Source organism: Haliotis cracherodii, unplaced genomic scaffold (assembly GCF_022045235.1).
Source record: "Haliotis cracherodii isolate W230 unplaced genomic scaffold, xgHalCrac1.p SCAF_5, whole genome shotgun sequence".
NCBI classification, from domain to species: Eukaryota; Metazoa; Mollusca; class Gastropoda; order Lepetellida; family Haliotidae; genus Haliotis; species Haliotis cracherodii.
This window is the reverse complement of record NW_027266308.1, coordinates 60,004,351-60,148,529: the sequence shown is the minus strand read 5'-3', so window position 1 is coordinate 60,148,529 and position 144,179 is coordinate 60,004,351. Positions and strand designations below refer to the sequence as shown.

The 144,179-nt window shown below is 41.4% G+C and overlaps 4 protein-coding genes across 4 annotated transcripts; 2 read left to right on the top strand and 2 right to left on the bottom strand.

Moving 5' to 3' along the window:
* Positions 1-47,205: 47,205 nt before the first annotated feature.
* On the bottom strand, positions 47,206-48,066 carry LOC139443801 (uncharacterized). Its single transcript, XM_071224716.1, has one exon. The coding sequence runs from the start codon at positions 48,064-48,066 to the stop codon at positions 47,206-47,208; it is 861 nt and encodes a 286-aa protein (XP_071080817.1).
* Positions 48,067-54,011: 5,945 nt separating this feature from the next.
* LOC139444125 (poly [ADP-ribose] polymerase tankyrase-like) lies at positions 54,012-120,264 on the top strand. Its single transcript, XM_071225027.1, has 51 exons — positions 54,012-54,134; positions 55,496-55,576; positions 56,920-57,094; positions 59,481-59,819; positions 61,404-61,499; positions 61,881-61,913; positions 62,589-62,727; positions 62,855-62,972; positions 64,545-64,714; positions 66,009-66,096; positions 66,791-66,916; positions 68,979-69,101; positions 69,722-69,802; positions 70,191-70,354; positions 71,350-71,462; positions 72,543-72,652; positions 74,316-74,472; positions 76,938-77,149; positions 77,767-77,866; positions 78,294-78,418; positions 79,707-79,754; positions 80,402-80,530; positions 81,289-81,441; positions 81,849-82,172; positions 83,778-83,946; positions 84,527-84,723; positions 85,464-85,543; positions 86,279-86,409; positions 86,919-87,153; positions 88,869-89,028; positions 90,592-90,668; positions 91,518-91,701; positions 93,926-94,003; positions 95,207-95,365; positions 96,817-96,937; positions 97,329-97,422; positions 97,993-98,257; positions 99,725-100,163; positions 101,354-101,610; positions 103,657-103,829; positions 104,628-104,733; positions 105,934-106,103; positions 107,257-107,395; positions 109,884-110,005; positions 110,750-110,831; positions 111,892-112,069; positions 112,405-112,512; positions 113,029-113,222; positions 114,124-114,216; positions 115,614-115,743; positions 116,335-120,264. The coding sequence occupies exons 2-51, from the start codon at positions 55,505-55,507 to the stop codon at positions 116,463-116,465; spliced, it is 7,467 nt and encodes a 2,488-aa protein (XP_071081128.1). The 5' UTR covers positions 54,012-54,134; positions 55,496-55,504; the 3' UTR covers positions 116,466-120,264.
* A 1,338-nt stretch (positions 120,265-121,602) lies between these two features.
* LOC139442244 (signal recognition particle subunit SRP54) lies at positions 121,603-127,480 on the bottom strand. Its single transcript, XM_071223028.1, has one exon. The coding sequence runs from the start codon at positions 127,283-127,285 to the stop codon at positions 125,768-125,770; it is 1,518 nt and encodes a 505-aa protein (XP_071079129.1). The 5' UTR covers positions 127,286-127,480; the 3' UTR covers positions 121,603-125,767.
* A 245-nt stretch (positions 127,481-127,725) lies between these two features.
* Positions 127,726-138,223, top strand: LOC139442634 (sarcoplasmic reticulum histidine-rich calcium-binding protein-like). Its single transcript, XM_071223493.1, has 5 exons — positions 127,726-127,908; positions 128,264-128,335; positions 129,179-129,233; positions 130,125-130,161; positions 135,062-138,223. Exons 1-5 carry the CDS (start codon positions 127,753-127,755, stop codon positions 135,144-135,146), a joined length of 405 nt encoding a protein of 134 aa, XP_071079594.1. The 5' UTR covers positions 127,726-127,752; the 3' UTR covers positions 135,147-138,223.
* Positions 138,224-144,179: the final 5,956 nt, after the last annotated feature.

The window sequence follows — 144,179 nt, the reverse complement described above, 5'->3', positions numbered from 1 at the left end:
ACAGCAGCTCCACTACCCCAAGACAACACCAACAGCTCCACAACAGCACCATAACACCAACTCCTCCACAACGTCACGACAACACCAACATCTCCACAACACCACGACAACACCACCAACAACAACAACGCCAACAACAGCTCCATGTGTTCTGGCCATCATCAATATCAAAGTATAAACTTGGGACAGTTACAATCACAGTTTTGTCTTTTCTTTCTTTAGTCCATAAATAACACAAATTTTATACACATGACTCAGCAAATCGTAATAAAAAATATGGCATGGCGTCCATATTTTTTTAAAGATGCATTTATTCATTGAAACTCGTCTCTTCTCTCTATTAATATGGAACGTATGATGTTTATATTCGTATTTTGGTTGCAACGGGAGTCTAAAGTGCTTGAAATTCATAGAAAACGAAGGTCATTTAGAAATCAAAGATGGCCACTTAACGACAAACAAAAACGATGGATTTTTGTAATCTTATGGTCCAGAGAGTAAACAGACACTAAAAATCGTACTTGAGGAAACATGACAACAAAAGTAGAATTGCCCTTTATATTGACCAACAATGATTGTGAATATCTACGCCAGACAATGCACCATTATACTTGTGATGCGATTAGTTTGAAGATTGTGACTTGTGGCAGCCAGACAGTATATCAATTACTATGTGGTGGTTTTAATGCCATGACGTTCAGAAAGAGATACTAATATTAAACACCACAGAGCCAGACGAGGATGTAGCGTCCTTTCCTAATTGCACTTTTGTTTAATTGTCTGGTTTTAAGATGTGAGGTGAAATGTGGTTTATCGTCGCGTCCAAGATCATTGCACTTATATAGCGACGTACATGCACGTGTGTGTGTTTGCGTATGTGTCCGGACTGATGCCAATTTATAGTGCTAGCACACTGAGATACCATGTTGCAGTTTAACATGAATACCCAACTCAGACACAGTATACTGACTCCGAGCCGACCAGTTCCTGTTTTAGACCAATAGCAACAAGTACCATCTTTTGACGTCTTTTAGTATGACGCGCCCGGGGATCGAACTCCGGACCTTCCGTTCTCCGGGCGAATGCTCTACCACTTGATCACGGGGGCGGTCTGGTTTGAAGACAACTAGTTAACACTTCTATAGAGAAGTTGTCAAGCTCTGCCATACTCATGTTAGGTGTGTTAAAATGCACACCTTTATTCCCATTTTAGAAATTAGAATTAAACAACGCTGTTTAATTTGGTACACAAAATGCAACTGTTCATTGAAGACATTTTTTGCACGCGGCCATGTCGCTGAATTACTGTTAGAGTTACCTGCCCTTGCCGTGAACTATAATCCGGACAATCTGACGCGCGCAGTGGAAGGGACGGGGGTGAGCCATCAGAAAGGTCACGATCATTCTGGGAGAGAAGAGCAGACTTCATGGGAGACAGTGATTGACTATATCTCGCATTTCCTTGCATTACTGTACGTCCGCAACTTTGAGCCAATCTACCCTCTAGCGTGAACACCCTTTCCGACATTTGCTAATGACTAAAGCCACTGACAACACCTTTCTGGCGAACTTAATTAACATGCTGAACTCTCACAACAACATGGGCTTTAACCAACATTAACACACTCATGTTAATCTTCAACATGTTAATGTGTCAATGGGATTAACAAGTAATGCGCTTAATACTGGGGACACTCACACATCAACCCGTTCACGTAACCGGGGTTGAGTGGGTGGGTATTGGTATTAACGTTGCGGGAAGTACTATCCCAGTTTTATCCCGGCGCTGTGTATATAGAGGAGTCTTAAGTAAACCAGTCACAGATAACGTGCACAACGGGCTTTTCCCCCACATTAAGCTGGCCCGCTGGGTTAAACCCAACTCACTCACTCTTCATCTGATTAACTGTTTAGTAAACACTTAGCGCCTATCTTCTAATGATCAACTCACTGCCAGAGTTCTGACATCTAACAATAAGGTGAGGTGAGGTGAAATGGGTTGAGTCAAAGATTGGGCATGCTCTTGTGTGCGTGTGGCTGCTTGTACTAGTCCGTGTTGAATTATAGTGCTGACCCACTGAGATACCATGCCGCCCTTTAACATGAATACCCCACTCAGACACTGCATACTGGCTCCGAGCCGACGGTCTTTGTTTAGCCCTTTAATGCCGAACGCCAGACAGGGTAACAACAAGTACCATCTCTTAACGTACTTTTGGGATGACGCGGACGGGAATCGAAACCCGGACCTTCCGCTCTCCGGGCGGACGCTCTTTTACGAGCCCACGGGGCGGTCTCATCTGACAATTAACCCTATTACGAAATGAGCCTGTTCACGTGGAAACACTGTACTCCTGTGCCATGTCTAAGTTGTGTTCGCCTCAATCATTGTAATCACGTCCATCACAACGAGAAAAGACGAGTCAACACGGGACGAGCTCCGACCATTGAGCAACACATTGTCGCAGTCGTGACGTCATTTACACCGACTTAACGAAGATGTGGTAACGGTACCTTTGGCCGTGTGCTGTGTTGGATAGGACTTGCATGTTGTTTGGCCTGGTTTGCGGATAAGCCGAACTAAAAAATGGAGAAGGACGAAGTAGGTTAATGCCCTTTGCGGTCCACAGGATCTGCTTAATTTAAGAAAGTTATTAGTAGTTTTCATATGGATGAGATCAAGCCTTTTTTCATTTCAACACTTGATTAGGACTAAATGTGCTATATTGGGATTCAGGAAGCGTTTTTCTATTATAATAACCAGAGCAAGTCTTTGACCCACGCTGATTTTCATAATAATAATAATAATTTATGCATTTGTATAGCGCAGCATTCACTGTGCATAAGTGCTCTGTGTGCTTTTTCATAGACGAAGAAGACACAGCACAAACATGTTGTAAACAAAAAACACAATCTCAGGTCACAGACTTACACATGCTTATTTTTTCATTTGAAGTTTGACAAAATCTTCATTTTTCACTCACTTTAGCCATAGTTAGGTATATATCATGCCAGAAGCCCACAGGCAAGACAGGAAAAAGCTTAAATGTCATCCATTTGAACGTGTGTTATAATTGTCATACCAATATTTCAAAGTTTTCTGAAACTTTAAAATTTGACATCTAAAACATTAGAATTAGTGTGTGAGGGTTTTTCACGCCATCGAAAGTAGAAACCGTCTTGATAATTAACGTATTTGTCATCTGCAGAAGTGTTGACATGAAACACTGCCATAAGTGTATTCTTAAAAACTTGAAAACAAAACAGAAATTTATAACTCTAGTGTCAACGTCAAGTAATTATTTAAAGGCCCAGAACCAGTGAGACCAGTTTATATAAATTTATATCCTCAAAATGTCCCAATTAAATCTGAAAACCCTAACATTTCTGTTAAAAAAGCAGTTTATTCTCTATTTATTTTATACATGCCCACTGAATGTTTTAGTCATAAAATCGGTATTATTTTATTCTTTGTAACACATACTAACAACCGTCGTAACACTGGACCACCCACTGACGTCTATGAGTGAATAGGTGAGTAGTGAGTGAGTGAATCCTACCCGAAATCAGCAACGTCAACGCTACTTCACCAAACCAGAGGTTGATAGCGTGAGCAACGACTACCACTTCGGGTCTCCATGACATACATCAGCAGGCCCGAGTATTAAAAAACGTTCAAGTCAACCTGAAAAAAATGAGTACGTCCCCTTTGAGAATTGTGATTGTGTATTAAATGTATGCTGTGACCTGTAAGACTAGCTATATTGCGTATTGTATTGTATTGTGTGTCGTTTATTTTGTGATCGTCTACGGTAATAAGGGAACATGTGGTAAGCGTGCATTACACGGTATCTATCCTACCCAGGAAACAGTGGATTATGAGAATAATATCAAGCTTACTCTATTAACTCTTGCATTACAAATATTTGGATAATTTGTAACTAAATGGACGTGTTGTGTTTTGCTATGATAGATTACAGGTTACCGAATCTGTTCATTCTTTGAAGGAGGCACATTTCGATATGTTTAAACATTCATTCAGCGCTTATAAATCTAAATTCCGGATATTAAACGAATTCCTTAATGCGTTAAACATCGAATTATTAAGGATGTTACCTTTAGAATTATCTGGTAATCGTGTCTATCCATTTGAAAATAATGTTTACAAGATCTGGAAGCTCAATTCATCGTCTATCGATAAGAACCGGAAGATGCAATAATATCACGGGAGAAAATCGATTTTGTACATTACGCCATATCCCTGTTGGAGATTAAATCAATAATTCCTGCATCGTGATTATCTTTGTATGTGATGTGAGACATTTGACCAAGCGCTGTATCCCTTACAACGTTTTAAGCCGTGCAAACAACCGTTAGTTTTCACCGTTATGAGGAATTACAGCTGAACTCCACTTTAGCATCCCCCGCTGTGATATAGCACCAATAACGCTTGAAGCGAACAAAACCGACTCGTCCACTTTAATGTGACGTTTATTTACCACCGATTCAAACGAATTTAAATGACTGTTTGAAAATATTATTTCGAACCCAACCGAGCGCGACAACGAAAAACGATCGAAATGAGTGCGCATGGTGTAACGCCTGTTTCAGCAGTGTTCAATATCGCGATGGGAACCACCCAAGGACCTTACGCATCGAACCTTTTGGGAAACCGCCTGGGTATGATTTTACGCACCTCAGCGGGAAAATAATCTATTATATTACTTTTTTAAAGCTCTGACCAATTTCAATTTATGGGAACTGTTATGTTAACTATAATGATATTGGGGCGGTAGGGTAGCCTGGTGGTTAAAGCGATCGCTCGTCACGCCGAAGACCCGGGTTCGAATCCCGACATGGGTACATGGTGACGCCCATTTCTGGTGTCCCCCGCCGTGATATTGCTGGAATATTGCTAAAAGCGGCGTAAAACCATACTCACTCACTCACACACCATAATAAGATTAGAAAATATAATACTGAGGGTAAAAAGAAAGTATACACCCGTGTTTGATGGTGGCTAAATATGAAACACATATGAAATAGTTATTTGATGTATATGTCTTTGGTTTGGTTTGTTGTTTAATAGTCCAGCTATATGACGGCGGTCTGTAAATAATCGAGTCTGGACCAGACAATCCAAAGATTAACATCATGAACATCGATCTACGCAATTGGAATTGATGGCATGCGAGTCAGCGAGCCTGACCACCCGATCCCGTTAGTCGCCTCTTACGACAAGCATAGTCGCCTTTTACGGCAAGCATGGGTTGCTGAAGGCCTATTCTACCCCGGATCTTCACGGGCAGATGATGTCTTTAATATGGGTATCAAAGTGATGTTTTGGACCTTAAGTTCGCAGTGTCTCGACGACTGTCTTCATCCTAATAACGTCTTGAAAACGTTTAGTCAAATCGAATTTTCACTTCTTTCGCAGTGTATACAGCCAGCAGGACATTTCAATTAAATTGAATAAGTGAGTTTGGTTTAGCGCCGTTTGTCACAGTAATCCAGTTGTATCACGCAAGTGTCAGCTGGCGTGGGAGGAAAGTACATGTACGAAGTGAAGCTGGTTTGGGAACTTTACCTCTTCTGTGACATTTCAATGACGACTGCGGCGCAAAACAGAATTCAGTTTAACTAAAAAAAGTGTTAACATTGTCTCTCACAAAAAAACACTTTTTACGATTTTCTCGCTTTCGATAAAAAAAAACATCCGACGAAAATATAATATCTTGTTTAGGCAGTTACTCATTGCTTGAGGATATTAACTGAATGCTACCACACACATCTAAAATTGACGTTTTTATTAAGATAATATTGTAATATTGCCAATTAACCGTTACGTTTATATGTATTGAAACACTTTTTTTTCATTGTAAAATACAACTTTTACACACGAAATACTTATTTAAAAGGGGCATAGCCTTGTGGTTAAAGCGTTATTTCGTCAGGCCGAAGACCCGGTTCAACTCCCGACATGGGTACAATGTGTAAAGCCCATTTCTGGTGTGCCCCGCCGTGATAATGCTGGAATATTGCTAAAAGCGGCGTAAAACCAAACTCACTTATTAAAAAAAGTCGTTTACGTTCAGAATTAACTTATTTTGAGTTCGAGTTGCATTCCACTTGACAAAAGCAATCCAAATATACACAAATATAACAAATGCCTTTACATCGCTCGTCAACATACGTACATAATTGTCAAGAGTGGAATCACATATAAAAACATTATCTTTCATGTGAAGACCGCGTCACGATTCCTACGGCTCCGAAATGTCAAATATACAATAGTGGGGATTATCCCTAAAATATACACCGTAAAAAGGATTCTTGTGTAGACACTGCATAAAGAATACTGCACATCCCCTGTCCTGCCGTGGTAGTCCCCGCTCGCCAGCCCCAGGTGAACGTGTCATCGTCTCGGTATAGGCCCTTGACTCTTGCACGACCTGTAATTAACCCACTCGCATCTATAGTGCATCTAACCACGTCTCAGTAAGGAATAGTTTTGCTTTTAGCTTACTTACGTGAGCAAAGCGCAGGTTAAGGGCGTGAGCAGGTGACATATTGTCTGCTGTCTTCCATTTGTCAACAGGGGCCGCAGTTTGACCTCACCCCTCTGCCCCACCCCAGGGAAGGACACGGCAGTCTGTCGATGCTATGTTGCGTGCTTAGTGATCAAGTTTATGTGCATATGCCTACTATATATTCAGGCCCGTAGGTGCTTTTGTGAGAGACAAGTCAAAAGACAAAAATCTGTTAATGATATTGATTCGGTTTCGCAGCCATACCCTGTGCGTCTGTGCGTGCGTGTGTGCGTGCGTGCGTGCGTGCGTGCGTGCGTGCGTATATAGATGTTGGATGAGTGGCGTACGCCCTTAGAGCGGACGGTCTGGGGTTCGATTCCCGGCCGCGTCATGCTAAAAGACGTTGAAAATGGTACTTGTTGTTACCCTGCCTGGCGCTCGGCATAAGGGGCTAAAACAAGGACTGGTCGGCTCGGAGTCAGTATACTGTGTCTAAGTGGAGTATCCATGTTAAACTGCGGCATGGTATCTCAGTGGGCTAGTATTATTAAATCGGCATAAGTCCGGACTAATACAAGCAACAACCCACACAACGTGCACGCACGTCGCTATATAAGTGCAACAATCTTGGACGCCACGTAAAACCCCATTTCCCCTCTCCTCACCCTTGTAGCATTTTATTGATAAAAAAATAATTCGGTCTGAAAAAATGCCCCCACCCACCCCTAAATACCTCTTCTCACGAGGTACGGCCTCATTTTTTTATGAATGAATCTTTTATTCAAAGTAGGACACCAGAGAAACATAGAAGATGACACATTGCGTCATATTTTAAGTCTCATGTTTATTCAGTACCTATAGATAATTCACATGGCATATGAATATACTGAATGCAATATAAATGTCGCATTATCTCTCATACGTGTCAAGGTAGTTTGATTTTTGTGGCTCTTAAAACAATCTGCTATTCTTTGAAATTGCTCTTTGTCTTTGCTTCTTCTTTTAAACCTTTAATCCCCTGCCATGCGTACCATGACGTTTACGTCGCTCGACGGGCCCAGTCGGCCATGAGTGTCGTGATACTGACACAGTCGCCATGATGCTACTCGTCATTTGACGTTTTCACGGACCATGTCCTCATCACTGAGATGCTAGCGCTGTCTCCGGCACACTAGTGCTCTTATTAGGATCCTGGCGCTGTTTCCCTGACTCGGTGACTAGGTTGAAGTCTGTCTGGAAGGTCGGTGGTTCGATCCTCTGGCCACGTCACATCAAAAGACTTGTAGGGACTTGTTGTTACCCTGCCTGGCGCTCGGCTTTACAGGGCTAAAACAAACGTTGTCGATTCTGTACGTATCTGAGTGTTGTGTCCGACTGCAGCGGGGCGTTTCAGTTGGCTAACATTATCAAACCAGCATTAGTCCGGACTAGTACAGGCAGCCCCACACACGTGCATGTACGTCGCTATTTAAGTACAATAATCTTGGACGCCTATCTCCAATCCTTAACCGCTGCCATTTGTCAAAGAGAATACGTTTGTTCTATGACTGTATGACTTGTATTGTATATCTGTCTGACCATCATTCTGTCTGTATGACCTTAATTCTATGACTGAATGACTTTTATTCTATGTCTGTATGCCTTCTGTTCGGAAATGTCATTTATTCTATGTCTGTGTGAATTCTATTCTATGTCTCTATGTCTTCTATTCTATGTATCTATGACTTTTATTCTGTGTCTATGACTTTTATTCTATGTGTCTATGCCTTTATTTCTGTCTGTATAGCTTTTATCTATGTCTGTATGACTTTTATTCTATGATTGCATGACTTCGAACCTATGACTGTTCGACATTTATACTATGACTGTATGACTTTTATTCGATGCCTGTATGGTTTTTATTCTATGTCTGTATGACTTCTATTCTATGTCTGTATGACTTTTATTCGATGCCTGTATGGTTTTTATTCTATGTCTGTATGACTTCTATTCTATGCATGTATCACTTCTATTCTATGTCTGTATGACTTCTATTCTATGTCTGTGTGACTTCTATTCTATGTCTGTATGACTTCTATTCTATGTCTGTATGACTTCTATTCTATGTCTGTATGACTTCTATTCTATGCATGTATCACTTCTATTCTATGTCTGTATGACTTCTATTCTATGCATGTATGACTTCTATTCTATGTCTGTATGACTTCTATTCTATGCATGTATCACTTCTATTCTATGTCTGTATGACTTCTATTCTATGTCTGTATGACTTCTATTCTATGTCTGTATGACTTCTATTCTATGCATGTATCACTTCTATTCTATGTCTGTATGACTTCTATTCTATGCATGTATGACTTCTATTCTATGTCTGTATGACTTCTATTCTATGCATGTATCACTTCTATTCTATGTCTGTATGACTTCTATTCTATGTCTGTATGAATTCTATTCTATGTCTGTATGACTTCTATTCTATGCATGTATCACTTCTATTCTATGTCTGTATGACTTCTATTCTATGCATGTATCACTTCTATTCTATGTCTGTATGACTTCTATTCTATGTCTGTATGACTTCTATTCTATGCATGTATCACTTCTTTTCTATGTCTGTATGACTTCTATTCTTTGTCTGTATCACTTCTATTCTATGTCTGTATGACTTCTATTCTATGTCTGTATCACTTCTATTCTATGTCTGTATCACTTCTATTCTATGTCTGTATCACTTCTATTCTATGTCTGTATGACTTCTATTCTATGCATGTATCACTTCTATTCTATGCATGTATCACTTCTATTCTTTGTCTGTATGACTTCTATTCTATGCCTGAACAACTTCTATTCTTTGTCTGTATCACTTCTATTCTATGTCTGTATGACTTCTATTTTATGTCTGTATGACTTCTATTCGATGCCTGTGTGACTTTTATTCTATGTCTGTATGACTTCTATTCTTTGTCTGTATGACTATTCCATGTCTGTATGACTTGTACTCGTCACTGTATGACTTGTACTCATCACTGTACGACTTGTATTCCATGTCTTATGTTTCTAGGTTTGTCAGCGCCATACCCGTGCTCGTGGGTTTCACGGAAGTGGTAAACGTCTGAGACCTTCATCACTTTGGACTTTCCTCCCACATTAAGCTGACACGCCGCGATATAACTGGAATACTGTTAAAAGCGGCGTAAAACCCAACTTACTCACTCACTCACTCACTCACTCACTCACTCACTCAATGTATTCCATGTCATCATAACTATGATCCCATAACCGCATGACCTCTATTCCAAACCTGTATAAGGATGATAACACGACATGACGTGTGTGTATGACGTTGCAGGCTCCACTGACAGGTTTGCTTCAACGGTTCAACACTTCCCTGTTACTGGTGCGGCATCCTGGGGCTGAATGCAGCGCTATATCCTATCAGTGCATCGCTGCATTCTGTGTTTACAGTCGGTAGCTAACCTTTGCCAATCACGAATACCACACATACCTGCCTGTCCATGGACACACGAGGAAACACACATACAGATACGCATCGCTTTAATCCAAGCTGCAATAGTTGGGCGTCTGTTCACTAATTAACGCACAAGTTACTGTGCAACTTGCAGGTTGCAAGCTATCTGTAAGACAAGATGTTTATAATGATAGCTAATATGGATGATGAGCTTGGAACTTTGTAGTACGTGCTTTTAGAAGAGGGAATAGACATTCCATTCCGTTAATTCATTGGTTCGCAGGTTGTGGAACGGAAGGTGTTCGAGCCGTGTTAATATTCTTATATGAGTTATGGGTTATCGTTGACTCAGCAGATACCGCTGATGTAACGCTAAACACGTGTGTACGCGTGTGCTTATATGAATGTATGTGCTTTTTCGTGAGTTATGGTATTTCTAATATTTGGGAATAGCTTCTATCATTAGAGTATGAATATTCGTTGTACCTGTGTATCTGCGCGTGCGTATGAGTGTGCGTGAGAGAAATTGTTTGATTGTTGTAATTTTTGTTGTTGTTTGTCTGTTTGCTTGTTTATTTTTTTCTTTTATGTGTGTCTGTGTTTGTTTGTGTTTGTGTTTGTGTTTGTGTTTGTGCCTGTATGAATAATACACATCAGAAAACAAAATTATTCAAAACCCATTACGACAACGCCAGCTATCAGGAAAACTCAAAGTTATGTGTTGGTTTGTTGTTGTTTTTTGTGTTTGGTTTGGTTTGCGTGTCTGTCTGTCTGTCTGTCTGTGCGTGTTTGTGCCTGTATGTATGACGCACATCAGAAAATAAATGATTCAAAGCACATTACAACCACGCCAGCTACAAAAAAATGAACTAAAATGTGTGTAGTCATTTGATACCTGTGATTACGAAAACAGTAGCATGCAAATTACAACTTTGACATTTCTGAACAAAATAATTACATATCTGCCCTTCCTTTGTTCGGTGTAGACAAACATGTATGACAGGCCGAGGTGTGAACTGCACTCGCTGACTCGCTGAATCCAGGATATAACTTTTATATGTGAAACATGCATATTGTCGGGAATCTGTCACCATGGCAACACGGTGTGCATATATGTCTCATTTATAGAGCATAAGTTTTACATGACTTGTAGAGATTTTGCCAACATTCCTTAAATTTGACAACCCCTAGTTTACGCCTTACAGCGAAGCCCATCGGCAGACACGGGACCATACAAAGCCGGTTAAAAGCACTTCTACTTCCGTCAATACTGGACGAGCTGTTCACGGGGCCGACATTCAGGAGAGCTCGGCATACCTCGGATGCTTCCAACTTCACAACAGGAGGAAATTATAGGACTTATTTAACAAACATGGGTTGGCATTTGTAAGTTGTGTGTCGACTGATTTCATTATTCAGATTGTCAGGTTATATCAAAGTAAGATTTTTTTTGCCAGTGTATTTAACACACGCATTTAGATCGAAAGAAAGAAATTAAAGTGGTTCGTTGTATTTAGGTGTTAGAGTTGTAAAAAAAGAAACGTCTTTCAATGAGCATTGAAGCGGGTTTTTTTAACTTTATTTTTTACAATGTGGTCGGGTTACATTGTTACATGAGTGGGATTGTTTTGTTGTAAGTTACCCTTTGTATAAATATCATATATAAATTTCACCTTTATCTAGCAGAATAAGTGTTGTGTGTTCTGAGATTGTTCTGTATATTATCGCAATGTGTGCTCCAGTGAATTATACGTCACGAATTTGCCACGAGCATGTAGTACCGTTTATAGGACAAGGAAGGCCCTTCAAATCACTATGTAGAGTTGCGTCCCTTGATCATACCAGGATCCGCATATCCCAGATTCTACCTTACAACGCCCCCTTTCCTGTCATCGACATATCCATGTTCGTATGCTTCACCAAATAGCAACATGCATCACTTGATATTTCCTGCCCCGTTTCAGCGACACGACGTAAAACAATATTACTTGAGAATTGACGTCAGTATTATTTGTGTTTATGGAGGTATACACGTAACACCCGGTGTTGTCTACTGTCTACACCCGCATATATAGTGAGAATATTAGTGAATGCGGCGTTAAACACCCAAACAATTATAAATAATGTCGTTGTCGTTATACTTCTGATGTTTTTATGTTAATAAATAGGTTCCTCCTAACAATGCCAATGTGGAATCGAACACTAATATCCAGCGTTTACCAACGGTTTAACCACTAGGCAACCCTACCCCCAAATATTGATGGACCAGGTTTCTGTTTACAGTGCTTCCAATAAGCTATTCCCAACACATTAGACCCCTGTTATAGCTGTATACTAAAACTTAACCATAAATATACAGTTTCGATCTCATTTCAACCAGACAAGAACATTACTGTTAATGTATTTACCTGAACAAAATGTTAATGTGGTAAAAAACACTCAGTGGTTGGTCGTTAACACTGATGATGAGTACGCATGTGTTAAGTACAGCTGATATCTATATCGCCCATACGATGCTGCCCGAGAGATGTTCAACAGGTGTCTACTCAAGCCAGCGTCTGGTAAGGTTAAGATAGACTACGCTTAGTCTCTGAGGATATATAATTTTAATAGAAACTAACAACCCCATTTAAACTGAAAAGGAGCCCCAGTGTGATTCTGAACATGTGTGAAATCTAGAATTGATTTTATTAGGGCTCTCGCATTACAATAAGGTCTGTGTGGAAGTAGGATAATTTGTACAGGGACTGTGAGACAGGCTAAAATGAAGGCTGTGATCTGCTTTTGGTTTAAGGGAGAATCGAAAATAACGCGTGTGATTGCAGTGAGCCAGCCCTCTGTAAAACCCTGTCAATCTGGGCCCTGTTCCACAAAGCGATCTTAGTGCTACGTTGATCGTAAGCCTATGGTAAAGTATGGGAGTTACGACCAACTTAGCACTAAGGTCGCTTTGTGGAACAGGGTCCTGGATCTGTTTGTCAGACAACTGCGCTTTGTAGGCGATTCTGTTATGGGTGTCTGTATAAAATTGATGTTATAAAAAAAACTGATATTAATGATTATCATATTTTTGCCATGGTTCGTTAATGGACAAAAATGTATGATAAAAGACGATTTTACAGGAATTAGAGAACAGAAAAATACTTTCGTCCACTTGGCGGTGACGATTTTGGTCAGGAGGAGAACATTCGTATATGCTGATAAAGTACGGTAACGAGAAAGGTTGACACAATGTATGGATAACAACCTTTTTAATAGTGTACCAGTTCATAGAGGCGTGAAACTCGTGCTTCGTGGAACTTGTACATTTCAACACGACAGGCTTAAACAACAAACACGTGACTGCTCGACCCGCACAGTTTATACGAAATCGTACAATCGGATTCGATTGTGAACAGTGGAGTCTTTTGCGATCTGCAGTGTGAAGTTCGTGGAATTCGAGTATTTGCCTGTGCTCTAAGATTCATAGAGAACTTGTTCCAGTGTTTATCAAGATACTTATAGCCCAATAAACGCTGCCACTCGTCCTTTATTGCATAGGACAGTTCGGGTTAACCTGATTTCACTAATAACTTAATCGTGAAGATCCCGGGATAGAATAGGTCTTCAGCTACCCATGCTTGCCGCAAAAGGTAACTATGCTTTTCGTAAGAGGCGACTAACGGGATCGGGTGGTCAGACTCACTGACTTGGTTGATGCATGTCATCTTATCCCAATTGCGTGGATCGATGCTCATGATGCCAATCACTGGATTGTCTGGTCCAGACACGATTATTTACAGACCGCCGTCATATAGCTTGAATATTGCTGAGTGCGGCGTTAAACAACAAACACATCAATGTAATTTTGAAAATGCGGAGATCAGATTATTGGTAACAGAGAAGGCGCCAAATCTCACGTAGATGTATTAGATTCGAACCCCGGCCCGCCCGACAACCAAAACATATATGAAGTTTATATATAGTTTGTTCCTATTATCACAAACGTGCATCATTCATTAATATATGTTTTGGATGTTGTCCTTGTTTTGACAGTGTTAGTTCAAAGTTGTTTATATAATTGTTATGATTGTTATCATTGTTCTTATATGATTTATAACACTGCGATTTCGGATAAGACTTAAGCGATGCCAAGCAGCCGACGGAATGGCTTTAGTTCCCGTAAAATTCGAAACTAAATCATTGTTATTGTGACTTGACTGTCACACGTTGACGTATTGAAGCTGGGATTGGCGCGTTCAGGTAGTGCAGTATACATATACCATGGGCAGTATACCACCATCCTTACGAAACGTTGCCAACGTCGTCACACGCGGCTGCACTGCTACATACATATGACAGATGCTATCTGTGGATGAGGGCTGGAAATGTTGCGAGTGAAAGAAGTAGAAACGCTTAAAGGTGACGCTCGTTAAGGAGCAAAGAGAAGTGCATGTTAAAGTATGCTGCTTATGTTCGGCGTTGGAAAATTGAAGTGATTAGCTGATTACATGCTGGTAATTAAGTTTCAACAACTAATTAGCTAAGTTATATCAACGACATGCTCAACGAGTCGTTGAGATCTATTTGTGTTAATGGTGTAGGTAGCCCAGTAGGTGTTGCTTTCGGTAGTCCAGTCGAAGGTCTGGTCTCGAATCCCGTGTGGTGTTTGAAGCCGTTTTGACGTGTCCGGACAGGATTTTGCTAAAATGGCGTAACATCCTACTCACACACAGTGTCAATATCGTTTACGCCACAGTCGGTAATATTACATTTGCATGGTCTTTATTTGAAAGACACGAAGCTATAAATAGCCATCCATTCAAATTACAGGCATGTGCGAGAGACATTCTTCGGGAAGTTATTGCAATATAGTTATGTTTGTGAGTAGTTGTTAGAGAAAGAGGGAGAGAGAGTAGGATAGACAGAGGTGGAGAGAGAGGAGATCTAGAGAGAGCGGGGGAGAGAGGAGAGAGCATGAGAGAGGTGGGGAGAGAGGAGAGGAGAGAAAGGGCATGGGAGAGTGGAGAGAGAGCATGAGAGAGAGAGGTGGGGGGAGAAGGAGAGAGAAAGAGAGAGAGAGCATGGGAGAGAGAAAGAGCATGGGAGAGAGGAGAGAGAGCATGAGTTAGAGGTGGTCATATCTATGTATAATAAATAAGTAATGGCATGAATATATCACATGTTGGACAAGCGAGAATGGTATATGATAAGTATGGAACAGACACACAATCAGACAGATAAGGCACTTTGGTCGGCGATTATACACCTGCTTGACTGGGCGAGTAGTATCAGGATACCCTGTACTGTACGGCATCACAAGGTATAAGACAGTAGGTGAAGTGAAATGGGGTTTAACGTCGCATCCAAGATTATTGCACTTATATAGCGACGTGTATGTACGTGTGTGTGTGTGTGTGTTTGTGTGGCTGCTTGTACTAGTTCGGACTGATGCCGATTTATAGTGCTAGCTCACTGAGATACAATGCTGCAGTTTAACATGAATACCCAACTCAGACACAGTATACTGACTCCGAGCCGACCAGTCCTTGTTTTAGCCCATTAATGCCGAGCGCCAGACAGGGTAACAACAAGTACCATCTTTTAACGTCTTTTGGTATCGAACCCCGGACCTTCCGCTCTCCGGGCGGACGCTCTACCACTAGACCACAGAGGCGGTCTATAAGAGGTAGGCATGTCTTCCCAGGGGTGAAAGGCATTATATAATGTCTGCTCTACTTCACCTCTGGACTCATTATCAACTCCCAACGTAATAAGGTCAGATATAGGCTGAATATATATATACCTTTTCATAACTACCGACTCTTGTTTTGGCAGTATTTTTCAATACCTCGTGGTGTCTCCAGTCAGAATAGGCACCCAAGAACCTGTACTTGTCGTCAGAGCGACTTAACGGATCGGGTGGTCAGGCTTGATAGATTGCGTGTCGTCACGTGGCACGAACGTTGCTCATAATTTCAATCACTGGTTTGTCTCGTCCAGATTCGAATTATTTACAGCCGCCGTGGTACAGCTGGAATATTGCAGAGTGCGGCGTAAAACAATAAACAAAAAAAGAAATGTTTCAACAAATGAACAGATGACAACTTTTGCTAAAATTGTAATAACCATCATTGCCTAAATGCTTGCAATTAATGTGGGGTTTATTATTATAATATTATATCTTCAATAAAATATGGATGTTATGATGATTGTCCCGAAGTGGGCATTTTCCATGAGACGCTCTTAAAACAGTGACTGTCGCTGATGTGTCATTTATGACAGTGGTTGAGTGAGTTACACATATATATATATTGTAGTTGCAGTAGTTATGACACAACCCGTGAATATCCGGGTTAGAATTGGTCTTCAGCAACCCATACTTGTCGTAAGAGACGACTAACAGGATCGGGTGGTCAGACTCGCTGATGCATGTCATTGTATCCCAGTTATCGATGCTCATGATGTCAATCACCGGATTGACTGGTCCAGACTCGATTATTTACAGACCGCTGTCACATAGCTGGAATATTGCTGAGTGCGGCGTTAAACAACAAACAAACAACGAACAGTTATGTCACAGTGGTCCAGTCATTGTGGGAGAAAAGCCCGAAGTGATGCAGGTCAAATCCTCCAGCATGGGAATTGCGCAAACAACCCAAGGATCATAATCAGGGCGAATCTAAAATTCGAACCACGATCAGCGGATCCTGACACTAGTAAGAGACGCAACTCAGCAAGGCGATTTGCAGCGCATTAGACGTTTTATTCCGATACGGCCGTCTCTGTATGCAATTTGGGCCCTGCAGATGTCTTCGTTTATCAATACATCGCGTAGGTGTTTTTCCTCTGTATCCAGAATACATCCATCAGGAGAGGTCGCAGCATCCATTCATCCCCAAAATGCATCGCACCAGCCTCCTCTCCTGGTCGGCATCAATGGCTTCAACGTCGAAAACCTGCTTCCGCAGCTCGATTGATACAGATCACCCATGAATATCAAGCTTCAACAAAGTGAAAACATTCCCCAGTGGTTGTTTTAGTCTGATTTATTATGTATCGGCAGCCAACGACACACGCGAGACCAGGATTACTCACCTTGCCTAAAACATAGGTCAGCGTTGTAAGTCCGAATTACAAGAGATGCCGCCAAGCGTGTGCTGATTGTCTGCGCAGTACTGTTTGAGTCACGGGCTGAGTCACGTCCGACAAGATCGTCACTGAAGGGCTGTTTGGGAATATATATACCCCCCCCCCCCCCCGTAACCCCCCACCCAACCTACCTCGCCCCCTTTGTTATGTTATCAATCCGCCCGGCACCAGTAGAATGTGGAATGTTCCCAGCCGATTGTTGTGTGTGCGGTTTCTATTTGGTTCTACTAGGAAGATGAGATAATTATTTCACTATTGTGCTCACTGTACATGCATGCTGGTATAGTAATAAAATATCATCGTGTTTCGTTTTATTTACTTGGCTGTAAGAAATTTCACACTTCCGGAACGTTCAAATTTTGGACAGTATTTATTTAACAAATAGCTGTAGTGAACAGTCCCTGTCATTCTTATCTTTCAAAGGGGCGCTGCCCTGCACATAGGACACATTCACTCTACCAAATGTGGTTTGTATCAATGTTGTACACAGACAACACCCTTTCCCCCTCCCCAGCTTTCTACTCACACGTAAGCCTGTGCCTCTGACGCCGCCCCCCCCCCCCCCCCCCCACCCCCCCCCGCCCAAAGCCTCCCTCCCCCCAAACCTACCTTCACCCCGCAGATTGTAGAGCTATATATACAAGTAGATGTCTATCTGCTTGGTGTTCACGGATGCTGTATCCCGGGTCAGTATCCCTCCCTGTTACGTCATCGAAAAATTAAATATAAATCATATAAATTCTGCCTTACATCGTCCCACGCCCTCATACCTTCTACGCGTAAGGTCCGAGAGCATTCAACGAGTTGTATGTGTTACTTCACTCGGAGGAAAACTTATAGAAGTGTAACCAAGGGAGGTATAATACATTATTGTCAGTTCCGCCAGCCTTTAGGGGTTAAAGAAACAAATCAAAATAGGGTTGCTACATTACAGTATAAATGATAGTGAACAATAATAATAATGATAATAATAATGATGATGATGATGATGATGACCATGATGATGATGATGACGACGATGACAACAACTATTAATATTATTATTATTATTATTATTATTATTATTATTATTATTATGAGGATGAGGATGATGATGTACATATTTTGCGCTAGACGCAATTTTGTGGTGCATGCTGAAAACGCTAACATAAGTACCCCGGTCAATGGATCAGAGTGCACCCGTTTATCATTCTCAACTCCCTGGGGAGTATGCAAGTTAAGAGTCAACGTCATTGCAAGATATTCGTGTGTGAGTGAATGGGGTCTACCGCCGCATTTAGCATGCAGTAATTCTGTTATATCATGGCGAGTCACGTGTTATAGACTGTTACCACTTTGCTGTCGGTATGTCCGCACAACAAGTAATTTTGCAACAACCTGACTGAGTGAAGGATGCCACTTTAATAAAGCCCGCGGGTATGGTGCTGACAGAAAGATCACTATCAGAGCGAGTCTGGGGTTCTAATCCATAATCAGTGGATCCTGGCAAGACCAAGGGGCGGAATTACATGTCCCAACTTCTATAGCAATCGAGATGAACGGGGTTAACTGTTCCAAATTTCAAACATCCTCCATGTTTATCCCACTAACATTATGATACCATCTAATACACCCCGTCACCTCATGATGTCGATCTCTAGACTGACTGGTCCAGATTATTTACAGACCGGCGTTATATAGCTGAAATATTGCTGAGTGCGGCGTTAAACAACAAACAAAATACATACATATCCCCCCACCACCCCCACCCCCACAAATCAAACTAAACCCCCACCCCACCGACACATCAAAACATAAGTGTTACCCTAATAAACACACAGTTAAACGCACCACCTGTGGTTGTCGTAGTTATGGTCTGGCCCGTCTCTCGTGTCACCGTGTTCCTGTGAACTCACTTACCATCCACGAGCCCTGTGTTGCAGTCGTCGACGTTGTTACGACACTGTAATGGACGTAGTTGTTCCCGACGATGCCGGGGTGAAAAGGCCAATGGTAGTCCGTCACAACTAACACTCACTGTCATCAATTGATGGGAGCCGACCAAGCCCTGAGTCGCGTTCTACACAATTGAATTAATTCATTCCATGTCATTTGCGGCCCAGTCAGTCGTTGACTTAATATTGTCGTCTGCCAGCCATATTCTGGCGCCAATTCCTGGTCCTCGCCGCCTTCTCATCCTCTCAGACGAAAACAATGACATGTTGTTTTAGACGTGTATAAAACATAAAATATACAATGACGTAAACTATCGGAATTACCGACAGGAGGGTTCTTCGTCATAGCAAATATTAATATTACATAATTTTTGGTTATTACGCTTTGCATATTTCTGTTTTTATTGCACATTTTTGTTATTGCAATATTTTGTGCACCAAAGGTACCCCCACCAGGGAGTAACGAAGGTAATGGGCAGCATACATTCCAATCTTGTTTAGACTGGTTCCAAATGTCTTTGCGCAGCGAAAGCTAATTGGTCAGAGACGAGTTGTTGACACGAATCCGTTTAAGACGTAGTCCCACTGAGATTTCTACGATTTGTAATACACGTTCTGTGTTTTCGACCAGAGAATGGCAATGCACATATTTTGGAGATAGATTACTGGTCAAAATACACCTCAAAACCTGATGTTGTAGCGTCCATTTCAATATATTCGGCGAAGTCCTGACTTCTTTAATGAAGAAACATCTTCATAATTCATAATAATTTCCACAAAACGTATAACATTTGTTGCCACGCCGGAGCTAATATTTGTCCCGAAAATGACCTTGGGGGCGATGATACTCTATTCTCGTTAGCATTTGAATTTCCCCTTATATCAATAGATCCTCCCAACATCCCATCACCAAAGCGGTAAAAGTGCATCACTCCGGGCTTATATCCCATATATATATATATATATATATATAACACCGACATGCTGTGATATACTGGAATACTGTCCAAAGCGGTGTTAAAGTTCACTCACTCACTCTTTCCCTCGCCAAGCTGAGTGAGTGAGTTGGGTTTAACGCCGCTTTGAACAGTATTCCATATCAGGGCGTGTCAGCTTCATGTGGGAGGAAATCTCAGATGTTTACCACTTTGGTGAAACCCACGAGCACGGGTATGGTGCTGACAAACCTAGAAACATAATCACAGCGAACCTGGATTCGAACCCATCAACATAGGTTTCTGGCGTACCCAACGGACGCAACCCTGCACAGCGATTTGCGGCGTCTTAGACGACTGGGCCATCCGTGCCCCTTACATCGCAAAGCTGACATGCTTTGTTTGTTTGTTGTTTAACGCCGCACTCAGCAATATGCCAGCTATATGACGGCTGTCTGTAAATAATCGAGTCTGGACCACACAGTCCAGTGACTGACATCATGAGCATCGATCGACGTAATTGGGATACGATGACATGCATCAACCAAGCCAGCGAGTCTGACCAGCCCTGTTAGTCGCCTCTTGCGACAAGCATAGTCGACTTTTACTGCAATTATGAGTTGCTGAAGACCTACTCTACCCCGGAACTTCACAGGTATAAACCTGCAATAATGTTGGTTGGTTGGTTGTTTAACGCCGCACTCAGCAATATTCCAGCTATATGACGGCGGTCTGTAAATAATCGAGTCTGGACCAGGCAATCCAGTGTTGATATCATGAGCGCCGATCCACACCATTGGGATCGATGACATGCATCAACCAAGTCAGCGAGCCTGACCACCCGATCCCGTTAGTCGCCTCTTACGACAAGCATAGTCGTCTTTTATGAAAGCATGGGTTGCTGAAGACCTATCTAGCCCGGATCTTCAAGGTTGTTAAAAACGGCGTAAACCCGTACTCACTCACTCACTCTTGAAATGGGCTTTACACAATGTACCCATGTCGGGAATCGAATAAGGGTCCTCCGCGTGGCGATTAAACGCTTTAACCACTGGACAGCCCCTTTACCGTCCAGAACCAAGTTGGGTTTAAGATGCATGCTGAAATGAGAAGTAATTATCAATAATATGAACAGGTGTGACAGAATACCCAAGCCCCGACCTGAAAATTAAGATTGTGAATCTAATGCGTATATTCAGGATTTCGCATTTTCTGTTTGCAAAGATCATCGCCCGTTTAATTACTTTACACAGCAGATACAAGACGATCGCTCTGTGTACCCGCTCCGTGGACGTAAACAAAGCTACATTGAACTGACAAGCCTGTTGACTGTCTCAGGCCAGGTCACCTCAAACCTTTCCACGGCCTTGTTGGGGGTCAGATGTCATGACCTCACGCCTCGGTCTCGCGCTACGTGATTCGCGACAGGGTTTCCACAACTGGTGACCCTGGGGAGAGTTAAATGACAACCCGTGAGCATTAAAGAGGGCTGTCGGAGGAGCTTGTACTGCCAACAGGTGTTTGTGATATGATAGTAAGAAGTGACTGCACACTTGTGTTAATCTGTACTTGCAACAGCGTGCATTGACTCGGCGCAGTGCATGCATATAAGCGGCATGATTGACATGATGTGAGGAGCTTACAAACCCATGTTAGCTCTCGCCATCCAGTCAGGTCGCCGTGTTTGCCGAGCTCACCTTTGTGCGGACAACTGTTTAAACAAAGGAAATCATAATTTGAGAAACAGTTTGTTGAGGGGAACGTGCGTGAGAGTCTCAGTGGCTCTGGGTTAGGACTGCTGAAACAGAAACATTGTTGTGACAACGTGTTAATTAAGTGAGTGAGTGAGTATGGTTTTACGCCGCTTTTAACATATTCCAGCAATATCACGAGGGGGAGGGGGGGGGGGGGGGAGACACCGGAAATGGAAATTGTACTCGTGTTGGGAATTCGAACCCGGGTCTTCGGCGTGACGAGCGAACGCTTTAACCACTAGACTACACAACCGCCCAGATAACCTGTAAATTATGGAATTGGTATAAATTATCCGGTCCACATCACTATCTTGCTTGAAGATGATGACGTTATCCTCTTGGTTACGTAGATAACGACTGCCTTGCACATCACAGAAAATCAGCATAAATAAACTTCTGTTGTGATAAATATACATAAACATAAATACACTTCTTTCATAACTCGAAATTCGAGATCAAAATCAACTTTCATGTATGGAAAAACTATACACAAGGTACTGGTTGGTTAAGCCAACAAGGGAGGCTGAAATGATGAGCGATATGTTGGTGGATGAGAATGCGCAGTAACCCACAGAAGTGAGATGATGTCACTCTGTGTCTTGATGAAGACAAGAAGTTTATACCCCAACATAGAGGGGAAACCATACCTTGGACATAAGTGGGAATAGGACGACATTTATTCCAAGGAATAATACCTGTAATGTTCAACATATAAAATTATGTTTGTTGTTTAACGCAGCACTCAGCAATATTCCAGCTATATGACGGCGGTCTGTAAAATAATCGAGTCTGGCCCGGATAATCCTGTGATTGACATCATGATCATCGATCCACGCAATTGAGATACGATGAAATGCATCAACCAAGTCAGCGAGCCTGACCCCTCGATCCCATTAGTCGCCTCCCAAATTATTATTATTATTAATATAATTATTATTATTATCATTATTATTATTACTATTATTATTATTGTATCAAATAAACCTGTGTGAATTTTTTTGCCTTGTTGACCTAATTAGACATCCTGAACATTTGTGAACATGAAAGTCCTGACAGGGGCAGTGTGCCTGCCATTTGGTCCCTGGTCTTCAGCAACCCATGCTTGCCGTAAGAAGCGACTAACGGGATCGCTGACTTGGTTGATGCATGTCATCGTATCCCAATTGCGTGGGACGGCGTTAAACAACAAATAAACAAACAACACTGTCTCTTAGTAACTGATTCAGTAATATAGTTTTAACATTATAGAAAGTACACTTTATGGGGAAATTATAATGGACAATATGGTACGTAGGGGAATGTATACTGTTTGGACAAGAGACTTCAGACAACAATTTAATTGCATCTGCATAGGACGGTGTTGAAGGAATCGGGAATTCTGACACCATTTTTGTCAAAGTAAATCAGGGGGCACGGGTGGCCCAGTCGTCTAAGGCGCCGCGATTCGCTGTGCAGAGTTGCGTCCCTTGGGCACACCAGAAACCTATGATTGTGGGTTCGAATCCCGGTTCGCCCCGATTATGTTTCTAGGTTTGTCAGCACCATACCCGTGCTCGTGGGTTTCACAGAAGTGGTAAACGTCTGAGACCTGCATTACTTCGGGCTTTCCTCCCACATTAAGCTGACACGCCGCGATATAACTGGAATACTGTTAAAAGCGGCGTTAAACCAAGCTCACTCACTCACTCACTCAAAGTTAATCAAGCAAAGAAATAGTTGTAAAAAGTAACGTCGAGTAGTACTATCACTTCGTGTGAATGAACAAAGAAAGTGTGCCACTTTTTAAATAAGTACATCACACGCCACACATATAATCGTCTTCACCGAATTCCGTGTTTCTTGTATATGCATGCCATGTTTCCCTGCTTGTGCAGTGGCCCGTGTTAATTGGCTCTTAGTTAGAAAAAAACCCAGCCGTATTCTATTCACGAATAAATTAGAATGGTTTATAACGACACGAGAAAACAATCGTGTAGTCCTAAACTACATTTAGCCAAATAAGAAAGCATGTTCCGTACATGTCGTCGACGGAAATAGAAGGTGGTGGGACCGTGAGAGCCATGGTGTGACACCTCGCGCGACCTTCTTGTCACGTACGCCGAGCAAATACACCACCTGTATCACAGTAGTAGATGTCACACTGCATGCGGCTACTCAGGTCGTTGTCACTGTCGCTCCGTGACGGATTGTGTAGGCCGAGTGCAATTCACTGTCATTTGTCACACGAGAGCGTGACGTGCGATATATACTGTCACGTTGTACATGTAGAGGTATGCCATGATGGCACCTGAGCGTCATCTGGAGTAAATAATTTATTTCTTCTCTTTTACCGTTGAGTATAATGTGTGTGTGTTTTGTTTATCAAAATATACGTTGGTATCAGTGTTTCCTAAGAATTTTTAGTTGGGCTTGAAATGGAAATTTGGGATTCGTTTCCACACGTGTTAAATTACTGTTTGTTATATTGATTAATATTCCGGACATTGTCTGTGATGTCCTGCCACTTCATTCAAATCTACATCATGTCCTTGGGTTACATGTAACATCGCGCCCAAGGACTAACCACCGTTAGCCACAGCGCCCCAAGGACTTACAGTCATTAGACAGAACTTTCAAAGACTGACCCCATTAGCCACAGCACGTCTAAGGACTGACCCCGTTAGCCACAACACGTCTATGGACTGACACCATTAGCCACAGCACGTTTTAGAACTGACCACCATTATCCACAGCACGTCTTAGGACTGACCCCATTAGCCACAGCACGTCTAACGACTAACCCCGTTAGCCACAGCTAGTCTTAGGAGTGACCCCATCAGCCACATCACGTCTTAGGACTGACCACCATTAGCCACATCACGTCTTAGGACTGACCCCATTAGCCACAGCACGTCTAACGACTAACCCCGTTAGCCACAGCACGTCTTAGGACTGGCCACCATTAGCCACAGCACGTCTAAGAACTGACCACCATTAGCCACAGCACGTCTTAGGACTGACCCCATAAGCCACAGCACGTCTAACGACTAACCCCGTTAGCCACAGCACGTCTTAGGACTGACCCCATTAGCCACGGCACGTCTAAGGATTGACCCAATCAGCCACAGCACGTCTTAGGACTGACCCAATCAGCCACAGCACGTCTAAGGACTGACCCCATTAGTCACAGCACGTCTATGGACTAACTCCATTAGCCACAGCACGTCTTAGGACTGACCACAGTTAGTCACAGCACGTCTAAGGACTGACCACCATTAGCCACATCACGTCTTAGGACTGACCACCGTTAGCCACAGCATGTCTGAGGACTGACCCCATTAGTCACAGCACGTCTAAGGACTAACTCCATTAGCCACAGCACGTCTTAGGACTGACCACCGTTAACCACAGCACGTCTTAGGACTGACCACCGTTAGCCACTGCACGTCTTAGGACTGACCACCGTTAACCACAGAACGTTTAAGGACTGACCCTATCAGCCACGGCACGTCTAAGGACTGACCCCATCAGCCACGGCACGTCTAAGGACAGACCCCATCAGCCACATCACGTCTTAGGACTGACCACCGTTAGCCACAGCACGTCTTAGGACTGACCCCGTCAGCCACATCACGTCTTAGGGCTGACCACCGTTAGCCACAGCACGTCTTAGGACTGACCCCATCAGCCACATCACGTCTTAGGACTGACCCCATCAGCCACAGCACGTCTAAGGACTAACCCCGCTAGCCACATCACATCTTAGGACTGACCACCGTTAGCCACATCACGTCTAAGGACTGACCCCGTTAGCCACATCACGTCTTAGAACTGACCACCGTTAGCCACAGTACGTCTAAGGACTGACCCCATTAGCCACATCACGTCCTAGGACTGACCACCATTAGCCACAGCACGTCTTAGGACTGACCCCATTAGCCACGGCACGTCTAAGGATTGACCCAATCAGCCACAGCACGTCTTAGGACTGACTCCATCAGCCACAGCACGTCTAAGGACTGACCCCATTAGTCACAGCACGTCTATGGACTAACTCCATTAGCCACAGCACGTCTTAGGACTGACCACCGTTAGCCACAGCACGTCTAAGGACTGACCCCATTAGCCACGGCACGTCTAAGGTCTGACCACCGTTAGCCACTGCACGTCTTAGGACTGACCACCGTTAACCACAGCACGTCTAAGGACTGACCCCGTTAGCCACAACACGTCTAAGGACTGACCCCATCAGCCACGGCACGTCTAAGGACTGACCCCATCAGCCACAGCACGTCTGAGGACTGACCCCATCAGCCACATCACGTCTTAGGACTGACCACCGTTAGCCACAGCACGTCTTAGGACTGACCCCATCAGCCACAGCACGTCTAAGGACTAACCCCGCTAGCCACATCACGTCTTAGGACTGACCCCCGTTAGCCACATCACGTCTTAGGACTGACCACCGTTAGCCACATCACGTGTTAGGACTGACCACCATTAGCCACATCACGTCTTAGAACTGACCACCATTAGCCACAGCACGTCTTAGGACTGAGCCCCGTTAGCCACAGCACGTCTTAGGACTGATCACCGTTAGCCACAGCACCTCTTTGGACTGACCCCATCAGCCACAGCACGTCTAGGACTGACCCCATCAGCCACATCACGTCTTAGGACTGACCCAATCAGCCACAGCACGTCTAAGGACTGACCCCATTAGTCACAGCACGTCTATGGACTAACTCCATTAGCCACAGCACGTCTTAGGACTGACCACAGTTAGTCACAGCACGTCTAAGGACTGACCACCATTAGCCACATCACGTCTTAGGACTGACCACCGTTAGCCACAGCATGTCTGAGGACTGACCCCATTAGTCACAGCACGTCTAAGGACTAACTCCATTAGCCACAGCACGTCTTAGGACTGACCACCGTTAACCACAGCACGTCTTAGGACTGACCACCGTTAGCCACTGCACGTCTTAGGACTGACCACCGTTAACCACAGAACGTTTAAGGACTGACCCTATCAGCCACGGCACGTCTAAGGACTGACCCCATCAGCCACGGCACGTCTAAGGACAGACCCCATCAGCCACATCACGTCTTAGGACTGACCACCGTTAGCCACAGCACGTCTTAGGACTGACCCCGTCAGCCACATCACGTCTTAGGACTGACCACCGTTAGCCACAGCACGTCTTAGGACTGACCCCATCAGCCACATCACGTCTTAGGACTGACCCCATCAGCCACAGCACGTCTAAGGACTAACCCCGCTAGCCACATCACATCTTAGGACTGACCACCGTTAGCCACAGCACGTCTAAGGACTGACCCCGTTAGCCACATCACGTCTTAGAACTGACCACCGTTAGCCACAGTACGTCTAAGGACTGACCCCATTAGCCACATCACGTCCTAGGACTGACCACCATTAGCCACAGCACGTCTTAGGACTGACCCCATTAGCCACGGCACGTCTAAGGATTGACCCAATCAGCCACAGCACGTCTTAGGACTGACTCCATCAGCCACAGCACGTCTAAGGACTGACCCCATTAGTCACAGCACGTCTATGGACTAACTCCATTAGCCACAGCACGTCTTAGGACTGACCACCGTTAGCCACAGCACGTCTAAGGACTGACCCCATTAGCCACGGCACGTCTAAGGTCTGACCACCGTTAGCCACTGCACGTCTTAGGACTGACCACCGTTAACCACAGCACGTCTAAGGACTGACCCCGTTAGCCACAACACGTCTAAGGACTGACCCCATCAGCCACGGCACGTCTAAGGACTGACCCCATCAGCCACAGCACGTCTGAGGACTGACCCCATCAGCCACATCACGTCTTAGGACTGACCACCGTTAGCCACAGCACGTCTTAGGACTGACCCCATCAGCCACAGCACGTCTAAGGACTAACCCCGCTAGCCACATCACGTCTTAGGACTGACCCCCGTTAGCCACATCACGTCTTAGGACTGACCACCGTTAGCCACATCACGTGTTAGGACTGACCACCATTAGCCACATCACGTCTTAGAACTGACCACCATTAGCCACAGCACGTCTTAGGACTGAGCCCCGTTAGCCACAGCACGTCTTAGGACTGATCACCGTTAGCCACAGCACCTCTTTGGACTGACCCCATCAGCCACAGCACGTCTAGGACTGACCCAGTCAGCCACATCACGTCTTAGGACTGACCACAGTTAGCCACATCACGTCTTAGGACTGACCACCGTTAGCCACATCACGTCTTAGGACTGACCACCATTAGCCACAGCACGTCTTAGGACTGACCCCATCAGCCACAGCATTTCTTAGGACTAACCCCGCTAGCCACATCACGTCTTAGGACTGACCCCCGTTAGCCACATCACGTCTTAGGACTGACCACCGTTAGCCACAGCACGTCTAAGGACTGACCCCATTAGCCACATCACGTCCTAGGACTGACCCCCGTTAGCCACAGCACGTCTTAGGACTGACCACCGTTAGCCACATCACGTCTTAGGACTAACCACCATTAGCCACAGCACGTCTTAGGACTGACCACCGTTAGCCACAGCACGTCTAAGGACTGACCCCATTAGCCACAGCACGTCCTAGGACTGACCCCCGTTAGCCACAGCACGTCTTAGGACTGACCCCCGTTACCCACATCACGTCTTAGGACTGACCACCGTTAGCCACATCACGTCTTAGGACTGACCACCACTAGCCACATCACGGTATTATCGTCGATGTGAAGAAATACTAACGATTATCGATATGAAAATTGTGTCATCGATAATATCTTACATAAAGTATTGTGATGAAATAAAAACATTTTGCGTATATGCTCAAAGTTACTTCTCCGATATATATCTATAAACTCGCAGCTTGAAAGACGAGACCCCTGGGAGATCGGATCTCGTGGCATATCTTGTTTAACTATACATATATAACCTATAGTAATGTTTCAAGTTTCAATGAACTGGCGTTTACTGTCGCTATTAACAGTCTTTCTGACCTGTGTTGCCGTGTCAATTAAATGTGGGAGTAACTCTTAAAATGACGTGGGACGTGTTGGGGTCGGGCCATCGGGGGTGACAAACCAAAGATTATTATCAGCTACAGACCCACACAAACAGCCACACCCACTTACTCATGATGAAGATGGGGGTGGTCGTGGATTCTTTAAAAGATAGTGGGCGGAGTGGTTATTGGGAGTTGTGTGGTGTGGAGGTTCTTCCCTACAAATTACAAATCCACCTCTACTCGGTCCGCAAGGGGGGGAGGGGGTTTTGCGGAGAGGGGTACAGAGGAAAGTAGAAAATCCAGTATCCCATCACGGACAAAATATAAGTAGATGGTTACAATCTTGACATGGCTTTGTCGTCGTATTCCATCGTAGTTGATTATTCGCAATATCATTTTCATTGGATTGTCTGGTCCATACACGATTGTTTACATGACGCCGAGATATAATATATTTTGAGTGAACGTAAACCAGTAGTGGCTGGTTTGACTCATATAGTTATCAACATCGTGTGTGACCTCGCTGTATTCGGGTCTTAAAATCCATCAGGATTCCCCTTTATACAAACCGTTGTTGTGTGCCATGTCGGCGTTTCCACAAAAATGTCGAGGCGCGCTGAATGCGTTTCGGTGAATTTTGCAAAATATAAGACATATATGCACTCCAATTTTTTACGAAGTCTGTTATACAGAAACTGAACAGACTCACTTATCGGAAGGTTAATATGCGTTACGCCCACCATTGAAGACGGGCTGAACGCGTTAATGTTTTTTGGAAATGTCGCGTAAGGTATCAATTTGAAAATGAATGCCTTACAGAACAGTGTGGGTATAAATGCGGCTAGATTACTGATGGTGTCTGAGTGCATAAATAATCGGATTTCTAAATAGAACGTTCGTGTGGTAGTGTGTGTATTTATCACATAAAAAGTATCCTTTGATAATTACATCATTTAAACATTATGCTTACGGAAAAGGTAACATTTATCAAATTAGTGTCAAGGGGAACATACTTGTGTGTTTTAACAATCTCGGGAATTATTTGATCCGCTTGCGCGGTTTAACCACATACATTTAGTATGACGCATTAACGTGATATACTGGCATTTATTTAGTGATGCCGTTAAATGTTAATACGTAGGCAGTATATACATATTTTACCGCTATTCCAAAAGTCCCTTCTTAATGACGTCACTGCGTTCTCTCATCACGTGATGACTTCTCAGGCGTATGCGTGAATGACGTTTGTTCGATTAGATAACTTAGTCTAGGTTAACCGCAGTGGAGCCTGGTAAATATCAGAATCGCCTAGCGTCAATTAACGTGTCTGCCTAGTCCATCTCCGTTGTTCCTTTCTGCTGTTATCGCGACATCAATTAAATAACCGTAGAACCATACTGTCGGTTTCATATGCAGGGTTTTATAAAAGAGAGCTCAAATGGTACTGCCTGGCGTAATTTGTGTGGTCCAATTCTTACAGTGCCGTCGGGGTTTTTCACGTTACGTTATGTAAACGTTTTTTCGCAAGGTTTATAAGTAAACAAAACATCAGACTCCTGTTTTGCTCAATTCTTGATAAAAACAATATTGGCGCCAGATATCTTGAAAAATGGCATGTATTAAATTGCGCTTGAATTGCTAGAAATAGTGCAAAGCGTACAGGCTCTTGGCGAACTAGGCACGTGGGAAGCTGAATTCTTTTCCACGTCTTGTCAACGTCAGACCGGACCGGAGACGTGGTTGGTGCTCTGCATCTAGACAGTATGTAGACAGTAGGCGGTGTCTCTGCGTCTAGTCTGGTAAACGTAGACCTGATATAGATATACGTGTTGTCGTTATGACGGCGCCTAGAGCCTATCAAATGTTTTTTGAAAATACTGTCACCAGTAAACAACACGACTTTCTGTTTCCCACAATTTCCATGTAGATGTCATGAAATATTTTGTTTCAGTTTCAGCAAAATATTGTTATGAAAATAGTTTGAAATGTTTACCATTTCGACAGGCACGTGTTGACTGTATGTCGTTTGGAGCGATATTGTTATTTTGTTATTGTCTGGTTATTTGGCCTGGAATCATATGGTCCTATTGGCAATTATCAAATAAATGTCAAGAATAAATTAATGTCTATTTCTTTTAAACCGTTGTTTTTGGCTTGACGTTCCATTTCCATGTTCTTTCGGTTGACCAGTGGTCTAAGAAGATGCATTTCGCTGTGCAGAGTTGCGCCCCTTAGCCATGTGAGGATCAGCTTAACGTATGATCGAATCCCAGACGCGCTCAGACTACGGTCCGTGGTTTGGAGCACCATACCCGTGACGTTCACCGATTGTTGTGCCGGAGGTCGGTGTAAACGTGTATTCCTTCTCGCATTAAGCGGACAGACCTTGAAATAGTGTTCGATGTGAAGTTGAAGTAACTCACTCACGCCATTGTGAACATGTCCAGGATGAAGTACGTCAGTGGGTGAGGTTGGTTTAACTCCACTTTAAAAGTATTATGGTCATGTCAGCTTAATGTAGGGAAGAGCTCAAAGGGGTGCAAGTTTTAAGTGTTCACCTGTTAAGTAGTAGTGGTAGTGGTAGTAGCAGCCGTGGCTGTTGAAGTAGCAGTAGTAGAAGTGATAGTAGTGGTGGTAGTAGTAGCAGTAGCTGTAGTGGTAGTTTAAGTATTAGTGGTGGTGGTAGTAGTAGTAGTAGTACATGTAGTAGTAGTAGTAGCAGTGTCGGTGGTGGTGGTAGTAGTAGTAGTGGTGGTGGTGGTGATGGCAGTGATAAAAATAATAATAATAAAAGCAGTAGTAGTAGTAGTAGTAGTAGCAGCAATAGTGGCAGTAGATATAGTAGCAGTTGTAGTAGCAGCAATAGAAGTAGTAGTAGTAGTAGCGGTGGTGGTGGTGGTGGTGGCGGCAGTGGTGGTAATAGAAGTATTTGTAGTACCAGTAGCAGCAGTAGTAGTTGTAGTAGTAGCAGCAATAGTAGCAGAAGTAGTAGTAGTAGCAGTAGTAGTAGCAGTAGTAGTAGTAGCAGCAATAGTAGCAGTAGATATAGTAGTAGTAGTAGTAGCAGCAATAGTAGCAGAAGTAGTAGTAGTAGCAGCAATAGTAGCAGTAGTAGTAGCAGTAGTAGTAGTAGTAGTAGCAGCAATAGTAGCAGTAGATATAGTAGTAGTAGTAGTAGTAGCAGCAATAGTAGCAGTAATAGTAGCAGTAGTAGGAGTAGTAGTAGTAGTGGTAGCAGTAGTTATAGTAGTAGTAACTGTAGTAGTAGTAGTTGCAGCAATAGTAAACACTAGCAGCAGGAGTAGCAGCAGGAGTAGTAGTAGTAGTAGTAGTAGTAGTAGTAGTAGTAGTAGTAGTAGTAGTAGTAGTGGTGGTGGTGTTGGTGGTGGTAATTGAAGTATTTGTAGTACCAGTAGTAGTAGTAGTAGGAGTAGTAGTAGTAGTAGTAGTAGTAGTAGTAGTAGTAGTAGTAGTTGTAGTGGTACAATAGTCGTATAGCGCTGGAGTTTCCAACTTTCTCCCATTGTGTTTCATTCGTGGCCATGTTTAGAAGCCTGGTTCACATACAACTTTTGCCAGTTGCCAGGGAGCTAAGGCATACAGTACACGGATGACGAAAACTTTGCGACATGCCTACATCAAAAATATCGTTTTCGGCATAAAATTCATTGAGCATTACGTTTTAACGCCTATCTATAACGCTATAGTAGTAGCAGCAATGACACCATAGTACATAATTTTAAAAGAATATACAGGACAATGGACATATTTAGCTGATAATGTTTCAACGGAATCGACTAAAGACATAACAATATGACCGAGGGCCACATACCTCTATGTTTATGACAACCTGTCAATCATTTTTTTTCTCTGCGCAACTGGCATAGTTTACCGGGCTGATATGTTCAGGCATTGCCCATAGAGAACGCAATACACGTGTCAAGGAAAACTGTGTAATCCACAGATGCTTATTACATGTATATAGCTGTCACTCTCATGGCGGAAGTGGGCGACTTATCTGGACGACAGATACGTATCAAGTAGCTTAGGTTGAGGAGGGCTCGCTTAGTGCACTATTTACCTTTGGCACTACGGGGTTGAATGCAAGTAGGGGTTTAGCATATATTTCGAAAACAAACATGTTTATTAATTACACATTTGCTCTCATCACAAGTATTTGAATTCACTGAGTTAGACTTTTACACAATTTAGTTAGTGAGTTGGGATTTACGTCGCTTTAAGCTTTATTAATTTGTTTGTTTGTTTGTTTGTTTGTTTAACGTCGCACACGGCAATATTCCAGCTGTATAACGACGGTCTGGAAATAACCAAGTCTGGACCAAAAATCCAGTGATTGATATTGTGAGCAGCGATCCACGCCGTCGGGGTACGATGACACGCAATCGACCAAGTATCCGATCCCGTTTGTCGCCTCTTACGAAAAGCATAGTCGCCTTTTACAGCATGGGTTGCAGAGGACCTATTCTACCCGGATCTTCACGGGTCGACGCGTTTAAGTTGAAAATGCGTCTGGTGACACTATTTAAGTTAAGACATTCGTCTCAAGGTCCACTTGCCACAACGACATTAGCGTAGAGACTGTTTAAAGTTAAAATATTAATATATTGGAATTAGGATAATCTGAAGGGTTAGATACTGTCTCTTTAAATTCAGATCGTTTATGCCGATACTTAAGTTAAGATTTGAAGACACCTTCATAGATGGATGGGATAAGATAGCTTTGTGCAGCTGTGCCCAGGGCTACATTTTAAACACATGAATCATAATATTACGATTTGTGGTAAAAATTCAAAAGAAACAATATTTTTTGTTTCCGCATTCCTCTCGGTGGCAAGGAATCTGGTATCCAGGTGTTGCCATTACGTGGTAACACAGCCATAAATTAGGCGAAGATGGATGGGAATTTGTTTGTTGTTTAATGCCGCACTCAGCAATATTCCAGCCATATGAAAGCGGTCTGTAAATAATTGACCAAGGAACAAACAATCCAATGATGAGTGAGTGAGTGAGTTGGGTTTGACGCCGCTTTTAACAGTATTCCTGTTATATCGCGGCGTGTCAGTTTTATGTGGGAGGAAAGCCCGGAGTGATGCAGGTCTCAGTCGTTTATCCCTTCTGTGAAACCCATGAGCACGGGTATGGTGCTGACAAACCTAGAAACATAATCGGGACGAACCCACAGTCATAGGTTTCTGGCGTGCCCAAGGGACGCAACTCTGCACAGTGAATCCCCGCGCCTCAGACGACGGGGCCACCCGTGACCCCCGTACGTCATGTAGATGGATCTACGCAGCCGGGAGACGACTCACTCACGTTTTATTACATAGATGTCATAATGTCGTAAATGTCATTCTATAATGCACCATGTACGTTTACTGTGTGTTGTTTGATGTCGAGGCGGTAATAAAATCAAGTCGGATGTCTCGAACATCGGATAAGTCGAACTATATTTGGTCCGATGGAGTTCGAGACGACGTGAGTGTATGTTACTATCACTACAGTTAATGTGGACCCTTGTCTCAGATAGTATATGACACACGCATGACACATGACCGCCACACACACACACCCCACTACCCCCCCCCCCCCCCCCCCCCCGGATCCAATCCTCATACAAGATAAACATACTGATTTAGTCGATTTAGACATTACCCGAGCACCGATATAGGTTCAACTTAACGGCCAAAGGCTAACAATGGCCGACGATAACTATAAAACGTTTAACGGCTTTGCTCTTCGCGTCACTACAATGGCGCTGAACAATCTTCTAACAATAGAATCTTCGGGTCACCGTAATCTCGCCTTGTTTTGATAAAATCACAAACGGTGTCGAAAAGTCACTCAGTGCGCTGTTGGTTCCACTAGCTACTAGTACAGTTTACGAAACATTATACCAGTCACTCCAACCGGATGAACCCATCAAGTGCATATACTCCCCGTTATAACGCCATGACAACTCTTCACATGAGGGTTACCAGTGCACACACGTGTTCATGTCTGCTTCACACACAACATCCAAAGTGGTTTCGATTGCAACTATTACCCTCCGAGATAGCCCAGATCGGACCGTGAAAGTATTTAAAACTAAATTCCCACTGACACATGCCAGTTTTCAACAGTGCTGTCAAATTGCGCGATGAAAACATACCCAACGATATCTGATTGGCTGCTGGGGGTGAAGGGTGTGTTCGATTAGACCACAAAGATGACCCTATGACCCTAAACTTGTGTGAACGGGTACATATCTATATTCCAATTACTAAAACCTATCAGTCATCATGGGGACGTACTCTGTCAAAATGAGTAAAACTAAACTTCAAAAGAAAACTGAACACATGTTTAAGCACTCGAATTATCTAACTGTTTCATATGTAAACATGGTAACATATCTCCAGGAAGCATGCGCTTTATTATCAAATAAAATGCAGGGGTTGACGACAGCCCGCGATGGATGCTATTCATAAGTATCACACTTCACACAGTATGACTCTTGTTCATCAAAATCGAAAGAAGATGAAGACAGATTACTATATATGCCCCGATAACTGGAGCCGCTTCCGTGCGGTGTGGTCTGCATGTCACATAGATATAGAGATGTGTTTTATTAAGGCGTTGTGGAATCAGTTTTTGCGGAATGGCAAATATAACAAGCATTTAGTTTGAAACATGTGTGGCGATACAAATATATACCTGTGAATATCTCAAGTTTATGTTGTAGTATGCCACCTGTATAATGATGGTTTAATCAACTGCAGACATAGTATTATCATTTATGAGTGTCATGCCATCAAGAACTTAAGGGCCACCCGATTCTTTCCTATTACTACAGTTAATCTGTCGTGCCATCAAGACGTTAAGGACCACCCGATTCTTTCCTATTGCTACAGTTAATCTGTCATGCCATCAAGACGTTAAGGACCACCCGATTCTTTCCTATTGCTACAGTTAATCTGTCATGTCATCAAGAAGTGAAGGACCACCCGATTCTTTCCTATTACTACAGTTAATCTGTCATGCCATCAAGACGTTAAGGACCACCTGATTCTTTCCTATTGCTACAGTTAATCTGTCATGCCATCAAGACGTTAAGGACCACCCGATTCTTTCCTATTGCTACAGTTAATCTGTCATGCCATCAAGACGTTAAGGGCCACCAGATTCTTTCCTGTTACTACAGTTAATCTGTCATGTCATCAAGACGTTAAGGACCACCCGATTCTTTCCTATTGCTACAGTTAATCTGTCATGCCATCAAGACGTTAAGGACCACCCGATTCTTTCCTATTGCTACAGTTAATCTGTCATGCCATCAAGACGTTAAGGGCCACCAGATTCTTTCCTGTTACTACAGTTAATCTGTCATGTCATCAAGACGTTAAGGACCACCCGATTCTTTCCTATTGCTACAGTTAATCTGTCATGCCATCAAGACGTTAAGGGCCACCCGATTCTTTCCTATTGCTACAGTTAATCTGTCATGCCATCAAGAAGTTAAGGGCCACCCGATTCTTTCCTATTGCTACAGTTAATCTGTCATGCCATCAAGACGTTAAGGGCCACCCGATTCTTTCCTGTTACTACAGTTAATCTGTCATGTCATCAAGACGTTAAAGACCACCCGATTCTTTCTTATTGCTACAGTTAATCTGTCATGCCATCAAGACGTTAAGGGCCACCCGATTCTTTCCTGTTACTACAGTTAATCTGTCGTGCAATCAAGACGTTAAGGACCATCCGATTCTTTCCTATTACTACAGTTAATCTGTCATGTCATCAAGAAGTTAAGGGCCACCCGATTCTTTCCTATTGCTACAGTTAATCTGTCATGTCATCAAGAAGTTAAGGACCACCCGATTCTTTCCTATTACTACAGTTAATCTGTCGTGCAATCAAGACGTTAAGGACCACCCGATTCTTTCCTATTACTACAGTTAATCTGTCGTGCAATCAAGACGTTAAGGACCACCCGATTCTTTCCTATTACTACAGTTAATCTGTCGTGCAATCAAGACGTTAAGGACCACCCGATTCTTTCCTATTGCTACAGTTAATCTGTCGTGCAATCAAGACGTTAAGGACCACCCGATTCTTTCCTATTACTACAGTTAATCTGTCATGCCATCAAGACGTTAAGGGCCACCCGATTCTTTCCTATTGCTACAGTTAATCTGTCATGCCATCAAGAAGTTAAGGGCCACCCGTTTCTTTCCTATTGCTACAGTTAATCTGTCATGTCATCAAGAAGTTAGGGACCACCGGATTCTTTCCTATTGCTACAGTTAATCTGTCATGTCATCAAGAAGTTAGGGACCACCCGATTCTTTCCTATTGCTACAGTTAATCTGTCATACCATCAAGACGTTAAGGACCATCCGATTCTTTCCTATTGCTACAGTTAATCTGTCATGCCATCAAGACGTTAAGGACCACCCGATTCTTTCCTATTACTACAGTTAATCTGTCATGCCATCAAGACGTTAAGGGCCACCCGATTCTTTCCTATTGCTACAGTTAATCTGTCATGCGAAAGAATCGGGTGGTCTTTAACTTATTCGCGGTAGGGGGGCACGGGTGGCCCAACCGTCTACGACGCCGCAGAGTTGCGTCCCTTGGGTATGCCAGAAACCTATGATGGTGGGTTCGAATCCCGGTTCGCCTGATTATGTTTCTAGGTTTGTCAGCATCATACCCATGCTCGTGGGTTTCACCGAAGTGGTAAACGCATGAGACCTGCATCACTTCGGGCTTTCCTCCAACATTAAGTAAGGATAAGAATTTATGGATGAACAACTTATTACAATTAAGAGCGACGTTTCGGTGTAGGTTCTAACACCGTTTTCAAGCAAGTGATATACAAGTAGGAGGCAATGTTTTTACAGTATATCGTCAAGTCGAAGACCCAGGTTCGATCCCCGACATGGGTACAATGTTTGAAGCCAATTTCTGGTGTCCTCCACCGTGATATTGCTGGAATATTGCTAAAAGCGGCGCAAAACCATATTCAATAAATCACTCACTTATACAGTAGATATTGTTATACTGGAGTAGAGAAGCCTGTTATGTACACACAAGGGTAGTGATGACAATCATCGGTGAAGTCAGTGACATAAACAAAGGATGAAGCCAATAATAGAAACAGTGGGATTATTGCTGATTGGGGTCTTTGATGAGTTGATGGTACACCGGGGGGATGTAATAGCCTTGGTCACGGTTGATTGACGGCCAAGTCACTCACCATGACCACCCGATTCTCTAAAGTCACATATGAGTACTCGAGACCAATTCTACCCTGGAATCCCAAGGGGGTTATCAAAGCAGTAGACGTTCTACTCCAGTAGACTGATTGAATTAGTAGAAGCAGCAGCAGAATCAATAGCTTCCCCAACATTTGTTGACTTTTAATCACCTCAAAACCAAACAAAAACTTAATTCAAACATTTCGTCCTTGCAGTTTGTAAACGTCAACAATCAATATAATCCACGGTTATGTAATCGATTAATTTCATACGTCATAAATACATATTTAAGTACCAAAAATAGAAGCACGTTGATACCCTTTGTACCATGTCTAGTTTATTCCACGCACACATCAACACCCATTGTGTTCTCCAGCTGATTGACAACCAGTGCTCGATGTATATTTCCTTGTATGTTTCTTATGAACACACTTCATCTACAGAACCCTTTGAAGTGATCGGTGTGGCAATGTGAGGTCAAGCCGACATTTTCTCACTTTTAAGGCGAATCACACTTCCTAGAAACAAACAGCGCGAGTTTTCAGGGCCGTGAGTGTTTTTGTCCTATTCGCTACCTGAAACAACAAGGGGGGTGGCTAGGACAGGCCTCGGCAAATTACCATCATATGTGAAGGAAGTGTGTGTTTACTTGCTTCCCGCAGAATGAGGTCTAACGAAACACCGCAATGTCAAGAAAAAAACCATACCAAACACAAAAGCATAAAACATCTAACACTATTTACAATACAGGTCCTTGATACAAAACATGCTTGTGTTTCCTAGCAACCTTTTTGAGCCGAAGATCCCAATATCATGATTATAATAAACAGTCCACAGTGAGCGTGGTTATAATCATATCGAAGGCGGGTGTGGGGTATTTTACTGGCGCTTTAATTGATCCTGGAATTTTGTATGTTATCTCCAGCCAATGAAAACATATTGTTTTCTGGTATCCTGCTTGTCATTGAGTGCTATCGAGAGACTGAAGAGGCAATTTAACTGTTTTCATCTTTCTGAATCTTATCAGTAGTCTGACCACGATGTCTGAGGTCAATATGACCGTTATCGTAACACATCCTTGTGTGTTTTTGTTAATAACATTTCCGTCCTTATCAACTCTTGATTTATTGATGAATTTTTATTTCTATTATTTTTTGTCCTTGCTTTTAGTCTTGAAATCCTTATTTATTGACCTCATTTTTCTATACTATACTACTCAAACAAATGAAGATCCACCTGGTTATTTCAATAATACTATTATGTCGCCATGACATATTAACTATATTAATATGAAAGAATTGGGTGATCCTTCATATTATTTTAGTAGTGTATTTAATGTTAGAGATGTTTGTTGACAAACTGGAAAAAAAGTGTTTACCTTCATAACCAATGTTATTTCAGAAAATCAAAATACAACAAACTACGGTTATAACGAACACGCTTATAACGAACTGACGGATATAACGAAATATGTTTTTGGTCCCGGCCATTTGCTGGATATATGCTGTATGTATGCTTATAACGAACTACGGTTAGAACGAACTGAAATTAGCCGCCGCTTTGAGTTCGTTTTAACCGTAGTTTACTGTAGTAGAGAATATTCTGGAAACGTTATTGTCCGACTTGTAAAAACGAACATATACCAATTAAAATGTCTAAAACCCTGCTCACCCTAAAGGCTGTCCCTACTTCTTGTTTGTTTCCCATGTCCCGCTCGCCTGAATGTTTTATTCCGACGTGAAATAATGAATAATTTTCTTATTTCAATTTTTCCCGTCGCTTAGAAGATTTATGCCCCGATGTGATAAACAAAATGCCCCTACAAATGCACACTAACAAAAACAGGTCAGTTCATCTTTCTTCAGCTATATTTATTAAACATTCGCATCCAAAGCAAGCTACTCGATCTACGTCTAAATTAATTTAAGGACAGTTACAAAGTGTTCTAAACTGAAGTTACACTATTGGTGAAAAACATTTGTTAATTTTTTAAGTTTTATTTAAATTGCGACTGCCCGCTCTCTTGCTGATTGAGACTGGAAATGAGACACACATAAAAAATATGGATGGCCTAAGATTAACATGAACCAGATAGACAGCGCCACAGTGTTAACCAATGTGCGAGGAAAGTACACGCCGGTTTAGAAAACTTCCTTGTTGCTTTATATAACGGAATGTTTTCCCAGCAACAAGAATACCCAAACTTCGCGTTATCATGACGTATCTTCACTCTTTCATATGAAAGTATGAGTAAAGAGGAAGTCCTAAGTTGGATAACTTGTTCCCAATCCATTTCAATCTGAATAAAATATGTTTAAACTAAGTAAGCACGAAACTCCATAGAAGATTGACGCGGTTGGTTATACAGTGTAAGGGAAGTAACTCTAGCTGGTTGATACCATGTTTCGCATGGCATTCTCCGCTGGTGCTTCCAAAGATGTCAGGACAGACTATGTTGTGCGTTTTCAAATACCAGGAATTATACAGGCTGACAAGGTCATATTATAACCTACTGACTTATGACAACAGTCGGGACAATCAACTTCGAAAAGAAAAGTTAACTTCTAGCGTGCAAAATCCCGGGGTAGCAGCACACGAGGGCCTGTCTCCTGCTTATCAGCAATTGGTGAATTCTCTTTACACAACGTTGCTAGGTAGAATACCTTTATCGATTTATGCAGCTAAACGGGTAGATGGTTTGGGGCATAAGCTTTGTAAATCCGGACGTGCACCATTATTTTCGCAACTTTGTAAGTTTGCTTATTTTCATCTTTTATCTAATAATAAACAAAATGCTGGATAAGAAAGGTGAGGTCAATACTTAATAAGTGTGGTCTGTCCTATGATTTTGTTCTTTCGTTTAATGGAAGTTGTAAAACGTCTAAGGCCCGCTGCACTGGGGACAGTCTTGACAAGAAGTGATGAAAGTAAACTCAACCTCACTCACTCAGCTTAGGTTCATGGGATTAAAGCCATGCACCCCCTCCTTGGTCTAGTGCTAGAGCGTCTGCCTGGAGAGCGGAAGGTCCGGGGTTCGGTCCCAGGCCGCGTCATACCAAAAGACGTTTAAGAGATGGTACTTGTTGTTACCCTGTCTTGCGCTCGGCATTAAGGGGCTAAAACAATGACTTGTCGGCTCGGAGTCAGTATACTGTGTCTGAGTGGGGCATTGATGTTAAACTGAGGCATGGTATCTCAGTGGGCTAGCACTTTAAATCGGCATCAGTCCGGACTAGTACAAGCAGCCACACAAACACACACACGTACATGCACATCGCTATATAAGTGCAATAATCTTGGACGCGAAGTTAATCCCATTTCACCTCACCTCATTAAACCCATTCGCTTTAAGTCCATGGCAGCTAACCCAAGTCGTTAACTCACCTACAGTCCCTGACATAAAATCCAACTCACTCACCTTAAGGCCATGGCGTTGAACCCGTGTCTCACTCAACCATAGTCTTGACATCAAATCAAGCTCACTCATTTAGCGCCCTTTACATTAAACCCAACTCACCCACCTGAAGTCCTGAAGTGGGGGAAGCTTCTCCTTTCAAAAAATTTAAAAAAATATGTTTTGAAGCAGTGATTGAAACATGTCTGCCTCTTGGCAAAAAGGTGCTGGTCAGAGTTGCCCCCCTTGGACAATGCTCGTGTTATAGCCCCGAGTATTTCTCCCATGGGAGAAAAATATTGCTTCTGAAATATGCTTCTTTGCTTGTGAGAGATTACAAAATGCTACCTTCTAGTCAGATGTTCAAGACAACTCTATGGCAAGAATATTAGCGATTGTAGTTTACCCAGCATTTTTTGTTAATGAACCTTCCCATTTCCTCAGGAAAACTGTCTGTCCCAGAAATGACCACAATCAATTAGTCCGGAGGAAGTGTCATTCAACTGTTATGTCCAGATGCTAAGTTTCCGTTTAATGAATCTTCCTTATCTTGACAAAAAACAATTATCATCACCTCTTGGCATTTCCTGTTTAATTATGCCTTAATTGACACTTTCCCAGGACCATAGAAATTATAGGTCAAATGACAAAACTGTAGTCTGTATTTTGCTTCATATAAGACAAGACAAGACAAGACAATAAACATCAGTGAATCGCAATACTAGTCATGGATCCTGGAAAGAAATCTGTATATAACAGCGACCATCGAAAGGATGGCAGGCAAGAGAGATTCCACCTGGACCTTCAGTGTGGTGGGGATGTAAAGGACCGGAAGGTGTACAGAGTAAAAGAAATTATTACAGGCAATATGCAGAGTCTTAGAGTGAACAACGCAGAAGTCGTGGAAAGGATACTGGACTTTTACATAAAGGCGCACACGAAGGATGCAGATGAAGCTATGGAAGATGCACCTGGATGTCAACCAAACTACAGCACCACCGACAGGGGGGATGTCAACAGCACCACCGACAGGGGTATGTCAACCAACTACAGCATTACCGACAGGGGGATGTCAAACAAAATACAGCACCACCGACAGGGGGATGTCAACAAACTACAGCACCACCGACAGGGGGATGTCAACCAAACTACAGCACCACCGACAGGGGGATGTCAACCAAACTACAGTACCACCGACAGAGGGATGTCAACAAACTACAGCACCACCAACAGGGGAGATGTCAACAAACTACAGCACCACCGACAGGGGAGATGTCAACAAACTACAGCACCATCGACAGGGGGGATGTCAACAAACTACAGCACCACCGACAGGGGGATGTCAACAAACTACAGCACCACCGACAGGGGGATGTCACCCAAACTATAGCATCACCGACAGGGGGATGTCAACCAACTACAGCACCACCGACAGGGGGATGTCAACCAAACTACAGCACCATCGACAGGGGGATGTCAACCAACTACAGTACCACTGACAGGGCGATATCAACCAACTACAGCATCACCGACAGGGGGGTGTCAACCAAACTACAGCACCACTGACAGGGGGGTGTCAACCAACTACAGCACCACCGACAGGGTGGTGTCAACAGCACCACCGACAGGGGGTGTCAACCAAACTACAGCACCACCGACAGGGGGATGTCAACATCACCACCGACAGGGGGGTGTCAACAAACTACAGCACCATCGACAGGGGGGTGTCAACCAACTACAGTACCACCGACAGGGCGATATCAACCAACTACAGCACCACCGACAGGGGGGTGTCAACCAACTACAGCACCACCGACAGGGTGGTGTCAACAGCACCACCGACAGGGGGGTGTCAACCAACTACAGCACCACCGACAGGGGGATGTCAACAGCACCATCGACAGGGGGATGTCAACAAACTACAGCACCATCGACAGGGGGATGTCAACCAACTACAGTACCACTGACAGGGCGATATCAACCAACTACAGCACCACCGACAGGGGGGTGTCAACTAAACTACAGCACCACCGACAGGGGGATGTCAACAGCACCACCGACAGGGGGTTGTCAACCAACTACAGCACCACCGACAGGGTGGTGTCAACAGCACCACCGACAGGGGGGTGTCAACCAACTACAGCACCACCGACAGGGGGATGTCAACAGCACCACTGACAGGGGGTTGTCAACCAACTACAGCACCACCGACAGGGTGGTGTCAACAGCACCACCGACAGGGGGGTGTCAACCAACTACAGCACCACCGACAGGGGGATGTCAACAGCACCACCAACAGGGGGATGTCAACAAACTACAGCACCATCGACAGGGGGGTGTCAACCAACTACAGTACCACTGACAGGGCGATATCAACCAACTACAGCACCACCGACAGAGGGGTGTCAACCAAACTACAGCACCACCGACAGGGGGGTGTCAACAGCACCACCGACAGGGGTGTGTCAACCAACTACAGCACCACCGACAGGGGGATGTCAACAAACTACAGCACCATCGACAGGGGGATGTCAACCAACTACAGTACCACTGACAGGGCGATATCAACCAACTACAGCACCACCGACAGGGGGGTGTCAACCAAACTACAGCACCACCGACAGGGGGGTGTCAACAGCACAACCGACAGGGGTGTGTCAACCAACTACAGCACCACCGACAGGGGGATGTCAACAGCACCACCGACTCCCCCCTGTCAACAAACTACAGAACCATCGACAGGGGGGTGTCAACCAACTGCAGTACCACTGACAGGGCGAAATCAACAAACTACAGGACCACCGACGGGGGGGGGGGGGTCGGTGTCAGCCAGTGCATATTTATGTCAGCAGTACAGTCCGTGGATACACTTGCAAATATGACTGCTGACCATGTACGAACCTGCAGAAATGCAAACTTAAAAAGTAGTACCGTGGACATGCAGCGGTTTTAGATGTATACATCCTATGAGACCTACAACACATCTCTCGACCCATGGGCTCGGCACATACCTCCCAAATCAAAAGTTTCTCGTCAAATATAGAATGGCACACGGATACTTCTGTAGTGGAATGCTCCATGTGCATGTCCGAAGCTGCCAAAGCTGGACAAATATCTCTTGGGTATATGCGAGAAAATATACAAGGTGATGAAACTGTCTATAACAACTGTGTGGCAGCGGAATATCAAGACAGCTGTGGCAATGCTTTGAGAGAAGAGATCGGTTTTACATTCATGTCAGATCAGGATGTTGAGGCAGGAATTGACATCATGACTGACTCTTGACATGGATGGCGTAAGAAACCTCAGCACACTGGTGTTGTGTGTATGGGAATTAACAGCCACTAAGATGTGACCAACGTATTTGAGACCAAGGAAGAGAATTCAGAGTCACAGCGCCATGAACGACTGGGTACAGAGAGGATCTATACTATCTGGAGACGCACCCGATGGACCTGTATCTGTGAGAGTGTATGCCCATGACAGAACCATGTCTATTACCAAGAACGTTCGGACACACCAGCATCTCACTCTCAACCAGAATGACACCTCGCATGCCTTGAAGGCTGTGGAAAGAGAGCTGAAGGAACTTTCCATTGGATCTCAGCACAGACCTGGTGTCACGTGGCATGAGTGACAAAATTTCTTCAATTAGAACAAACATTAATTATGCTTTGGGGATCTCAGAGGGGGGTGAAATCAAATTTAAATCTTCCGTAGTTAATATTGTGAATCATTACAAAAATCAGCATGCCAGGTGCAGTCCTACTTCCCGACGTAGAAGAGTTATGAACCATCAAAGATTATCATAACTGATCCGAAAGCAGAAAAAATTTGGTAGCTATTGCACTTCAAAACTGTCTTATTTATAAACACCCAAAAGATTTTCTTTCAGTCATGGACACTGCCAGTGTAGAATCTTTCAACAATGTAATGAATGTATTTCACCATAAACGTGTATCATTTGGCAAACCAGAATATCTGAGGAGAAGTCATTTGGCCGTTTTACACTGGAATGAGAATGTAGATAGAGATTCCAGCATTCCACCAGTGAATGGGTGCCACCTGTTCGAAGACTGTTCCCTGAATTGTGTGGTCACAGGAACGCACGGGAAAGAAAAGATTGGTCAAACCCATAATTATCAAAATGCTATTTGGAGTCAGTTTATGAGCAAGCTTTATCCATCATGGTAGTTATTCACCCAAAGAACTCTTTTATTGGTTTCAGTCAATAGGTATGCAAAATAATTACTAATTAGTTTGTACATTTTGTTTCACTGCTATAATTCAAACAGTTTTGTCACATAATGGTCAATAGTAGGGATGGACACATACTGTGACGTCATGATATTTTGTGTAAACAATTCAGTTCCATGCATGGCTACAATTGTCTTTCATTTACATAATATGGTGTAGTTTGTTGACACTCTAAGTTCTGATAACATGGACTGATTACGAATCAGTTAACAAATATGTCCCACTGCTGTGTGTACTACGTGAGTATTTACAATATACATTGAGAAGATACCATTGTGTGAGTGAGTGAGTGAGTGAGTTGGGTTTAACGCCGCTTTTAACAGAATTCCAGTTATATCGCGGCGTGTCAGCTTAATGTGGGAGGAAAGCCCGAAGTGATGCAGGGCTCAGACGTTTACCACTTCGGTGAAACCCACGAGCACGGGTATGGTGCTGACAAACCTTGAAACATAATCGGGGCGAACCGGGATTCGAACCCACAACCATAGGTTGACCAATCAGAATCGAGTAAATTCCAAATTCATGGTAGTATGAACATTAACATTTGAATATGATATCTGCTCGTGGTTGCAAAAGTTTCTAAATTCTGATCTTAAATTTGCCAGATAAAACTTAGAGCTAATCGAGGTGGATTTCGTCAAATTAAAAAAGAGATTAGCAACGGGTGATGAAACATAGGTCTACCAGTATGATCCCGAGTCAAAACGTCAATCCATGGAATGGCACCATTCCACTTTTCCGGCTACATAGAAATTCAAGTCTTCAAGATCAGTGAAGAAAGTTATGGCCACTGTATTCTGGGATGCAAAGGGTGTGATCCTTATTGATTACATAGAAAGTCAAAAGGACGATTACCAGTGCCTACTATGCTGATTTGCTTCATTGCCTGTGAGATTATATCAAAGAAAACCGGCGAGGAATGCTGACTGCTGGAGTTCTACTACTTCATGATATATAACGCCTCTTCTCAAACCACCTTGATTTCCACCTGTACCCGAAACTGAGCGAACACCTTCATGTAAAGCGCTGTGAATGACCTCAAAGCTGCCGAGAATGTGTTTTTCAGGGTGGCTTGAGAAAACTTCTTCCTGACTGGAATTGAAAAGCTTCACTATCGATATGAGAAGTGAATTGAAAAGCAGGGAGATTAAGTCGAAAAATAAAAACACTTTCACAATTGTTGTTAGGCTTAGAACTTTTTGACCAGCCCTGTAAACCATACTCACTCACTCACTCGCCTACCGTCCTTGAAAGTCAACCAATCTCACTGGATGGACTCAACGGGTGTAAATGTACAGACCGTCAATGCATATCAATACACAGAAGTTGACACAGTCAATTGCCGTTCACCATGGGCGATGGGCGGGTTTTCGGCGTGACGAGCGAATTCAAAAGGAAAGAAACCAAAATATCAACTCTCAGTCAATTTTACTGCCCACAACACTACACTTGGCACACACACACACACACACACACACACACACCATACGCGCGCGCACACGCGGTGCGCCTACTCATTCACTCACTCACTTGTGCTGCCTGGTGTGGAGGGGAGCGGAGTGGAATGGAGTGGAGCGGATTGGAGTGGAGCGGGGCGGGGCGGGGCGGGGCGGAGCGGAGCGGATTGGAGTGGAGTGGAGTGGGGCGGAGTGGAGCGGATTGGAGTGGAGTGGGGCGGAGTGGAGTGGAGTAGAGTGGGGCGGAGAGGAGCGGAGTGGAGTAGAGCGGGGCGGAGTGGAGCGGTGCGGAGTGGAGTGGAGAGGGGCGGAGTGGAGAGGAGCGGAGGGAAGCGGATTGGAGTGGGGCGGAGTGGAGTGGATCTGGGCGGAGTGGAGTGGAGCAGAGTGGAGTTGAGTGGAGTGGAGCGGAGCGGATTGGAGTGGAGTGGGGCGGAGTGGAGCGGAGTGGGGCGGAGCGGATTGGAGTGGAGTGGAGTGGGGCGGAGTGGAGCGGATTGGAGTGGAGTGGAGTGGGGCGGAGTGGAGCGGAGTAGAGTGGGGCGGAGAGGAGCGGAGCGGAGTGGAGAGGGGCGGAGTGGAGTGGGGCGGAGTGGAGTGGAGTGGGGTGGAGTTGATTGGGGCAGAGTCGAGTTGAGCGGAGTGGAGCGGAGAGGGGCGGAGTGGAGTGGAGAGGGGCGGAGTGGAGTGGAGCGGGGCGGAGTGGATTGGGGCAGAGTGGAGTTGAGCGGAGTGGATTGGAGAGGGGCGGAGTGGAGTGGAGAGGGGCGGAGTTGAGTGGAGTGGGGCGGAGCGGAGTGGGGTGGAGTGGAGCGGATCGGAGTGGAGTGGAGCAGAGCGGAGTTGAGCGGAGTGGAGTGGAGTGTGATGTGAAATGAAATGATGCTGTGTGGCAGGTTCAAGGACTCGGAACGCTTCAGCTGTCACCATTCCCCACCTACGACGTTCAGGGCAGGTTCCTTCAATCTAGACTCCGTCGTGCACACATTGTACCAGCGGCCCTTCTCCGAGCCAATGGCAACGCAGGTGACGTAAGACCAAGGTTGTCCCACCTCACTCTGACACCGGCAGGATACGATCACATCATAGCTGGCATTGCCTCGGAGTTTTACCCGCCAAGTGTCTGCGGGGGGGCTTTCCGCCGACATGTGTGAGCTCATCATCTCCCATCGCGTCTCTCCAGCAGCTGACGTGCGTCCCCCTGGCCGAGCGGCAATCAATACCACAACCTGTACCAACCCTGCATGACACATTGTTATATGAAAACTACAACTGTTATATCAAGGGTGTGGCATACCTGACGGGAAATGTGACTTCATATCCTCATCCGGACTAACATCTAGTTTCTGACTTGAACATACTTTGCAGATAAAAATAGTTGTTAAATTAGAGTTATGAAACATATTACAAAGGAGCCCAGATACTGCAGTAATCTAGACTTGCCAAATAGTATAGACTTGTATGGGCTGTATTGGATATATTTGTTTCAGGATCTGTATGACAGACTATTCCTCATCCTTAACGTCATCGATAATTTCCAGATCCTCCCTTTATTCAGAGACCATATAATAGATGGTCTCTGCTTTATTCCGTAAACGTAAAATATCAAATTAACATAATTAGTAAGAGGATCGTGTAAATGTGTGCTCTCACAGTCGGAATATTGCTGAGTGCGGCGTTAAACAACATTTAAACAAACATACATATTCAGCAACCCATGCTTGCCGTACGAAGCGACTATGCTTGTCGTAAGAGGCGACTAACGGGATCGGGTGGTCAGGCTCGCTGACTTGGATGATGCATGTCATCGTATCCCAATTGCATGGATCGATGCTCATGAATCACTGAAATGTCTGGTCCAGTCTCGGGTTTTTTTTACAGATAACCGTCATATAGCTGGAACATTGCTGAATGCGGCGTTAAATAACAAATAAACAAACAAACAAACATTCTAACATTGATACCTTAATAAAAGTACATTATACCCAAATGGTACACGGAGATAAACAAATATGAGCGACATTTGGAATATGGCTACCTTGCATATTGTTACAACACATACAAACATTTAAAACATAATTAATATGCAAAAGTGACATTCACAATATTATGTTTATCATAAACGATCAGTACGATCAAAAACCTCTCTTTGTTTTCATCAGACACCATAAAATACATCAATTTATTTTATGGACAGTGTTTTCTTTATGTCCTGTTTTGTAAAACTGGCCAATCAGCATTATGAGGTTGACATTTTGTGTCACTTCCTCCGTACTGCTTCCTCCTGTTATCGTAATTCCTGTCGTTAAAATACATCAGTTTCTATGGCAACCAAACTGAACCAATTTCGTGCATTGTGAAAATAAACAGTGCTATATATACACTCCGTGGGGATACACCGTAAGAATAGACCCGTGAAGATCCGGGGTAGAATAGATCTTCAGTTACCCATGGTTGTCATAAAAGGCGACTGTGCTTGTCGTAAAAGGCGACTAACGGGATCGGGTGGTCAGGCTCGCTGACTTGGTTGATGCAAGTCATCATGCCCCAATTGCGAAGATCGATGCTCATGATGTCAATCACTGGATTGTCTGGTCCAGACTCGATTATTTACAGACAGCTGTCGTATAGTTGAGTGCGGCGTTAAACAACAAATAAAGAAAGTACAAACGAATAGTTTTTAACGTCTTCACTAGACAACAATCAAACCAACAAGCAAACAAACAAACGAAAACATAAGTCTACTAAAGTCTGAGACGACAGTAATATTCAGAAAGGCGTGAGATATTTTCATGTGGACTACCATTTTCACCATTAAATATAAACGGCAACTCTTTAGCAGATCACTTTTGCTGGACTGGTGTGAACATACAACATAACATTCAAATAACCTTGTCCAGTATTTCCTCTATTTAGGGGCGGTCGTGTAGCCTAGTGGTTAAAGCGTTCGCTCGTCACGCCGTAGACCCAGGTTCGATTCCCGACATGGGTACAATGTGTGAAGCCCATTTCTGGTGTCCTCCGTCGTGATATTGCTGGAATATTGCTAAAAGCGGCGTAAAACCATACTCACTCACTCACTCACTCTATTTAAGTCGTGGGCGGGTGGGGTAGCCAATTGTTTATTCACAGACCGCCGTCATATTCTGAAATATTGCTTAGTGCGGCGTTATACAACAATCAATGTTTGAAATGGCAATATTTTCATAGTTTCTCTTGGCAAGTTTTAGATGAGCAATTTCTGTCTTGAATCAAACCTGCCACGATTGCAATTAGTCCGCCCCTAGTCTCCCTTTATATCATTGGTCACCAGTTGAGTTGTTGGTTCGTAGTCGACAGACACGAGAGAAATGTACAACAGGTACCTTTGTACACAAATGTGCCCCGGGTGCCCCTCTGTAGTTACAAATGTGCCCCAGGGTGACAAAACTAGTGGCGCTAGTCAGGAGTACATATACTCTAAGTTAAACACCACACTTGTGGCGTATTATGCGACAGGGATTACATGGCAACCAAACTGAACTGGTTTCGTACGTTGTGAAAATTAACAGTTCTATAGTACGGCATGGAAGGATTATTATTTGTACATTAAATTGTGTTTATTCTTCTGTTGATTGTTATTGTTTATATAGAGCATATAACATTCGTATGTAAAGTTTACTAGGAATAGTGAAATGTAGAATCTTGTTCCTCGTTTAACCTTATCAAAGAAGAAACATGTTGGAAAACAAATAATGGGAGTTTCCGAAATGCTAATACTAGTAACTAGTCCGTGTGTGCCTTACCATTATATTTATACTTTCGGGAATTAGTCTGTGTTGAGCTTAAGTAAAGCATCGTCTTCCCGAGGCAAGGGAGTTAACTGACTACAAAAGTCCAGTTTCCACGTTTGTTTTTCTCTATTTGTTGTATTTCTCACTCAGCAATATTCCAGCTATATGACGGCGGTCTGTAAATATTCGAGTCTGGACCAGACAAGTCAGTGATTGACATCGTGAACATCGATCCACGCAATTGTGATCGATTACATGCATCAACCAAGTCAGCGAGCCTGACCACCCGATCCCGTTAGTCGTCTCTACAGTCGCCTTTCAGTTTCCACGTGGAATCTGGACCTTAATTTATAGTCAGTTAACTCCCTTGCCTCAGGAAGATGGTAAAGCATTTAAAATCGCCTTATAGAGCAACTGTGTCAACTTGTTTGTTTTTTAAACGGGTGTCAGAATTCTTGTATTTCCAGAGCGAGAGCGAGGGTAACGTGAATACTTACACGAGTTTCATAAAGTCAATATGACATACATAGGAGTTGGAACATTTCCTTATTATCCCATATTTCTTAATTCCTTTCAGCTCCCCTTTAGATAAATGCACTGATAACGACCGCTGTCTTGAAAACCACAATTACCGAATGACGTCAACAATCAGCGGCTATGACGTCATTTCTAGTGTGACGTCATGCCGACCTTACGTCACAATAAGATTCGAATAAGAACAAGGCCGTCCTGATGACGTATAAACAATACGCAAGTGCACGTGAAGTGATATTTGCAATAGCACACATACGAGTTTTATGAAGTCGGTTATTTCTACCACTGTGAGTAATAAATGTTTTAGAATACTTTCTTGTACCACAATAGTTCCATGCTGCAGTCTCTAAAACAGAAGCTATGTATAGCTGCAGCAATGCACGCCTGGCAACGAATTAGTAAACATCTCTTTGTGTTATCCGTTGTAGCATCAATGAAATACAGGGAGATTTATGGGTCTTCTATTCACTATTTCGCTACACATGCTAATATCTTCATCAAACATTACACTAGTACCTTAATTAATCAAAACCGCGACCTGTGAAGATCCGGGTTAGGTCTTCAGCAACCCATGCTTGCCGTAAAAGGCGACTAATAAGATCGGGTGGTTAAGCTCGCTGACTTGGTTGATGCATGTCATCGTATCCCAATTGCGCAGATCGATGCTCTTGATGTCAATCACTGGATTGTCTGGTCCAAACTCGATAATTTACAGACAGATGGAATATCGCTGAGTGTGGCGTTAAACAACAAACATAGAAATCATGAAACCGCCTCCGTGATCTAGTGGTAGAGCGCACGCCCGGAGAACGGGGGTCGAACTCCGGCCGTGTCATACCAAAAGACGTTAAAAAATGGTACTTGTTGCCATTTCAACTGCTTGGCACCCGGCAATCATGGGCTAAAAAAGGACTGGTCGGCCCGGAGTCAACATATTGTGTCTGATTAGGGCATTCATGTTCAGATTCCCGACATGGGTACAATGTGTGAAGCCCATTTCTGGTGTCCCCCGCTGTGATATTGCTGGAATTATGCTAAAAGCGGCGTAAAACCATACTCACTCACTCACTCACTCACTCACTCACTCACTCACTCACTCACTCATTCATGTTCAACTGCGTCATGGTATCACAGTGAGCTCTATAAAATCGGCATCAGTCCGGAGCAGCCACACACACACACACATGTGTCTGCACGTCGCTATATAAGTGCAATAATCTTAAACGCAACGTTAAACCCCATTTCACCTCACCTTAATTCATCAAACAATTGCAAGTGATACTTGTATCAGACATATATCAGACAATTTAAGTGATACAGTCATGTGATACGAAAGAGGACTGAGGTACTAGGATCTGTACCGAAACGCCACATTGAAAGAATTAATAGAATCACACCCACGTCGTCCCTGTGCCAAATGCAATCTACATGCAGAGGTACAAAACACCACCCATGGTACTACCCTCTACGGGATACCCCGTATCCTGCCAGTCTTCTTCTGCGACTATGCTTGTCGTAAGAGGCGACTAACGGGATCGGGTGGTCAGGCTCGCTGACTTGGTTGATGCATGTGATCGTATCCCAATTGTGCGGATCGATGCTCATGATATCAATCACTGCGATTGTCAGGTCCACACTGGATTATTTACAGACCGCCGTCATATAGCTGGAATATTGCTGAGTGCGGCGTTAAACAACAAACAACAGTCTTCTTCTGGATGTATCAAAATTTAAGGTTCGGAAACCTATGTGATTGTATAGGTATTAGGGGCGGTTGAGATCGTTTGACGTTTCTATAAGAAGATATTGCACAATGAGCTCCCAGTTAATTATAAGTCATTAATCATATGTTCACTCCATGGCAAGTAACAGCTTTGATGACGTGTTTCTATTGGGATTCCTCTTAAAAGTCAAACGGAAAATTCACCTTGTTTTATTGCAACAAAAGCGTCATGCCATATGCATAACTTATCCCGTCAACTTAAATTTATAATCAAACTAGATATGTAATTGCTTAACAAGGTTGCTGATGGGGTACAAATAAAAACATGATCTATTTTGATAATCATCCTTGACATGTCCGGGAAATGAATGAAGGAATACAAAGATTTTTATTTAAAATTTATATCTGTGTAAATTTCTTGTAATTAGATATGCCGAGAGAATGCTTGTTCTTGAAATATGTTTTCGAGACATTGAGGTCACAATAGAAGGGTCCTCTTTACGACGCGTGGGCTAGCGAAGCCTACTTTACTTCTAGTCTTCTTATTGCACAGCGACCAACAACGCAATGCTGAGAGTTACAGCTTGCGAGCACTTGATCATGTGACCACGTGTTTTTCGCTGTTATGTCTAGCGGATTACCCGTACGAAGAACTTCAGTGTAACTATCTAAAACAGGTAAAGGAAAGTGTTGATTATATCCTATATTAGTATTCATTTTTGTATTATACCTTCGTGTAAGGTTTAGGAATGACTTTGCATGACAGATCGAAATATATCACCAAACGGTTTTTGTGTTGCAAAAGAAAAGGGGAGGAAGTAAACTGAATAGAAGAGCCAGAAAGATGGCGACCATGTGTTCGTAATGCCGGCTTACACTTGAAAATATATATCGCTTATTCTGCTAAAACGCATCGAATTTAAATCATTCAGCGTTGTTTTAAGCTGTTGATGTGAACGGTGTATACGGTGCGTATGATATATGTAATGTTAGATTGTGATTTTGTTGCAATTTTTAGCCATGTGATACAGTGATTGGCGCGTTTTGCGCTCTGGTTGTAGTCCAATGGGTTGCCTGAATGGACCCCAATTTCCTGTGAATTGGTATCGTTGTGGTGTCTCGGCATTCGGCGAGTGTTGTCATCATAGATAGGCATACCTAGCGCGCTTTATCTTGAGGTGCGATTGTATTTATTTTATTGTTTACAAACAACGTATCTGCGTAATACGTTGAAATTAAACGGGATGCAATTTTTCGACTTGAAGGCAAAAGTCGGAACCTTATTCTTACGAATAATATGCGTCCACATTACCTTCTCCGATCTGACTTCATTGATTTTTCAGATTTCTTTGTTTTGTTTTGCTGAGATATTACGCATACGGTAATGAGTTAGTATTTGATAACACCGACATGGGCGGAGAGGGCACAGAGGCATGCAAAGATCCTTCATGCAGATTTCATGATTTTGAAAAAAAAATCTGTTCTGCCAAGTGAAAGTGCATTTTATGTATTACGTAATAGATTTAATTTCTGAAATCATATTCAGACAGTTCGAATCTTTAAAGAAAGATGTGTGGATAGGTTTTTGATTTGATTTTTACGAATAATACCAAGATGATTATTGCAGGATACCTCTTGAATATGGTGCCAATGAATGGCTGCAGTATATATTTTGGTGTTGGTTCATTTTATACAGCTTTTTTTAAGGTATTACATATGAAGGTATTATGCCGGTTTTAAATTATATTATACAAGCTTGCTGGAAGTGCAGCATCATGGTTTTCCCAATGGTCATATTGCTTGCACTCAGAATTTAATGAGTTCCTTGAATTTTTAATCCAAGAGTCGGTCATGGTTTGCACGTGGGGAATGTAATGATTTATCAATAAATCAGTTAGTCATCCGATCACATTCAAAGACGTCAGTCTGGGTTCAGCTGACGATTTATCCAGATTTGAACATTAGCTCATTTTTCTCATAATTAATAAGCTGGATATTTTGGATTCTTTTAAACGCAGGAATATATTGGAGTAAAAATTGCTTTTACACAGTGGTACATTTATATCCCCAATATATTGCATACCTGCTTCACAATTAGATCAGGTCTGTAAATAATCCAGTCTGGACTACTCAATACAGTGATTGATATCATGAGCATCGATCTGCGCAATTGGGACAGGATGACATGCATCAACCAAGTCAGCGAGTCTGACCACCCGATCCCGTTAGTTGCTTCTTACGACAAGCATAGGTTTCTGAAGACCTATTCTAACCTGGATCTTCACTGGAATCTAAAATTTTAAATCATGTCCGATGCTTCTTGTTGTAGGCAAACACAATGGAGAAAGGCGACAAGAGTAAAACGAAGGAGGAAGCTTCCAGCAGCGGAGGAAGCGGGCATGGAGTTAAGGTAAGTTCATCCTCAGAGTTCAGGGTTTTGTTGGAAATACTTATAAAAGAAGAAGCTGTGATACATGGAAAAAAAGTGAGGGATCATGAATATTTTTGAAGATATTTTTGGGAATCGAAGACTGAGCACACAATTTCATGAAACATATGCACATATTCCCAAATATTCATGATGCCTGACCTTTTTATTCAAAATACACACACACACACACACACACACACGCGTGATATAGCTTGTAATTGTTTATGATTAGATTTTTGTCTCCCTAGGGTATTCCGACCAGAATACTTTAGTGTTGTATATATAATATCTTTTTAAAACCAATCAGCCACCTGGCCCATCTAACCTGATCTAAGCCATTCCACATAAATGGTCACAGCTGAAATAACTAACAGACTTGTAAAGAAGCGGGTCAAGGTCATGAGATAGTAACTAATCACTAATCTATTTTACGGTTACTATCTCAAGAATAAATGCATTGATCAATAAATATGGTTGATAAGCCTCCTCTAAGATGGTGCCCTTTTTTGGAAAGGTTTTGGTCAGGGTACGTCAGAGGTGAAGGTCAGCATCCAGATTTCGCATAACATGGTTATCAATGGGTATATCCTTGTTAGTTTTGAGGCATGCTAAACTCAACATGTTTGTTAAATCGTATCACATCAAATATCATCTGCATTTGTCAATGGTCAAGGATACCTTCGATGTAATTGTGAGAAGTTGTATCCTACTTATAGGGATGAACATTAACCAAGAAGGTTGACTAGCCCGAATAGTGATAACATGAAGCAATACCCCTCAAAATGTTTGAAATTCTGCTAATCCTTAATAGGATACATTTGATTAACAAAACTGGTCCAAGCAAGTGAGCTTATTACCGTCCTTGTTACTATCTCTTGAATACAGTGAACTTTTCACATTGTTTGTTTGTTGTTTAACGCCGCATTTAGCAATATTCCAGCTACATGATGGCGGTCTGTATGTTATCGAGTATGGACCAGACAATCCAGTGATTGACAACATGAGCACTGATCCAAGCAATTGTGATTGATGACATTCATCAACCAAGTCAGCGTGCCTGACCAACCGATCCCATTAGTCGCCTCACACGACAAGCATAGTCTCCTTTTTTACGGCAAGCATGGGTTGCTGTAGACATATTCTACCCCGGATCTCCACAGGCCCTTTTGACATTGAACAGATGCATGTTTAAAAAAAACAAGTCCCTAACTTCACCCCACCCCACTCGATGAGCCTATGGCGTATGAACTATGCATTGCTATACAGGTAAACACCATTTTAGTTTGTATTTTACGATTGAAATATTTTTTGTTGTTTTTCAGAGAAAGAAGATATACAATGTGGAGCCCCGTACCCCGTTGAAGCGCCAGCGTATCCCTGTTGCTAGGTTCCAGTCCCCAGTCTTGGAGGAGGGAGCAGTAAAACCAAAACCTCCAAAGGAAGAAATCGTCATCCTGTACAAGAAAGGCATCTTCTTGGCTGTACGCGGTGCAGAGAGTAAGTTCCTATGGGTTATTTTGTATACCGATAAACTGCAGGTTTTAATAATTTTAGCAATGCGGATGTTTTGCTCCCCGAAGCCTCCAATGTCTTGTGGATGGGGCATCTGCCCAGAGAAAGGAAGGTCGTGGGTTCGACCCCTGGCCATGTCATACCAAAAGACATTGACGGATGATACATGTTGTTACCCTGGCTGAGGGGCTTAAACAAGGACTGGTTGGCGCGGAGTCCGTATACTGTTTTCTGAGTGGGGTATGCATGTTAACTGCAGCATAGTATCTCAGTGTGATAGCACTATTAAATGGACATTAGTCCGGACTAGTTGAAGCAGCCAAACACACACACATGCATGCACATCGTTAGGTAAGTGCTTAAAACGCAAACGCGACATTAAACCCCATGTCACACACCCCCCCACACACACACCTTCACACACACACACACACACACCACACACCCCCCACCCCACCCCACCCCACACACACACACCAACACCCAACCCCCCACCCCCCCACCCCATTTGGCTCTCAAGGACCAATGGCCCAAATAAACTCAGGAAAGGGCACATTGTTCATCGTTTGTCTGAAAATCCTTGTAAAGAGCTGATCAGGGTTCTATCGAGATTGCAAAATTCCCACATATTTCTTTAATATTGTTTCACAACATGCAGGTTAGTCAAGATCCATCTTCCGGAGGCAAGCATGTCCACTAGCAAGTATCGCAGCCTAGTTTCTACCCTTGCCACATCAAGCTGTGTGAAGGCTGATTTTCTTGGTTCGATCCTGGTGCCACCTTGCTTAGATAACAAGTTGTGCACCTTGTAATTAAAACGTGATATCCAAGCAGAATCACAGTTCGTAGCTTATATGGCTGCACAAAGACAGCGACTACCATACATGACGACCAAGTCGATCAGAGAACGACCACAAAATAAGCGATTTCATTCCTGACAGACAAACACAGGCAATCATTGACAGGTTTAAAGATGACAAAGACGTATTGGTGTCCACAATGACAGGCAGCAGTAAATCACTTTCATATGAATATGTACCAGACGTGGATGTTGATTTTGTTAAACGTTCTCTGATTGGACTATTGATATTTGTGGTCCAATCATATTTAGCACAGGAAAGTGGGCTTGATGTGGCATGGGTGGAAACAAGACTGATATTTAGGCTAGTGGACGCTCTTAGGGATATAGGAACAGAGTTTGTTTTTCTTGAAAACTATGTAAGTTAGAGATTTAATTTTCACACACACTGATATTACTGGTCATGATCTTAAATGAGTTTGAAATTGGTGTCTTAATTCATTTTTTGCATTGTTATGGCATGTTTTGCAACTTGCTGCATAGTGTCTAAAATGGAGACAACCTTTTTCAGAAATTACTGATGTTTCTTTGTATGAAACTTTGTATGCTTATCTTTGCGGTACTTGTCTAGATAGGTAAATTAATTTTTTCCAGAGTTACTGACCTTGCTACATTTATTTTAGATTTTGAGCATTCACAGTTTCCGCCCTCGATCCATGTTATTTTACAAAGTGCATGGTGTCTGCAATGCAGACAAGTTTCCTTAGAAACTATGGAAGTTAACTTATCTAAGAGATACTTAGCAACACTGTGTTTGAGAATTGGTGCCAACATATATTATTTTCAGAGAAGAGGCCTTTTGTGTGAATTGATTTCACATTTAATCATTTTTTTCTGATGGCATGAAGTGACCCTAGTGCCTATCTCTTCTTAGGGCTTTATAGGACTCTTTCTTTTATAGTTTATATTTACTGCCCAGAGCTCCAGATAAGCTTTTGGTGTCGTGGGTATTTTACCCATGAATTTTGATATCATTGGGTATCAGTAATTCTATCTGGGTATTCAAATTTCTGTTACCCACTAGTTTTTACACATGTGGGTATTTAAGTTAAATATTTAAAACCACTATACATCTAGTCCCTGCAAACTGGTGTCGCATGGGTTCGAGCTTTATACTAAAAAATACCACGCTACTTCCACAAGAAAGTGTGATGGCAAATGATCATGATGTAACTATCATCGTGGAGTTTGGCAAGGTTGACCGAATGCCCATTAATAATTTCAAAATAAGTTGCTGATTTGCGAATCGAATACGCAGGGTTACTTCACAATATTTTGATTATACACACAAGTTATATTTTCGTAGTGTATCTGTAATGTTCGTTGCGTATTTGATACACTTGGATTGTATTTTACTGCATATTTCTGCATTTCTGATGTGTATTTTATGCAGATACGCAGCTTATCTGGAGCTCTGCTGCCATATGATTCAAATGTGCCCCATGGTGGGGGATAGTGATATCGCTGTTTTCTAATGGACATTTATGATTATGATAGCTACTTCTCTTACAGATTCTGTGTACTTGTGCAAGACTCAGCAGAATGTACACAGCACTACACGCCAGTTCCGCATCCAGTGGCTCAATCTGGACCAGCCGCCCAACATCTACAAGATGGACTATATTGACCACACTGACATTGAGTGCGTGCTGACCAATGTCCGAATGGAGCGTATTGCTCGTGACACTTTGCGTCTACCCCACTCGGAACAAGAGAGGGCTGAGAAGATTCTCCAGAGAGCAGTGAAGGCTGAACGTGGGGAGCCTTTTGAGGAGGAGGAAGACATTGTTGCTGCTGAAGAAGAGATTAAAGAGGAAGAAGATTCAGAGGAGGAAGAGGAGGAGGAAGAAGGTCAGTTGATCTTTGTTCTCACACAGTCACTAGTCTTGAGATTGGTGAACATTGACTGTATTTTAAAAAATATATAATTAATTCATGTTCATGAAACCATCGTGCAAAATGAACTGAGGACTGTTTGTATTGAACTCATATAGCTACCAGTCATATGTTTGTGGAATTGCCTCCGTCTCTATTTTGTCAAAAGTTAAGTAATAAACAGAGCTCCAGATAACTTTTTAAGCAATTGATTTTTGCTCAAAGGTTTCTGTTGTAATTGGGTGTGAAGCCCATTTGTGGTGTCCCCTGCCGTGATATTGCTAGAATATTGCTCAAAGTGGCGTAAAACCATACTCACTATTTTAATTGGGTTATTACATTTTTCATTGGGTAACCAATATTTTTTCACTCATCTATTCATCAGTCTATTGGGTTTTTCCCAAAATGAGTTAACATTTTGAGATTTAAAAAAAAATGAAATAATGTTTTAGATGTAGTTAACGGTTTTAAATTTTGGCTTGACTCAGAAAGTAAATTAGCTCATAATTGTGTTTCAGAAATTAGCTCTGTTGTACGCATGTTGAAAAAGCTTCATTGGGTATTAACGCGTTCTGTTTTCAAACAACTGAGTTTTTCATTTAATGCATGTGTTTCTGTATGCAAGTTAATTGAAAATTGGGTTTTGAATAGTTTTGGGGGATATGTTGCACGAATAAGCAGCTTATCTGTAGCTCTGTAATAAAACGTTTTCTCTGTTTTTGAATGAGATTCCTAATGACATAACTGTGTCTGTTATGACTTGCCGTATTAAGTGCCCAGCTCCACTAAGAGCTTCCCAACCAGTTTCTAGACCGTTCTGTACCGGGGCCAAGACTACACGTATTTAAGCCCCCTTGTTATTTTATTTAGCCCATGGGCTTAAAAACAAAAATACAGTACTTTTAGGCCCATGGGCTTGAATTTAATTCAAATATTGCTTGATCTCCGTCACTGGATGTCTCCAAGAAGTGTTGTAGCATATGCCAGACAGGCGTAGCTGCGATGTCGGTTTGTTGTTACATTTTTGACAGCATTTCGATTTTGAACTTGTTCTTATGTTAAGGTGTTGCACTCTTATTCCATTTGTGGGCATTGTTGCATTTAACTTGGGATGTTAGTCTTCCTATCATGCCATTGCTGTTTTTCGTTTTTAAGCCCTGAGCTTAAATTTGTATTAAATGTTACTCAATTAAAATAGGCAAAACCTTTAATTAGGCCCAGGGCTTAAAAAGAGCAGTCCCAGTTAGTTATCTCTATAAGAGCCTCCAACTAAGACTGAACATTCCATGTTTTCTTGTCCATGTGACAGATTCATTTACAGAAAACAGGAGCGTATAACAGGTGTACATATCTGCCTGCTGGTAACCGTTATAAAAAATGTGATGGTTTCGTCAAAGTTTGAACCGCTTAATCTCTGAAAATATGTTTAACTTGTTTTCGGAATGACTTAGTGCTATGGGGTACTTATTACGGCGAATACTGTATGGCCATGAAGAAGAACGCAGTAAGGATTGTGGAAGTGAATAATTTGTGACTTACTATGGTCTTGGATTCTTTCAGACTGGGATGAAGAACCATCTCCTAGGAAGTCGGTCAAAGGGAAGGCAAAAACTCCCAAACAGTCCAGAGCAGGAATCAAAGTGGCTTTGACTAAAGGTGTGTTACTGTCTTTTATTGGAAGGCTGAATGTGTAACTCTTTATAGTTTCACAAATCTCCTAAATCCTCAAAAGTAATTAATTGAATGACGTATGTAATAACTTTCCTTAATGGTTTTCAGAAAGTATTGCATTCTGAAGAAAAATCATGTATCGTTCTGTCAGGGATACAGTTTCAAAACGTCCCCAATATCCAATGCTATGACACGGCTGTTGAATGAATGTTGACAATAGGATATAGATATGTATTTAAAAACTTGCATGATATTTTGTGTCACTCACTCACTCACTCACTCACTCACTCACTCACTCACTCACTCACTCACTCACTCACTCACTCACTCACTCACTCACTCACTCAGTGTGTTCAATGTTCCCAGGTAAAAAGAGGCAGTCTCAAAGGAAAGATAAAGGTAGGCTAACACCCAACATTACATGGCCAAGTAATTCTTGTTTATTCTGCACAATTTGTTACTACCTTTCCTAAACCATATTTTCACTTGGTACAGGCCTCTATGGTCTAGTGGTTCGATTCCTGGTCGTATGTAGGGTGAATTTCAAATGTACAGATGTAGAAACTTGCTGCTTAGAACTGATTTTTACAAGAGTTACTTCCCTTTCCATATTGTTTTTCTTTGAGTATGTTATTTATGGCTGATGTGAAAGGCCCTGTAATGTTAGTGCTGTGAAGGATTTTCAGGATACTGTCTCTGTTGAATATCATGAAACAGGCCTGTCTCTGTTCTTGAATCCAGAATTGTATTGGAAGGTGGAATGAACTCAGTGTTTTGAAAAAGGTATTCAAATCTGGACTTGGCAAGTAAAAATTGCATTCTCGTACAGCCAGTCCCTTAGAAACTGCCCCTACCAGAAGCTCTGATCAAGCCTGCCATGCTCATGTGGATCACAAGGGCAGAGAACTCTAGTCCTTGGACAGAACCATTCTGTTAATTGCTGTTTAATTCTGGCCACTATAGCATCTGATATTTTTGTAGTAGTAGTTGAATTACTTGCTGCCAATTACGACACATACATTAACATTATTATATTACTTGCACATGTCACCAATTATATTGTTCTGTTTTCAGATAAGAAAAAAGGGAAAGGAAAAGAAAAGAGAAAGAAAGAAGAAAAGAAAAAGGAAGCGAAAAAGAAGGGACCTGATGGAAAGTTGAAGCCAAATCCAAAAATCAAAGTGCTGGAAAAAGCTCTTTTCTTCGAGACCAAGTAGGTGAAAATTATGCTGTATGATTGTATATTTTTGTGTTTGCATGAATATGTAGAAATAACAAGTGAAATGTTTTCATGACAAGTGAAAGTTTAGGTAGATTGAGATTGCTTGTTGTGTTTTCAGAGAGAAGATACCATTCATATCAGTCCCTGTGAAAAGTAGACAGGTGATCCGTGCTGTGCTGACCAAGGACATAGACCTGTTGAAGTCTCTGATTGCCAGTGAGAGTGACGTCTACAGGGTCAGTACATTACATACCAGTGGAAAGTAACCAGGCAGTTAGGTAGAAATGAACTAATTAAATGACACTGAAACATGTCTGTGCGATGAGTACTGATTTGACTTGCATGAAGTTATTTCCCCAAATGGGAATCGATGGTCGGCTCTGACCTGGCAGTTTGTGTGTCATTGTACCTCAGTACCCCAATAGTGTGGATTGTAGTGTCCCAATGATGTGGATTGTAGTGTCCCAATGATATGGATTGTAGTGTCCCAATGGTGTTGATTGTAGTGTCCCAATGATGTGGATTGTAGTGTCCCAATGGTGTTGATTGTAGTGTCCCAATGATGTGGATTGTAGTGTCCCAATGGTGTTGATTGTAGTGTCCCAATGGTGTGGATTGTAGTGTCCCAATGGTGTTGATTGTAGTGTCCCAATGGTGTGGATTGTAGTGTCCCAATGATGTGGATTGTAGTGTCCCAATGGTGTTGATTGTAGTGTCCCAATGGTGTGGATTGTAGTGTCCCAATGATGTGGATTGTAGTGTCCCAATGGTGTTGATTGTAGTGTCCCAATGGTGTTGATTGTAGTGTCCCAATAGTGTTGATTGTAGTGTCCCAATGATGTGGATTGTAGTGTCCCAATGGTGTTGATTGTAGTGTCCCAATGGTGTTGATTGTAGTGTCCCAATAGTGTTGATTGTAGTGTCCCAATGATGTGGATTGTAGTGTCCCAATGATGTGGATTGTAGTGTCCCAATGGTGTGGATTGTAGTGTCCCAATGGTGTGGATTGTAGTGTCCCAATGATATGGATTGTAGTGTCCCAATGATGTGGATTGTAGTGTCCCAATGATGTGGATTGTAGTGTCCCAATGATGTGGATTGTAGTGTCCCAATGATATGGATTGTAGTGTCCCAATGATATGGATTGTAGTGTCCCAATGATATGGATTGTAGTGTCCCAATGATATGGATTGTAGTGTCCCAATGATGTGGATTGTAGTGTCCCAATGGTGTGGATTGTAATTCCCCAATGAGGTGGATTGTAGTGCCACAGTGGTGGGAATTGTAGTGTCCCAATGATTTGGATTGTAGTGTCCCTATGGTGTGGATTGTAGTGCCCCAATAGTGTGGATTGTAGTGTCCCAATGATGTGGATTGTAGTGCCCCAATGTTGTGGATTGTAGTTCCCCAATGATGTGGATTGTAGTTCCCCAATGATGTGGATTGTAGTGCCCCAATGGTGTGGATTGGAGTGCCCTAATGTTGTGGATTGTAGTTCTCAAAAATGGTGTGGATTGTACGTCATTCTTTTAGTCACTGATTTACCTGGTCCAGACCATATTATTAACAGTCGTGACATAGCTGGAATATTCACTGACTCAGATGGACATGATTTTGACAAAATGTTGAATAGTTCTTGTAAAAGTTAAGATTGGATTGTCTTTTCTGAGAGATATATAAGACTATTATCTAAAGACAATTTAATGAAACAACCTTGCTGTGATTGATCTTCTGTCATACAAGATCTATAAAACGTCGTAGTTACCTTTGTGATCAGGAATAATGAAGGGTACATATTCTTTCAACAGCTGGATGTGACTCGTTCCATTGGCTGTGAAAAGACGGCTGTTGATTATGCCATACAGAAAGGCAACAAGGACATCCTGGAGCTGTTGATCAGTGACATCTTTAACCCTGAGAACAAGAGACATAAACAAGAGAGCCCTTCATGCCTTCTGAAGGAGTCCGATGTCGGAAGGTGGGTGAATTGGAAATTTTTCCTTTGAGTCACACAACACCTGTAAGTCAGGGCAGAAAGTCTTGATAGACAAAGGGGGTTGAGTGTCAAAGGGGGTCTAAAATGGAGATTGGTTGGTTACAGGGGCTGCTTTGAAATGAAATAAAAATGACCAAGCAACTTATTTTTTATTGTACACTGACAGGATGAATCTTTACACACGCTTATTTCCCAAACCACTGTGGTGATTCTGGTACATAGTCAGGTTAAGTGACTTTGTAGATTGCTTGTCATCCAATCTCATTAAAATCAGATCTTAGTTCTCGCTACCGCTAAACAAAGATCTGAGGACATCTCATTATGGGTCACGTCAGACCGACCTTGCACAAACTTTGACCAACCAATGGAATGACTGACAGGAATTGACATTAGCATATCAGAAGGCAGCTTTCTCGTGCTTTACGGCACTAATTTCAAATTGGCGACTACACCTCGAAACATATTTTGACAAATTCTCGATTAAAAATTTGAAACCTGAACAAAAGAAAATTCTGGACTGGCTAATAGATGGTTTAGATTGTATGGATACAGTCGTTAAGCCCGTAACTGTCGTTCGGAATACCCTCTGTTAAAGTTCTCGAGGTTGCGTGATCAGAAATCACATTGCAACTGTCACTTTCATGATCGGGTAAGTGACGGTCTGATTGGTTGGATGAAAGGTCGTTCTGACGTGACCCGTAATGGGATGTCCTTAGATCTTTGTTTAGCGGTAGCGAGAACTAACATATGATTTTAATGAGATTGCTTGTCATCGTATCAATCATCTGCATCACTATTAAACTCAGACACTAAACTAAGGCTGCACACGGCTGCTAGTACATGTTGATTTTTTTACTTTACTCTTCCCTAACCCTGTGTGTTGCCTGTAGTTTTAGTTAAACATTGTCAGTGATTGGACAGAAGGTCTGTGTGACCAAATGCAACAGTAAAACAATGTGCCAAAACGCACCAAACAAACATGAAATGGACATGAAAATGTTGTGTTTCACGTGCAAGATGAACTTTACATGTCACATTATTGTGGTTTTCAGATTTAGCAACATGTGCTTATCGTTTCGTTCCAGTACTGGAATTTAGAATAGAAACTTATAAATCAACATATAAAAAGTGAACTTATCCACAATTAGTGGATAAAAACTGGTCATTATAGAAAATAGTGTAATTGATTAGATACATTAAATGTTTGAACATGTTTCAATAGTTTGTTTTGAATTTAAGGGGTTATCTTCACTCCAGTGATGTATGTCTGTTGCAGATACAACCCAGTGTCTCTCGGTGTGGGGAATATCCGGGCACTCAATGTCAGCAGAGGAGCTCGAGAGGGCAACGATGCTTTCCTCAAGGTGAGTGAGCATTCAGATGTGCACTACTCACTGCTTTGTCCAGAGCTACAGATAACCTTTTGAGCAATTGAGTTTTTACTCAAGGGTTTCTATTTTAATTGGGTTATAACATTTTTCATTGGGTAACCAATATTATTTCACTCATCATTTTATCACTATTGGGTTTTCCCCAGAATTAGTGAACATTTTAAGATTTAAAAAAAATGAAATAATGTTTTAGATGTATATTACTGTTCTAAATATATAGGCTTGACTCAGAAAGTAAATGAGCACATAATTGTTCTTCGGAAATTAGCTCCGTTGTACGCATGTTGAAAAAGAAAAGAGATAGCTATGCGATAATCGCAAAGAATAATGAAGAATGAAGCATGTTTTGTTTCACGATAAAACATGTTGAACATGCTCTCGTAGATTGATTGGACAACATTATTTTTGAGAGGGAAGTTTGTAATGAGTTTTTCTCCCAAAAATCAGGTCACAGATTTCATGAAACCATCCAGTCATCCAGTCAAAGGGTTGATTACAACAACATGTGATGTTAATATTGCAAGTTTGTAGAGGTTCCATACATGATTGACAGTTTTGTTACACTGTTTCACTTCAACATGCTGCTGAATGTATTTTACCTTCCCCTTCCCTCAAATCCGTCTTAGCACACAGATATTACAATTTTGAGACTTTTTGTTTGTTTCAGGACATGACAAGTGATGAGATGTCCATGGACTACGTGATTGAATGTCTTCTCAAGTATGACGCAGACCCTGCCTTGATCGACCTTGTCCTAGCTGCCGACCAGGAGGAAGGAATGGGAGAGGAACATGTAAGACATACTTGACCCTGACCCTGACCCTGACCCTGGCCCTGGCCCTGACCCTGACCCTGGGAACCTGACCCTGAAAACCTGACCCTGAAAACCTGTTAGTTGTTGTGGAAAATGTGACAGAGTAGTTTGGACATTCAGAAGAAATGGGATAGGGGCCATTTCAATCTTATTAAAATCAGATCATTTACTCCGACATGCTGTGTGAAAATCTGAGGACACCTCCATTGGAGGTTGGATCAGGTAAACTTTCCAAGTGGCCAATCAAAGCTTCTACATTCTCGATATGAAAAAGTGAAACAGTCAGACAAGATCAGATTTCTTTATCTCAAACAAATATGATCGAGGAATGTGAAATAATTTTGTTGTGGCTATTAAGGTATCATGTCATTTGTGAGTGCTGTGGCATGTATCCCCAAAGGGTTACTATGGAGGGCATATTTGTGTTCTGTGGCGGTTTTCTTTGGCAGAGGTAAAAAAATTCGAAAAAAGGGCGGTAAAGAAACCAAACCAAATTGTTTGAGAAAGCTGATGTTTCAAGAAACCACACATACTTTATTATCACCATATGGTGTAGATGTGCCCTTTGCTATTTAGATTCCCATGCATTTTTAATATTTTCTAAATTTTTTAAAGTTTGGACTTCAACTCTGAACTGAATGGAAGAAATGTCACATTTGATTGCGCATATCATTGTCTTTAGGATTGGGCAATGGACAGGGTATATACCGGTAGATGACTTTGTCTTCTTGGTTTGACTTTGGAGGTGGAAGTTTGCTCAGGATTTGCCTGACACAACTTTCTTTGGAGGTCCTCAGATCTTGATGCAGACAAGTATCAGTGTAATAGATCTTATTTTGATGAGGCAACAGCTTTTCTCAGAATAAACTGTTGGTCATTGTTGCTCGTGCTTACAGTCAGTGGTTGTCTGGTCCAGATTCATTTCTCTTACAGGCCACCATGATTGGCTGGAAACTTGTTGACTGGCATTAGTCAATATTCACTCACTTATTTGGCAGGATAAGTAATGAATTCAACAAGTGTGAAGTATGTAACCTTAGTGATTGCTATCATCAACCACAAAGTGGAAGGTTGATTACAGGATTGTGTGATGTCTGTCTGTCTGTTTGTCATCGTCCCTCCGCCTGTTAAGTTTCCGGAGCATAACTCGGAAACCATTTAATAATTTATTACGAAACTTTGCGTATGTATCAAACACATGCTAAACTGGTGCCTTTTGCTGTTTCCATGGCAACAAGTTGGACTAAACCCAAATACATGTTACTTTCATTACCAGAGCGTAACTTAAAAACCAGATAGATCATGAATCCATAATTTGTTTTCATATATATGAAACTTTATACCCATATTAACAAAAAGATCTACTCAGGGTTATCTGAGAACTGTTACTATAATTACCTAATTGAAATGTATAACACTAGACAAAGGAACTTGTACAAGATATATGGTGAATGGTAAAACAAAAAAAACACAATTTACAAGTGGCACCCTAACCAGACTACCTCCCTGCTGTTAGTTTAATAATCTTTTTAGAGCTCGCAATTAGGCTTTTCACAAAAAGGTCCAGTGAACTTGTTAAGACTGAGGCCTTAATGCTTTTGTTCTGGTGTTACCCTCCCTTTCTCAGTAAATTCACTACAAACAAAATTATAATGTGCCTCATGGTGTCGAATAATGATTACGCTGTTTTCTTGTTTAATTATTTTTTCTTTTTATAAAGATAAGTTAATATGTGAAGAATATAGTTCCAACACAACTGACCGCCCCCCATGGCCTTGTGGATAGAGTCGAAGGTCGGTGGTTTAATCCCCGGCTGCATCGTACCAAAAGACGTTAAAAGATGGTATTTGTTGTTGCCCTGCCTGGCACTCGGCATTAAGGGAATAAAACAACTACTAGTCTGTTCATGCACGTTGCTATATAAACCGTTAAGACATTAAAGCCATTTCACCTTATCTCAAATCCAACCCAAGTAATGTCCAGACGTCATGCTGTGGTGATTTTGTCGACGGACCTGCAGTGATGCGTTGCTATGTTACAGATGAACACTCTGCAGGAGAACATCTATAGAGCCATAACGTTGGGCAATAGGAAGATTGCTGCCAAGTTGGTGGCAGATGCAGAGAAACGAGGGGGACTTGGCTTCAATTACCTTCATTCAGAGGTAAGTTTCGTTGCTGATGTGAGTTATCAGACTCCTTATTTATTATGCTCTAGAAACAAACTGAATCGAGATCAATTCCTCCCACATTAAACTGACTGATATGTCTAAAATACTCTTCCAAGTTTAAAAACTCACTCACTTGTATGAATAAGACATGTAGTTTCAACACTACCAATAGTAATTAAGTCTCTTTTAATGTGATTCTTGGCCATTTGCTACTTTGTTTCAGTATTGTCAAATGTAGCCTTGACATGAATAAAGTATGTCCTTATGTTCTCGATAAAATTACGTACCTTTGAGACCAATTAAAATCTGGTTAGAGAATAGGTCTACGGCAATCATGGGTTGCCTATTCTCTAACCAGATCTTCATTGGTCTCATAGGTAGGTAATATTATGGAGAACATAAGGGTCGGGTGGACAGGCTCCCTTATTTGGTTGATGCATGTCATCATTTCCCAATTATGTGCATCGATGCTCATGATGTCAATCACTGGATTGTCTGGTCCAGATTTGATTATTTACAGACGGCCGATATAGCTGAAGTATTGCTTAGTGCTTGCATAAAGCAACAAGCAAACAAACAAATGTACCTATGAAAGATGTTTCTGCATTTTACAGGTGCTCAATTTTGAAAAAGAGGATTTACGAAGCAATATTCTGTCTGCATCCGTGAGAAAGAAGCCATATGGCAATGAAGGGGTAAGTAGCCTTTGTTGTGACCACTGGACCCATGAAGATCCGGGGTAGAACAGGTCTTCAGCAACCTTGCTTGCCGTAAAAGGTGACTATGCTTGTCGTAAGAGGCCACTAACAGGATCGGGTGGTCAGGCTCTCTGACTTGGTTGATGCATGTCATCAATCCCAATTGCATGGATCGATGCTCATGCTATTAATCACTGGATTGTGTGGTCCAGACTCGATTATTTACTGACCGCCGTCATATAGCTGGAATATTGCTGAATGCAGCATTAAACAACAAACAAAATAATAAGTGTCACTGAGTAGTTTGAATACTTTGCCAAGGTGTTGCTTTCCTTGGTTGAGATTCAACAAGTATTCAACTGTGGTATGCCAATGTCTGTTACAGATCACGCCCCTGCACTGTGCTGCCATCAACCCCAATGTGAAGTACCTGTCTCGTCTGCTGCAAATAGAGCCTGATATCAGCCTCTTTGACAAGCGGAACAGAAGACCCATCCACTTCGCTGCAGTCTGTCAGGGGACAGGACCACTGGATCTATTGCTGGAGAGGTAAGAGGCTATTAATCACCTTTCTTAAATAGCGATCATACAGCGAACAGCGATAGAAAGTAACATCTTTATTCCAGTAGTCCTTATGACACTAGACCGCCTCCGTGGTCGAGTGGTAGAGCGCCCGCTGGGAGAGCGAAAGGTCCGGGGTTTGATCCCCGTCCGCATCATACCTAAAGACGTTAAAAGATGGTACTTGTTCTTAACCTGTCTGGCGCTCGGCATTAAGGGGCTTAAACAAGGACTGGTCGGCTTGAAGTCAATATAATGTGTCTGAGTGGGGTATTCATGTTAAACTACAGCATGGTATCTCAGTGAGCTAGCACTATAAATCGGCATCAATCTGAACTAGTACAAGCAGCCACACAAACACACACATGTACATGCACGTCGCTATGTAAGTGCAATAATCTTGGACGCGATGTTAAACCCCATTTCACCTCACCTCAGCTTATGACCTAACATTTTGCAAAACCTCGAAAGAGGCAAATTTCTACTAGTCCTTATGGGGCCAGTTGGGTACCCTAGTGATATTGCTGGAATATTGCTAAAAGCGGTGTTAACGCATGCTTGCTCTCTCACTCACTCACTCACTCACTCACTCTCTCACTCATATACCTTCAGTATTAGGCTGTTTGGCAAGGACTATAGGACTAGTGCCAATTTCTAACGCTGCTGAAATTTTGGTCCAGAGATCTTCACGCTTAGAGTTATTTTTCAGGTGTCAAAGTACATGTACCAAAAGGTTGCAAAAATATTCGTAGTTGATGACCTTTGAGTTTATTCAAACTTTTTTTTTGCAGTTTCAGTGTTGTCACAACAATGGTGTAAAGAAAAACTGGATGAAAGCTTATTTAGACCTTGGGGGACAGTGACCCAATGCTCTCAGTTGCCCTTTTCTCCATGCAGAGTTGTGTCCCTTTACAGTGCCACGAATTGCTGTGGCATCCTGATTTTGACCCTTTGCTTACAAAGTGTTTTTATGTGTTTTCCAGAGGCGCCACTATCAATGAGGCTGATACTGAGGGGAACACAGCACTTCATTGTGCTTGTCGAGCTGGCCGGGCTAGCAACGTCGACGTCCTGCTGAAGAGGGCTAAAAATGATGGTGGGTATTTGAAGTACAACTCGGGATGAGACTCTTTACTTTTGTGATGTTAATGTTAGCTGACTCATTTTGGAGTGCCTGCAATCATCTTGTGGACAATTTACAAATCGCTGTTCGGAGTTGTGTCCCTTGGGCACACCAGAAACCTATGATCATGGGTGTGAATTCAAGACGCAAATTTATTGCAGGCCTTAAGGACCCATACAAATGTCCGTGGCTGGTAACTATTCCGACATTTTCCTCCACTTGCATGACTGTCTTGCAGATAACTTTAAGACGACTTACGTTTTCAGTTTTATTATACCTCCTTTAGATTCCCAAGTAATTGTTAGCATTCTTTCATCTGAATCAAGATGCATTTTGTGTCTTATTTTTGCGTTTTTTAAATATTTATGTCAGAATGTGGGCAGGTAACATTGAAGATGGGCAGGCAACACTGTTGGGTGACATACCTGACTGTCTTGTTGGGTATTAAAATTATTTCAAACACTGACCCATACATATTTGAAAGTACGGGCCGACATGAAATCTACCTACCTTGGGCCTACGGACAGGCGCTTATTTTAAACACTGAATCTAGATGTACTACACCGGCCAATCAATGTTGGCTTCATTCTCTTTAAACAGTGTATGTTTAAAGACATGTGTTCTCTGACAGACAAGTTGTTGGATCATTTTGTCGGGTGCATTATTACTCAAGTCATTTGTTTTTGCAGCATGATTAACTGATGCAGTATGGTTCCTTTGAGTGTCCCATGTCTGTAAATGTCATGTTCTTGGACCATGTTTATAACTCAGTGCCTGAAGCCATTTGAGCTGTCACTTGCGTTCTGTTATCATTATAAATAAATGGCCCTGAATTGTCTGATTATTATTGCCTCATAGTTGCCAAATTGTAATCACAACAGCGGATGCTTTTCAACTGTGGACATTTTTCGTGTAATCTATTACAAGAAATCGTTTTTATGTGTTCTGACTCGACATAAAATTTGTAAAGTGGGAAACAGGACAAGTGGTAAAGCATGTTAATATCATTTCAGGTAATAGAAAGTTGATATTGAATTTGTTTTGTGTTTTCAGCCAGTGTGATGAATGATGCTGGGATGATCAAGTGGGGCATCGGAGGGGTGAATCGGCCAAACAGAAACTCATTCTGCCCTATACATATGGCCATCCTCAATGGGCACTCGGTAAGTCAGTTGTCCTACATGGGTTGTTGACCGCCTCCGTGGTCTCGTGGTAGAGCATCTGCCCAGAGAGCGGCAGGTCGGGGTTCCAACCCCGCCCACGTCATACCAAAAGACGTTAAAAAATGGTACTTTTTGTTACCCTGCCTGGCCCTTGGCATTTAGGGGCTAAAACAGGGACGTGTCACCTCACATGGGTTGTTGACGGAGTTGCCACTTCCGTTAAAAACAACACGACATGGGAATGGTGGAGATTTCATGAGACAGTATAGCCTAGAAGGTGATTTTGTGTTTTGGTGTTTGTGCAATTCAATCGAATACTGTTCATGCCACACACTTCAAACTTGCCATGGGACTAAGGAGTACCTGTATATATAAAAAATTCTTAGTTTACTGATAAAACGTTGTCAAATAGTATTTTTATGTCGCAGACTTTCTGGGTTTCAAGTCTGTTTTATGTAACAGGTACTTCTTTTTATAAACAATAAAAGAAACAAAAAAGAAGAGAAAAACAGAAATACCCATACATAAGTAGATATAAGATTTCAGAATTGTTGATCATGTGAAAATTCGGTGTGTAAGCTATCTGTATTTTCAATCTCTTTTTTCGCACACCTTGTCAAGGGGTGAAAACGCAACCCAAAACAGTGACAGGTCATTGCATGTTATGCATAGCTTTTGCGTCATTTGAAAGGCTGCATTGTGCATATAAACGGGTGTCAACAAATATTATATAACACCCTGTTAGGTGTCATGAGAAATCCTGTCATCATACGCACTGACATAGGTCGCTGTTACAGGTCCTGTCTTAACCCCCCTCGATATTGCTTAAGTGATTGAAAATACAGACGGGACTTTAACATGACCATCAGCAATTCTGAAATTATATACCTAGTTATGTACAGGTATTTTTTCGTCACAGGGCGAGTTTGAAAGGTGGGGTATAAATTGTATTTCACTAAGTTGTACAAACACCACCACAGTAGATTACCTTCCACATTATGAATATTCATGTGTAGTTCATAATCAAACATAGTCTAGGACAGGAGGGGTACTTGATGTTCATGATGAATTTGTTGTTAGTTGTGTTAAATTGGAAATTGCAAGCCTGACTTTTACGTACAGTGCCTTGTGGGCATTGTCATTTTCATTAAAAGTACTTAGTACTGGCATTCATTTTCATTTCACGTCTTGACAAATTAGACTGTGAAACGAAAGTGTTTTGTCTATTAGTTGCGTGTGCCACAATCGCTACAGGGCTTCCTGTTGTGAAATCAATTACCTCCTCTTGTGAATTCAATCGGCATTATTCAGTGATTTCTGTTGACTGTATCTTACAGCATTTGACGAAATTTCAAGATTGCACAAAAAACACATTTTAATGTAATCGCGTCTTTCCATTTATTGACGGAATATCACAAACATTATTTAAGTTTTGCGTATCAAACGGAAGTGATTATTCGTGTTGATTGTTGAGCAGATGATCACCATTTGTTATGATAAGGAGGTAATAGAGACAAGGCACACTTAAATTGACAATGGCACACCTGAAAAACAAGTCCAGCGCCCTGGGGCATATCTGATTATTCCTAATTTCCATCCGGCTTCTTATATGTCAATTAGAGATCGTGTTTCCTACTCATGGAAGGACTCGTGTGTTTTGCAGGATGTGGTCAAAGTTCTCATCAAACATGGTGCTGACCTGAACAAGCAGGTCTCTGCTGGCAAAGAGAAGAAGAGTCCCTTGATGATGGCAGCTGAGACTGGCAACCTGGATGTAGCACGCCTTCTAGTGCAGAATGGGGCCACAGTGGAACTGTTGGGTGAGTTTCTTAATGCTTGTGTGTCAGGCAGATCATGCCAGGCTGCGGAATCCACAGGTTTACATGTTGTGGCAACTCTGTTGTTAGTACCATACAAAGTGAGTAGATTGATCGGCAGGTCTGGCTTGATGACTTGGTATCTTGCGTGTTATTGTATGGTTATCGTTGGTCATATTATCCATCAATTGTTAATCAGTCCCAGGCCGCTGTCCTGTAGATGAAATACTGTTACACACACACACACACACACACACACACACACACACACACACACACACACACACACACACACACACACACACACACACACACACACACACACACACACACACACACACACACACACACACACACACACACACACACACACACACACACACAGAGTAAAAGTTGACTCACACATCCTGTAGATGAAATACTGTTACACACAACACACACAGAGTAAAAGTTGACTCACACATCCTGTAGATGAAATACTGTCACACACACACACACACACACACACACACACACACACACACACACACACACACACACACACACACACACACACACACACACAGAGTAAAAGTTGACTCACACATCCTGTAGATGAAATACTGTTACACACAACACACACAGAGTAAAAGTTGGCTCACACATCCTGTAGATGAAATACTGTTACACACAACACACAGAGAGTAAAAGTTGACTCACACATCCTGTAGATGAAATACTGTTACACACAACACACACAGAGTAAAAGTTGGCTCACACATCCTGTAGATGAAATACTGTTACACACAACACACACAGAGTAAAAGTTGACTCACACATCCTGTAGATGAAATACTGTTACACACAACACACAGAGAGTAAAAGTTGGCTCACACATCCTGTAGATGAAATACTGTTACACACAACACACACAGAGTAAAAGTTGACTCACACATCCTGTAGATGAAATACTGTTACACACAACACACAGAGAGTAAAAGTTGGCTCACACATCCTGTAGATGAAATACTGTTACACACAACACACACAGAGTAAAAGTTGGCTCACACATAACACTATATAGCTAATGCTGCTAATGAGTTGTGGGATATTAAAAAGACAGCACACCCACAGATTACTGTTTAGAAATTCACTTGTTTTTACTTACTAAACACGTTCGTTCATTCTTTCGTTCATTCGTTCGCTCATATTGAAGACATTGTTTCCAATTGGTGTTCCCATCCTATTCTCTTCCAAACCATTGGCTTAACTGTTGCCTTTTACTATTTTGAAATTATTCTACATTTTATGTTTGTTATGGGTCCATGGAATCAATTTCTCGATTTATTTCTCAAATGAGGGTAGGGTTTGTTTCCAGGCCATAACTGAAAAGCCGTTCAATGTTTTTCAACAAAACTTTGCATATGTATTGCATGTCAGCTTAACTGGCGCCTTTTGGTATTTTGCCATATTTCTAAGTTTTATTTTGTTACGTTTCCTTTGAAACATTTAGGTCTTGTTCTCAAACAGCATCGTTTCCAACCATAACTCTCAACTAATGATACTTTTGCATGGAACTATACATGTGCAATAACCACAACTATTGCCTTTTGATATTTTTCAATTTTCTTTTTATAAATTTGTTTTGTTTTCATGGGAACTATTTGGACAAAATCTCAAACCAGTAACATTTGTTTCCCGCCAAAACTCTACAACTAATGAATATTTCTGCATGTAACCATTATCTTACCAGGCTATAATTTGCTGATATTGCTTTTCCGGTTTGCAAACACATTTACAGTAACAACTTGAACTAATGTAGCCAACATAAAGCTGCCAGGTGAAGATGTAACTTGAACACTGTTCGAAGCGGTGTTAAGCCCAACTCACTCAATGACATGTGTCATCATAGCCCAATGACATGAGAAGCTGCTTATCAATCACTGGTTTGTCAGGCTTGATCATTTACTGTCTGCTTTGAAATAGCTGGAATATTGCTGAGTGCAGCATTAAACAGCAAACAAAAAAATACTTCTTTATAGTGAATATGCCTAAAAGCGACCTTTGGTGGTGAGTCTTGACAGTTCCAGTGTTGATATACAGCAATCTTCTAAACCCGTGAAGATCCGGGGGTTAGAATAGGTCTTCACCCTTCCATGTTTGATGTAAAAGGCAACTATTCTTTCGTAAGAGGTGACTAACAGGATCGGGTGGTCAGGCTTGCCGACTTAGTTGATGCATATCATTGTATCCAAATTGTATCCAATCATAATCAATATTCTATTATATACAAACCGCTGTCATATAGCTGGAATATTGCTAACAACAAACAAACAAACAAACAAACAAACAAACAAACAAACAAACAAACAAACAGACAGACTGACAAACCAACAATCTTCTATTGTTTTCAGCTAAAAAAGTAAACTTTGCAGTCCACCCAGTTGAGATTTGCTTCAGTTCATTTTCACAACCTTTGTTTTTTTCAGACAAGTTTAAGCGTTCAGCCTTGACCCATGCAGTTATAAATGGAAACAGTCACGTAGCATCCTACCTACTATACCTGGGGGCTGATCCAAACCGTGCAGATTCGTCCGGCAACACCCTCGTCCACTATGCTGCCGCGTATGGCTGGTACTTCTGTCTCCGGATGCTTATCAATGATGCTGGTGCTGATACAGCTGTGCCCAACAGCTGGAATGTAAGTTGCCCAAGTAGCCTATCTGTATAGATAAGGACATACCTCCGTTACATCTGCAGCAGCCGTATTGGAAATGGTGGCCATCAGGGTTTCAGATCAATATGTCTTCTAGGACATTGACTGACAGTCGTCCAAAATGTCCTGATAAAAGTTTGGGAGGTCGGGTAGCCTAGTGGTTAAAGTGTTCGCTCGTCATGCCAAAGACACGGATTCGATACAATGCCTGAAGCCCATTTCTGGTTTCCCCGCTGTGATGTTGCTGGAATATTGCTAAAAGCGACGTCAAACCATACTCACTCACTCACTTCTTATAAAAGTTCTCTCAAGCAAATTTATCATAGAGTTGTCCCCTTTTCCAAAAATATGCTGCGTAACATATTCTAAATATCATCTTCTTAACAAGGCAAAAATGTTGAAGCGAAAACCTGCGTTGGTTGTACTGTTAGCAGTACTTTTTTCACATGGAATTGAGCTTTTTTACCCCACTCATAATTCCAAAGCTCTAATTAGGGTTACATCTAGGTAAGACAAATCACCGACAAATATGTGAATACCATTGCTTTAGTTATTTGTGATCTGTGTGACGATTTCTGAAGATCATGCTGTGTTGTTTTCAGTGCACTCCTTTAGCCATAGCTTTCCTGAAGAACAACATGGGCATGGTGGAGCTCCTCCTGAACCAGCCTGGGATGGACATCAACTTCAAGGATGAAAGTGGTCAGTTCAGTGTCTAATACTTGCATAGAACTTTCATAAAATTCAATTTTTTGGTCGGATCAATATTCTAAACTAAAAAATTTCAAATGTTTTACTGAGAACAATGCATATTACTCTTGCTGTTGACTTTGGCAGTGCAAATTTGCAGTTCCCATTTGCGATTTGTATGCATGTGGCATGCAGTATGTAATGTCGGGTACAACCCTGACCTTAGAACCCTTGGATATTTGAAGTTCCGGATTAGAATGATCCCCCGCAACCTATGCTGGTCGTAAGAGACAACTAAATGAATTGGGTGGTCAGCTTGGAGTAGCATTTGAGAGCATAGAAGGAATATACATTGCAACAACTTAAAAAAATTATTTATGCTTTTTTTTGTTTGGTTGGACATGATCTGACTGCTTACTATGACTTCTTGTTGTATCAGGTATGACCTTGACAAGTATTGCAGTGCGGAGCAAGATTACCAGTGCACTAGTCCGCCAGGTTGAGTACTTGGTGAATGACAAGAAGGCTGACCCTACCATCACAGACCTTGAGGGCAGGAATGCTGTAAGTTCAGCACTAGGCATCAGGCTGTGCATTTTTTTCCATTTCAAAAGCACTATTCCCTAGAAATGCTATTTTTGCCTCCTACTTTAGTGTACCCAATGCTGGGGTGAGAATCTTCCGCGGATCTGCAAATTTTAGTGACCATGAATTTGTAATGGTCAAGGCCCCGCCCCGCCCCCGCCCCCACCCCAAATTATGGATCATGCTCCATTGAAAAGAAATTTCAGCTGAAAAGGAATATATCCATTCTCATCCCTGCCAAAAGGTGCATAACCTTTTTTGTCAGTCCTACATCGTCAGCCTCTCTGTGAACCTTATCACTAACGATCGGGGAAATTCCTATCAGGTTACTATTGATGATGAGCACTCTCTACATCTCTCCTGGGGCATGGGTGGCCCACTTGTCTAAGGCACCACAATTTGCTGTGAAGAGTTGCATCTTTTAGGCAAGGCAGAAACCTATGATTGTGGGTTTGAATCTGGGTTACCCCAATTTTAAACCTTGAAACATAATTGATCATGGGTTGTTACCAAAGTGGTAATGTCTGAGACCTGCATCACTTCAGGCTTTCCTCCCACATCAAGCTGAGACGCCATGACATAACTGTAATACCAGCGATTGAAACTCACTGTTTTAGTCATCCTTAGTGCTAGATTCTTAACTTTGTTTTTTGTTGTTGACATATTGCAAAACCCTTAATAATGGCAAATTTCTACTAGTCCTTATGATACATTAACTATCGGGCAGTTTGGCAAGGAAAATGGGAATAGTGTTCAAAGCGGTGTTAAACCTTACTCACTATCTGTGTAGGTTGAACAGGTAGATTAGTCATCGCTACCATTTGCTGCTCGCTGCGCAGTTGTGTCACTTCGTCCTGCCAGAATCTGATAATAGGTTCAAAACTCAGGCTCTCACTCACTCACTCACTCACTCACTCACTCACTCACTCACTCACTCACTCACTCACTCACTCACTCACCCATTGGACCCGTGAAGATCAGGGGTTAGAATATGTCTTCAGGAACCCATGCTTGCTGTAAAGGGCGACTATATTTGTCGTAAGAGGAGACTAACAGGATTGGATGGTCAGGCTCGCTGACTTGGTTTGGGCATGTCATCAGGTCCCGATTGCGTAGGTCGATGCCCATGATGTCAATCACTGCATTGTCTGGTCCAGACTTGATTATTTACAGACCGCCATCATATAGCTGGAATACTGCTGTGTGCGGCGTTAAACAACAAAGAAACAAAACTCACTTATTCATGACTTCTAATGTTTTGTTTCAGCTGCATCACCTGGCTGCCAACAGCATTAAAGTTTCTCAGAATTATTATGTAAGTGGAAAATTGGAGTCTCACTTCTTTTAAAACATTAGGAAATTCTTCAAGTAGAAAATGCAATTTCAGTGTCCTACGTGTACTTTTATATTGCAATGTCATTATGACAAACTCAGGGCCACAGATGCCATAAGTGTAGGGTGGGTTTTGGTCATGTGATTGACAACTTTGAATAATAAGCAAACTCCAAATTATGGTAAATGTATCTCATGATCAGAGACTCATGGCTGCCAAAAGAGTAAATGTTTTCATGATTCTTCACATTCTTTGATTGAATGACTTAAAGAGACAAAATAACTGGTATAAGATGACTTCTGCATGACAGGATTGCCTCCCTTGTCTTGGTCTTGTGGTACCATATCCACCTGGATCGTGAAAGTTGTGTTTTTAAAGTTTGTCTTACCCTTGTAAGATAGGGTTAAAGGAGGTCTTCAGCAATGCAGATCCTCACAATGTCCATCACTGGATTGTCTGGCCCAGATTCAATTATTTACAGACAGCTGTCTTATACCTGGAATATTGTTAAATGTGGTGATACCGAATAAAGTAGACAGTAGACTCACATTTTACGCTATATTTTTGTTGCTGCTAATGAACTGTGGGATCTTTGTGACTATTATGAAAATGGTGTGTTTTGTGTTTAGAGAGATGAAGTCAGTGACAGCTCCATGGAAATAACGGTGAAGATAGCAGAATCTCTGATTAAAGCGGGCTGTGATCCCTCACAGGCGACCAATGATGGCTGGACACCAATTACACTGGCAATAGAACAGGTGAGAAATACTTGGGCTATCGGGAGAACACTAATGAAAATCAAGTTGTTCAAGGTTCTTTACATGGTTACACTGAAAGATGATAGGGTCCCTTAAAATAAAACTCTGTAACAGGGTTCAAAATTAACATAGGATGTTAGCCTGAGACTAGTCATCTTCCTGAGGCAAGAGAGTTAACTGACTTTAAAAGTCCAGTTTCCACCTTTGCTGAACTAGGCTGGAATTCCTGGGCTCGATTGTAGCGCCACTAGTGGCTATTACGAGTAATGTCCTTTCTATGCCTCTCCTATTGACCAATCAGATTCACCTCTCGTATCACTTGCATTTGCTTCAAACAAAACAGTGACGCCCAGTCAAGACGATCTGATCGATAATCAAGATCTATATTGTGATCAAACGAGTCTATGAAAATATTGCCTAGGGACCACAGATAAGAGCACATACATGTATCGTGATACGAATCAGATAGTGAACAAGGTATCCTGGTACGTATCAGATCGCATAGTTTGTGTATCGTCCCAGCCCTAGTAGATAAACTCTCACACTTCAACAAATTAAACTTTCAATAAAAGGGAAAATGAAGTGATATTTTAACAATTAATTTTCATATTGCATGCCCTTGCATTGTACTAACAATGCAGTATTTGTATTGTGGTACTAGAAATCCTGACTCTTGTATTGCACCAGTATGTGTTCATGCACCCCAGCATTATATATAATTCACTCTCTCTCACTACATTCCTAATGTTGGTATGCAGCTGAACTCGAAGCTGGTGCACCTCCTGGTAGAGAAGGGCGGTTCAGTGTCGCCGGAGAAGAACCCCAACACGCACCAGAACGTTCTCCACATGATGGCTGCCCAGTGCATGTCCACCGACCTGGCTCCGCTGGTTGAGATCCTGGCAGATCAGGTATGTCCATGGGAGATGACTGTCTTCGGACTTTATGAATGAGTGGTGAATTGTGTACAATAGATTGTTGAGCAAACGGCTTTGAGCAATGTTGATTTGGATAAGAAAGAAACATATTTGACTCTCAGAATGTCTGGCATCTGTAAAACACTCCTGCATGAAAATATTTCTCTTTAAACAGAAACCAGTGTTTTCACCTACAATTTTACAAACTAACCTATTTTCAGTATTTGCAAACACTTTATGGTAACAAGTAATAATGTATCAATAAAAAAGGGAGGGGATGGGGGGAGACATCTGTTTTTGTGAGTAAAAGCACATTGTAGTTTTGAATTGAATCTGGTCCCTCCATTCTTGGTATTAGTTTTTCTTTCATCAAGTGTACAGGGAGATTGTATCTTTTATAGAAAGCCCGATCTGCGCGGAAACCTAAGAAAGTGGATGCCCCAATCTCCCAGAAGAAGGATGAGGCTATGGAGGTGGATGAGCAGACACGAAACAGTGACGGCAAATCGGCCGAAGTGAACGACGAAAAGACAGCTGAGCTGAATGGAGAAAAGGTGGAGAAGAAGCCTGCAGAGCAGGTGGAGAAGGTGAACGGCGAGATCGAGGATGAACCTATGCAGGAGGAGACGGTGGAGGAAAACATTCTCAAGAAGATGGCTGTGGCTGTTGACCAAGACGGCATGACCCCTCTGCTCAGAGCTTGTCATACCTACAAGGAATATGAGGTAGGAACTAAATGTGGAATGTGTAGGAGTCTGGTTCTTTAATTTCTACCTCAAACACACAACCCCATGGAGACTCTGGGTAAGAATATGCAATTCCCCAGGAACCTATGATTAAATGGATCAGGGGGTCAAGCTCGGTGACTTTTGATTGCATGATATCGTATTTCAACTCCGTAGATCAGCCCCGCAAAGATCCGGGTTAGAATAGGTCTTCAGCAACCCATGCTTGCTGTAAAAGGCGACTAAAGGGATTGGGTGGTTAGGCTAACTGACTTGATTGATGCATGTCATCGTATTCCTATTGCTTAGATCAATGCTCATGATGTCATATATAGCAGAAATATTGCTGAGTGTAGCGTTAAACAACAAACAAACAAACGCGTAGATTGATGCTCATGATGTCACTCCCTTGATTGTATGCATCAGACTCGATTTTTGATTCACCGTAGTCATATCAATTATTGATTCACCATCGTCATATGGTTAAGAGACCCGTGAAGATCAGGGGTAGAAGAAGTCTTCAGCAACCCATGCTTGCTGTAACAGGCGACTATGCTTGTCGTAAGAGGCTACTAACAGGATTGGGTGGTTAGGCTCGCTGATTTAGTTGATGCATGTTATCGTATCCCAATTGCTTAGATCGATGCTCTTGATGTCAATCACTGGATTGTCTAGTCCAGACTTAATTATTAACAGACTGCCGTCAATTAACTTGAATATTGCTAAGTGCGGCGTTAAACAACAAACAAACAAATGTATGGTTAAGCTTACAAGAATGAACTGCAAACACATTTGACTTGCACTTTGATGTTAGCTGTTCAGAGTTGAGTCCCTTGGGTGGTGGAGTGCCCATATTCCCCCAGTATAGTCTGTTTGTACAACATCAAGATGAAGTTTGTTTTCCTGATAGTTATCATTTCTCTATTTCCACTTTGTTGTATCTGGAGTTGATTGGAGGTCCATTATTCAGAGCTCCAGATAAGCTGCGTATCTGCGTAAAATACTCATCAGAAATGCAGAAATATGCAGTAAAATAAAATCCAAGCATATCAAATTCGCAACGAACATTACAGATATGCTACAAAAATAAAACTTGTGCGTATCATCAAAATATTGTGAAGTAACCCTGCGTATCGATTAGCAAATCAGCAACTTATTTTGAAATTATAAACGGGCATTCCGTCAACCTTGCCAAACTCCACAATGACAGTTACATCATGATCATTTGCCATCACACTTTCTTGTGGAAGTATCGTGGTATTTTTGAGTCGTATAAAGCTCTCGAACCCACACGACACCAGTTTGCAGGGACTAGATGAAGAGTGTTTTTAAATATTTATCTTAAATACCCACATGTGTGAAAACTAGTGGGCGACAGAAATTTGAATACCCAGATAGAATTACTGATACCCAATGATTTTAAAATGCATGGGTAAAATACCCACAACACCAAAAGCTTATCTGGAGCTCTGATTATTACAGACTTCCGACGTACATGTGGAACTGTGGACCTGTAGGGTTTGGAATGTTCCTGTCTTTGTTGTAAACAGCTCGCAGCCACTGAAGTTTCAGTGAGTTTGACTTGTGTTTTATTTATCTTTACAGAATGATGGGTATTGGTCTCTGGCTCAGCTGGAAAAGATTTACCAACAGGGACGTGACTTCATTCGTACAATGGTGGACATGGCCGGATCGGACATTAACAAGACCGTTGAGAGGATGCATTTTGATGGGAAGATGCCAGTTAAAGAAAGAGATCAGTACTGCGAAGAAGGTATGGTTGAGTTTGCCTTAAGGTCAATTGGGATTGTTTATGTTAAAGCCATTGTTGTTGTCTTATTTGTATGGTCCAGAGTCATGCAACACTGTTTAACTGATCCTAGAGACCGCCTCTGTGGTCTAGTGGTAGAGAGTCTGTCCGGAAAGCGGAAGGTATTCATGTTAAGCTGCGGAAATCTTTGAGCAGCATAACCCCATGGGTTCACAACATGGGCTCGTGTTTCACAACACAATCATAGAACTTTGTCAGTCTTAGCGCTACAATCACAGTGGTAGCGCTGTGCGGAGCTACAGATAAGCTGCCTATTTGCATAAAATACTCACCAAAAATATTCAAAACATATTCAGTACTTTCAATAAACTTGTGTACAGAAACGCATGCATTTAATGTAAAACTCAAATGTATAAAGACAGCATGCGTAAATACCCAATGAAGCTTTATGAGCATGCGTACAACGGAGCTAATTTCCGAAACACAATTACGAGCTAATTTGGTTTGAGTGGTTTTTTTTAACGTTTAACGTCTTATTCCTCCCCCAAACCGTATGCTCTCACTCGTGTATGTGGTACTGCAGGTAAATCCTCCCCCCTACACATGATGGTCAGGGTCTCGGGGGAACCGGTCGTCGACCGGGGTGGTGTCAAGGTGCAGTTTCCTGGCCTGGAGCTTATCCTCAAATACAAACCCAAGCTAGAGGTGAAGAACATTGAGGACCAAACCCCACTGGCGGCAGCTGTGGAGGCTGGGAAGTCTGATGTGGTCAGCCTACTGGTATGTTGTTTCTCATCTGTTGTCTACAAACAGTAGCCCTCTGTCTGCTCTCCTGCTACTGTGTAGCCATGGCATACAGCTTTAATCATCTTCCCGAGGAAAAGGCGTTGACTGACTATAAAAGTCAAGTTTCCACCCTTGCCGAAATAGGCTGAAAACTGGACTTTCATAGTCAGTTAACGCCCTTGCCTTGGGAAGATGGTCTTCAATATACAGAAGGGTAGTTTTTACTTATTATTAGAGTGAGTGCCAAATATGTTTTGTCTCCTTTTCTGAATTTTTCAGAAACTATAGAAGTTATTAATAAATTTGTTTTGGTAGGACATGAACAGCTACAGAGATTTGACTTTTGGATACGTTTTGTTAAAAATGCTAACCTGAGATTGCAGGGCAGAATAGGTCCTTACGACTGTATCGGAATGGTTCTTTATTTGGTTGGTGTCTGTAATGGAGAAATCATGCAATTCCAGTGACTTCTCTGACTTAAACTATGGTTGATTATTCTATGATTTTGCATAATGACCTATAATTGTGTCAGGTTTACTTGTTTACATTTTTGTTTACAATGGCCAGTGAATTCCTTGCAAACCAGGAAATACCATTCACCTTGACTTGTGGATCTTTTCTTGCACTATCACTGTTTTTTCTGGTCTGCTTGGAAAGTTGCAGCCTGGGGATCATTGAATTGCTACTGTAATGTTATCTACACTTTGCCTTTAGTGTTTTATCCCTTAATTCAGCTGAAGCACGGAGCAGACGCCAACACATCATCCAGCAGTGAGGAAGATGGGCCAGTTTCTCCACTACTCTGTGTTGCCATGTAAGTCGTACCCCCGTTCTCTCATTGATCTCATTTTGGGGTCCACGGATGTACCACATGCTTGTCATCAAATGTGGAGTAGGTGATTAAGATGGCTTCATTGAAAGTCTTAGGGGTTATATCTGTTATGTACAGATGTGTGATGCTGTCACTGTCACTGTCCACCTGTGGTTTACCAGGCCTGGTTTGTTGACTACTGGATTGTGGGTGTATTATTACTGAGAATGGCACAAACCTCCAAAAAGTTCTCTTGTTGACATTATCATTAAAACAGGTCAACAGGGATATACCTGGGTCTGTCTAGTTTGGAGTTAAGGGGACTCGCAGTAATACATTTTGGGGATCCAAGACATTGAATATTGGGGTCACTGCTCAAGCTCAGAAACTTTTAGCCTGTTATTGATGGGGACTTCAATAGTATTTTGAAAAAGTCACCCTCTGATACACCTATTGTTCCCATCAGGGCTCTGGTTGAAATTATTTTCATCCATTCACAATTTTTATGCGTACAGGAAGCAATATTTTGCGTCTTGAAAAACCCTGAATAATCCAGCCTTGGGTTGAACAAAATGATGTTCCTTAATTTTTCCTTGATAGAGATACACTGAAATATGCATTTGGTCATTTTTGAGTGGAAAAAAAGGTATGTATATTAAACATATGACACAAAACAAAACTTGTTTGCAACAATAATTTATTGTGTATAATGTGAAATAATCTATTTTTGATTTTCAGGTCGTACAGTCTTTCCCGAGTTACTGGTCAAGAGAAATTGTTGAAGCTGTTGGTGGATGCTAAAGCAAATGTTCACATTACACACAAGAAATCTCAGAAGACACCCTTACATTTTGTTGTCCAACAGCGAGGTAAGGTGCATTATGGGACATGGTGTAATATTTAGTTAAAAAGCAGAACTTGCCCTCATCGGGGAACTCTTCAGACAGTTCCCCCACATGTTCAGCTTGTTTGATTGGATAGGAATTGTAGTCACTTCTGGTTTTCTTGACAGTAAGCAGAAAACAGCCATGTAGAAATGTAGAAATATTTTTTATGAATTTTGTGTGCCAAAGACTTTGAGTCTACTAGCTTGAATATGGCTTTTAACATTTTTTAGTAGATTTTTGTGTTATGTTAACTATTTTTACTATTCATACTATCAGCTGGGCTTACTGGACCCAAGAGAATTTTTCAAGACAAGGACTTTATTTCAAATGGATGAAGTTTATGCGCTGACTAAAATATGTTTCAGAGAACCCAAGTGAGCTTTATAACCTAGTTTTGGGCAAAAATAATTTTTTTGAGCATATTTCTTCAAAATGTTCAGTTGTATGTTTTTGTTGGTTTCCGAAATAATTTTCCTCTGTTGTGTTTTCAGTTAGTGAAGCAGGTATGATGTCCATGGCCCAGGCTTTAGTGTCAGCGGGGGCCAATGTGAATGCTGTTGATAACCACAAACGAACAGTGTTCCATCTAGCCATCAACAGCAACAATGGCTCATCCGACACCAGCACAGATCTGGAGGAGTACCTTCTGGAGAAAGGGGCAGATGTGTTTGCCAAGGACATCCGAGAACGACTACCTCTTCACTATGCTTTTGTCAAGATTGGAAGGTAGGGAGGCAGGTTCAAGACATAGAAGATTCCATTACATTAAGGAAATGGTTTAAATTATATTTTACCTGTGTTAGATTCATTCATTGATAAGCATTTATAGTTTATTAGAGAGGACATTCACTTGGCAGGTTATTTGTCCACATGAAGCTTAACTAACAGGATGTTATGATTTATGTAGTATCGGCCGTAGTTGACGATGAGACATCTTCCGAGGCAAGGAAGTTAACTGACTGTAAACGTCCAGTTTCCATCCGTGCTGAACTATGCTGGAATTCCGTAGTTACATTTTGGCTGGACTAATGAGTCTATGCATAGTCCAATCAAAATAGCATAATGAACTAGATATCGGGTTCGCAAACATGGACTTCAACGTGCAGATTTCGATCCACTGTAGGATTTGCAAAGCATGTTTACTGCCGACTGTGCGTTGACAGATATTTTCCCAATCTTTTCATGTTTTTAATCTAGGTATTCAAATGATTTCATTAACTTTGCGAGGGAAGACCTGTTTTATCATAATATAGATCTTGATTATCAATCAGATCATCTTGACTGGGCGCCACCATTTTATTTGAAGCAATTGCAAGTGATATGATAGGTGGTCAATAGAAGGGACATAACTCGTAATAGCCACTTGTGACGCTACAATCGAGCCACATAATTCCAGCCGAATTTCGGCAATAGTGGAAACTGGACTTTCGTAGTCTGTGAACATGCTTGCGTAAGGAAGATGACGATGAGATGATTGGGTGGTCACCATGTGGGTCCTGGCTGATATTATAGCTGCTTATTGGCAAACAAATTGCATTGAAGTATGTTTCATTCCATGTATCTGTATTGCAAAGTGTTGACAGTGATTTTTACCTGCAGATCCTTTTTCTACACACTAAAGTAAATATTTCGATGTCAAAGTCAGCATATATATAACCGATAACCGGAACACAGAGTGAGTGGGTGAGTTAAAGTTTAACGTCACATCGGCAATATTTCAGCCATATCGTGATGAAACAAAATTTGACATTAACAATATATATTAAGCTGTATAAAATTCTGCCGACGAAGGGCAGTATAAAAAGGAGAATATCACAGATTTTCGTAAAACTGGTGAAACATGTAAAAATAGATATCTAACTTAATCATTCGACAACTCATTATAGAAATGGGCCCAGAACACAGAAGAAATATTTCAGTATGAATTGTTTTGAGAAATATTTTGCAGTATACCAGTACTACCATGCAGTCCTAGTCTACATATTCCAATGACATGGAGCATTGCACATCCACTGCTGATTATTGTCAGACCCCTGTGATATTGCAAGAATAGTGCTGACTTAAAAACGACATTCTGCTACAGATAGGTTCATTAAACATCACTGAAGATTATTGAATCCACAAAAGGCCAAACAGATATTGACAGATATCAGAAGCTGAATGTCTTCTCTAGGTCTTCAGCAATCCATGCTCGCTGACTTGGTTGATGCATGTCATCGATCCCAATTGCGTAGGTCGATGCTCATGATATTAATCACTGGATTTTTAGGTCCAGACTCGATTATTTACAGACCGCCATCATATAGCTGGAATATTGCTGAGTGCGGCGTTTAACAACAAACCAACCAACCAATCTCTAGGTCCCTTGTCCGTGATCTCTAGCACTGTATGAAAACATTCCATTGTTGACCTTGCTTATTGGTTTTCTTGAATTTGTTCAGGCACACGAATGGTTCTTCTGTGGATCCTATAGAGTTGTGTAGTTTGCTGACGTCAAAAATGGGCACCCGCGGCATAGATGATGCTGATGCGTTTGGTCAGACACCCTTACACTGTGCATCTGTGCGTGGTGCAACTATCTGCTGCATGCATTTAATGCAGGTAGGTATTCTCCAAGTTGGTGTTATTTATGACAGGTGTCTATGTTATGAGAACCCAATGAGATTGCAGAGCTGAATAGGTTCAAGGTTTCCCATGCCCTTTTTGGAAAAATAGACCCATGAAGATTCAGGTAGAGAAGATGTCTTCAACAACCCATGCTTGCCGTAAGAAGCGACTTACGGGATTGGATTGTCAGGCTCCCTGACTTGGTTGATGCATGTCATCGTATCCCAACTGCGTGGATCGATGCTCATGATGTCAATCACTGGATTGTCAGGTCCAGACTCGATTATTTACAGAGCGCCCTCATAAAGCAGGAATATTGTTAAGTGCGGCGTTTACAAATCTTGTGAAAACAGCTACCTGATGAGAATAAATACAATGTAGTTGATATTGTGCCATGTTGCTGATGGGTGACCATTGGGGTGCATCAGCTGTTTGTTGTGTACAGGAACCTTATCGGGATAAAGGGGTAGAATTGGTTCCCAGCAACCTGTGCTGGTTAAAAGAGGAGACCAAATGGTTTGGGTTGTTGTGCATTGTGACTTGGTTGATAGAGTGTCATATTACGCTGAGGGCATGGATTGTTGCTCACAATATCAATCACTGGATTGTCTGGTCCAGCCACTGTCATGTAGCTGAAATATTGCTGAGTGCGGCATAAGACAACAAACAAATCAAACAATACAAAAATGTGTTTGAAATGGAGAGTTATCTATCGTGAATGTAATGGCTGTATTATATCATTGAGCCTTTCTTGGATTGGTGTTGAATGTTGAAGGTGTTAAATGCAGTGGGTGTTAAATGCTGTAGGTGTTGAATGCTGTAGGTATTGATGGTGTAGGTGATGAATACTGTAGGTGATGAATACTGTGGGGGTTGAATGTTGATGGTGTAGGTGTTGAATGTTGTAGATGTTGAATGCTGTAGGAGTTCATAGTGTAGAGATTGAATGGTGTGTGTTTAATTGCTGTAGGTGTTGAATGCTGGAGGTAATGATGGTGTAGGTGATGAATACTGTAGGTGATGAATACTGTGGGGGTTGAATGTTGATGGTGTGTGTTGAATGCTTTAGGTATTGATGGTGTAGATCCTTATGGTGTAGATCTTGCATGCTGTGGGGGTTGAATGTTGATGGTCTAGGTTTTGAATGCTGTGGGGGTTGAATGTTGATGGTGGGGGTTGAATGCTTTAGGTAATGATGGTGTAGATCTTGAATGCTGTGGGGGTTGAATGTTGATGGTGTAGGTTTTGAATGCTGTGGGGGTTGAATGTTGATGGTGTGTGTTGAATGCTTTAGGTATTGATGGTGTAGATCTTGATGGTGTAGATCTTGAATGCCGTGGGGGTTGAATGTTGATGGTGAAGGTTTTGAATGCTGTGGGGGTTGAATGTTGATGGTGTGTGTTGAATGCTTTAGGTATTGATGGTGTAGATCTTGAATGCTGTGGGGGTTGAATGTTGATGTTGTAGGTTTTGAATGTTGTAGGTGTTGATGCTGCAGGGGTTGAATGTTGAATGGTTGCTGTCATGGAATGATGATTCATAAACTTGTTCTTACAGAGGAAGGCAGAGATAGGCAAAAAGGACCACACCGGTAACACCCCGTTGTCGTTAGCTGTGAAACATCAGCATGAAAGGTGAATATGCCCACTTGGTTGAAGGGCTGAGACAAATCACAAAACTATATGTATCCCAAAGTGAGGTCACGGTACATGATACAGAAAGAATATCACATAGATGGACAATCAGATTTGCCATTGCATACTTATCATGAAATTTGTCGACCTGCAATACAATAGTCTTATTGGAACTTTTTGGAATGTTTTGGTCAGGAAATCACTATTGCGATAACTATTTGATATTGAAAGAAACTATTGTGATAACTATTGATATTGAAAGAAACTATTGCAATTACTATTTATATTGAAAGAAACTATTGCGATAAATATCGATAGTTTTCAGTGTATCATTTAAGATGGATTTTAGAGTTGAATTAAACCTTGGAACTGAAGATTCTTTTGAATGTGATAACCGTTACAACAAATAAAAAGTAAAGTTTGAGATATGACTGATTTGTTTTTTCTTTACCCTAATAATTTAAGAAAAAGAAACTTCCACATTACTATGTGTAAATTACTACCACTCATGATCAAAAGAAAAACGAATTTGAACAGCATTGCATGTATTTTATTGATATGGTAAATACAATCGACACTATCGATATTCCTAACTGAGATCGATACTATTGATCGGAAACTGATTTAACAATCGATTTATTGACTTAAGTGCCTACCAATAGAAATATATCGATATTTCAATTTGTTGTGACGCCCTATGTATAAAGATATCTACGGGCTCTGCGTCTTTGATTAAAGACAATTCAGATAAAACGAACATAATTCACATTATTGGGCGCAACTTGTTACCAACTTTGATGAGATTATTTTACGTTATTTAAGCCAAACTTGGATTTCATTGTGTTCCAGCTGTGCTATCATGCTGATCCAGCGTTGTGATAGTGTACGAGATTCTATTGTTGTTCCTCCGCCCGAGGAGATAGCTAAGACTGACAACGACAAGAAGAAGCAGCGATCTGTGATGACCTGGAGGCCCCTCACTCAGTGGGTGAAGGTCGTCAAACCAGAGAAGGTTGTGTACCCTGTGTTCCAGGTAAGTCGCTTGTATTTGGACCATCACATTGGGGGTGTAGGGACAGAGCATGTAATATCCTTGGGAGGGGGGAAAGCTTCTCCTTCCAGAGAATACCGCCTTTGTGGTATAGTGGTAGAGCGTCCGCCCGGAGAGTGGAAGGTCCGGGGTTCGATCCCCGGCCGCGTCATACCAAAAGACGTTAAGAGATGGTACTTGATGTTACCCTGTCTGGCGCTCAGTTAAAGGGGCTAAAACAAGTACTGGTCGGCTCGGAGTCAGTATACTGTGTCTGAGTGGGGTATTCATGTTAAATTGCGGCATGGTATCTCAGTGGGCTAGCAGTATAAATCGGCATCAGTCCGGACTAGTACAAGCGCACACACGTGCATGCAAGTCGCTATATAAGTGCAATAATCTTGGACGCGACGTTTAACCCCATTTCACCTCACCCTTCCAGAGAATTGTCTTTTTATCCCCTGCCAAGAAGTGGGCTTTTTAACAAAGTTATTTTTTTAGTTTCCATGGCAACGACTTTGATTTAGACTGAAAATGGCAGTAGTCCTCGTTTCCGGAGCAGATCTTGAAAACCGTACCATATTTCTTCATCATACTTGGCACATAGATAGGTCTAGTGGTGAACTGGTGCCTTTGGATAGTTTGGGATTTTTCAAAACAATAATTTTTGAGTTTCCATGCCAACGACTTTGATTTAGACTGAAAATGGCAGTGGTCCTCGTTTCCGGAGCAGATCTTGAAAACCGTACCATATTTCTTCGTCATACTTGGCACATAGATAGGTCTAGTGGTGAACTGGTGCCTTTGGATAGTTTGGGATTTTTAAAAAAAATATTTTTCAAGTTTTCATGGCAACGACTTTGATTTAGACTGAAAATGGCAGTAGTCCTCGTTTCCGGAACAGATCTTGAAAACCGTACCGTATTTCTTCGTCATACTTGGCACATAGATAGGTCTAGTGGTGAACTGGTGCCTTTGGATAGTTTGGGATTTTAAAAAAAAAACCAATTTTCGAGTTTCCATGCCAACGACTTTGATTTAGACTGAAAATGGCAGTAGTCCTCGTTTCCGGAGCAGATCTTGAAAACCGTACCATTATTCTTCACCATATTTTGCACATAGATAGGTCTAGAGGTGCTTTTGGATAGTTGTGGATTTTTTTTTTAAGTTATTTTTCGAGTTTCCTTGGCAAGGACTTTGATTTAGACTGAAAATGGCAGTAGTCCTCGTTTACGGAGCAGATCTTGAAAAACATACTATATTTCTTTACAAAAAGGCCCAGTGAACAAAGTTCACATGAGCTAATGCATTGCACACACCTGACATGTCATATTGGCGGGGGATGTGAGTATTTTGTGCTTGTTATATTTTCAGAAGGGATTTAAAAAATGTTCTGTCTCTTGAACACAAAAATATCTGGTCAGAGTTGCGTCCCTTGGACATGCCAGAAACCTATGATTGTCAGTTAGAAATGGGCACTAGTCCCAAAGTCCTTGCCAAACTGCCCAATAGTTAAGGTATGATAAGGACTTGTAGAAATTTGCCCTTTTTAAGGGTTTTGCTTTATGTTATCATTATAAGGACTAGTGGACTAAAACTGGTAGTTTCTACCACTGCAGTTTGCCCCGATTATGTTTCTAGGTTTGTCAGCACCATGCCTGTGATCGTGGGTTTCCCCATATTGGTAAACGTCTGAGACCTGCATCACTTTGGGCTATCCTCTCATATCAAGCTGACTACACAGGAATGCTGATCAGTGTGGCATTAAACCCAACTCACTCACTCACTCACTCACTCACTCACTCACTCACTCACTCACTCACTCACTCACTCACTCATACTTGTGCTTGTGGTTTTCACTAAAGTGGTGAATGTTTAAGAGCTGCATCAGTTTGGGCTTACGTCCCCACATCAAACTGACACTCTGTGATATAACAGAAATACTGTTTACAGCAGACTGAAACCAAACTCATTCAACCAGTGTAATGTTATATTCTGACAATACATCTTTTGATCTGGGCAGGTATGGAAATTAACCTGGAAATTCTACTAGCCCCAATAGTGACAACATACAGAAACACCTCCAAAATGTTTGAAATTCTACCAGCCCTTACGATACCTATAACATTGGTGAAAGTGGCTCGGCTAGTGCTAATTTCTATCCCTGATGGGATGCTGTAGATTTTGAGTGTTAGCCTTGCTAAATGAATTGACATTCCTATTTCAGGGAGCTCTCCGGAGTGAGCTTCAGGGTGTGGCTCACTTGATACTGGACATCAATGGCATTGACTTCTCAGCTGTGGAGGTAAGTACAAGAGTTCACATTACACAAACAAGCTTTCACTCATGATGAGGGGGGCACCAAGATTCGCTGTGCAGAGTTGCGCCCCTTGGGCACACCAGAAACCTATGATTGTGGGTTCGAATCCCGGTTCTTGTTTCTTGTTTTGTCAGCACCCTACCCGTGCTCGTGGCTTTCACTGAAGTGGTAAACGTCTAAGACCTGCATCACTTCGGGCTTTCCTCCCACATTAAGCTGACACGCTGTGATATAACTGGAATACTGTTAAAAGCGGCGTTAAACCCAACTCACTCACTCACACTGATGATGTACAGTGTAGGGGTGTCTTCTAAAGATGTGGTGTGCCATACTTAAGTCATGAAACCACGTGTTTCCATACAGATGTTTGCTCCATTTTTGTGAAATATTTTATACAAAATGATAAGATAGTTTGATGCTAGGATCAATATGGATACTTCATGTCTATGAAGCTAAAAAAAAAATAGTCTTGGTTCTCAGGCACCACCCATATCATCATAAAGTTTGGCATATGTTTCGGTTTTATTTCCATTTAAAACAAAAAATATGAAAGGTACTAATACTTGAAAACAGTGCGATCCAATATAGCAAACAGTTACTTCCCTTTACATGCGCACTGCTTTATTGCGCATCTCATGTTATGGTCATGGCGACAGTAGTAGCAATACTTGTTTATGTAGGGAGGCCCCTTTCCAAGGTTGATGGTACCCAACTGTTTACCTAATTACATACTAGTTTGAACAAGCAAAAAAAAAACAACCTTGCCACTATATTTTCAAAAGTCACTGCCCGAGAACTAATTCTTTAATTTTTATAAGCCTTATACTAAATGATAGATAGTTTGATGGTATAATCAATATGGATACTTCATGTCTGTAAGAGTTGAAAGGAAGCGACAAAAACACATGTGTCCTTAATTGACTGTTCCTGTATTTATTTCCATCAGTATATGTCCAGATGAGTACCAATTTGATTGTGACCCATGAAGATCCTGGGTAGAAAAGGTCTTCAGCAACCCATGCTTGCCATAAAAGGCGACTTTGCTTGTCGTAAGAGGCGACTAAAGGGATCCGGTGGTCAGGCTTGCTGATATGGTTGATGCATGTCATCGATCCCAATTGCGTTAAACAACAAACAAACAAAATTGGATTGCACCAGTTGTTAATTGAAATACACGATGCTTGACAGGCTGCCTTCACTGAGGCGAAGTACAATGTGGCACTACGGCTGATAAAGAGGATCCCGGAGCCAAGTCGACTTCAGGCAATCAATGAAGAAGGCAGGAATTTGTTCCACATGCTCATCTTGAAGACGAAAGGGTCGTCCAATCTGGATGCACAGCTCAAGGTGAGTGCAGTTGCTCTGTTATTCACCGACCCGTGAAGATTCCGGGGTAGAATAGGTCTTCAGCAACCCATGCTTGCCGTAAAAGGTAACTATTCTAGTCGTAAAGGGCGACTAACAGGATCGGGTGGTCAGGCTCGCTGACTTGGTTGATGCATGTCATCGATCCAAAATGCGTGGATTGATGCTCATGATATTAATCACTGGATTGTCAGGTCCAGACTCGATTATTTACAGACCGCCGTCAAATAGCATGAATATTGCCGAGTGCGGCGTTAACCAACAAACTAACCGACCAACCAACTCTGTTATTCACCAGGGCCCCGTTCCACAAAGCCTTCTTAGCGCTAAGGTGATCGTAACTCCCATACTTTAACACTGGCTTACGATAGTCATAGCGCTAAGATCGCTTTGTGGAACGGGGCCCAGTGCTTGAAGATGGGTTGATGATGGTCCCATGAAGCAGGTTACTGAGTGTGAAGGTGAGATCACTCATCACAGATGTCCCTTTAGATGCCTGGATTGTTTGAGAGTATGACATAAGATGCTGATGATTTGTCTCCCACACATCCTCATCTGCTCTCTCCCTCCCTTCCCTGCCCGGTACCTCTCCTCACCCTCACCCATAAATCCCTGCGCTCCTAATCCGCTATACTTCCTCAACCACTAAACATCTGCATGACCCCTCATCCCCTTCTCACTGACTAGACTTTGTTCAACAGTGATTTTAGATTTTTGACTGAAGGCTGGAGTACCTAGAAGCAGAAAAAAATGCCTCCATGGACTAGTTGTAAAGTGTCTGCCTGGAGTAGAAAGATTGAACTTGTTGTTACTTCCCCCCCCCCCCCCTCTCTCTGTCTCCACACAACCCATACACAGAGTCCTCAGCAACACATGCTTACCTATGCTTATCGTAACACACGCACACACACACACACACACACACACACACACACACACACACACACACACACACATATACACACATTCTTCAGCAACACATGCTTACCTATGCTTGTTGTAATATGCAACTAACGGGAGATCTGGTTGTCAAGCTGGCGGACTTGGATGATGCATGTCATCAGATCCCAATTCAGTGGATTGTCTGATCCAGGCTCGATTATTTTCAGACAGCCATCATGTAGCTGTAAAAGTGCTGAGTGCCGCGTGAAACAACAAACAAACAAAACTTAGATATGTGTTCTAAATGAATATAGAAACCAGCTTAATGAACAACATGATCAATAAAAAACAAGATGCTGTCAGACTGAATGAAAAAGGAGACAAACTAGATCAAGGCTCCTTATTATCTAGCTCATGCTGAGATGACAATCACTGGATATGAAGATGGATCAGAAGTGTCCTTCTGGCTGGTACACTTAAGTTCGAGGGGCAACAAATTACACTGTAGATTTTGCTTTTCGTGTGTGACGGTGTATTTGTATACAAACCAGGTAGCGAAGATGTTGCGTGACAAAGGCGTGCCCGTGGGGCTGCGAGACAAACATGGCTGTACTCCTCTTCAGTACGCAGCCATTCATCACTTGCCAGTACAGATGGGACAGTTTTTGATTGGTAAGTTAGCACCATGGATTTAACCCTTCACAGTACAATCAAGGGGATTAATCATGCCTCAAAGTTGTGACTAAAACGGTAGCCAATGTGACCTAAATTTCAATTTGTCTACTGTCTAAAATTCAGAGGTAGCCAAATGACTACCTAGATAAATATCTTGTGGCGACTACATTCTATCGCTACACATCTGTAGACACAAAAATAAATAACAGCTGATATTGGAAAACACGTCTGGTAGTAAATGTACTTGCAAATAATTCCTTCTAAAGTCGACAATGAACTGATATACATCAAAATTAATGTAATTATTGTGAAATTAGTGTAAAACCATGCTCATTCAGAGTTTTTTTGAAACCTTGTGGTTTATGAATACCTGTGTCTGTTTGTGTAGATAATGACCCCGCCCTGGATGTGAAGAACAAGGATGGGTTTGGCAGAGATGTGATGTCAGCCTACATGTGGAACATCTGTGACGTCAACACAAAGTGAGTCTTCCTCTTCTGACTTCAGAAAGAACCACTGTCAACAAGATAACATTTCCTGCATTTAATGCTGGGAAGTTTTACATCCTGTGTTTATAGAATGGGGAAACCCTGGGGTTATTCCAGGTTAGAGTAGGCCCTCAGCAACATACGCTGGCCATGAGAGGCCACTCAGTGGATCAGGTGGTCAAGCTTGCCACTTGGTTAATAGCTTATTATCATACTCTTGACAGCATTGATTTTTGCTCATGATATCAATCACTGGAATGTCTGGTGTCAGGGGGGCGGTCGGGTAGCCTAGTGGTTAAAGCATTCGCTCGTCACGCCGAAGACTCGGGTTCGAATCCAGACATAGGTACAATGTGTGAAGCCCATTTCTGGTGTCCCCCGCCGTGATGTTGCTGGAATATTGATCAAAGCGGCGTAAAACCATACTCACTCACTCACTCACTCACTCTGGTGTCAGGTATGGGCTTTCTTTCTACATTTACAGTGCTTATAGAACTGGGATTATGTTGAAAGCCCAGCCCAATTCACTCCCTTTCATTACTTGATTTTCTTTCGTCTGTTCAGGTGGTTAAAGTTGCTGGTGGATAAGGGTGCAACATTTGATGTGCGGTTTGACCGCCCACTGCCCGACTCCCTGCTGCTGGGGTCCTGTTTGTCCAACCGATGTCCGGACTACTTTACAGACAAGGGGGATCTGCTGGTGTCGCCCCTAATCCTGGCGATACATTACTTCAAGTTTGGCTTGGTCAGCTTCATGCTCAACAATGGTGCATCACCCAACTTTGACGACAGCACCAGGCGCACACCCCTCATGCATGCTGCACGACAAGTAAGTCCTCTGGAACATTCAGCTGTGGTGATTCCGTGTGAGAATACATCCCCAGCACATATGCTGCTTGTAGGAGCAGTGTTCTAAACAAACGCCTGCCTAAAGGCCCATGGCAGGTAGATCTCGTGTCTGGCCCCTAGTTCAAATTTGCATGGGTCCTTTTGGCTGCAGTAAAAATAAGTGTTGATTTATTTGTCACAATAAGCTACAGTTTTTTTATGAGTTTATTTAGGGCCTGCAGCTTCTAAAGCCAGGGGTCTTGACGGCAGCCTTGCAATTTATTTTAGTTCCAACACTGTGCAAGAGGTGACTGAAAAAATCATTTGGTTCGGTTTGGGGACGGTGATTTTGTGACATACACTGATGGCATAGATGGTTGCTATTTCTGGTCTTTCTGGTCAGGACTCAGTAATTTACAGTCTGTGTTCGTATGAATGAAATAGTAATGAATGCAGTTTGACAACAAACGATAAAATAGACAACTGAACTAAGCTAAGTTAATGAACATGAACTTATTATCTGTCCTGGTAGTTCCTTCTTACATTTGATGTCTTTGCATAGATTTGTAAATGCTGTGTCTGAACGTTTTGGATAATAAGCCTATTAAATGATTCATAAAAATATGATTTGTGAAACAAGGGTTTGATATTATTTGAAAGAAGCTTTTAATTTCTGTGTAAAATCTGCCCTACCTGTGTGTCAGAAATTTCATTGTGGCAAGCAGCAAAATTAAGAAGCAACTTATTGGGGCATTTTGTTGGTGAACCAGTAGAGAAAAAGGTGTTATTCATCATCACACTTTGGCAAAATGTGGGATGGTCTCAGTGCGTGTGTACAGCCTGTTTGTGTTTGGTTTGAGGGTATCGTGGCCTTATCGTCTTAGGCACCACAATTTGCTGCAATCATGGGTTCAAATACCGGATTCACCCTCATTATGTTTCTGGGTTTGTCATCACCGTACCAATGCTGGGGTTTCACAAGGGGCTAACTATTTATGATCTAAAACACTTAGGGGTTTTCCTCCCATATTAAGATGACGTGTGATATAACCGAAATACTGTTTAAGGTGAGGTTAAACCAAGCTCGCTCGCTCATTGTGAGAGGATCATTTTACATGATTGGGCTGATTCAGATTCAATTTTTTACAAACCACAGGATAAGAATAACTATTTACTATCTTTGCCTCGTTAATGGAGAAATATTGTAATGTGTCACACAATAGCATGTGCTGACAAACACTGTTGTGTCGAACTTATGGTTGTCTTGAAGTAAAGCTTGACCCCTGCATATTCCTTCTTTATTCATCATTTTCAGTTGTCAGCTTTGATAATCTAAGTATTTACGTAGGTCCCTTCAACTTTGACACAACAGTGTTTGAGTGTAGTATATATTCTAGAATGAGGGGTAGTGGAGGTTTTCTGTTTACAAATTACACAATATGGATCCATTCTTCACTTCTTTTTTCAGAACGATGGTGCGATCGTAAAGTTGTTAATGAACTTTTCCTACGACCCCAATGCTCAGCCAGTAGCAGATAGTTTCAACATAGAGCCTTCATTGTTTAGGAGTGCATCTCGGACTGTGTTCATGTTACGACCAGATGGTTCCATGTCATTGACACCTGAAGTTGTCGGACAGTTGGGCAATGGAAGTGAGAGTAAGAGCCCGGATGGCAGTGAGTGTGGCAGTTCTGTGAAACAGATGGACTTGGATGATAAAGAAATAGAAGCTGAAGAAGATGAAGAGCCAGAGGTTATTTTTGATGAAGAAGAAGAAGTGGCAGAGGACAGTGACCATGATACTGATGTTGTGGAGGAGGAAGACGAAGAGGAAACTCCTGCCAAGATTTCAGTCCTCAGCAAGCAGCTGTCACTGAGGAAGCAAGGAAGTAGTCTGGCCAGAAAAGGTATTTTGAATTTTGAATCCACTCGTACAAGACAAGTACTTTTCAGGAAGTACTTCTGACATTTTCTAGTTGAGACCAATTTTACTTTAAGGTAGATTGCAGCTCTGCAGCTGATATTTTTGGGGGGCTTGTGAAAATAAGAATGAATTTCTCCGCCTTTTCAGTGGTAGTGAATGACAGTGTTTTCTTTAGCACTGACAGTACTTGATAACAGTTATATAAGTGACATTAATGTTTGACATCTGGTTTGGATTCAGAATAGGTTCTCCGTTCTTGTGAGTTTATTGGTATCTTGAGCCGCTGTTGTCATCAGCCTTTGGCATGTTTGTTCAAGGCTCAATTTGAGCAAGTCTCCTAATGGGTAGAAAATATACCCCATAATGTGAAACAAGACAGATTAAGAGTTTACCCTTGCATAACTTATCACCTATATTCCTGATCTAGGTCCGGGGCACGGGTGGCCCATTCGCCTAAGTTGACGCAATTCACTGTGCAGAGTTGCGTGCCTTAGGCATGCCATAAACCTACGCTTGTGTTTTCGAATCCTGGTTCGCCTCGATTATGTTTCTAGGTTTGTCAGCACGATACCCATGCTTGTGGGTTTCACCGAAGTGGTAAACGTCTGAGACCTGCATCACTTTAGGCTTTCCTTCCACATTAAGCTGACACGCCGTGATATAACTTGAATACTGTCAAAAGTGGCGTTAAACCCAACTCACTCACTCACCTGATCTAGGTCTGATAACACTGATCAACCACTGACAGGTAGACTGCTCAGGGAGCTGAGAATGCAATTGGCAATACACATTCATCCGTCAACGGTAATCATGTTCAATACACTCTGGTTAAAGTCTTGTGCATAAGGCGTAGATGCTTGCCGTAAAAGGCGACTACGCTTGTAGTAAGGGGAACTAACAAGATCGGATGGTCAGACTCGCTGACTTGGTTGTTACATGTCATTGTATCCCAATTGCGTGGATCGATGCTCATGATGTCAATCACTGGATTGTCAGGTCCAGACTGGATTATTTAAGGACCGCCATCATGTAGCTGGAATATTGCTGAGTGCGGCGTTTAACAACAAACAAACAAAAAGCATAAGGCATGGGCTATCATGATTTTTTGTTGTTGTTGTCATAATTATTATCATCATTATTGATTGCTGATGTGTGCATGTGTTGGTGCTGCAGTTAAAATGGTGGAGAAGACGAGCAGTGTAGATCTGGACGCTACGGACAACCAGGGCTGGACTGTCATACACCACCTCGTGTCCCCACTAGAACTCGGCACATTCGATCAAGTTGAACTATTGTGTACTCTAGCTCACACTGGAGCCATACTTGATAAGAAAGATAATGCAGGGTTGTCTCCCCTTGATTATGCACTGATTCGAGGAGCACCAAATATTGCAGCACAGTTGCAGAAGTTGTTAAAATCAGAAAAGGAGGTAAGATTATTACATTGCTGTTGTTAAGCTTGATCTTTCTAGTTTCAAGTCCCGGGAGTTAAGTTTTGGGGATCAAGGCTGGTGACATGATACACGATTCATGATTTCCAAGATGTCATATCCTTGCACATACTCAAAAGCCTGAAACAAAACATGGATGATGATTTTAATGTTATATTGAAGAAACCACTGACGCCCTTTAAATGGAAGTGTATTTTTTACAATATTGAAATGTGAGTTGTATGTAACATTCACTCTATGATTGTTATGAAGTTACCATATTCGATGTAATAAGCGCCCCGCTGCAATAAGCGCCCAAAGCATAATTGCTAATATATTGGCTATTGAACAATCCCAATTAGCACCCCTTCCGATTGATCAATGTATACAAGACTTAATCATTTGCGTATAATACACACTCATGTGTTATGTGCACCCTTAATTATGGGGAATTTAATTATATATATCCGTCGTATATAACATTTCAGGATGTCAGCGTGAGCTGAAAACCAAAATAATATTCTAATAAGAGCCCCCTATTTCTACTTTTGAGAGCACTCTGGGCGCTTATTGCGGATATACAGTAATGCTTCAAACAACGTCAGTTTATTGATATAATGGGAAATGTAAATTACTTGCACACATTCTCAATTTGTATGCATTAAGGATGCAATATTGCCATGGTGATGTCATTCTGTCATGGACAGGACCCGTGAAGATCCGGGGTAAAATAGGTCTTCAACAACCCATGCTTGCTGTAAAAGGTGACTATGCTTGTCGTAAAAGGTGACTATGCTTGTCGTAAGAGGCGACTAACGGGATCGGGTTGTCAGGCTTGCTGACTTGGTTGATGCATGTTATCGATCCCAACTGTGTGGATCGATGCTCATGATATTAATCACTGGATTGTCTGGTCCAGACTCGATAATTTATAGAGCTGGAATATTGCAGAGTGCAGCGTAAAACAACCAACCAACCAACCGTCATGGACAGTGTGGCTTAGATATTGGCTCTTGAAAACATGGCGAAATATTCTTCTATGATGTGAACATGTCGTCTTTGTGAAAGTACACTGAGAAATGTGCACATGACCAGAAATACATAAACTTGTAGCATTACAGGAAGAACGGCTTCTGTAAAGAGTAACTACACCGTAGTCAGGGAAGTCATGATGTTGATACTGCCAAGCAATGCTCTTCTCCAGTTTCTTTCAGCATGTGAAATATTTTAGTCACCAAGCTAATTTATGCAATAAATACAGGTCGCAAAATGGTAAGTTAGGTCGTTACTTGGAGGGCTGATACCAGTATGTGGTTGATAACCTAGGTCATAAAAATGTTTGAGGGGCGGTCGGGTAGCCTAGTGGTTAAAGCGGTCGCTCGTTACGCCATAGACCCGGGTTTGGTTCCCGACATGGGTACAATGTGTGAAGCCCATTTCTGGTGTCCTCCACCATGATATTGCTGGAATATTGATAAAAGCGACGTAAAACCATACTCACTCACTCTCTCATAAAAATATTTGCATTTGTAGTAGGATCTCACAGTGGAGAATCTTTTTTATAAGAATGAGGGAATAGCTAATTCGTCACATTTATATGTTTGCTATTTAACTTATGAGTGATGTTCTTATTTTGTCTTGAGTGCTTGTACTTATAACCGAAGGTTTTGTAACAATATGAAATATGGCATTATCCTTCCAAATCAGGCTAAAAAAAATGTTAGTCTTACTCTTAAAAAAAAAGAAAAGAAATCCTAATAGTATTACTTAAAAACAATACAATACAATCCAATATAGCACTCAGTTACTTCCCTTTACATGCACACTGCTTTACTGCGTATCTTGTGTTGTGGTCATGGTGGCAATAGGAGTTCGTATTCTTTTTTATGCAGGGAGGCTCTTTCCCAGGTTGATGGTACACAGCTCTTTATTTTGTTACATTTTAGTTTGAACATGCCAAAATAAACACCACCCACCTGCTTTATATTTTCAAAAGTCATTGCCTGAGCTTAAATTGTATTATAAAATGGATATATTTTTTCATAGGAAAAGGCTACATTTACATCATTTGAAGTCAGTGATGGAATCCTCACTGATGTGGTCAAGGTTGACTTCCAAGCTGATTATGCGAAGGTCATGGACAAACTTACAGCTGAAGCCATGGATGAAGATGACTCGCGGACACCTGTTGACAGCCATTGTCTTAATAGGGATACCAGGTTAGTGGCTTAAGTATTCATTTAGGAGAGGACCCGTGAAGATCCAGGGTAGAATCGGTCTTCAGGAACCCATGCTTGTCCTAAGAGGCGACTAACGGGATCGGGCAGTCAGGCCCGTGGACTTGCTTGATGCAAGTCTGGATTGTCTGGTCCAGATTCGATTATTTACAGACCACCGTCCTATAGCTGGAATATTGCTGAATACCACGTTAAACAACAGAAACAAACATATCATAGCAATTGTGTATCATGCTACCCTATAAGCGTGGATATTTGTTTACCACTTCATCATGTCTTCATTCTGCCTATCTGCGTCAGCGGTGATTGTGTAACATCCAGGCCTAGCTCTAGTACTCTGTTACAGTATGTTTGATAGGTCCATAGTACCCAAGACTTAGCATACTTACTGATGACTGTGGGATATAGCTAGAATATCAATTTAAGTAACAGAAAAAGGGTTAAACCTTTGATGTAGTTAATCATTTCATGTTGTCGACATGTCTCTCAGCAACCCATGCTTGCAAGAGGCAACTAATTGGATGGGTCGTCAGACTCGCTGACTGTTGATCAATGTCATCGAATCCCAATTGCGTAGATCAATGCTTGTGATGTCAATCAGGCCAAACCCTCCCCTAATTCTCTCAGTAGATGATGCTTGTTCACTAGATTGTTGGTCCAGACTCGATCATTTACAGACAACTGTCATAGCAGGAATATTGCTGAGTGCTGCGGTAGACAACAAACAAACAGACAAACATGGTATTGTTGAGATTTCCAGTGATGTTTTTCTTGTTCCAGCGAGGTGGCTGAGGACACCAAGCAACACATTCCATACGATGTCTTGTTGTCAAAGGTGGATGTGTCCTACGGTTCTTACGGCATGTACAACTTCTACAAGATGCAGGTGAGAAGACAGACACTGTTCTGGTAGACTTGAAGCAGGATCAAATGATGCCAACCATTACGATGTTAATGCACTGATCACGTGAAGCATTCTTCAGGGAGCGAATTGCATGTACACCTCGGCATATCAAAATAAAATAAAAAATGGTATTTCTTATCTTGTCTGATGCCGGCATTAAGAGGTTGAAACAAGGACTGGTCAACTAAGAGTCAGTATGGTTTGAGTGGGTATCCATGTGGCATGGTATCTCAGTGGGCTAGCACTATACAATTGGCTAGCACCATAAAATTGGCTAGCACTATAAAACTGGCACATGTCCAGACGGGCACAAGCAGCCACACACACAATAAGTGTATGCATGTCGCTTTATAAGGTTATTCCCTGTTTCACATCACCTACCACACCACACCGGAGAGAGGAAGGTCCGGGGTTCGATCCCCGGCCGTGTCATACCAAAAGACGTTAAAAAATGGTACATGTTGTTACCCTGTCTGGCGTTCGGCATTAAGTGGCTAAAACAAGGACTGGTCGGCTCGGAGTCAGTATACTGTGTCTGAGTGGGGTAATCATGTTAAACTGCGGCATGGTATCTCAGTGGGCAAGCACTATAAATCGGCATCCGTCCGTACTAGTACAAGCAGCCACACAAACACATACACGTACATGCACGTCGCTATATAAGTGCAATAATCTTGGACGCGATGTTAAACCCAATTTCACCTCACCTACCACACCACACACCACACCACACCACACCACACCACACCAAAACACACACACACACACACACACCACACCACATCACACCACCACACACCACCACACACCACCACACACCACCACACACCACACCACACACCACACACCACACCACACCACACCACACCACACCACACCACACCACACCACACACCACACCACACACCACACCACACCACACCACACCACACCACACCACACCACACACCACACCACACCACACCACACCACACCACACCACACCACACCACACCACACCACACCACACCACACCACACCACAACACAACACAACACAACACAACACAACACAACACAACACAACCACTTGAAGTGACTTGCCGAGTTGACCATTGATTGGTCTGACCATATCCTTCACTGAAGAAAGCTTTGCAGGTCCCCACTTTATGGCTGTAATATCCTAACCACGTTCATGTTTCAGTTGGTCTACCAGAAAGGAAAGGATATTTATATGTTATTCACAAGATGGGGCCGTATCGGCGACGAAGGACAGTTTCAGCACACACCCTTCAGGAAGAAAGAAGATGGTGTGAAGGAGTTCTGTAAAATTTTCCGCTCCAAAACTGGCAATGACTGGAATAATGTCAAAACGTAGGTTTTATTTTGAGCCAAGTTTACTTTTATGCTTTGCTGTTTCAGCAGTTTGATATTCTTACAAAGTGTAAAGTATGAATCTGTACTATTTTGGGCTCCATATTATCGCGGTATCAGTAAATCTCGTAATCCACACCCCTTGTCGACTGTTTACTTATGCAAATTTATGCACGATATTTCACCACTTGACTGAATAAAGGACTCATTGCGGTATGTCATTACAACTCGTAAGTGTCCACATTAACATTTTTCTAGTTTCTGAAATGTGTTTGAAGGGGAATTACCCCTACCTCCATTCGAAATTGATTAGAAAAGAACCCATTTGTTTTGACGAAGTCCCTTGACCCAATCTAGGTCGTATGCATACTGATTATGCATTTTGCATAATCCCAAACGGGAAGTGATGTCAACCACATAATCAACACATATCACACCACAAAATAGCCATACAGCGATAATATAGAGTTGCCTGTCCTTGAATGATTAAAGTCTGACCAAACTTCAGTTCATGGTGAATTGTAACAAAAGCATACTAACTGGAAGTCCAGAAGGAAGAAAGTAGAGGGAGAGAATGTAGAGATCAATGTTCCCTTAATATACAGCTAAAGAAAAGTTAAGGATCACCTGCTTCTTTCATGTTACTTTATTTACTCTGTCATGCTAGGACATACAGATTATCTATGGTAGAATTTAATGGTCCTTACTTTTTTCGAGTAGTATCTTCCTGGGATAAAAGACCCGTGAAGATCCGGGGTAGAATAGGTCTTCAGCAACCCATGCTTGCCGTAAAAGGCGACTATGCTTGTCGTAAAAGGCGCCCAACAGGATTGGGTGGTCAGGTTCCCTGACTTGGTTGATGCATGTCATCGTATCCCAATTGCGAGGATAGATGTTCATATCGTCAATCACTGGATTGTCTGGTCCGGACTCTATTATTTACAGACCACCGTCATATAGCTGGAATATTGCTGAGTGCGGCGTTAAACAACAAACAAACAAATCCTTGGATAAAAACAGACAGCCATTCTCATTGTGTTTGATTTTTCACTTTTGTATACTGTGATAGAGTGAAATTGTGATATTTTGTATCGTAGACTTGTTTCACTGTATCTGATCTATTCAATATCAATCACTTCCTCTTTGTGTCCAGCTATGTAAACCATCCGAAGAAGTACCGCCTTGTGCCAAGAGAGCAGAAGTATACCAAAGTCAAGTCAGTCGACTTTTCATTGAATTCTGAAATTCCCTCCAAACTTCCCCTGCCCATCCAAGACCTGATCAAAGAGATGGTAAGACACATGTAGTTGCTGTATCTTGTTGGGGGACATTTTGTGGTCAGTTAGGGTCCAAGTTGTCACAGCTTAAATTGAATCGGCGGCGACGACGACAATTTGATCACATGACCAGCATGAGTGAAATCTTGGACAAACTGGATAGAGCAGTTTGGTTTGGGTTCATTGTTTGCAATGGAATTGCTTAGTGCTTGTTGTATGTTACAGCTGTTGGTTTGTTGGTTTGTTGACTGCCTCCATGGTCTAATGGTAGAGGTCGCCCGGAGAGCGGAAGTTCCGGGGTTTGATCCCCGGCCGCGTCATACCGAAAAGACGTTAAAGGGTGTAATTGTTGTTACCCTGTCTGGCACTCGGCACTATAAATCTGCATCAGTCCGGACCAGTACAAGCAGCCAGTCGCCTATTACGGCAAGCATGGGCTGCTGAAGGCCCGGATCTTGTATGTTGCATCTGAATGGATTAAATGTGTCTGGCGCTATGATTTGGTTGATTGCTGTAATCATACCACAACAATCACTGGTTTGTCCAGTCCAGACTCTTATTATTTAGAGACCACCTTGATGGCTGGAATATTGCTGACAACAAACCAACTGTAATGATGCATGTTCTTAAATCATGACAACATTTTATCCTGCATATTAGGATATGATATGACATCACTTAAATACCTAATTAACCTCTCACTTATACAGTAGGAGTGTAACGATATGTCGAACTATCGATGTGTCGCAATTGTTTCTCCTACGGTTGTACCATATCAATAGGAATTTTAAAATGCCAATAGTATCGTGGATAGTATGGATAACATTCAATAGTTTCAACAGTTGCAATTAGTGATAAGTAAAACGTAAATTATGCTTTAAAAAACTCAAATTTCAAACCTGCCTTGTGTTGATCAGCAAGGATTACAAGAAAGTTCAAATAAAGTTGCTTCCCCTTGGTTTCAGTTGCAATAGAGAGGAAAATGGCAGAGTTTGACATGTCTGTAGGGCTGGGACGAGTCCAAATTTACTACCCGGGTACCAAACTTCCTATTACCCAACTCCCTATTACCCAACTCCCTATTGCCCAACTCCCTATTACCCAACTCCCTATTGCCCTACTCCCTATTACCCAACTCCCTATTGCCCAACTCCCTGTTACCCAACTCCCTATTGTATTACCCAACTCCCTATTGTATTACCCAACTCCCTATTACCCAACTCCCTATTACCCAACTCCCTATTACCCAACTCCCTATTACCCAAGCCCCTATTACCCAACCCCCTATTACCCAACTCCCTATTACCCAACTCCCTATTACCCAACCCCCTATTGCCCAACTCCCTTTTCCCCAACTTCCTATTACCCAACTCCCTATTACCCAACCCCCAATTGTATTACCCATCTTCCTATTACCCATCCCCCTATTACCCAACCCCCTATTACCCAACTCCCTTTTACCCAACCCCCTATTGCCCAACTCCCTTTTACCCAACTTCCTATTACCCAACTCCCTATTAGCAAGCCCCTATTACCCAACTCCCAATTACCCAACTCCCAATTACCCAACTCCCTATTACCCAACTTCCTATTACCCAACTCCCTATTACCAAGCCCCTATTACCCAACTCCCAATTACCCAACTCCCTATTACCCAACTCCCTATTACCAAGCCCCTATTACCCAACTCCCAAATACCCAACTCCCTATTACCCAACTTCCTATTACCCTACTCCCTATTACCCAAGCCCCTATTACCCAAGCCCCTATTACCCAACTTCCTATTACCCAACTCCCTATTACCAAGCCCCTATTACCCAACTCCCTATTACCCAACTCCCTATTACCCAACTTCCTATTACCCAACTCCCTATTACCCAACTCCCTATTACCCAACTCCTTATTACCCAACTCTCTATTGCCCAAGCCCCTATTGCCAAAGCCCCTATTGCCCAACTCCCTCTTACCCAACTCCCTATTACCCAACCCTACCCAGGTACCCGCTGCAGGTCACATGAGATTAGTAAAAAGTGTTCGATAAGGAATTGTTTGACCAGAGTGCTGGCAAAGAGTATTTAGGTAAACTACAAAACGATCAGGTCATGCATTACTGAAATTAACTGATGCGCTATCTTTATACCTAAATATACAAGTCAGAAGGAATTTGTGAATAGCCAAAAAGAAATGCAAATAATTGTGACCTGTCGTGTATTCATGGAGTTCTAGATAATTTTTGTCATAAAACCATATATCACATGACAAACCACGGACCTGGGTCCTACTCCGTACCCACCTGGCCCAAGTTACACGTCCCAGCCCTAATTGTAGGCAATACTTCATTCCTTCTATTTCATTGATTAATATAATTATCAAGCCTTAAAGTTGGTTTAATACAATCACAATACTATTGCAAAAGAGTGGAGTACTATTGCAGTACAATTAAAATAATGTAAATAGCCCCAAAAGTCATTCCTATTATTCAGCATATTTGATTTTGCTTCAGAGCAACCAGACCATGTTGCAAAGATCTGTGTCGAAGGCTGGCTTGGATACAGAGTATATGCCCTTCGGCCGCATCCAGAGGGAGGCCCTTCTCGAGGCCAGATCCATCCTGACTGAGTTGAGGTGAGTCACCAAGTAGCGGACATACAAACTCCTGTTCTCCAACTTCTAAGTAAGTATAAGAACTTGTGTTTGGTGATGGAAGGTCTTCAGGAAGGGCTTGTCAGTACCGTACCCGTGGTCACAGTTTGACCAAAGTGATCAGTGTCTACCTGCCTCTTTTCAGTTTTTTTCTGACACATTAAGATGACACGCCATGACATTATGGAAAAACCGTTAATCCTAGATTGGTCACTAAGATTTGAATAAGAAAGTTAATGAGGTGAGTTAAGTGGCTGCTTGTATTTGTCCGGACTGATGCCAATTTATAGTGCTAGCCCACTGAGATGCCATGTCGCAGTTTAACATGAATACCCCACTCAGACATAGTATAGTGACTCCGAGCCGACCAGTCCTTGGGCCCCTTAATTCCGAGCGCCAGACAGGGTATCAACAAGTACCATCTTTTAACCCATGCTTGCCGTAAAATGTGACTGGGATCAGGTTCTCAGGCTTGCTGACTTGGTTGATGCATCTCATCGTATCGATGCATATGTCAATCACTGGACTGTCGGGTCCAGACTTGATTATTTACAGACTGTCACCATATTGCTGGAATATTGCAGAGTGAGGCATTTAACAACAAACAAAACAAATCAAACAAATAATACTATCAATTGCTGGTTTATTGGTCCAGACCTGGCGTTAAACAGTAAACAAATCCTACCTGATACTTCAATGACAATTTCAACTGACTTGTTGTTGCAGTGAGTTGATACAGACGATAGAGAAGCAGAGGAGGAATACAGCGACCAACGACATGGCTGCCTTTCAGGACAACTGTGACAAGGTCAGAACTTCATCCAAGCTGTATGAATATGGAGAGATATGTTGCATGGTGAAACAGGAACTATACGAATGATCTGTGCCTGACATCAGGAATATGTCCCCTGAAACCTATTTCGCATCTTGCCGAGGCAAGGGATTTAACTGCCTAGGAAAGTCCAGTTTCCACCCTTGCTGAACTAGGCTAGAATTTCTGGGCTAGATTCGAAGCGCCACTAGAGGCTATTCCAAGTTCTGTCCCTTATTATCCCTCCTGTTGACTATTCAGTTTCAATCTCTAATGTCACTTGCATTTGATTCAAACAAACTGGCGGCCCCTAATCAAGACGATCTGATTGATTATCAAGATCTATATTATGATAAAGAGGGTATTACTTCGCTAAGTGCATCAAATCACGTGAGCACCTTGATTAAAAAGATGAAAAGATTTGGAAAAGATCTGTTGACGCCAACTTTGCGGTACACATGTTTTGCAAGTCCTGCAATCGATCAAAATCTGTATGGCAGTTTACAAACTGGATGTTGATTTCATTACACGATTTTGATTATGCATTGACTTTTTAGTCCAGCAAAAATTTAACTCCATAATTCCAGCCTAGTTCGGCAAAGGTGGAAATTGGACTTCAATAGTCAGTTAACTCTCTTGACTCGGAAAGAAGCCTGTGCTGGTTGTAAGAGGCGATCAAATGGATTGAGTGGTCAGGCTTGATGCATGTAGTCATACCCCGAGGGTGTGGTGTGGATTGTTGCTCACAATGAACAACTGTTTAACAACAAACAAACACAAGTAGCTGAGTTGTGATACACTGAAACACCAGTGATAGCTGGGGCACCTGTGGCTCATTGGCACAGCTGTTCTCTGTACACAGTTGCCTCCCTTAGGTCAAGGCTGATCAGCTGAAAGTGGGTTCAAATCCATAATTCACTCTGATTGTCAGCCTGCGCTTGTCAGGACAATGCAGATGCACGGTGTGTATGGCCTACCGATCAAGGTTGACATGCTGTGATGAAAGAGGAAAACTGTTCACAACAGTGTTTAACTCAACTTACTCCCTTTCTTACAGATAGCATCTTTGACAAACGACTACTACAATCTTGTCCCGTCTCCAGGGTTTGAGTATGAGGCCATCAAACCAATTAATAAGAAGAAAAGGTTGAAGATGTGTCTTCGTTTCCTCTCTGACATGTTGGACATTGAAATCGCCAGCAGGATTGTTCTTGGATCTCAACAACATTTGAAGGGTAAGGGCTTTGTTGTTAATACTCCTGTTACAGACTATTAAATCTACTACACCTGTTGTTTCAGGGCAGAGATGTCCCATATACTCCATGTCCTGGGGGTTTATGGATATATAAACTTCAGTTGAGACATGTGGACTACTCAAAAGAAGTGAAAGAACACCTGATTGTTTTCAAAAGACTATGTCGTTAATAAGTTAAAGAAGACCCATGTTTTCCAAGTGACTGTAGTTAATCTGTCATAACATGACAGATAAACTATATAGTCGTATGAAACAGTTGGGTGTATGTGTGTTTGATGATAGTTGTACTTGAACCCTGAAAACTTTCTTCTGCAGATATGAATCCACTGGACTACATCTACCGTTCTGTGGGCTGCCAGATAGAACCATTGTCTCCTGATAGTCTTGAGTCACAGTACATCCTCACATACGTCAACGCATCACGTAAGTAGTCTCTGTAATCCTCATGTAATCTTAAAGTGATGAGTCAGTATATTGTGCCTGAGTAGGGTATTCATATTAAACTTTAGCATGATATCTCAGTGGGCTAGCACTATAAAATAGGCATTAGTCCAGACTAGTTCAAGCAGCCATGCACACACTTGCATGCACGTCGCTATATAAGTGCAATAATCTTGGATGCAAGGTTAAATCCCATTTCTCCTCACTTCACCTCACCATCTAAGCAATTGGTATATGTTGACATGCATCAAGTAAGTCAACTAGTTTGACCCACCGATCCCGATAGTTACTTATTACAACAAACATAGTCTTCTTTAACGGCAAGCATGGGTTGCTGAAGACCTATTCTAACTCGAATCTTCACGTGTCCCCTCACATTAGCTGTCACTCAACATCCTCACATACCCGAATATACATTTGGCCATTTTTATACAATTTGATTGCCTCCTAGATGATGATGATGATGATGATGATGATGATGTAACTCCTCTCTTTCAGATCAAAGCAGTAAGGTACACAGTATCTACAAATTGTCTCGGCCGGGCGAGGAGGAACAGCTCCGTGCCCTCAACATGAGCAACCACAGCCTTCTGTGGCACGGCAGCAGCATGAGCAACTTCATCAGCATCCTCAACAGGGGTCTACTTATAGCCCCGCCCGAGGCCCCTCACACAGGGCATCTGTTCGGAGAGGTGAGAAACGCTCTCAATAGCTTGGAGCTTTCTTTGCTAAAAGGGGACAGCAGTGTAGCCTTGTCCTTAAAGCATTCACTCACTCTAAAGGCCCGGGTTCGATTCCCCACATGGGTACAATGTGTGAGACCCATTTCTGGTGTCCTTTGCCGTGACTTGCTGGAATATTACTTAAAGCGGCGTAAAACCATACTCGCTCACTCCTTTGCTCAAAAGCGCAAATAACCTTGTGATAAATATCCCTGATACGTTCAATGATATAATAACTGAACCTTATGTTGGAGTATTGTGTTTACTGTGGCAGCTTCACCTGTTTATCATCCCCCACCCAACAAAGTTGGCGGGGGATATATAAACGGGCTCTGTCCGTCTGTCACGTTTCGTTTCCGGAGCATAACTCAGAAACCGTTCAATATTTTTTCATGAAACTTTGCAGGTCTGTCAAGTACATGCTGAACTGGTGCCCTTATGTATTTCGAAATTTTAGAAAATTTTATTTTTTACGTTTCCATGGCAACTAGATGGACTTAGGCTCTGTGAGGGTAGGGTTTGTTTCCGGAGCATAACTCATAAACCGTTCAATATTTTGTCATCAAACTATGCAGGTCTGTAAGGTACATGCTGAACTGGTGCCTTTTGCTATTTAGAAATTCTAAATTTTTTATTTTTTACCTTTCCATGGCAACAAGATGGACTTAGGTTCCAAACACTTCTTTTTTTTTACAATTTCCATGACAAGTTCCACCTCGGTTAAAAAAGGTTAGGGCTTGTTTAGATTTAATTATGTCCTAAATTCTGCAACAAGGGCGGGGGATATAGCCACGTCAGTGGCAAACTCTTGTGCTGGAGTTGAATAGGACATCTAAGAGGTTTTGTCTTCATTTTATACTTGGATTTTCAGGGAATTTATTTTGCTGATGCATTTGCCAAAAGTCACAGCTACAGCTACAATTACAACCCTGAATCAGATGTCAATCTGATGCTGCTTTGTCAGGTGAGACCTTTGCATCTTTCTAGTAGGGGGTTCATCTCTGCATTAAAATCTGAGGGAACGTCCCTAGAAGGTCGCATTAGCGGATTTCCTAATCAGCCAATGAGTGTTGAGGCATCTAAATTCTTGGGACGAGTGAGCGAATTCTGACAAGCGTATCTGACTTCTGTATCTTTAAATGAATATGAATGAAATCTGAATGAGTAATACAATGCCTCACTGTTATATTGTTATGGATGTTTTGTACATCCTGCCATTTGTATTAGCTTGTTTTAAGAGGCGACTGTGATTGTCGTAAGAGGCGACTAACGGGATCAGGTGGTCAGGCTCACTGACTTGGTTGATACATGTCATCATATCCCAATTGTATGGATTGATGCTCATGATATCAATCACTGGATTGTAAGGCCCAGACTCGATTATTCACTGATCACTGTCATGAAGCTGGAATATTGCTGAGTGCAGCATTAAACAACAAACAAACATAAGCCATGTAATGGCATCTACACTGAAATGTACTGTGAAGGGTATATTTGTGTTTTGTGTCGGTTTTCTATGGCAGACATTGAGATTTCCTGAATCGGTGGGGTAAGGAAATTAAGCTGTGATCTTACTGACTTAAGAACCAACACATCTTTCTTTTATTGGGTGGTCTAAGTTTGCTGAGGATTCACCTTATGCGAACTTCTGTGGATCTTGACGCAGACAGATGTGGTATCGGAGTAAAAGATCTGATTTAGGAGATTGGTAATTCACCAATATGAAGCAGTAAGGTGTTTATTGTTGCTGACCAGCCTTGTGTTGTTAATGCTTCATTGACTTATCGTCAATGTTTCATTGACTTACCGTTAATGCTTCATTGACTTATCGTTAATGCTTCATTGACATACCATTAATGCTTCATTGATTTATCGTTAATGCTTCATTGACATACCATTAATGCTTCATTGACTTATCGTTATTGCTTCCTTGACTTATCGTTAATGCTTCATTGACTTACCGTTAATGCTTCATTGACATACCATTAATGCTTCATTGACTTACAATTAATGCTTCATTGACTTATCGTGAATGCTTCATTGACTTACCATTAATGCTTTATTGACATACCGTTATTGCTTCATTGACTTATCGTTAATGCTTCATTGATTCATTGACATACCATTAATGCTTCACTGACTTATCGATAATGCTTCATTGCATTAAAGCTTCATTGACATACCATTAATGCTTCATTGGCTTATCGTTAATGCTTCATTGCATTAATGCTTCATTGACATACCATTAATGCTTCATTGACATACCATTAATGTTTCATTGACATACCGTTAATGCTTCATTTACTTATCGTTATATCGTTAATGCTTCATTTACTTATCGTTAATTGCTTTTCTCTCTAGGTTGCCCTTGGCACGTCGAAGGTGGATGTAGATCAAGATGATGATGATCATCTTGACACAGCTGTCAACTCCATCAAGATTCGTGGTCAGCAAGAACCTGCACCAGAGTATGACGTTGCCATGCCTTTTGGTATGTAGACCGAAATGCTTTCATACAAGGTGTTATATCATTGAAAGAGATTTACCCTTATGCAGAATGTTTCATCCTACAAATTAAAAATAGCACAAATAATGAATGTTGTGCTGTTGGACACTAGAAAGTAGTGATTGACATCATGAACATCACTCTATGCAACTGGGATACGATGACATGCATTAACTAAGTCAGCAAGTCTGTCCACCCAATACCGTAAGTCGTCGCCTCTTTCGACAAGCGTGGGTGCGATGAGTCAATTGTTGGCCACAATAGGACCCCAGCAACACATCATTGTCTTAAGAGAGCTAGAATGAGGATTGCTTGGATAGCTGCTCATGCTATCAACCACTGGTTTACCTGGTTGAGCTTCTGTTATTTATAGACTACCTTACGAAGTCTGGAAAATTAGTACAGCTTAATACAACATTCCCTTATTTGCAGAACTAAGAAATGTTTCGTGTAAGTAAACAAGATCTCAACGTTTGAATCTCTGAACCTGACCACAAAGTGAAGATTGTATTGCCACATGTTGTATTGATTGTAACCTGTAGCATGCCCACTCTAATTGAATGTTCTTCTTCATAGGTACCAACATGCCCTTGGGCAGAACCACCTATGTGGAGTCCTACCCTCGACCGTATATGCCATACAATGAATACATCGTCCATGACGCATCCCAGGTCTGTCTGCGTTATATGATCATGTTCAGCGACTGAAATGGACGTCCTTAAGTCATAACATCCTCCTTGTGTGGACGTAATGGCAGCATTACTTCATCCTCATCATCGCAACATCGCCGACCACATGACGCTGTTGATAGAGGCTTTACTCATCTTCCCTGCATCCACCAATATTCACTGTGCTGGTTGCACACTAAATGACGTATCAGCGGATTTCATCTGTGTGGACTCTATTCTCATAGTCCATGATGTTTTTGTGTACATACATTGATTGTCATTACTGCACACAGAACTAGTCGATATCGGAACTAGTTTTCTGAAGACAATATTTGCAAACATCATGCCCATTTGTGTGTTTTTTTTTCATGTTAGTCACTGAAGATCCAAGGAAAAATATATGTGTTGAAAACATGTTTCAATCAATTTGTAAAATACTCTTAAAGGAGACACAGATTAATTAAAATCGCCTTAAAAGCTACAACTCATGTCGATGTTAGAGATGTATTTATCATGAACTCGGAAATGCAGGTAGCCTTGTCATAACAGAATGACTTCGTTGGATGTAAAAGTTATATCGTAGATCTTGTTTCGAAGCTGTTAAAAATATTATCTGGAGATTTATCATTTCTTGTGTATGAGAAAAAAAATCCATTCCTGAATGTCTTAAAAAAACTTCAAATGGTCATGTATATTTCCACATGAAACTGTTTGTGTTCAAGCTTTAGTGTAAATGCATCAATATAGTGTATAGTGAAGCAGATATCAAATGTTTCGTCTCACTGTACAATTTGACTCAGTAATAGTGTGTATGTACCATGTTTCCCTGTGAATTCGATGTTTTAACTGTCTAGATTTTCACTATATATAATGTACATGTATATTGCATCAGTGTAGTCCTATCTGTATTTTGAAGGTCAACCAGGTCAGCATGACCCCGGTGAGATGAGAACCAGTTCACAAGTCGTTTGTAATAATATGAAACTTAATTATGTCAACAGGTGTAATATGTTACGATATCGGAAGTTTCCTGTGCTTACGTCTATACCATGCGCGATTAATGGTGAATAAAGCATTGACTTGGCTGCTTCCATAAAATAATGTCTCAAAACCATAAGTCAAAGTGAAAGCTTTTTGTTTTGGGGGTTAGTTTGGAATGACATTCCCGGGTAGAGATACCACTAGGTAGACATTCCAAAAAGTTCTCGATGGTTCTCATGATCTGCTGTTGGTGAAAATCATGCTGAAAATTACAAATTTAGGAAAACTGAACTTTCTTCTGATGTCAGCTGCTTCAAAATGCGGTTGTTTAAAAACGGTACATGCAAATGAAATGAGTATTTTTGATTGATATATTTTTATTGTTTTATAATAGAATATAACTGTCCTACTCGCCGGTCCAGACTAGCTTGCGGAAACTTTGTACATTTGAATTAATTCTGTGTTGAGCTGCTAATGTGACTGCAGCAGTACTGCATGCCTAGGCTTACTGTAGGCTTGTCCTGTGGTGGATGTATATGAATTTGTGCCAGCCTTCCTCTTCTGTTCCTCCACTGTCCTGTTGATTTATTTTGAAGAAATATCAGAGATGAACTACAGTAGTTGGTCTGTATAAGTTTCCCAAACCAACTTTTCCTTTGGGGTCTTTGTTTAAGTAGTGCTGCGTTAGTGATTTTAAGGGTCTGTTTCTAAGATGTTGGTGTATGTGATTGCATACTGTTCTGTTTGTGCTTGTCTGGTACTCATGTCAGTTCATTCTTCATGTTTCACTTGCAGTGAGCATGTCACACATTTTGTTGTCTGTCTTGTGACTGTACGTAAAAGTAGTGGAATTTGTTTTCTGGTCATAAATCAAAATTTCTTAAGGTGCTGTGAGAAAAAAAATAATGATAAATTTACAGAATGACCCTTTGGAGTCTCACTCCAAACCTCAAGCTGTTCACTTGGGATATGGTCATAGGCAAGTTGCACCAAGATGTGCACAGTGGCAGGTTGTCCCAAGATGTGCACAGTGGCAGGTTGTCCCAAGATGTGCACAGTGGCAGGTTGTCCCAAGATGTGCACAGTTGCAGGTTGTCCCAAGATGTGCTCAGTGGCAGGTTGTCTAAAGATGTATGTATACAGTGGCAATTTGCCCCAAGATGTACACGTCCCAAGATGCACACAGTGGCAAGCGGTCCCAAGATGTACACTGTGGCAAGATGTCCCAAAATGCACACGGTGGCAAGATGTCCCAAGATGTACACAGTGGCAAGATGTCCCAAGATGCACACGGTGGCAAGATGTTCCAAGATGCACACGGTGGCAAGATGTCCCAAGATGCACACGGTGGCAAGATGTCCCAAGATGCACACAGTGGCAAGATGTCCCAAGATGCTCACAGTGGCAAGATGTCCCAAGATGCACACAGTGGCAAGATGTCCCAAGATGCTCACAGTGGCAAGATGTCCCAAGATGCACACAGTGGCAAGTGCTGGCATTGAGGGTTTGGGTGGAGATGGAAAACGATGCCCTGATTTGCGTAGACAATGACATGTAGTGGCAGTATTTCTTTTCTTTTTTTGTACATTTTCGAACACAACTTCATGGTGTAACAACTTTTTCTTGGCGTTCTTGAAGTGTTTGTATGATGCTGTGGAGAAGTAGATGAATCACAACACCCGATAATCAAATTATGAAGATGCTAATATGGTCATGTTAAACTTCAAACCACATGGTCTAAAGATGTAACAAGTCCTGCCATTGGTCACATGGTGTCCTTGAAGATGTTCTCGGGGCTGCCAGGTGAAAGTGGGCACCACTTAACCATCTTGTTTTACCTGCGAGCTCAGTGTAAGACGATGGATACGATTTTCTACACATTTGTACTTGAACAGACTGTTGAGCTGTCTGAACCACTACTGAGGTTATTTTGTAATACATTGATAAATTTGTCACTTTTAATGATGTATTGCTTATTGGCAAAATCATCAGATCTCCATTTCATATGCAGCTTCAAGCCTGTTAACAGAGTGATCTTAGAGTAGACTTCTAAGATCATTGTGGAATAATGGCCATACTCTTTAAGAGAAGAACCTGTTGAGGACAATGACATTACACCACTTGTGCTGGATGCAAATAGAAGTTGTGAATGAATTAAATAGGATGGTATGTGTAATTGGTGTTTTTGTTGTTTTGACTGGGGGAAATCGATGATCGGGGCTGTACGTGTTCTGCAAGTGTATGAGTGGTTGAACAGTGAATATTCATGAGAGAAAAAATTTAATCATGGTCGTGATGGTAGTTGGTATATATTCTAAGAAAGTCCACAAATCAAATATATGTGTGAACTACTAATCTACATTAGATATTTGACTTGATATTCTTCTATAGATATGTTGACATTTTATGGATTTCCTCTTTTTAGCAGTACATACTTCCAACATTGCTTAGTATTTCGGTCAGGTAACCCCTATTTTAACTGTTTCCTTTATCGACGTCTAGATGTTAACTGTATTGGTAATGTCATTTTACGAACAACTTTATTGCTGGGAAATTATACATCATTATCGACATATTCCATAGATTATAATGGTTTAAGTCATGGTGTTACAGTTTTTTCTATTGCTATTATTTCTTGTCTTGCAACATGCATATTGTGCTGCATGTACATGAGCTAGCTGTTCCCCATCTCCCCCCCCCCCCCCCCCCCCCCCTTCTGTACCACCCTCTCACATCCCTGCTCCCCCCTCTCCCCTCATCAGCTGTTTGTTCCTAGTTTCTCAGTAGTAATGTTGCTCACAGATCAGCATCCACTGGGCTAATGTATTCTAGTGGAATAAAAATTTGGAAATAAAAACTTTGTTTCTTCTCTTTTGATTGATTGGAATCTTCATACTGGATTGTGGACACAGCTTGTTACATAGAATCTTTACAGCTGCAACTGCTTAACGTATGCTTACAAATTGAAAAAGCACAAATATACTTGTCAACATTTGTTAAGGGCCAGAAAAGTCATCTTTAGTCATAGGTGTGGTCCTTTGCAAATGTTGAGTAATGTAATATAATATACATTATCATACCTCCATGTCTGAACGATAAGATCTGATTGGTTCACGTGATCTTGATAAAATACAATATGATGTATCCTACCTGGAGGGAAATACATTTCTCTGTGGAGAATAAATCCCTTATACCCCTCTTTGAATCAAAAAGCTGCACACTTACGAGTCATGCGACATAACACTAGTTTACCACAGCTCAATCAAAAAGCTGTTTTCTATTAATTTTGAATTTGTTTCAATTCCTTTCCAATGTCATAATAAAACATATCGATAAGATACATTCGTTGTGGCAGTATCACTCAGGGTACATGGGGTTTTATGCGTCCCTCAGGGGTACGGGTGGCCCAGTCGTCTAAGGCGCCGCGATTCGCTGTGCGTCCCTTGGGCACGCCAGAAACCTATGATTGTGGTGTTCGAATCCCGGTTCGACCCGATTATGTTTCTAGGTTTGTCAGCACCATACCCGTGCTCGTGGGTTTCACCAAAGTGGTAAACGTCCGAGACCTGACACGCCGTGATATGACTGGAATACTGTTAAAAGCGGCGTTAAACCCAACTCACTCTCTCACTTTATGCGTCCCTCGTTAGGTTTTATACCACTCACCTCTGACTTGTGGTATAAAACCTAACGCAGGATGCAGAAAAATCCATATACCCCTTGTGATCATGCCATAACTTCTATTGGGATGCAAACGGGTATGACTACTAAATCATAAATTTCACATTGTTGATATTTCTGTTCTTGTGAGGGTGTCAATGGTTTTTGTTTTTCAATCTAACATTGGACTAACCCTTCTATAACTGCTTCTGAGAAATGAAATGACACCAGTAAGATACTTCGAAATCAGCAAACATGGCTACAGGATATATTCCACACCTGCCTTGAAACCACTGGGTTACCTGCAGCCCAGTTTAATGAGGATCTCACTTGTGGTTCCTGGCAGCTGACACAGATTCAGGATATATTCCACCTCATCTCTGCAGAGAGAGTTCCATGCCTTGAAACCTCTGGGTTACCTGCAGCCCAGTTTAATTAAGTTTGCACCTGAATGAGATTTTGCTCTCATGTGAAAGCGACATCGTAGCAAGTGATGGCCTCTGCATTAGTGTGACTGATGACAAAGAAGAAAGCCTGATGATCTGACAACTTTAATACACGTTCAGGGATAAGGGTTATCACATGCTTCTATCAAGGTATCTCTCGTACAGTGTCAGTTTATATGTGAATCTTACAAAACTTTTGAACAGGAAGAAAACTTGATGACATGCAAGTATTAACCCACTAATGTTCGAAACAAGCTGACGTTTCAAAAGTTGTGTCAGTGTTCAAAATTTGCATCTGTCATTCAATCTACTTTGAGGATCCTTTAACTTGCATGTTTAAGTTCAAAGAGTTTCATAGTTCCTTGGACTTGCGTTGCAAAACATAGCGCCTTTTGACAGTGGTCTGTTTTTGCAACCCTTGTTAACGGATGTACATTCAAAGTGAAAAATGATTTTTGTTCAAAATTATGCAAAATTCAGTTTCACCATGTTTCCTTCATTTATCTACAATTTTGACAAAATATATGAAAAATATCCTTAGACATGAAGTGCCTTTGCTCCTAATCTATTCCTTTTCACTTAGTCCAAATTTAAGAATAGGTCTTCAGCAACCCATACTTGTCATAAGAGGCGACTAATGGGATCAGGTGGCCAGTCTCGCTGACTTGGTTGATGCTAGTCATCGTATCCCAATTGCATAGATCGATGCTCATGATGTCAGTCACTGGATTGTCTGGTCCAAACTCAATTATTTACAGATCGCCGTGAGATAGCTGGAATATTGTTAAGTGTGGCGTTAAAAAACACCCAACCAAACAAACAGTCCAAATTTAATAGACTAAGTTTACTTGATAATTTATCGTTGTAAGATCGTGACCACAAATTTGGTCTGGTATTGACAGAGAACTGGACTAGTCTTGTCCAGTTTTGAGAGATTCCACTGTACAGAGGTACCTTGTTCTGAGGATGATTGAAACCATAAATCAATCATAATAAAGTTTAATTTCACAAGGTTTTACTTGAATTTGTCACAACCGGTCTGTCATCATTAATAGGTCTTCAGCAACACATGCATGCCGTAAAGGCGACAAGCGGGATCGGGTGGTCAGGCTCACTGACTTGGTTGATGCATGTCATCGAATCTCAGTTGCATGGATCGAAGACCATGACGTCAATCCCTGGATTCTCTGGTCCAGACTCGATTATTTACAGACCGCCGTCATATAGCTGGAATATTGCTGAGTGCGGCATTAAACAACAAACGAACAAAGAAAGCATATATTCCATGCTTGTTCTAGCTAGAAGGTAATGGCTAGACACAACATGACACTGAATTATGCCATTGAATACATACTCAACACTTCTTTGAAATTAAACAATGATTTACTTTTAATGTCATTAATATGCACACGTGCCATTTTGTCCACATCATCAACATGGGAATTACACTACAGTTCACTGCATCTTAACACTCAGTATTGATGGAGATGAGGCAAGGAATTCATCTTCACATAAACTAGTGGTTGTCAGTGTCAACCACTGAGTCTTTCCAGTGCTGGTGAGAAACATATACTCACTGCCAAAAGAAACGCAAACCATAGAAACATGGAGAATTATGTAAGTTAAGAAGAGATGTTTCCAATGTGTACCACTTAATGACAAAAGTAACAATCAGTCAAGTGTCACCACAGAGTGTCTTTGCTCTTATCATGATATGCTGCACATGCTTTCCAAACTTTACACGCTAATCCTGCACGAGAGAAATTGTGCATCTCGAGTCATAGATCTATGACGTCACGTGCTGCGTTCAAGAGTGTCAGTTCACACAATATACCAGTATGTTTGTTTGAACATCGAACCAATCTAATATCTCTTGAATATGAGTGTTTCTGTACATATTAACCAACATGTATGGCATTCGCGTTTCTTTTGGTAGTGAGTATATTTGGTGATAATCCAGGACCCTGTTACACAGAGCGATCTTAGCGCTAAGATGATTGTAACTCCCATACTTTAGCATAGACTTACAATAGTCTTAGCGCTAAGATCGCTTTGTGCAAGTGGACCCAGGACCCAGTTACACGAAGCGATCTTAGTGCTAAGATGATTGAAACTACCATACTCTAACAAAGACTTACAATAATCCAAGCACTAAACTAACTACGTGGAATGGGGCACTCTACCGTGTCTGGTCTGCGAGGGTTTACAAACTGATCTTTGTCGTTCATAATACTTGTACCATACCCATCCTTTACAAGCAAACACACAACAGCTATTTACAAGCATATGTACAGACAAATGTAAACAAAAATATTGTGGTTCTAAGGACCATACATGTCCTATGTACTGGTGTCACCTTAAACATTATCAATAAGCATGAAAGATCAAAGTTATTCTTCTTCTATAAGTGGTGGGGGGGGGGGGGGGGGTTGCTGGTGGCAGGGGTTTTACAAACAGCAAGTGTTACCTGTCAACCACCAGTCAACCTATTTTAAGTCATCCATATCTCAGAATAACCAGAATCCAGCATTTGAGAGACTCCGCAATTTTATCAAGATTTGAGAAGCTACAGGGTAAATGTTGCCTCTATAATATATTCATCACTTAACCTATGGGATTTGTTAACATGTTTATTGACTCACTGAATTGGAAGGTCATTAACCTTTTTTGAGTAGTTTATGTTAACCATCATGCCAAATTAACTGAGTCCTATATGCAAAGATGCTCTGATATTTCATGTAATATTACAACGTACAAAAAATAAAATACAATGCTTTTACAAATTGTATACAGCAATACATATGCCATGAGGTAAGTAGGACTTGTTCATTGAATACACTTGCTCGTCACTTCCATAGTTACCATGGTTACAGTCCTGTTCTTAAATATGTTGACAAACATAACTACAATCTTACCACTATACATAGCATAAATAAATACAAATAAAATCTATAATAAAAACTCCTGTTCTGTTTGCTTTTGTGTATTCTTTATTACCACACTCTGCATGTTCCAGCTATATCAGTGACCTGTGAACATTGGAAATAGTTGAGTCTGGACCAGATAATCGAGTGATTGAAATAATGAGGTGTAACAAACGTTTCTGGATCACTATTTCAAAATGGTACTGAAGTTTGAAGAATCAGCGAGCGAATACCGTACACCTGCTCGGCTCATACAGCTATGTTTCAGCCACACTGACATAGAGGAGGAGGTGAGATTCGGTTTAACATCGTGTTCAAGGTTATGGCACTTATATATCAACGTTTATGAGTGTGCGTGTGGCTGCTTGAACTAGTCCGGACTAATGCTGGTCTTATAGCGGTAAACCACATATATACCATGCCACAGTATAATATGCACACCATACTCAGACACACTATACTGACTCAGAGTGAACTAGTCCTTGTTTTATTCCCAGGCAGGGTAACAACAAGTACCATTATCAACAGTCTTTTGGTATGATGTGGCCAGAGTACTGAACCACCAACCTTCCGCTCTCCGGCAGACGCTCAATCCACTAGACCAAAGAGGGACAAGAATGGGCCTGAACCCAGACTTGTATGACATTACGTTACTCAATCATGCCAATTGACCACCAAACCGGGCTTTAAATATTGAGAGTAAAACAGAAATATGAAATACCAAAACCAAACTTGGAACAGAACAACTAGTCAACAAATTCTGATTATTGACAAAATCAATTACAGTCAAGCAACATGATAAATACTGAATTAACAAATCGCAATGACCTTCAAATCACTTCATTTTAACCAGATTTTGCTATTCACATGAATAGAATTGTAATTGTTCAGACAGGACTTACAATTCTTACTTCTGATTTTTTTGCTGTATTTGACTTCATCAAAATCAACTTTGTGTATTACTGTAACCTACAAGACAAACAAATTTCCACAGATCATAACACTTAATATCAGTAAATATCATTGACATGATAAATGTTGATATCATTGCCAAGGCTATCACCATCAGATAGCATCAAGATGTGGACTTGACTCATTCATCATGATTCCAGTCCTTATATGTTACAACACTGGCATCCAGACATTTATCAGAGCACACCGCTTGATATCCACACATCAACAGAGCACACGGCTTCCAAACATCATCAGAGCACATGGCTTCCTCACATCACCGCACATTGTTCAGCATCCACACATCATCAGCATTCACACATCATCGGAGCACACTGCTCGGTATCTACACATCATCGGAGCACAGAGGTCCAGTATCTTATCTATCCATGTTGAACATGTTGCCCATCTTGCCTGCTGCACCCTGCTGGAACTGCCGCATCATGCTCTGTAATCCTTGCATGCCGCCCATCTGTTGCAGAACCCTCGGATCCATCATCTTCGCCATCTGCTGGTTCAACTTAGCCATCTGAGCTGGGTTGACGTTCTTCCCGATGTCTCCACCCTTCCCCTTGAACAGTCCCTTGATACCGCCCATCTTCTTCACCATCTGAGCAAACTTCTTGTATTGGGTCAGCAGCTCATTAACTTCCCTCACAGACACCCCAGCACCTCGAGCAACACGCTGAGCTCGAGAGGGTTGGCGAGAGAATAGTTTCTCTCCTTCCAAACTGTCCAGTTCACTGTCGTTCATGCTGTCCATGATCGTCATGAGCTTCTTGAGACGGGCCATTGACTCTTGTTCGCTACCTTTTGTCATGAAGTCGGCGCTGAACCCTGGGATCATGCCCATCAGCTGACTGAATGGACCCATTTTCATGATGTTCTGGAACTGTTCGTACATGTCCCTCAGTGTGAACTGGCCATGGCGAAGCTTTTTCATCAGTTCTTCATTATCATCAAGCTTCAGTTCATTAACCTTGTCAATCAAACCTTCTATATCTCCCATACCCAAAAGTTTGCTCACAAATGGCTGTACTTTGAATGGCTCAAAGTCATCAATATGTTCACCAGTACCGATGAAAATCACAGGACTCTTGGTAGCCGCTACGGCACTCAAAGCTCCTCCACCCTTTGCATGGCCATCGAGCTTGGTGATGATGACAGACGCAACATCTACTTTTTCTTTGAAAGCTTTAGCCTGTGCTTCACAAGCTTGTCCTATACTGGCATCCATTACGAAGATGACATTGTCAGGTTCTATAGCCTGGTTGACTTGCAACATCTCTTCAAACAAGGAATCTTCCTGTTTGTGGCGACCACTGGTATCGACAATGATGATTTCAAAGTTCTCGTTCTTGAACTTATCCACACCTTCTTGGGCAATAACGACAGGATCAATCTCAGTATAGCTGCCATAGAATGGAATCCTTGCTTTGGTGGCATTCTGCTTCAGCTGATCAAAGGCTCCAGCTCGGAAAGTGTCGGCACATATGAGACAGGTCTTCCAGCCTTTTTTCTGGTAGTGGTATGCAAGTTTGGTGCATGTGGTGGTTTTTCCACTACCCTGAAGTCCGACAAACATGATTACATTGTTTTTCGCTTTGGTTGGCTGCCAGGCTTTCACACCGGGGTCAATGAGCTTGACCAGCTCCTTGAAAACCGCAGACTGGATCATACGCCGCTTGTTAAGTCCACCGGCCATCTCATCAAAATCAATTACCGAGCGCACATTTTCTCTCAATCCTTTTACCAGTCTGATATTAACATCAGCCTCAAGTAAGGCTGCACATATTTCTTTAAGCATTCCATTGAGAACTTCTTCATTAATGATTGTGGCATTGCTTAATGATTTCAAGGCTGATGTAATCTTCCTACCCAAATCTGCTAAAACCATATTGACAGTTTAGGTGAACACTACTCCAGAATATATTTGATGATTTTGGATTGATTCTGTACTTCAAAGTCTAAAGATAGTGAACGGATATGGTGAGAATACTAGAGACTGTCTATTACCATGTAATTATGTAAACAAACCGTATGGAACTTAGAAGAAACCACATGAAACTCAACAGGATGTCGACACGTAGTTTCAAGCATGAAAAAAGTAGGATCGGTGAATAAATATATTCCGGCATTTAATAAAATCATGTTATCACAATAAATCACTGAAGTCTCTCTCTAGCAATAAAAATGCTTTATATCAACATTTGCTTATATTTATTTGCTATTTAGGCAATTTCAGAATGTTGTTATTATATTCTGTAAACGATTTTCATTAATCCGTTTTCCGTTTTAACATCCCTTTTGGGTTGACACTTCCGGATGTTATCTCCCTTTCGAAGCACCAACTCGAGTCTCAAAATGAAGTTTGTTCAGGTCGTCATAATCACCTTTTTTGTCCTGATCGGGCTGTCTTTGGCAGCTGATACTTCGGAAGATAAGAAAGAAGCAGAGGTGGACGAGGAAACTTTGGACTATGCGAAAGGATCTGTTTGCGGATATTGCACGTACTGCAAGGTACGATGCTCACATGCTCTGAAGTTTTCACTATGGCTTTAAGTTGAATGTAAATTGGAAGCAAATACAAGAGTATACTACACATATTGGTCTACATGCAGGCTTATCATTGTAACGAGACGACAAAAGTAAACGCTATGCTGTGTTGAATGTATGGATAAGATGAATGCGTGTGAGAATTATTGTGAAGCCAGAATGGTTTTGCATATGTGTAGAGTGATCACGTTTACTTCAGGCTATATTGAATAATCGGAATAGTGGACATGAAAAAGTGGATTTCGATGTAAATGATAATGATAGAGGTAAAATGTTTATTATATTTTTTATGATCGTGATTTTTCTGTCTTTTTTTCAGTTTTGCAAACTCTGTGATGCAGACTGTCCATGTGAAACAAGTGCTTCCAAACCAAACTGTAAAATGTGCAAAGTGAGTTTCTTCTCTTTTTCTTCTGTTCTATATTAAAATCCCCAGTTTCCAATTCTGTGATGATGAGTAAATACATGAAGCCAGTAGTGATCACAGTCGTGTTCCCATTGTCCAGTGATTGGCTGTACAAATAATCATGATGATGGACGATTGACCTGTGACACTTAATAATTCAGTGAGTGAGCAGTGATTAATCTTGCCCTATACACCCTATGAACTAATATAATTGGTTTTGACGTGGACATGATGAAATTAGTTTTCGATATATGTCCAACAATTCATTGAACAGGTTGCTCCTGCTAAATACAATATACATACAACAGAAAAAATATTTGAGTGATCTATTACACAATTACCATTGTTAACCTCATTCAACAAGTATTGAAAATGATGGAGGTACTTTAACAATGTGCCAATACAAGTGATACAAGATACTTGTTTGTGTTTCCAGTACTGTAAGTTCTGTTGTCAATACAAACGATACAAGATACGTGTTTGTGTTTCCAGTACTGTTCGTTCTGTTACTGATACACGTGATACAAGATACTTGTTTGTGTTTCCAGTACTGTATATTCTGTTACTGATACAAGTGATACAAGATACTTGTTTGTGTTACCAGTACTGTATATTCTGTTACTGATACACGTGATACAAGATACTTGTTTGTGTTTCCAGTACTGTATATTCTGTTACTGATACACGTGATACAAGATACGTGTTTGTGTTTCCAGTACTGTTCGTTCTGTTACTGATACACGTGATACAAGATACGTGTTTGTGTTTCCAGTAATGTAAGTTCTGTTACTGATACAAACGATACAAGATACTTGTTTGTGTTTCCAGTACTGTAAGTTCTGCTACCTCTGCTCCGCCATGTGTGACACAGTCTGTAAGCCAGGTATGTATACTGACTTGTTTTACGTGGCTTGAAGCTTTCATAATTGCTATACTCACTGTCATGACATGTAGACAAATGGTAGAGGCTAGACTGGCATGATGGAGAGGCATATTTTATCATTCTCAGACAGAAATCGATTTGAGCAAACTAGGGCTGGAATGGGTAACTCGGGTCCTCAGGTAGTCTGGGTACTAAGTAGGACTACCAGTGGTTAGTCACGTGATCATGGTGATATGATGTTTAATGCAGTGTTCCCGCTGGCTTTTCAAACTGCCAGTCCGTGTGGACTTGCAACTCTAAAAATTACCAGTCCCCCTTAATTTTTGCCAGTCCCAACTTTCAAGAAATAAAAAAACATATGAAAATTATTTGGTTTTAATTCTTTCAACTTCATGTTCAGTGCAAAGATGTCATCTCTGAAGTAACTTAGTTAGATCTTTATGTCATTCACACAAACTTCAGTCACAATTTTCCCTCTCTTTTTTTAAATATTTTGAGAGGAAGTCGCTACAAATGAATATTTAACCTAGAAATAGACTTGTAAATTTGGACTCCTGTTGAATATGTTTTTATGTAGCTGACAGTGCATGCTCTTTGGTATGCCATAAACATTTAGGTTGAAAAAGGTTTGTGAGTTAGTAGACCAATGTTGACAGATAAGGAAATATAGTATCCTACAGCCTTTGTGTTGAAAGTAAAAAAAAAGAAGAATATTTTAATCTATTTGGTTTCCCTATTCCAACAAATATACATGTTTGAGACATTTAATGACAGGTTTATGTAGACGTGTTAGAACTGTATGCATTTCAGTGTTATTTACGTGGTTCCGTCGAACAATGAAGGTTTCAGAATATTTATCTTGTTAACCATGTGTTTATCTTTCATTGTCAGGTGGTGTACTAGATACAGTGTCTGCTGCTATTGTGAAGTAAGTAAATCATCATGATCATTGCGAGTTGTTATGGTGGTTGTAAATGCATGGTATTGTTTGTTTGTTGTTTAACGCCACAATCAGCAATATTCCAGCTATATATATAATAATCGAGTCTGGACCAGACAATCCAGTGATTGACATCATGAGCATCGATCCGCTCAATGGGGATCGATGATATGCATCAACCAAGTCAGTGAGCCTGACCACCAGATCCCATTAGTCGCCTCTTACGGCAAGCATGGGTTGCTGAAGACCTATTCTACCCTGGAATCTTCACAGGTCAATGCATGGTAGGAGGTTTCAGCTTGTATCATGGTGAGAAGCTGAATAGTCTTTCCATGTGTAATATGGATATTAAAAAACATATTTTGAGCTCCAGATATTCTGATACAAATCCTATACTTGCGGTACTATTGAACAGGACCTGTATGTTAAGCAGGTCAGCAGGAAATCCCTATCCTGATATTTCAATGTTTACTTGACCTACTTTATCCACCTCAAGCTGTGACAATGTTGGCTTACTGGGAATGGCTAAGTAGGTGGTCCATTCTACAAGAAACAGGATGCTGATCGATGAAATCTTTTGAATGTGTAGAAATCACTTAAGAGCATAGTCACGATATGGCTGAAATATTGCCGATGTGACGTTAATCTTTAACTCAATCACTCACTCACTTAAGCATGTTAAGAGGAAATGTAGAACATTCCACAATGAAATTGTCTTTGTTGTTTTAATGTTTTTGTGACTAATAGTAAATGACATTTTGAGACAATGGTGCATGCAAGGATTGTCAGGGATTTCTCAAGGATTCCAACGGGCGGTCGGGTAGCCTAGTGGTTTAAGTGTTCGCTCGTCACGTACTTGGGTCGTACATGTAGTCATACAGTACATACTACGCAGAGCTCCAGATAAGCTGCGTATCTGCGTAAAATACGCATCAGAAATGCAGAAATACGCAGTAAAATAAAATCCAAGCGTATCAAATACACAACAAACATTACAGATACGCTACAAAAATAAAACTTGTGTATCATCAAAATATTGTGAAGTAACCCTGCGTATTCGATTAGCAAATCAGCAACTTCTTTTGAAATTATAAATGGACCTTGCCAAACTCCACGATGACAGTTAAATCATGATCATTTGCCATCACACTTTCTTGTGGAAGTATCGTGGTATTTCTGAGTCCTAGAAAGCTCTCGACACCAGTGTGCAGGGACAAGATGAATAGTGTTTTTAAATATTTAACTTAAATACCCAAATGTGTAAAAACTAGTGGGTAACAGAAATTTGAATACCCAGATAGAATTACTGATACCCAATGATTTTAAAATGCATGGGTGAAATACCTACAACACCAAAAGCTTATCTGGAGCTCTGCTAGGTATGATGATGTATCATGATACAGAAAGATCAACACAAGCTGGTGAGGAAAATGTCATGTTTAATGTAAACAAAGATATTGGTTCTGAGATCCTGTTTTTTTGTGTGGATATTTAAAAACCATGATGGCAAAGAGCCAAACACTGTAAAATACTGTGCGCAGTCAAAATACGAGTAACATGCGGATAAGTTCAAAACTATGTATCATATCATTTGGTATTGATACATCAAATTATCGCATGATAGCTGTATTGACACTTAGTGTATCGGGGGCACGGGTGGCCCAGTCGTCTAAGGCATTGCGATTCGCTGTTCAGGGTTGCGTCCCTTGGGCACGCCGGAAGCCTATGATTGTGGGTTCGAATCCCGGTTCGCCCCGTTTATGTTTCTAGGTTTGTCAGCACCATACCCGTGCTCGTGGGTTTCACCGTAGTGGTAAACATCTGAGACCTGCATCACTTCGGGCTTTCCTCCCACCTTAAGCTGACACGCCGTGATATAACTGGAATACTGTTAAAGCGGCGTAAAACTCAACTCACTCACTCACTCACTTAGTGTATCATCATAAACTGATGTACTGTTTAAGTTGCTGTTCAATTGGCATTCTAGAAGTTGTGAGTAAGTAAGATAAGGTCAACTTTATGGATAACAACTTCTGGTATATTGCACATCGTTATCAATTGACGACGACCAAGTGGTGAGATGTATATAATATTTGTGATAAGCCGCAGATTAACATCGACAACAACAGGTGATAGATAACAAGTAGCATACAGATGAATCTGATACAATTGGATGAAGCCAAATGTACAGTAAGAATAGCACATAGCACACAGGTAACGAAGTAGGGGTGTCACGATAAATCAAACATATATTGCTAATGGTAAGCCCTTAAAGTCAATAAATCGATTGTTAAATCAGTTTCCAATCAATAGTATCGATTTCAGTTAGGAATATCGATAGTTTCGATTGTATTTACCATATCAATAAAATACATTCAATGCTGTTCAAAATTGATCATGAGTGGTGGTAATGTACACATGCTAATGTGGAAATTTCTTTTTCTTAAATAATTAGGGTAAAGAAAAAACAAATCAGTCATATCTCAAACTTAACGTTTTATTTATTGTCATGGTTATCACATTCAAAGGAAACTTCAGTTCCAAGGTTTAATTCAACTCTAAAATCCATCTAAAATGATACACTGAAAACTATCGATATTTATCGCAATAGTTGCTTGCAATATCAATAGTTATCGCAATAGTTTCTTTCAATGTCAATAGTTATCACAATAGTGATTTCCAGACCAATAGTCACCCCTATAATGAAGCACATGGGTAATTAAGCCAGATGTACAGTGAGGATAAGAATTAAAGGAATTATGCAGCTATGACTAGCTGATTGGATCCTAATTAAAATAGTCTATTGCTTGATTAGATCATCATAAGCAGTGAGATGTGACACCTTTGATCTCTGTTGATAAAAGGTTTTTGACAGCGGATTTTAAAGCGAAAGAAGTCTGAGGTCACAAAAATTGATAACGCTGTAACAATCTACATGGAAACATCACTTTTTGCAATACACCAGAAATTGTTATGCTTAAAGTTTTACATTTTTGTAACTCATTGGTTAAATGACTAATCCCTATGAAAATGGTGTAAGTTAATTTTGAGTGAGTGAGTATGGTTTTATGCCGCTTTTAGCAATATTGCAGCAATATCACGGCGGGTACACCAGAAATGGGTTTCACACATTGTACCCATGTCAGGAATCGAAACCGGGTCTTTGGCGTGACGAGCGAACGCTTTAACCACTAGGCTACCGACCGCCCTAGTTATTTTTGAGGGCAGAACACTCAAGCAATACTGAAGTATGTTAATATTTGACGATTATCACATAATATTACAAAACATTTTTGATAGGATCGTGTGTATATCATTAGAATACGACAGGAATCTGCTAATGATGAAAGCAGTATGATACATGTATGTACCTTATGTAAGTATATTCAATGCTCTGGATAGTAGGGCTGGGACGGGTACCCGGGTCGGGTGGGTACTGAGTAGGACCCGGGTACCCACAAGACTACCCAGACCCGTGGTTAGTCATGTGAGATATTGTTTAATGACAAAACTTATCTGGAACTCTATGGTAACACTACAAGTCACAAATGTTCTCATTTCTTTCTGACTGTGCACCAATTCCTTCTGACTTTTCATATCTTTGAATATAGATATAACTTGAGTCAACTTCAGTGTATGCATGACCAGATTGTTCAATACATGTATCTAAATGCGTTTTGCTAGTGTTATGGTAAGAAAATGCCCAATCGGACATTTTGTACCTATCTCTTTAGACCTACAGAGGGTACCCGGGTAGGGTCGGGTAATAGTGGGGTGGGTACCCGGGGAAGTAAATTCGTCCCAGCCCTACCGGATAGATGATGTATCAGTGTATTGTACGGATGGAAAGTAGTCAAATACGGATGGATTGCAACCAACAACCTTTTCAGATACGCAGGCAAACAATACTATACGCTCTCATGAGTAATTGTTACCATACTTTGCATATTTGTTATCCCCACCAAAAATTCTTAAATTTAAACTTCTGTTTCCCATATCAGGCATTACCTTCCTCTTAAACATGTTACCGGTGAAGATCCGGGGTAGAATAGGTCTTCAGCAATCCATGCTTGCCGTAAAAGGTGACTATGCTTGTCGTAAAAGGCGACTAACGGGATCGGGTGGTCAGGCTCGCTGACTTGGTTGATGCATGTCATCGATTTCAGTTTCGTGGATCGATGCTCATGATATTAATCACTGGATTGTCTGGTCCAGACTCAATTATAGCTGGAATATTGCTGAGTGCGGCGTTAAACAACAAACCAACCAACCAACAACTTAAACATGTTGAACAGATTTCCTCACAAACCTGCATTGTCATTGGCTAATAAAAACGCACTCGAATTCTCTCGTCTCGGTTATGCTTGCGTTAGTTTCGCACCAAAATCTGAAGTACTACACAAGGTCATTGAATGATGGCAACGCAGTAACATATCAATATTGACCATTTTAGAAATGAGCAGTACTGTACTTATTGGTTTGAAAATATGTGTCTAGCACTTCGAGCACATGAAGATCCGGGTTAGAATAGATCTTCAGCACCCATGCTGGCTGTAAAAGGTGACTATGCTTGTTGTAAGAGGCGACTAACAGAATCGGGTGGTCAGACTCACTGACTTGGTTGATGCATGCCATCATATCCCAATTGTGTGGATCGATGCTCATGATGTCAAATGCTGAATTATCTGGTCCAGACACGATTATTTACAGACCGCTGTCATATAACTGGAATACTGCTGAGTGCGGCGTTAAACAACAAACAAACAAACCAGATATCTAATGATGACTAGTACCATACTTATATGGTTGAAGATTTCCCTGGAGCACTGTGTATTGACATGTACCCCATAAACCATTGCTTGTAACACTTGCTGACTTCTTCTTTCAGTGCTCTGCCATCCGTCAACAAGGAGGAGGTGCAGGATGACCTTGACTCAGTCAAGCCCTGGATTGACCGCAAAGATGAACTTTAATGGCTGCCCTTCGTAGGCATTATGTGACCAATTACATTTTGTTTCATCCATCATACAATTCTTTTGTCTAAAGTTTGTTAAATTTTCAAGATATGCACTATTATTTAAAGAAAAAGCCCTTTACTTTTATTAATTGAACTACCTGAGGTAACTGTAATATGTTGAAAGCAAAACTGAAGCCCCAATTAATTACTGTTAATAGAATTGTTGTTTAATGTGTGATGGACTTAGATTTATCTTCATCCCAATTTGTTTTATGATAATGCAGATGTGGATACAGAATTTGTACAAAAGAATAATATTTAAGAAATCATGTGAATGGAGTATACGGATGGAGATGAAGTGTAGGTACATTCTGACATTCCTTTGAACTGACTGAAATTGTTTGACTGCTCAAAAATTGTGTTGTTAGAAACATTTGTTCACTCAAAGGTTCAAAGCATTTGATCAAAATTTTATGAAACTATTATTATTATGTTACTGTCTTTTTGTTCTTGAGAAACTGAATGTCAAACAAAACTGTTCAAATGATTAATTTGTGAAAGTTTATTTTATTTTTTATTTTTGACTTGTGTGCATATATATACATTAATTATATGTGTGTGTATTTGTGTTTGCACGATAACCCTTCAGCTTGAATAAGTTACACTGAATAACACTTGTAGTTGTTAGATGTAGAATATAAAAAGGGAGGTAAATGCTACTGGAGAGTATAATTTTCAAATACAACAGGACGATAGCTGCATCAAGGTCTCTTCAAATTTGAATGTACAAGATTAGTCTGCTAATATATGAATTAAATGTCAAGGTTACTGGTTAGTCATACAAATATAGTTTTGTTTAAGAAAAGCAAGTCTTTTTCTTGAGTTGGGAGTAGGGTGAAGATGTTTAAGTAAACTACTGAAAGTCATACTTGTCTTTTCTATGTGCAGCCACTGTTGAGAGTTATCTGCCCTTGTCATAAATGCTCTCAAGCTCCCCACAGTGATAGTCTGTTCACGGAGCTCTCTATACCATCGCTGCCACCAGTCAAAACTCCCCACTGTGATAGGTGACCACAACCATGCTTGGAGTTGAACTCACAACCAACTTACTGTTATATTTACAAACAAGTGATGACTGCCGTGACGCCGAATGATCTTACCCCAGCTAAATTATATTCTTTGTTTGTCAATTTGAATTTCTATATTGTTCCAACTATCATGTGACAGGGAAGTTGAGTGATTTTCCGTCAGTCTGAAATCTCGAACCAATCTGATTATACAAACAAAAAAGTAAATTCATCTTGAAAACATGGTCAGTCTTAAACCTTTTCAAAATGAACTATGTTGGCATTCCCAAAGATATAAACAAAAGTATAAATGTTACTACATTTGGGGTTAGAGGGCAAATTTCAAGATTCTTGTAATGGCCGCGTCCACACTGGTGGCAGTGATGTTACTGAGAGTGTAACGAAGGTGTCACATACTGGGAAGGAGCTTGTAATGCTCTAAGAGAAAATCTTGAGCAGATTTGAAGATGGTAATTGGGTTTGTCAACAAAACAATGTACCTTGCAAAGTAGCTCTGATAATTAATACTTAATTTCTCACAGAACAATGAGTTGTCAGTTGAGAGTTATCTGCCCTTGTCACGACTGCTGATACTGGAAATGAAAAATAATTAATAGGGCTTAAGGCCGACCCGAGTTAGGTTATTCCCCTCTACTGACTGTTGTCAGTAATATTTATTGAGCTGTCATCACGCTGTCTCTTAGAATGCTGGACAGCAGTTGAGTCAATTAAAGAGTGCCGTTCCCTTGATACACATACCATATTCGACGTAATAAGCGCCCACAGCGATATTTGCTAATATATTGGCAAGTGAACAATTCCAATTAGCAACCCTTCCGATTGATCAATGTACACAAGAGTTATTTATTCTTGTATAATACATGTGTTATGTGCATCCTTAATTTTGGGAAATTAAATTCTGGATAAATAAATCTGTTGTATATAAACATTTCAGGCTGTCAGCATAAACCACAAAATTTATGATCTTTTTAACTCTGTAGTTTTTCACCAAAATAATATTCTAATAAGAGCCACCTATTTCTAATTTTGAGAACGCCCTGGGCGCTTATTATGTCGTATACGGTAAACAAGGGGCCTCCTAATAAAACTGAAAACGCCAGCTAGCTACAGATGTTGGAAAATTATACTGGGGTTGGTCTTTAAGTTGATAGAGATAAAATGAGAACAAGCCGATTTTTTGTAAACCTACAATTTAATGTTACTTTGTGTTATTTCATGAGTTTGAGAATATGCTGAGAACAAGGATTTGTACCTAATGAAAATATGTAAATGTTGGTGTGGTCCCCAGCTGTATGTATGTTCATTAAAGAGTGTATTATACTATATATGGAATACCAGCAATGAACAATGTCCATGTTCATGGAGTGTCATGTGAAATGCAAGTGTTTTTGCTGACCATTTCTCGAAAAAAGTTACTGTGTATTCGATAAGGCCACAATAAATAATGTTGTAGATATCATTCCCATATTTATAAATGAGATGGGAATATTTTTTGATTGTTTCTCGGAATTCATCTCATCAATCTGGGACAAGCGTCTTATAATTTCTAGAAAGAGTCTAGTTGAAATGGTTGGTGATCATGGTTAATGAAATCCGGCAAGGTAGGATGAACATCTGAATGAAATTATCAGACTTTGTCCATGTGAGACTTTTGGATGATGTTTAACTCTTTATATTTAGCAGATTAAGATGTGTTGGAAAACAAGTTTAAATGGATGTGTAATTTTAACTTGAAAATATTATCTTTACCATGTTTCCTGAGACCCCAATAGAAAGAAATCAAAATGGAACAAACAGTCAAAATTGCATGGTGATGTGTCACAAGTATTCATGTGTGTGCAAATTAATACTGTATCAATGCTTATGTCTGGATCCTGAATATGGTGTGAGAGTTGGTAGTAGCATGCTGTCATTGTCTGTGTATGCATAATGTTCTATCACTGTTTAATGTTGTGTGTAAATCGCTTATAATGTGGGATGGCCGACTGATGTAGAAGTCAGCAGTGATGGTCTGAAGGTCAGTTTATGAGGGACTTTGCAATGGTTGGGCACGAGTTGTCCAAGGCACTACAATTCATTGTGCAGAGTTATGTCCCTTGTGGCCAGAAACCTATGATCAATGTTTCGAATCTAAAATTCACACCGAACTGATTCATCCGTTTCAAGACCCGTCATCGCCTCCCTTTGCTCCGGTTACACCAAAGAGGTTAACCTCCGGGATCTGCATCAATTCGAGCTTTCCTCCCACATCAAGCTGACGTGCCGTGATGTTACAGAAATACTGTTCACAAAACATCAAGCCCAACCCACAAATGTATATGAAAGAGGAGAGAGAAGATTCCATCAGGGCAACACACTAATATCTAATATCATGAAAGTACAGGAAGTCAAAGGCATTGCAATTCGGGGCGGTCGGGTAGCCCGGTGGTTAAAGCGTTCGCTCGTCATGCCGAAGACCCAGGTTCGATTCCAGACATGGGTACAATGTGTGAAGCCCATTTCTGGTGTCCCCTGCCGTCATATTGCGGGAATATTGCTAAAAGCGGTGCAAAACCATACTCACTCACGCATTGCAATTCCCTTTTCAGTGCCAGGATCTGCTTACTTTCCTCTCACAACCTCACAAAATTACTCACACATTTTGTCCGCTGATGTTTCAATAGATGAGCTTTCTTAGTTTTTTATGCTTTATCTTGTAGCATACATAAAAGTCATTTATTTAAAATCATGTTGTTATTTTTGGCACGTTTTTCTTTGGCCATCCACAGCATTATTTTAGGTGAAAATTCTGAACTTGAACATTGAGCGTAGCATTTAAGAAGATAACATTTATCTAAATACCTCTGTATTCTTCATCACATCTGTGCTAGAAGATCTGAAAGATTTTAACATAACCACTTTTTGAAAGTGTTTTGACATGGCCACCGAATAGTCATGGAAAGTCTATTTGTCTTTGTCAGTATGGTCATTGGCGTCTTGAACTGACCACAATTCTAGCTTAGTTCTGTTATGATCAAAAGAAAATACCCTGGACCAATTAGGTTTCATAGGTTTTGTTTGAGTTGATATGAACACAAAAAATAGAGTCCAATCAATTTGCAAAGTTTGAGTTGGATATTCTTATGAAGTTGCTAAAAAGAGATGTATTTTTTTCACAAATAACGCTATGTCAGCAATGAATCCAGGGTATTTGTCATCCTAAAATGTAGATCCAAATCCCTGGAGGCTGGGTCTATGTTGGGGAATGACGTGATGAGGTGACTGTTGTGTGAACATACTCTATGTACGTCCCATGTCCAGTATCGCCTTCATCCTAGATGTGACATTCCATGTTTGTGATAGCTTTACTTCTACTGGCTAGACTGTTTATTGTTGTGATCTTCAGGTGTGTTATCTTTACAGAGTTTTGTACTGATTTTGGTTGAATAAACAGTATTTTTTATTTGTACTTGTTGATTGTAGTCTCTCTGATTGTAGGCCTCCACTAGGGGGTCCGTATTCTTAGCATCAGTCCACTGGGAGGTCAGTACCCTTAGCCTCAGACCACTGGGAGGGCAGTAGTCTTAGCCTCAGTCCACTGGGAGGGCAGTAGTCTTAGCCTCAGTAGGGGTCACATGTGGCCCAGTCATCTAAGGCACCGGGATTCGCTGTGCAGAGTTGCGTCCCTAAGGCACACCAGAAACCTATGATTGTGGGTTCGAATCACATTTCGCCCTGATTATGTTTCTAGGTTTGTCAGCACCATACCCGTGTTCGTGGGTTTCACCGAAGTGGTAAACGTCTGAGTCCTGCATCACTTCGGGCTTTCCTCCCACATTAAGCTGACACGCCGTGATATGACTGGAATACTGTTAAAAGCGGCGTTAAACCCAACTCACTCACTCACTTAGCATCAGTCCACTTGGAGGTCAGTTGTCTTAGCATCAGTCCACTTGGAGGTCAGTAGTCGTAGCCTCAGTCCACTCGGAGGTCAGTAGTCTTAGCCTCAGTCCACTGGGAGGTCAGTAGTCTTTGCATCAGTCCACTGGGAGGTCAGCAGTCTTTGCATCAGTCCACTGGGAGTTAAGTATTCTTAGCATCAGTCCACTGGGAGGTCAGCCTTCTTAGCATCTGTCCACTTGGAGGTCAGTAGTCTTAGCATCAGTCCACTGGGGGGTCCGCATTCCTAGCATCAGTCCACTGGGAGGTCAGTATTCTTAGCATCCCATAGTTCCTGTATTTACATAATCATGAAACGCGATGCAAGCACTCAATAAACACTCACACAGAGAAGTAAAAAAGAAAGTTGAGATGCTATTACATTGTTTAGTTAGCTGTTATAAATTATGAAATAATAAATTAGAAATATGGCGACATGATCACCATCCCAGAGATAAGAAGTTTAACAAATGCTGATACAAACACACACACACACACACACACACACATACATATTATATATATATATATATAATCAGCTAGCCTTCTACATATTCCTAACCTTAACAATCTGACCGTTTATCAGATGTGTCAATTCTATTGCCTTCAAAGGTGGTCAAGCGCAACATGGTTGAAAGTGCACGGGTGGTTGAGTGAGGATTCACGCATGTAGCAATCCTCCAGCAATATCTCGGCAGGGGACACCAGAAATGGGCTTCACACATTGGAGCCACGCGGGGAAACGAATCCGGGTCTCCCACGTGATCAGCGAACGCTTTAAGCACTGCCCTACACTACAAGAAACAATGACATTAACATGGACTAACCCAACCACCCTTTACTTTATAAGTTAATAACCCCAGAAGCCCACAATACACACTAACCCAAGACACTGCTTTACTAACAATTTACAATAATGCCAGAGAAATGTAAGAACCTGAACTAGATAAAAAATATTTTCACAACAAAACACTAGTGTCTGACACATTAGCATCAGTCCACTTGGAGCTCAGTTCTCTATCAGCCTCGATTAATTAAAGCCACCACCATAAAGCTGGTGTATTGCTAAGTGCGGCGTCAAGAAACAAACAACACGTAAATTTACTGTACAGAGGATGTACACTGTGAGGCTGCAAGTAGAAACTAAGGAATTTTCAACACGATTCAGATACCAGATTATCGAAGCGTTGTAAAATATTAATCACACTACCATTCACTTCTGAGATTATATTTTTAAAATGATTTTGTTTTGTTTGTTTGTTGTTCGAAGCCGCACTCAGCAATATTCAGCTATATGTCGGCGGTCTGTAAATAATCGAGTCTGGACCAGACAATCTAATGATTGACTTCATGAGCATCGATCAGCTCAATTGGGATACCATGACATGCATCAACCAAGTCAGCGAGCCTAACTACTCGATCCCGTTAGTCGCCTCTTACGTCAAGCATAGTCGCCTGTTACGGCAAGCTTGGGTTGCTGAAGACCTATTCTACCCCGGATCTTCACGGGTCAACAATCGTTACAAAAACAAAACAGTATAGTTTAAAATGAATGTACAATAGAGTGATTTTCTTTCAGTCGTTTCTTATATACTGAACTGCAAAAGAAACGTCACCATGGATAGATATATGAGAGACCGTATTTGTCCTAACACTGTAAACATACTTTGAGACATATCAAAAAGATGAAACTCGGCAAAACGGATCATCACGTTTGAAATTAAAGAGTCAAATGTTCTTAAAGTGAAACACAACACTAGTATCTGAGAAAATGGCATCACAAGTCAGTATCTCGAAGATCTCGATCTTGAAGATGCTGTCGCACAATCTAACAATCCTGACGCCGGTTGGTGACCCTTTGTCTTCCACTACGTGATCGGTCATGTGTAGTGTTGATGGTCTGGTGCCGTTACTGGAGCCGGTATATGGTCCTTACGTGGACTTGAAATGCATTGGCTACTTGTCGGGAGATTTGCCCAGTTTGCAATCGTCCAAGGGCTTGGTGTCGCTGATTTCTTGTCAATCTTGGTATGTGGTAGCAATTCAATAACGAATGAATGTTATCCGATCTGGGTGGATTTTTATAGGGCAAGAAATGGGGGAACGCATGCGCATTTCAATTTGCACGGAGCACACGTGCATCGGGTTACCATGGCCGTTGCCGTGATGCGTTTGGGTGATCGGTTTTTATTGTCATCTGCTTTGTTTTTTATCATCAAATTTCATTTTTTCGGACAAAGTAATGTTAAATTTTAGAAACTTTGAAAAAAATTACCCAGATATTTAAATGACAACTTTTCATGCAATAATACTTGGAGTAACGTTTCTTTTGTGGTTCAGTATAGTTCCATGAGCTTTGGTTAATTTAGGCTGATCCGGCTACTTGTGTGAAAATTGTCGTGTATGAGGTTGTTCTATATTGCTGTGTTTGCTTCTTTAGTTGGATATCTGGGTTTGATCACAATGATCAAACTGTTCTACACTTACAATGTGTTGCGTCCATAACGTGGTAGGGATATCTTAGTGATATCTCTGTTAATTTAATACAGGCCTACTTGTGTTTGGTCTGTTTGATAAGCGTGATAAAAAAATATGTACTGCAACTTATTGCTAGCATCTTCATTTTCCGTAGATTCCCGTGCTTTTCTCATGTTATAATAAAATAATAAAATGGAGACTATTTTAAGCTTTTATTTCATTTTAGAGCACACAATATATTTTCAGAATATAGATCACATACAATTTTAAATAATGTTGTGTAAAAACAATATGAAATGCAACAAATAAAAAAAAATTAAAAACACAAAATATTCTTAAATACATACAAGTTACAAAGTATATCGATGGATAATAACAAACAAAACTATTCCAGTGTCAGGATGGCAAGACGTCTTATTGGAATTGTTTAAACTCGGGGGTTTACTCGAATAGATGGTGACAGAGTGACCAAAATTTCATGAACTGTGTGTATTTACATTGTGAATATGAAATTTATCTGTAGATGCAATATGAGTTATTTCTTGCTTGATGTGTTGTAAATTTGGTAGGGAGTCGAAAATGTTTGATTTGAATATGTTTCGCTTATTTACAGTTATAAGATTTCGTTTTTCTTGGTATCCTAATAAAATTGTCAATTTTGAAAACTCTAGTCCTATTCCAGTTGTCTTTGATCCATTTTGTAAGGTTGTTCCAGACATGTTTTACATTTTCACAATCAAAGAACATGTGCATTGAGGTTTGTTTTTATCGTTTACAAAAATTGCAAAGAAATGATTCTTTATATCCAATTTTGTGCAGTAACTCTATGAATAATACTGCATTGAAACTATTTTTGTTTTGAGGACACGTTATATTGGTGGGGGCTACGATTAATCATTTCCAATCTTTTTCCGTCATGTTAATGGCAAGATTTAGTTCCCATCCTTGAATGTATTTTTTGGATATCATATTGTTGGGTACCTTATTTGATATATCAATATATTCTCCCACCCCAAAAAAATAAAATGAAATAATAATAGATAAAAAAAAATTAAATAAAAAAATTATAATTTTTTTAAAATAAATAGATTTTTTTTTTTAAATGTACACTTAACAACTTAACAGCGTAGCTTATATCAACATCAGAAATGAGGTGTAGTTTTAAATCAATATACTTATATCAATATAATAAAACTTGCGACAAAATCTATCATTCTCTCATCTCGTCCAAAATTAAACAGGTGGAAAAAAACTGAAACATGTGGAAATAACACGAATGAATAACTACATGTACTTATACGAGCTCGGATCCTCATTAATAAACAATAAACAAATAACAACAAACATTTCATCGTTATCATCCATGTGAGAAGCGATACGCACTGTTTTATTTCCTATCATATATGAACATTGAGCGTCAGTCGAGGCCGGTAACGCTGAGTGAGACAGGTCCAACAGCATTCGTGACCAACTCGTGTTATTCCGGGACAAGCCAAATATCTTCTTGCAGGTTACGGAAAGGGGCGAGTGGTGACGAATGGTCCAACAGACCCCGTCGAACGAGT

What these genes read in the sequence shown, in the direction of transcription:
- LOC139442244 (XM_071223028.1), bottom strand. Translation starts at nt 127,285, where the DNA reads ATGGTTTTAGCAGATTTGGGTAGGAAGATTACATCAGCCTTGAAATCA.
- LOC139444125 (XM_071225027.1), top strand. Translation starts at nt 55,505, where the DNA reads ATGGAGAAAGGCGACAAGAGTAAAACGAAGGAGGAAGCTTCCAGCAGC. An exon ending in TCATGCATGCTGCACGACAA is followed by an intron (nt 98,258 to 99,724) that starts GTAAGTCCTCTG and finishes TTCTTTTTTCAG; the next exon opens with AACGATGGTGCGATCGTAAA. An exon ending in TGACGTTGCCATGCCTTTTG is followed by an intron (nt 115,744 to 116,334) that starts GTATGTAGACCG and finishes TCTTCTTCATAG; the next exon opens with GTACCAACATGCCCTTGGGC.
- LOC139442634 (XM_071223493.1), top strand. Translation starts at nt 127,753, where the DNA reads ATGAAGTTTGTTCAGGTCGTCATAATCACCTTTTTTGTCCTGATCGGG. An exon ending in CAAACTGTAAAATGTGCAAA is followed by an intron (nt 128,336 to 129,178) that starts GTGAGTTTCTTC and finishes TTGTGTTTCCAG; the next exon opens with TACTGTAAGTTCTGCTACCT. An exon ending in GTGTCTGCTGCTATTGTGAA is followed by an intron (nt 130,162 to 135,061) that starts GTAAGTAAATCA and finishes TTCTTCTTTCAG; the next exon opens with TGCTCTGCCATCCGTCAACA.
- LOC139443801 (XM_071224716.1), bottom strand. Translation starts at nt 48,066, where the DNA reads ATGGTGACAGCTGAAGCGTTCCGAGTCCTTGAACCTGCCACACAGCAT.